Raw genomic sequence first — 144,179 nt, 5'->3', positions numbered from 1 at the left:
TTTGTGTTATGGAGAAATATCATGGGGGTGTCACCTTGATTGGTTTCGACGGAACCGTCGGTTGGAAAGACCTGGATTCGAATACCGTCTATCAGGACTTTTGAATTAAAGGTGAGTTAACCGGTCTCATACGAAGGTTGAGGAGATTTCATCCCTTCAAACAGGGATGAAAATCCCGATTAGATACGTGTGTTCGCCTTAACCGGTGAACACACATATCAAAAATGATAAAATACTCGCCCATCATATCTGCTGCATTAAAATGTCTTGATCCATAATCAGGGGACTCTACCCTTCCTAAGGAATGAAAGAGGTCAAAGGGAGGAAAAATCGCTTTGATTATAATATTAGACGGTTAAAGGCTGTGTTGATGTTGGTGGAGCTCTGCTGTTTAGAAAAGTACCTGGTTTTTTTAATTTCATTATAATTTCTACTGCTCGAAGAGAATAAAATGTAACTGTAAGAAGGATGTATTGGCTACAAACTTGCGTGCCGAGTTATTAAGAACTTTAGCAGCTGAGATGAGAAACTTATAATGAGTACGTCTACCCCCCCCCTCCAAAAAAAAAAAAAAAAAAACTCATGCCTTGCCTTTGAATATTGAGCTTAAAAATTTTTAATTTCCTTTTGACACTGGGAGTGCTACGCATTTTCACGTCAGTTGCAACTTCGTTTAATATTAGTAACAGAAAAAAATAGTTATTTCTTTCTACTAGTTACTTTCCTAACTGTTGCAAGTAGTTTGTTTATTTATTTAAGAAAATAAATATATTTATCCATTTATTATCTTTAGAACCGGAGCACTGTATTCCAGAACAGCACTACAAATTTAAAGCACTTTGCTAAAGCATTTGCTACAAGATTTTTCGAATTTGCAACCATGTTAGAAATATTTTAACTTTCTGGATGCACAGTTGGCTTACTGTGAAATGTATTTAGAATGTGTGTTCAAACGTATTTGATACAATGCAGTGTATTTATATCAAATGCTGTAAAATTTGATACGTTCAATATCTTTCACATTTTTTGTCAGTAAACAAAACAATATACTCCCTCCAGTTATTCTTTTTTTTTTTTTATATAGCCAATGGTTAATAGAGTTTGATCTTCAGGGATTTCTCGAAACGTATAAAAATATTTTTCAGTTTATGGGGAAAAAAACGACCACTCTTACTTTTTAGATATTTCCAGCCCTTTTTTTCTTAAAAAATAGCAAAGAAAGGGAAGCATGCATATGTTCAATATGAAAATGTCCAATCAGTAAGGTTAACCCGACACATCTTAATCAAGGTTCAGAAGAAAGAGAGAGAGATAATTCTTGGTTTCTAATTCCTGACCAAGAGCTTTCTAACGAAAACTCTTGATTTCTAATTGAGAAATACCTATTGCCGAGTGGTTAGCGTATCCGCTGTCCAGCCGAAAGGCTACGGGTTCGAATCTCGCCGTGGGTTTGGATGTTTGTGATTATCTATGAAAATACTAGTGGTGGGCGGTAGGTGGCGTTAGTGTAGATGTGGTGGATTGTTGATGGTCGAGATAGAGAGTTATAGAGTAGATGCCGTCCATCGATGAGTCTTTGAACTCCCTGGAGGTCTCAGATAATAATATTTCAGCAAGATTTAACGGTTATATTTTTAAAGTTCTAAGTGTGAAACGTAAATGTATCCAAGTAAGGATTGGATATATTCCTGAATTGATGTAAGCCTTCTGTATTTTAACAGTATGGTTATAGTTAATGGTTACTTTTACGTTAGCTAAGACCATGAGGCAAGCATATTTTAAGTTGCGCAATCATCCGCCAGATTGTTTCAGAGGGTGTTATAACCGAGTATCCAGAAAGGAAAATTCCTTCCCTTCATGAGACTAACTCACCTTTTAGTCGACAAACATTCATCTCATTCTAGACGGATTCAAACAGGAAGTTTCCCAGCTGAGGGGTACGTGTTGCTCTTCTGTCTTCTGAGGCTTTTTTTAACAGATGTATTCATTTTAAGTAATTTCGTGATTATTTGTACGAGTTGTACAGGGATCGTAAGCGAGCGCATCATAAGCTGTAAATTGGATTAAATTATTCTGTCATATACCGGAATTTTTTGCTGTCTTTAATGCTCAAAAGGATAGTTTCAGCATTAAACACAACAAACCTCCTTATCCATTTGGCTGTTCTATGTGTAAACTGATTAGTGGGGATTTTTCAGGCAAAATGTTCCAGTTTAACGCCTACTTACTTTCGATTCTACGGTATGGTGCTTAATTCTGACTTAAAGTTATTTATGCCAACGGGCGAGTGGGCGAGCACATTTTGTCGAACCCTGCTTCATTTATAGCGCTGTTATAACAAATAAGTTTTTAATTACAACTTACACTGATATCTGAATGGAATAAGTCCACGAATTTCTATAAATGCCTGGATAATTTCTTAATTTTCTCAAATCTGATTCCATGCGTCTCTTTTCTATTTTATTTTATTTTATTTATTTATTTATTTTTATTTTATTTTATTTTTTATTTTTGCAACTAGGCTATGAAGCTAGTGTATTACGTTTATTTAATATTTAATTCTGGGATTCTGCATTTTTCTGTGATCATTTCGCCTACTATCTGAACTAAACTTTTTGAAAATTAATAGTCGAATCTAGTTTAAGAAAGTGTACACAATTTTTCCTCACTTTGAAATTATTTTTTATCAGTGTCTTCAATCAAGAGAAAAGGATTAAAAACTTCCCATTTTTGACTGCTTGAAGGAAATCTCTGATTGATCCTTACAGTAAATTTCGATTTTAATACACACAAAAGCTACAAAAATTTGAACAAATTATAACATGCCCAAACCATTAAACAGTTCAGAAAAGAGACAAACTTTGAAGTTCTGGAAAGTAAATTTGAAATTAGTTTTTAGAAATCCAATTATTGCAACTTTTAATATTTTAACGTTCTTGATGTTTGTGAATCGTTCAGTACATAAATTGTAATGATTGTACAATTTACGTTTCCCAATATCACTGCTTCAGCAGCAGCTTTACCAGGATCCTGTGAAAACACGCTTTCAGTATGCACTTTAATGTTTTCTTTCCTTGAAACGTTCCTTGAACGTTTTCATTGAACCCACGATGTATTGGATGCATTTCCACATTTCTCGGTAAACAACTGTATCATATTGACGACGTTGCCGTTTCTGAAAGGTCGCTAACAGTAATTATTTCCAAATCCAATGGCCGATCAGTTTCAAGTGATCAACAACCTGTGAGGACATTTCCATGTTCGGAAGTGAACGGCAGTCAGCATGACTCAGATGACATCTTTCTAATATTACCCTAAAATCTGATAAACGATATATGAGAAGTTTCTATAACACCTGCTCTCTTATTCTAGTTTTGAGATTCGTATGATATAAATAGAAGTAATTTCATGCGTAAATAGGATGCAATTTACAGAAAGATTTCTCCCCAGAATTATTCGATAATATTTCCATCATGCCTTTAGCAAACGATCGTGCTAGTTTAGGTTTCGAATGATTCTTTTCTAAAGTTGCTATCATTCTGAGAAATATTTAAATATGCTTATAAAAATTGCTAAAATTTAGAATTAGGTGGTTAAATAGGCGCACAGTTTTAATCTCTATCGAATGATAAATCATCTAATTGGCCCTTTCCCCAGTCTTTCAAATAAATGATTATATTAAGAGTTGAATAAATATAGTGCAACTAAAAAATCAGTTTAGTGCCATAGATAGTAATATTTTTCCGAACTGCGATCTTATGAAGTTTCAAGATCATTTTAATTTCCCTGGTATTGTTCTGTTATAAAGTAACTTGTCCTTCTTCATTTCGTTGCGACAATAAATGTGCAACGCCGCGTTTAAGCAATGCAGCATAATTACGTTTGTCAATGTAATTATGCTACACAGTCATATATAATTAAAATGCACGCATCCTTCTTTTAATTGATAAAGGAAATTACACACGCCATCATAATTAAGAGGTTGTAGGCAGTTATCGCGAGGAAACGTGAATTTGGATAAAGTTTCAAGTAATAAGAGAGGTTCTATTGCAAGAATAATTACTAAACCACAGAATCATTAAAGCAATATATTTCAACCATTTTCATCTCGTTTCCTTTTTGTCTTATAAATATCCTCAATCCCCTCCGCGACAAAAATTAACATCCATCACAAACTGGACCTTCGGCCCAGTTTGGTGCCGGCTGATGCAAACATAAGGAAAATATATTAGAATTGCAGCGCGGAGAAAAAGGAAGAAAAGTGCATTAAATATATATTGAATTAAACAAAAATTTGTCAGCCCACACACGGTAGTATATGCATGCGTTTACATTAATTAAATAATATGCATAGTAAAGGATATGAGAATAATGACAAAGGTTAATGAGAAAGAATAACAAGAATAATAATTATTCCGGTTTTGTGACCACATGTTTATTAAAGAAAACTGTTTTTAAAACTAAACAAGTATTAAAAAACAACACCCGACAAGTTTCGTTAGTCGTAAGACTAACATCTTCAGGGGTAAAGAGGACTAACAGACATGAATATCAAAAATGTTCACAATACCAACAAATGAACTTTTTTTTTTTTTTTCGTAATTTCTTATAGTTTGTGCTTTAAACTGTTAGTCCTCTTTACCCCTGAAGATGTTAGTCTTACGACTAACGAATCTTGTCGGGTGTTATTTTTAGTACTTGTTTAGTTTTAAAAAACAGTTTTCTTTAATAAACATGTGGTCACAAAACCGGAATAACTATATTGAACTTCTTAACCACAGAAACCTCAGAAAGAACAAGAATAATAATCGTGATTATGGTAATTAGAATAAAAAATAAAGTCAAATCTTTGTTTATCATTACTTTATATGGCAATATATCACTTGGATTTTATCTATGGGAATGGGCTTGTAATTATGAGAAATATATATATTTCTCTTGGGGTGTGCATTCTTGGTTCATCTCCGATGTTTATTATTTCATAATGTTTGGGACAGATTACGTACATACTTTCCAGGCTTTAGAGCAAACGCCAATAAACAGCGAAAGGAGCTTAAGAATTGTGCTGAAAAACCGAATTCTAGAGTTAACGTTCTATCTTTTGAAGTTAGCTTGGGTTTTCATATAAATTTTGATTGTTACTGATAATCTAGCTCTGAAATATTTTCTCCCTTCTCTCTCTCTCTCTCTCTCTCTCTGCATGCGCGCGCACGTTGAGTGCTTAATATGGTAAGAGATTTTCAGCAGGAAGGAGAAATTACTATTGTTGTTCTTGAATAGGCAAATATTTGGGGTGTGCATAAATCGTTGTCGAAATCGTAGCTTCGATTTGTTGATAATTCATCAATAGATATTACAAGCGTTTCGCAGAAAGAAGATGGAGAATTATTTTGTTTTTAATTAATTATGCCACTTACATTTTTTCTTGTGAACTATCTAGACACATTTGTTGGAGAATTAATATCTTGGATGAAGGACAATACTTTAAAGAGAAATGAAGGTTAAAGTACTCACAACTCGTATTGATGAGAGAATTTCAGCACAGAGTTGCATGGACGTTTTTAGGGGACGACTGACCAATAGGCAGTCTATTGAAAGAAAAGTAGGAATTACCGAGATAACTTCATTTGATACTGTTGTGTGCGAAACATCTTGTGACTGAGAATAACTGAGGGAGGCGTCTTATATCATAAAGTAAATTGAATAGACGTTATGACTGAATAATTCACGGCCGTGATCACATTAAAATCAATAGTATAATCTGAAGGAATGTTGATAAAGGAGTGGATTTAGGGTTTTCGAGGTAGTATAGGAATTATTGTGAATTTTGACATGTACATGTACCATTTAAGAAACAGTTGCTGCCATAAAAAGAAACTACACCACTTCCAGCCTTAGCTTTCTGGAATTCAGCTGAATTGAAGCAAGGACTCGAGTGAAACCACAGTGCATTGTTTCAACTCCAATCTACTGGAAAATGGAAGTGATATATTTTCAAAGCGTTTTGTGGGGATTAGTGTCAAGATCCATTTGCAAAATGCATAATTTTATGGCGCCTAATCACGATACAATAAATAAATAATAAATCTCTAAGCAGTAAAGATTTATTAATTTAAGAATAATTTATTTTTAGCAATGATTTAGCTTAAACATCAATACGAATATAATAAATTTAGATGTATGGATACACCATACGGTTGTATTCATATCGAAGAGAGAAATGAAATATTTTCGATTCTTCCAATGAACGATAAAGTAGCTAACGTCTTCATAGACCGTAAATAGCTCTGAATTTAAACTCAGCTGAAAGATCTGATATGCGAAACTATAGTTATGCTATGTTGTTAAATCATCATAGAACGCATCATTTGTTTTCCCCCTCTTCCTATTCTGGCTAAGACTTTATTTGGAAAGACTGTAGCTTGGGGTACATGGCGACAAGCGGGAAGCTAAGTTCTGAAGATCGATAGCATTTGTAAACAACGAAAGAAAATTTTTCCGACTGGGAAAACGAAACGATTTTGTCAGGTGCAGTTGACTCTGAGATGAGAGTTCTCCTCAAGGGAAATTGGACACGCGCTTTATCGTTCCTGCAGTATAATGAACACCAAACTGACAGGACACTTTAATCCTATATTAGTTATGTGGATAGGTATATTTTCAACTCTTGTTCTTACACGTATATGCTGAAATTTTGATGTATAATTTGATCGCAGATATTATGCGTATGGATAGCGGGAATGACCAATGATACTCAGAGTTGTCAGTGGGAGAGCTAATATTAGCAACGTAATTGAAAGGATTATTGGCAAGGAAAGGATCGATACAATAGTATTGGAGGGGAGGATTATGATCTGATATCTTGCTGTAAAATATAAAATTTTGGGTGAGATCGTTGCTGATAATAAATGTTTCGATACCTGCCTACTAATAATCACTAGAATTAAAACAAGGCAGTCCGAGTTATGAATATTGAAGTTGCAGAGAAAAATGACTTCACTGCATGGTAGGCTGGACTTCAGATAGTATTATATCTAAGAAAAGCAAAAAAAAGTTCTAAGAGTTATGTTGAATTAGTAGAATGAAGGCAGCAAGAAAAATAACACAATGAAGAAAGAAAAGATTGGTTCAAAGAAAGACGTGGATTTCTTCTGGATATGCAATATCGGACATATAAAAAAGCACCAGTATGTATTCGAGGCAGAAGGAATCATGTACTGGATAGTTTAAAACAAAACAAGTTTAGTTATCGGTGAGAAAGTGGATAGATCTGTTTTTGGAAAGAACATTGACACGTATTTCGTCGATGTTCGAGAGGTCTTGTATGTTGAAATGTGTTTTAGAGATTCATTTTTTTTAATACCAAAGATCTCTAGTTTTGTGACAGTAATAATAATGTTATTGTAACACCTAAATCATAACCCACCTCCTTCTGATCACGCTCAAGGAGAAAATATATTAAATGTGAAAATATGGTAAATTACACACATTACAAGCACATGGTATTCAAATAAGAATGAGCATCTTTTTAGGATGGAAAGATATCGGCTACTGGAAGAGGTGGATAGATATAGATCAAAGAGAAAGAGAGAGAGAGAGAGAGAGAGAGAGAGAGAGAGAGAGAGAGAGAGAGGAAGACCAACTGCAAGATAAAAAGACATGGAAAGACCAGTAAACCCGGAATAGGCAAATACCTAATTCTTGAAAAGAAGAAGAAGATATTCAAATATAGCGTGGATAATAATCTAGAAGGAGTGTTCTAACAAAGCAAAGATAGCATAGTAAACACTACTGTGCTGTGAATTAAGAACTGGATGATCGAATGTTTTGACAAGAATAGTCTAAGAGCAGTCAACGGAGTGCCAAATAAAATCGCAGTTACAACGGATGCTACTGTGGAATTACTCAGCTTAGCCAGAAGAGTACATTACAAAAGTTCTACATTTGACTGTACAGTGCATTTCCTATTGTTCAGAATCACATATCACTTTTATAGTGATATGTGTAACCTTCCGCATCCACATACAAAAAAGTATAGATTGCTCTTTAGCATTGAAGCACGGTTTCTTTCAAACCGCTAAAAACTTTGCGTACTATACGCAATCCCAAATTCGTCCTGCTATATGATACTTCCTACTTCTGAGTTTGGTGTATCTGCTTACAAACTTCGACTCTCTCTCTCTCTCAGCCTGTCGAACTATTTCTTATCGCATTCACATTTTTACGTGACACCTCTTTTCTGGAAATATTTTTAGATATGATGTACGCATCTAAATATTGAATTTCTTATTTTATCCTGGCTTTCAACCAATCCAGTGTACTAGAATATTATAGTTTCAATAAGTTTGCTGTTGTTTATTAGAATCATAAAAATAGAGAATGCTATTACAACCCCCCCCCCCCACACACACACTTCTAATGATATGATTTGGTACTGAGGATTTTAGTATATTGAATTGAAGCCATGATCTATTTAATCAGCATCAAATTACGTCTGAAGTGATCATTGTCGCCATACTATTTTAAGATTTTAAGCATATTCTTGAAAAGCAAGAATAGTTTCAATATATAACAAATTGGTATTCATCCAGGATTTGGTTTACTTTACTTTTCTCCAGAGAGTTCATTAACTGTCTTCTCTCGGTAACTGTTTTGACGCTAGTTATTAAATATCAGACACTCCTGGGATTTTCAGAATGATTGCGATGTAAAATGTTTATAATATATTTTTGGTTTTTTTAATCACTGTTGAAGGTCGTAGAGATTAAAAATATCGAAGGAGAAACGAATGCGTTTAGCAGCTGAAAATTCACTTAAAACTGGATAGAATATTTTGAAAAGATAATTTTTTTTTGTCGTCAAATAATTTTGATATTCCTAATTTACCTTTTTGTATATTTTACTAGTTTAAATAAGGAAAAGGAAAAATGCTTCTTGTGGCTCAAACGAACTATTTAATAAACTAGTAATATAAAAAAATTAAAAAAAAACCCATCTGGTGCTGTTTAATAACAAGACATCAACTGAAATCAATAAAATATGTAGCCAAACTGACGCTGAAATATGACTGCCAACTTACTGATAAAGCGATATAAGCTATACACAGCATACGTCTAAATAAGTTATATTGAGCACAAACGGACAATTTGTTAAAGCCATTTTCTAGTTTGAGTGATGACAAAGATGCATAAGAAATAAAAGGAAAGAGTCAGCTAATCGTATTAATTTTCTCAATTCATATTTTACTTAATAAATAATAAAATGGGTTTCATGTTTTAAATATCCGATGGTTTAATTTCATGTGCTAAACGTCAAACTGACGAAACATGTTTTAAAGTACTAAGTATTGTCGTAAACTAACTCCTAAATTGAGAGATGTACAGAATGATAACATTATTATTATTTAAAACTAATAAAATATAGCAAGGATATGCACAAATGATTCACCTCAGGTAACTAACTCGGCGCTAAAACTCACATAATGCAGCTGTAAAAGATCATTTTATGCCCTATGCAGCCCAGCAATTTATCACAGAACACTACAACTCAAACTTTAGAGGTGGAATCAACACGGTATCCTATTGTGGCGGGCTTGACTATATTTTCAGTTCTACAATTTCGCTGGTATGGCTTTCTTACGACCATTCCACAGATGATCTTCCTTATGTTATCTATCTCTGGACAGGTGCTAGGAGAGAAATGCAGGTGTTCCTCTTGTCACGAGTTAGGTATTTAATCTAAATGAATCTATATTCGGTAACTGAGTGCTTAGTTTCCAGTCTAATCACCACTGCTTTGGTTGTTGAATTTTTTTTATCTTCCAGCTAGGCTGATGATTACACGTAAAAAGATCTTGTGGAGTGGCATATATCATCGAGAATAATTGCTCAACTCTTCCAAATATAATTGCAAGATCACGTTTTTTTTAAGAGATTGCTGAACTATGAATATTCTTTACTTGAACAAAGAACGTAACCCTTCGTAATTTGAATACAATGGTTGTTTTGTCTCTTGATTCTAGCAATCATTAGTTATGTTGCCATCTGAAAATGAACGAAAAGTACAATCCTCGAAAGTGCTCTAGAATTCTTTAAATATTCAGAAATTTCCCTGATCGCTGAATATGAAGTTTGTCATAAGTTAATATTCAAGTGGTTAGTTATTCAGAGTGAAATGGCCTTACTACGATTTTGGATGTTGAGGAATACGTAGAAATCTAACTTTCGTTTAGTGTAGCTATTTAATTCTTCTTGTCATGCTTAACACTTCTGAGTTCGATAGAATTCAAGCAGCTGTTGATCGTCCAGTTCATTGGTAATTCTCAATTTATCGTTTTTTTTTTTTTTTAGTTATTTAGCTATACTTTTACTTGGAAATATGAGGGAGCAAATTCATCCTAAATACTTTTCATTCTTTCATGTACTAGCTTAGAAGTATGCTCTGTTTTTTTTTCCTTTGGTTGTTTTCGAAATCGATTGCAGTACCAAATACAAAGGGCCGTAATAAACTTACTAAGTGAGGAAACTGTGTCGTATTGCGTTCGCTAGTTCCTGTACATATGCAGAAGCATATGTACAGGAACTAGCGAGCATCTTTAGAACGAAGGATAACCACGTTAAAGTGAGTTGAACCTAAGTACTTAGATTTATTTTACATTTTTTACTGTATCTCCTCCCACAATATATTTCAAACCTATGGTACATAGTACCGTGAGAGGGCTAAGGATTTTTTTATCCTCTTTTAAAAATTTGCATTTGTTTTATATTTTTAAATTTATTTTTTAATTCAGAAACCGTGCTCTAGAAAGTAGACATGGAATTTTTCGAGTCACGTGGCCTCCAATAAGCAGGACGATGGCCTCACACGGCGTAATCAATCACTAACATCCGTGTCAGGCGAGATTCGAACTCGCTGATTGCAGAAGGGATACGCTAACCAGGCTTGCGAACTTGGGCTCAGTACACTGTAACATGATCTTCCTTGACAGTTCATTAGCAAGAAATACTTGTTAGAACTACTCTCGGCATCTTTGAATAGGCACAGGAACACGACACAGTTTGTCTTACTCGGTAATAATACTATTCCTTTTGCACACGTAGAATATATGATGCAGAAGATGTGCAAATTGCTATATATAATTCCACGCTCCTGATCTCTGAATGACAAAAGTTGGTTGTTTTTTTTTGTTATTCTCAGCTATCATGGGCTGGTAAAGGATATTTGGAAATCACAGGAACTCATCTATTTGATCAAAGAGAGAGAGAGACTCTCTTTGAGATAGATATAGTTTACCTATCTCAAACACATTCTGTATGCGTTTTTACCTATCTGTTAATATGCTAATATGTAGTGACTTTTCCAAGAAATAAAGCCGGTAGTCCCCGCTCATCAACTTTTTCATTCCTATTTACTAAGCTCTCCATCATCATCATCGATAATATTGCATAATTCTGCTAATACCAAAATTAGCCTCTCTTGATCGTATCAATGTATATTTTTTCATCCTCCAATATGCTTCAGTCTATCTGAAGCATATTGGAGGATGAAAAGTCCTCCAATATGCTTTCCCTCTGAAATCAAAGCGGATAAATGAATACGTTGAAGTCCAGAAGTAGTCTCGTCAAAGTATCAAAGGATACTTGCCAGTATCCTTTTCATCTTTGCAGTTTTTATCTTGGAAGTTTTTTTAATGAGGTGTTCGGCAAAGGTAAGATAAGTGAGATGCAGTTACCTTTACTCTGAGTGCCTCATATATATTAAAACATTTTCTCAATTTTTTTCCTGTGTAAATGCTACATTGAAAATGGTACATTCTGAATATTTAGAAAGAAAAACGATTCGGAATCAGAATAAATATCAGAGTGTCGTAACTTAATATCAGTTGTCTCTTTCGCCCCTTTGATACGATCGTGTATTCTGTATAGCAGCAACGCCAGTGAACTGTTCCCTTCTATTTTAGCGTTATGCTATTCTCTATTCTAATAAGAGAGTCAATTAGCGGAGGCGTAATGTAAACGTGATGCAACAGTTAGAGTTCGTTGAATTCCATGGAGAACGAAAGATTAATGATTTCTGTAATACGTTTCGGATGAATAATACATAATTCATGAAAGAGTGCTATTGTGCAAAGCATCATAAAGTTTGTTTATGAACCTACTAAAATATTTTCATTATTCTTTGCATAACATTTTAATTAACACGGACAGTTTGTCATCAATGACGGTAGAGTTAAGATTAAAGTAGCCGTGTTTTTATGACAGGTTTTCTTGCGTTTTCTGTCAAAATTAAAAAAAAAAGAAGAAGAAAGAAAGAAGACGAGTTATTTCCAGCTGACAGATCACGTAAAAGATTTTGTTGCATAGTTTGCTTCAGCCTCAACTGAGGTCAGGCATACTTTACACGGTTTATGAGTATAATTTATTTCTCTCAGAAATAATAATATAACATATATTTTACTTATTATCTATAAATTAACATTTTAATGGTTTAATTTTTAAAACTAAAATTCTACAAAAGAATTACCGTTAAAACTGCTACCTTCATAATCTCACCACTATATTATGACAATTATGGCTGTGTGGATATTGCGTTTCCACTTTCCAACTTTTAGGTTGTCTGTGTTCGAATCCAGTGGGCACAGATGTTTTTTAATGTTAGTTGTGCGTATTTTCATTATTGCCGGTGCTTGTTCTAGACCTGAAAAAGTCATTTCAATCTCTACAGCAAAGTGCCCAAACACGAACTTTTAGTACCACGAAATGTGTTATAGTTTTGTCACCTTTCGTGGGCGAGAAAATTGAAATAAAAAAAATTCGTACGGCTGCACTGCTTGGGAAGAAGTCAACGGACAACAGAGTGTGAGAAGCAACCTCCTTTCGCTGCGATGATTGCAGCATTCCTGTGGGGCATACTTTACACAAGCGTGCGATAGCAATTAATGGAAATTTATGGCTCATTTTACCTGTAGGTTACATATCACGGTCCTACCAGATACGAGATCCTGGACTGTTTTGGGGCGGACATCCCTTGATCTCACCCGACGCTCCACTTCATCCCAAAGATATTCAAAGTTGAGATCAGGACTTTGTGGAGGTCAGTCAACTGTGATGACGTTCATGTCCACAAAGCACGCAGCTACAGCGGCAGCAGCATTATGACATGGTGCATTGTTCAGAATGTTCAGATATCTCGCTTAGCCTCGGACCACAAACAGAGGTTCTAGGCCAACCCAGGAAAAACAGGACCATACCATCACACCGCCATTTCCGAATTTCATAGTTGGGGTTACGAATTCTGGTAAAGAGACGTTCACCGTGTATCCACCACATCCGTCCATCTACTAGGTAGAAAATGTAGCGTGATTCGTCGCTCCATAAGAAGATTTTCAAACTTCTACGTCACAGTGTACACGCTCTTTGCATCATTGAAGACGACACTGTATGTTGGTTCGGGTAATGAGGGGAGGTAGTTACATATCACGGTCCTACCATGGAAACCCATGTTGTGAGCCTCAGTTCTGAATGTTTTTGTGCAGATTCGTGTTCCAGTCAATGCCTGCAACTTTGCATTCAACGTGTCTTCCGAGGAATGACGTTTTTACATATTATCCTTCGTAGCACCTTATAGTCGTGTGGTCATGTTCGGTGAGTGTGCGTGGTCCACTGTTCCTTGCTCTTCCTTCTCAGTATGGTATCATTGATTGTTGACCTGGGATGTCCCAATTTATCAACAATTTGCCGTCCAGATAGGCCTGCAACATGACATCTTATCACAACATCTCTTTCAAACTTCGTCAGTTCCTTCTTGCCGTAGGGCACAGTTGCAGTGACTTGGATGCATCATATTCCTTTAATTTATACCGGTACAAACACGTGACTCGTTACATGGCACATATTTTCTGTGGGTATGTTCGTAGACTCTTTCCAAGCAGGGTGTAAAACCCTAGGGATCAACTTTTTAAAACAGCGCAGCGATCGACCATCAAGACATTCTAATGATTAATGTATTTTGAAATAACATTAGAAATGTGAGGAGTTAATTCATAATAATCTCAATTAAATGGTAATGAGATTTAAGAATAATACTTACTTTCAAATTGCATTTCACATGATCATCACGGGCATCGCAATTGGGTTTGAAAGTTTTGATGACAGCAATTAGCTGATAATTGCTATCGTTGAAGACTTATGTATGAAGCACTTAAATGCAGCTACATGTTTTAGTACTAGCAAGATTTTAATAGCATCTTATCATTTTTATAAATGAGAATAAAATGCATATTCTCTGCAATGTGCTAGTGCTGTTGAAGCTAACGTTTAAGTACTACCATAAAACGAAAAGGAAATGATAAGATGCTATTGCTACATTCTGTTTCTTTAGTCCATCACTAGCGAAGAAACGACAGAGGCTAATGCTAATTTGTCGGATGATAGCTACGAGGTACGTAGTACTAGTTGAAGGTATCTGAAAATAGGTCCGGTTAATATTGCAGCATAGAAGTGTTGTTACAGATGCTCTGTAAATCAGAAAGTTGACAGAAGATGAAAGCACAATTGATGTTCGGCCAACCAAAGATTTCGTCGAAATCGAAACACGCATCAGGACGTCATGTATATAACTCAATCCTTGACACCATCAGTTGACGTCCACTGAAAAATTTCAAACTTTTGTATATTGACAAGTTTATTGGTATATCCAGTTGAATTAATTGATTTGTAATATTTAACGATGTGTTAAGGCATACATTATTTGTAATCGGCTTTTCTTCTTCAAATTTTTCCTGTTTAGAAAATTACTTTGAAACGATGGAATGACTCGCTTTCGAAGACACCAAAAAGGTGGTGATTTTCACAGCGGATGTTTGCAAAATGCTTCGTTAATATTAATAGCTTTCTCGACAATAAGAAATTTTTATTGTTTTACTGTCAAGAGGATTTTAAAGTATTCCTTTAAAGAAATTGTATTCTCTGTGGTATATTTATGTATACAGTCAAACAAACTTAAGCAGAGACAGGTAATAAAAAAGCGAGTAACTTGAGTATAGCGCTGTCAATTAAGATTTCACGGATTAAATAAAAAAGTGATATTCAAGCAGTGAAAAATACCACTTTTTAGACTAATATGGACTAATTGAAAAATGAACTTACAAAACAGGATTTTTCCGTGGAAAAAATTCTTGTCTTGTTTGCTCTATTTTTTGTTATACGCCTTTAATTTAGATGCTTAAAAATGCATATGAAAGCTATCATTGATGTATTCGACATTCATGTGGCACTCATTCTTCAGTAACAAGCATCCATTGTCGAGCTTTCATTTTCCCTTTATGTGCTAGACTCAATGCTGCTAAGACCGATAAACTTGGCATTATATTAATCTCATTATTGTCATGACAGTACACTTAATACTCTACTATGTCTATCAGAACGTGCATTCGTTGGCTAGTTTGTCTGTTTCGTCAGATGAGATTAAAATACCCTTCTGGAAGGAAAAATCACAAGTTTTTCTCTCATAGGGCATCGCCAACACCAACGTTGCCCTGGATGAACTAAGCGAGCATGAATCGCAGCTTCTAATTAAAGGCAATAAATAAAGCTAAAATATTTTCGAAGTGAAAAACCAGTATAAATACAAACTATTTAAATCTATTATATAAACGATCTATCGCAACAAGTGTTTTAAGTGCGTTTTTCAACAATCTATAACCTGTTGAATTGCTTTTGCTTGGCCTACCGTTTATCATATAATTCTGTAATTCTGCTAGGAAGATTTTGATGAAATTTTATATTTGTGATATTTTCTAGACTGCCAAATACTCCTAATTTAAGTTTGAAATTGATAATTCTCTTAATTATTCTCGAATATTCTTATTTTTAAAATTAAAAATAAATTAATTAAAAAACTAAAGAGTGCTTGACAAAGTCTAGAAAATATCATTTTAAGTACTAAAATTAAGAAGCTATTTTAAGTGCTAAATTGTACAATGACGCGATAGCATAGCGCTGTAAACATTATTGCACACTTCAAAAGTGCTGAATTGCTGAATTTATTTATTTTATTATACTGTATTTTTTTGCGATTATTTGATTATTTACGTGCCCATTTGCATGTAAAGTTCATGTAGTGATTCTTCATCTAGTCCTTTAATTCATGTAGGTTATATTTATATTTCTGAAGGCCATGATGAACTAATCTACCACCAGTTGATGAAGTTTCATTTCATTGAAGCGAATCGGTTGTTAAATCGTAAACAGTCAGGCTCTACCTTTCTGTCGAAGTTCGAAGCAACCTGCTATAATACCTTATTGTGGACTGGTAACTAGTAGTTTGCATTTGAACATCACATCACCTGCTCGGTGATGGTCACTTCATGAATTCTAATAATGTTGGAACCATTATTGCGGTGAGTTCACAACCAGTCAATGTCATACACCTCGCTATTAACCAAGAAGACCTTTTAGAAATTAGTGGGCGGTTGATCCATTTCTCCGATAACATGTCGATTAGTGAAAGCTCAAGCTACATATCTATTGTTCAGAGCAAGCTAGAATCTAAATGTGGAATAGTATCGAAATTCATGAACCAATTGCTCACTCACACGTAAAATGAGAATTATCATGAACTATATATATATATATACATGTTTATAGGAATGGGTTTTGCACATTCAAGTTTCATAGCAGAAATAATCTATCCATCGTACAATATTTTAGTTTGCTGGCGTGTTAAAACAGTCGCGTAGTTAATTGGGGTTGTATACAAAGTAGCGATAACAAAGTAACGCCCCCCCTTAGATCTCTCTCAAGTAAGCATATCTTTTCTCTGAGAACAGGCTTATTAGAGCATCAAACTATGTTTAGAATTCGTAAGCCAATCTTCATGAATCTCTGTAAACATTTCCCCATTACTGCTATTATTATTATTATTATTATTATTATTATTATTATTATTATTATTATTAGTGACGCCTTACACTGTCTACGCTACTTGATATAACGATCTAGACCTTCACGTTACCTAATCCAAGATCAACAACATACCATCAACCACTAACTGATTTCATGATATCAGAGAACGTGTATAGATTTACAACCTTCCATCCATGAAAGGTTGTAAATCTATATGCGGCTAAGAGATTTTTTTTAGTTGATTTATTTTTTGTTTTTTCAATTTGTTTTTTACTAATCTGGAATTAATCGGCCAACCAAGTTGAAAAAAAATAAATGGAATTGATCTTTTTATGACTTGCAGTATTTATATAACTTTTGAGACCATAGCCTTCAACACAAGACACTGAAAAACAGGCAGAAAAACAAGTTTTCTGAGTTAAGCACATGTTGCCATTTGTGAATTTCTTTGAAATGCAATACTTTTTATCAGAGCCAGACCATTCATATAAAGTAATTTTTAAGTTAAAATAACGTTCGTCCTTTTTTTCTTGAATGTTATAATCTACGAATGAAAAAGGAAGAATGAAGAATTAGCTATACTATTTTAGTACGATGCAGAAAAAGATTATGTGATTTTATTTTCAGAAATATATTTGATTACTTTTCTTGATCTGCATTTTAGAATATGACTTGTATAAGGGTATCATTACTAAACAGAATTTTTTATGTTCTTGTTAAATTACAAGCAAAATTAATGCAGCTTAAATTGTATGCAAAACATTGTTTTTCATAAACATTTTGTTTGTTCTAAGCAGTTCATTGATTTTTCGATGCATTTTCTACTGCAAAGACACTTGTTTACAATTACAAGGAACAAAGCTCTTCTGAACTCAGTTTTGGTAGACTTAGTTTTAATCATTGCTTTTATATTTCTGTTCTTTTACTCTACGTATAACTATTTTAAACTTGCCTAGAGAAGCTAAACAGTAAAAAAGTGCTTGATACAGTTCTACAAAAGTGAAAAAAAGTTTAAAAGAAAATATCATTAATTATTGAAGGAATGCTTCCTTGTAGGTAGGGTATCTAATATATGGCTTTCTTAAAATTACTTCTACTCGTATTTATGTGAGACAACGAAAGTCACAAATCAATGCATAATATGCTTTATAAAAGCAAAGAGATATCGAGTAAGAGGCAATCTACCTTAATAATGTATTAATTTGTAATTTCGGGGTAATTATGTTAACAGAAAATACAAAGTTTGTAAGACACAATGCACATTAGTATTATCAATTTTTCAATTATTATCATTCGTTTCTTTGCTGGAGGAAAATCTTTTCACTAGGAAAAATGCAGCTACTGTACTGTACTAGAGAAGTTAATCCTGTCCAGGTATTTAACGCCAATCCTAACCTGACAAACTTTTTATGTTGCTTATGGAGGCGAGCCATGAACATCTTATATCACATGCGTGAAAATAAACAGAACCTCCGCCTTCTCAATCTTCATATTCATTTAACAATTAATTGCGAAATCTATTAATAAATTTCTGTAAAATTGTTTATTTCACTTCTTCTTTTAATTAGAACCAGTAGTTTATTTCAATTAAGTACCTTTTTTTTTCTTTTCAAAAATCAATTTATGATACAGTTAACCCTGTTACTCTACTTTGCCAGCAAATGCGTGTATTCTTTGTGTCTCTTTGCTTTCAGGGAAAAAATTCAGGAATCCTTCAACCAAAATTCGCTTTTGGTTGAAGGATTCATCCGAATCCTTCAACCAAATAGCGGTTTTGTTACCAATTGCTATGCTACAAATAAATAAAAAACTAACTATATATATATATAAACTAACTAAAAACTATATATATATAATCACAAATACCTTATTCTACCACAGACCACAACACAATACACATGGATATCACCAAACAATGAAATCAAAAATTGTATAGACTATATGATTGTTAATAAGAAGTGGAAACATTCCTTACAAAATATAAAAACATTAAAAAAGATTACATGGATACAGACCATGAACTACTATCAGCCAAACTAAAAATCAGTTTCAAAAGAAAGAGAATAAACCACCAAAAAACAAAAGAAGATAGACATCTCAAAACTCAATGATAGCTTGACAAGATCTAACTATCAGAGAACATTAAAAGAAAAATTAAATAATCTTGCTTTAGATACAGTCTCGGAGTCTTGGAAAGAAGGTAAAGAAATTATTAAAGAAACAGCAACAAAACACCTGGGCTACCACGCAAGAGTAAACAAAAGATTGGCTTACACGGATATTTTGGACTTATTGGAGAAAAAAAAGAATGTCCAAAACTAATCTCTCAAAAGAAAATAATGAAGAAAATAAAATATTATACAAAAATTTGAAAAAAGAAATAGACAAAACTGCAGATTAGCAAAAATCACATATTTAGAAGAAAAAGCAGGAATATGTTAAGAAGTATACAAAAAACATGACTCCAAGTCATGGTTTTTGTTTGCTTCTTCATGTTCTAGTTACCTCTTTAACCATTTATGAAATAGTTAAAGAGGTAACTAGAACATACTCACCCAACCCAGTTTCAATATTGAAAAAAGATGGAACCACAACAAGTAGCCGTGAAACAATAAAAGAAATATGGACTAATAATTTTAATGAAACATTTGCAGCTGAAGAAAACATAGATCAAGACGCCTTCAACCCAGAAGAAACGTTTGACACAAAAGACATACTAAATGAAGAAATACATAGAGCAATCAAACAAATGAAAAATAATAAAGCACCAGGCAAAGACAGCATTCAAAAAGAACTTCTAGAAAAAGGGGGAGAAAGCATAATAAATTACCTAAGGGAACTGTTCAACAAAATACTAAAAAAAAGGAAATTTTATAAAGGAAAGGAATCATATCCATCTACAAAAAAAAAAAAAGATGTCAGATCCTGCACTAACTTGACCTATCACCCTTCTAAGCCATTGCTATAAAATATTCATTAGGATTCTTCAAAACAGAGTTAAACATTCCTATAAAGAACAGATGGAAGAAGAGCAAATGGGAATTAGAAATAGCAGAAGCATATGAGATGCAATTTTCACATTAACCACCTTACCGGCCGTTATGGATCAAATACGCATCCGCATACGCTTCGTATCCATCATATATTTCATTGTTATAACAATGGTATTACAATTTTAATAAGCACTTCGCATCCATGATAAAGTGAACGTCTATAGACGTCTTGGCCGGTAGCGTGGTTAAACAGATTAGCAGATCTTATGAGAGACAAAAATAATCTAAAAAATAATCTGCTGTTTTATCGACTTCAAACAAGCTTTTGACTCAATAAACAGAAGCCAACTTATTAAAATTCTAGAAAACAGAGGGTTCAACAAATACATATTAAATTGTATCAAGAATTACTATTCAGAAACACAAGCAATAGTGAATTACAAAAAAATAGAAACAGATCAAATAGCAATTAAAAAAGGAGTTATGCAATGCTGCCCATTGTCACCTCTACCTAAAAGAAGTAGTAGACAAAGGACTACAGATGCGTGAAGGCATAACTATAAATGGAAGAAATAGAACACATTTAAAGTATGCTATGTTGATGGCATAGTTATTTATCAATACAGAGAGCCAAGAAAAAATAGAAAATATCCTGACTAAGCTGCATTAAACAAGTAACAAATATGATACGAAAATCAATTTTAGTAAAACAAAACTAATGGTAATAGGAAGAAAAAGGGAAGCAATCCAAACGAAAATAAGAAACAATAATATAGAACAAGTAAAGCAGTTCGATTTCCTAGGATCAATGATCACTGAATATCTAGACTACTTCGAAACCATCAAACATAGAATCAATAATGGATGGATAACAATGGGCAGACTACAAAAAATATGGTACAATAAAAGATTAAACAAAGAACTCAAATTAAAGATATATAAAATAATGATAATTCCCACAGTACTCTATGGCTCCGAATGCTGGATCTTAAGGAAAAAAAAGAAATGGATAAACTCAATGCTTTTGAAATGAAATGCTTAAGAAAAAACTGGACAGAAAGAAAAACAAATTAAAAAGTCAGAGAAGAACTTAACGTTAAAGACACAACAACTACAGCACTAAAAAAGTGCCAACTAAGCTGGTTTTGGACATGTTTCTAGAATGAACCTAGAAAGACTACGAAACATATTATTAAATGGTAGAATTGAAGGACAGCCCAGCAGAAGAAGAAGAAGAAGACCAAGAAAGAAATGGATTGACAACATTAAAGAAAGCACCCACTTAAACTCCATAATAGAACTTCATATAAAGACAGCAGTTTTTAAATACTTGTTAGAAGTGATGCCAAGATGACTTTCTACTTATTTTCCAAATGCATTCTTAGCATAAAAAACATAACCAGCTAAAACAAATATTATAGACATTGCGTGATCGTTTGTATTACAAAAGGCATCCATAACTACTTCAACGTTTTAATTTCATCACCGCACGTATTTGTTCTTCGTCCCCTCGAATTATTACTCTTTTTAGAACTGTTACCTTTTTATGCAAATGTTGCTTAATTAATCTAACTAATCTATACATAACATAACATAAATACAAACATAAACATTTCTTTTATACGTTGTGTTTTTGCATTCATTGACATGTCTAAGAAAGAGTATTGCAACCCTTAGAAATCTAGGGCTTGTTGAAGATCATTTACCTAATTGTTTTTGTACGTTGGCCACAAGTACATTCAACTCCCTCCATTAGTGAGTTATCCATAAGCATTTTGCAGGATTCGATCGTCTGAACTCTCGCCCACCACAATATAAACATCGCATTTAACCTTCAGTAGGTTTATTAATTTGTTGTTTATGCCATAGAAAGAGTCGATGAACTCGTTAATTAGAAATTTGCTGCGAAAATCTCAGATTTCACTGAAAATCATTTTCCTAAATTACTACTTGGTGACAAGTTTACTCAATCCTATGTGATTGAATAAGGTGGAGATGGAAAGAGAACTTATTTTAGCACCGAAGCCAGTTAATATTAAAAGACAGTTAATTACCACAGGTAATTATGATACGTAATTAATTCCATGGTTGTCTGTTGTTCATAGTGCAATTGGATTATCTTACGTCTAGCAAAACCTTTTAAATTGCAAATATGTAACTTGTTAGTCAGTTCTATCAAGGCGTTCATGTTATCGGCGAACTTCGATATGAAGTGATGCGCTGCAGCTTAGAAGACGTATGGACAAATATGTTTCCCCTCCGTAAATAGCTTACAAGTACCCACTTTGTGTTTTATCTTGTTTTAGTACTTCCTTCCCAAATTTATTTCACTTATCTTACTTCAATCATGATGCTGAAAGTGGAATTCTACTCTGAAGTATTTTCAAACTTTCCCAAGACGCCGTCGCCACATAAAGTATGAACTCCATGTGTAATTCGTATGCCCCTGATTACATCTTGAGAGACTGAGAATATACTTCAGGTAAGAGGTCACCATTTTTAGCGTCATCTTTGGAATAAGATCAACAAAGTGAATTTCGAAATTGCATAGAAAACGGGAATATAGGAGGATAAAATACAACGAGGAAATATGTTTGTATATACGATATGGTTACCATGTGTAGAAGTACAAAATGTTGATGTATTATTATTATTATTTGTGAAAGTTTTTGAAAATTAATTCTAAAACCTATTCAGTTAGAAACTAACCACAGCATAACTGTCGGTGTTAAAGATAATTTATCTGTTTCTACCACTTTGCATTATCTGCAAAACCTTTCTAAATTCTGATACCGAGAAGTACCGTTTTATCAAATAAATATTATCAGATCTTTATTAGCATCTACATTATTTTTTATGTTTGGGCACGCAATCGTTTCAAGGTTTAACTTCATTTTGCACTGTCACTGTTCTTTCATTTCTAAGAAGTCGAATTTTGACTGGGATTATTTTTAAAAAAAGCATTAGGTTTCAGGGAACTTAATGATGAACTGCGTTCATCATTAAGTTCACTGCATAATGTAGCAAAGTTAACTCAGCGACAGGAACTAATATGAAACCAGACTATTAAAGGAAGAATAAAGGCATGTAGAAGAGATTCATGATCACATGAGACACGAAGAAGGTAATAACACACATACACATGCGCGAGAGAGAAAAAGCTGGTTGCCTAATCGATTACCTTTTCACTTAATTCTTAAATAACACCATCTATTTCTCTAATACGCTCTATTTCTCTATTATTAGAGAAAATGCGCATTTTCTCTAATTACAAAGCAAAATTTGAGTTTTTGTAGGAAGTTTAATGAATATGTTGAACAGAATGGAAGGAGAGATTTCAATGCTGGTTTCAGTTTTGCACAAACACTTATTGCTGTTTTTATTTTCTTATTTCATTTTTCAATGTAATTTGTGTTCAAGAAGGGTGTCTTTTTTATCAATGTCTTATACGAAAGGTTGCTAAGCTAATAGCATATCAATGAGGTGTGTGAAGTGGTCAAGAAAAAAGGAGGAACTCGTTTGATATGTTTTTTTTTCGAACGACTGGAGTGTGTATTCCTTAGGGAAAACTGTGTGTGGTGGTGGGGGGGGGGAGAAGAAAACTGTTCCGCACAGGGATAGATATATCAGAAAGAAAAGCGAAAGAGGTATATCAGAAGTTGATTCGATAGGTTCAGAGATGGACTGTAAACGAATGTTGGCAAGCAGTTGCTTGGGCGTTTTCATGTTTAAAGGAAAGTAGGAAAATGGTGACGCCAGTTCACAGGAACAAAAGAGTCCATGAAAATACATGAAATAGGCAGAAATAGAACGTCTGTGAAAAAGTGAGCCTGTGAGATAAAGGTCACCAACAAACCGGATGGCCTTCTTCTGTATAGTATGAAGCATTTTTAAGTTTTTGGTGCATCATCCCATATGCAAGAACAGTTCTAGGGTAGGACAGAATTTGCATTTATACAATGTTCAATAAGTAGTGTCTTGATTGGAAAAGAACATCTAGTTTTTGAGGCAGAGGATATAGATGCGATGTTCTTATGCCAGGAGAGGAATAAGCAGAAAGGATTCTCAGGTATTCTGGTCAGCAGATGGAAAATTCTGAAAGGTTTTGCTCACGGTCTGTTTAATTGGAGAAAGGAGGTCATTCTGACTTGGGAAAGCTGAAGTCACCAATAAAGAGAACTTTAGTGTTTGGATATCTTTGCCAGTGGATACTATTTGGATATTAAGTAATCAAGATTCAAAGACAAGTAATAAGAAAGGTCGGAGTAATTATCAGATTTTCTATAGCTATTAAAACAGCAAATAAATGGAACTGAATGGAGCAAAGGAATTTTAAGCCAGAATAGATCAACGGATGTGATTCAAGATTTGTCATTCTCTGACATGGGATGTCAGGACAAATGTGCAGGTTTCGGAAGGAATCGTGCAGATTATAGTTAGGAAAGCTGAGGTAAACAGTAATGGCTGAGGTTAGTAATTGAGGTTTTGTTAAAAATAGCATGTCCAGTTTAGATGTCTGTGGAGGATAGTGGCACACATCATCTACATTGCAATTAATATACCACGAATGTTGGTAAAGTGAATGATTTTTTTTAGGAATGCTTTTGTTGTTTTTTGTTATTTTAGTACTGTTTTTGAAGGCGCTTTTTATTCGCAGTATTAATGCTTATAGTTTATGTTGACTTTCGGGTATTTTACATAGCGCATTTTGAGGAGGGAAGAGATAACAGGTGAGAATTGAGTATCATTCCTTGTATTCATCAGCAGGCCTCTCTAGATGACATATAGCCATCTGCATCATCATAATCATCACCAGAACAGCACTGTCACTTAATATTGCGTGTAAAACATTCGATAAGAAGAAGTCTCTATACTTTTAGCAGTCATTTTCATGCGAAATAGTAGGAATCACTAATACTTAATTGACCCAACCCCTCATTCAGTTAATTACAGAGGATGTTTTTGCGATATTTGACCTGACCTTTATCACTACTTTTAATTTGTATACTCAACTGCCCATTAATATCGTAATGGTGTCTGTTGCTCTCATTAAAAGGCTTAATCGAGTCCGAAGACGATCTACACCTAGTGATAGGTGTAGAATCTCTGCGCTTAATTTCCCAAGTTAGTTTTGTAGGTTGGGAGAGCATGCTTTGAACAAGTGAACTGACAAGAGTTTGGAAACTTTTTATTTGATTGCTCCGGCGTGTTATATTTGGTTGATTACGCTATATATACACATACGAAAGAGAAAAAAAAATGATCATTCGTGTATAGGAACTTAATGACTTCCGTCTGCCAAGCAGAAAATTCTCGATTTAGAAAGCTGTAATAACGTTTATTCACTGATAACGCCATGAGAGAATATGGTTATTTGGAATCGTTTTATTTAATGAAGGATCAGAATTCAATGCAATACTAAAGTTCCACAGTTAAAATAAAATATTTTATTACTTTTCATAGTGTGGTGGATAATACGGTAGTACTAAATTTAGTAGTGATTTATGAGTACTAAACTGGCACATTTTAAGTATGTATTGTAAAAATGAGTTTTTGTTGGTATAATGCAATGGGGAGACACTATTAAACATTTAAAAAAGTCAGGAGACAAACCTGAACGCTAATTTTTACCAGCATTGTGCATCTCCAAAATGACAGTAGACTAACAAACAAACAGTTCTCTGATTGAAATTCTTTCTCTTAATAGGATTTCGCTTTCCTCGAAATTAGAGTGAAATTCAGATATTCAGTATTGCAGTGGCAAGCTAAAGTTTCCAGTGATATTAGAAATGCTCATATTTTTATAGGCTATAATGCAGCAAAACATCCGATATGTAAAGGAAGGAATATCTGAGAATGTCAATTGACATGATAGATCTGGAATATTCTCCGAATGCCGAAATATAAGTGGAGATGTATCGGCCTTCATAATAAGAAAGAGAGACAATTAATTAGAGTACCCTACCCTCCTACTTCCCGAGGTGCATTCATCAAATTGGTAAACCAACTTCTACACTTAACGAAAATGCAGCCCTGGTGTTCGTACAGAATACAACAGCAAAATAAACAAACGCACAGAGGATTCAGGACTAATCGATCCATTTTCTTGCTGTCTAATTAACTTAAATAGTTGGTTTATTAGCTTCCCTTGTAGTTTATCGTGAGCATTACGAAGGTGCTGTTGAATACTTGGCTTTCCTAATGAAAGCAATATACCACAGAATACAATTATTGTGCGACACAGACCACTGTAAATATTCGATTTCAAGAAAGGCAGAAGAACAATTAAATTAGTTAACATAAAATACAAAAGAGGTGTTAATAAGCGAAATAGATTAGTGGACAGTGTAAGAGACGGAACTGAAATTCCATCTCTTATACTGAAGCGAAAAATAATGAAAATGAATGATTACCGAAATTATTTCAGGCAATCATAAAATTATGATGAATATGAATGATAGCTCTATTACAATAATGCTATTGCGTTCACAATAGCAATCCTAGTTGACGCTTGGATTTTTTTGGAAGACAAGAGGCGTATATACTCTTAGTTATCGTGTTATCTTAAAGTTTATAAAACACATTCACCATTATCATTAGTTTATTGCTAAAAAGAATCACCATTCTATCAAAACAACACTTTAAAAGCATATTCCACGAACTACTCAAAAGTTCGTGGAATATGACCATAAAAAATTACTTACCCTAACTCCTAGTTTCCATGTATCCTTTGCAGTAATCCCCCTTGTCCGTGTAGAGCTGTCCAAGTGGTTTTTCGTTATTCCATGCATCCCTGGAAGTCCTTAAGTGTGATTGTCTTGACAAACCGACGCTCTTTCAGCCTGAAAGGGTTCTGTTTTACATGATGTGGAGACGACAGGCGAATACAGAGGATGGGGGAATGACTGCCGTATTTTTGGAAGCCAGGAACTATCGAACAATGAGTCATGGTAAAGAACCCACTTTGTTTTTCCACTTGTCCAGACTTTTGTACCGAATGCTCTCCTTTAGCTGCTTCAAAACCTAACTTGTCGTTGACAGTTTGAGCGGGGTAGGGGGAGGGGGATTCCTTGTGCATAATGCCTTGGATTTCAGAAAAATAGATCGACATTGAGTTGATTGCTGCTTATTTGACTCACTTTTTTCGGCCGCGGTGAATCGGTGATGTTTGGCGATGCTTTCTTACAATAGCAGTATGCGTAAGGAAGTTAGCAGTATTTCTGTAGTAGTATTTTTGAGGTCGTAGCAAACGTTTATGCAGATTATTTGTTTCTTAAAAATTTCAGTTGGAGAAGAAAATCGCCATCGCTAAAACACGGCGTTACAAAAACGCATGTAAACGGAGAAGGCATCCTCTCAGCATGCTAGCTGTTTGCATACTGATTCATAAAGGCTACTGCTCGTACCTTATAGCGGTGGAAAGCCGTACTACAGCAGGTTTGTGCGCTCTATACAAATCCCCCGAATTCCTTTGGCTAGCACTTGGTATTATACAATGGGGAAAGTCTTTCTTTAGTAGTAAAACTTGAAGTTTACGATAGGAAGGCAGGGCAGACTTTCTGCAACTGAACTGACTAGCGCTTAGAGTATAAATTTATACAATACTTAAAGTGCTTTCCATCTCTGGACAGTGTAAAGAAATGAATGTAAGAGAAACACACAAAATATTGAAAGAACAGAACATCGATATAATAAATAAAAAAAATATAAAATCATTTATATTTAAAATGTATAAAATGTAGGCATCCATTCTTAACTCTTTGTCTTCGTCGTCGTGATCGGTAGTCAAGTTCATATCTACCGACGATTTGCGAACTTCGGGTAAAAAGAGTGTAGCAGGCAGCTGCCACCAAATTGCGTTCCTAGCCATATCTGGTATTAGTGTGGAAGAACAAGTTCTGTGGTCGCCTGTATAAGTTTTGGAAGCCAAGTTTCCGGGATGAAAAAATCCAAACTGAAAACAAAAAAAGGCTAGAAAAACTTCGTGTAGTTATCAACTAGAATCGAATCTATAATAGTATCTCTTCCGACCTAGCGTATGGAAGTTATCGCGAAGATATACATGCACCTCTGTTTGACTATATTTAATTTTATTTAAATATTAAGAAACGGATTGTTTATAAACAATATTTAAGCGCATCATTACAATTATCTTCAAAAGGAAATTAAGTATTACGGTTAAGTTATACTTATAATTGTGACACAACAATCATAATGCTGACTTTGCTTTTGAAGATAATTGCAACTTCCGCCGACTTATTTTGAGGATTGCATTACATGTGATAATTGCCAACTCAGAAATCCAATATACGCTGCAGTTAACTGCATCTAAACTCTTCTTCATCTTCCATCATACTTTGTGGATGTGAACACACACACACACACACACACACACACACACACACACACACACACACACACACACACACACACACACACACACACACACACACACACACACACACACACACACACACACACACACACACACACACACACACACACACACACACACACAAAGAGAAAGAGAGAGAGAGAAACAGAAACTTGTTTACCATGCGACCAGACATTATGTGATCGTGTCCGTTTACAGAGCATCCCTATAATTACCTCATTTTCAGTACTGTGATGTAGTCATTATTCACGCCAATATAACTTGTTTATGAATTTATTGGAATATCAGATACATTAAATCAATATGGTCTAAAAGGACTGTGGTAACTAAATATTAAATATTTCACTAATTTCACATATTTTATTAAGATTTAACAAAACCTTCCACTACCGAGCACTTAAATATTACGATTAGACACAGCCCATTTCTTTTTCTTTCTTTCTTTGGTTAATGTTGACTATTGAGGTATTTATTCTTTAGAAAACTTTCACGATCGTTAAATAGCTCTCTGAAAGAAAGTACCATCCGGAGAAGTAAGCAGCTGTATAATTTAGAGAAAAGTTTTAATTCTTCCTTAAAAGGATTAAACCTTTCTGTAAAGATTATTCGGCACAACGATTGTAACTGTGATTTCAAACCCCCCCCCCCCCAGATAACTGCGTTTCTTTTCTCTAAGATAACAGGATTTATGTGCTATTCTACGCTGTTTTCTTGAGACTTGATGTAACAAGTGTTACGTTTTGTGTGAGTGTCGAAAAAATCTGCTGAAGTCTCATATCTTCAAGTCGGAGAAATATAGTTTGCTATTTTATATTGAATGATAATGTTATTATCAAATTCTTTCCTCATCAGTGCGGACTTGAATTATAGAAAAAAAGACAAAAATCAGAAAAAACAGAATATTATCATGGTTTCGACTTCTCACATTGAAAGAAATTTTTGGCAAGTTTTTATTGTTTTTAGTAAAATATTATTTTCATTGCGCATTTTCTTTTTTCTATCAAAATGATTTATTTCTGTATTCTTATTTATTTTCTACAGTTTACTTCACTATAAACTCTCATACACTACATAAGAGTAACTTTTATGAGCGACCTTCACCGGTGACAACTTTTTCTCGTGTTCTTTGAATCGACGAATGGCAATTTCTTTGCTTCTGTGAGAGAAAAAAAAAACCTGCTGGAAAGAAGACCCCTTTGTAGCTTACAGTCTGTTGGCAATCAACCGGCATCATATAGCAATAGCTTCTTCCGGCACTAAGCTTTCAAGACTCGCTTTCCAGAAATAAATTATGGTGCCCAATTTCTTGTTACTTCAAGCTTCGTGCTGTCGATCTGTTCTTCCCTATCGAGGTTAATAAAAAAACCAAATGGAAGCCGAAGTGATAAGACCGAGTGTGGGATTTCACTGTTGACATAGAATATCGGAATGCAAACTGCCGTATTTGAATAAAGTAATAACATGGAAGAAGTCTGCGTTATTACTCCACGCAAAGTGATTACGGCAAGCAATCATTTGCATGGAGATGACTGCTGATATAATCTCTTTGAGAACTTTTTACTCTCTCTCTCTCTCTTTCTCTCTCTCTCCTTCACTTACTCACTCTCAGTCTATCTATCTATCAGCCTGTTTACTTTCTTTCCATTTCCTTATCCTATTTCTTTCTTTCTTTTTCTGATTTTCACTGCCTGACTCGAAAACACCAGAAAGAACGATTTCTTTCTGTGCAAGGACTTGTTTAGTTTCTCACGACTTCGAACATTCGATCTAGTTTCCAGAATAGGATATGTTTATGATATATGAGTGGTTGATAATCACCTTTCAAAATGGCCTTCTATTTATTGTTTTAACAGCATCATCTCGTTCATCAGGTATACTATATATGGAGAAATGCAATGACCAGAAACCTTTTCGGAACATTAGTTAGTGTTAGTATGCTAGCAACCTTGATTGTAATCTTTGTTCTGTTTTATTAATAAAATGCTATTTTTTCAAATAATACAGTCATTAAAATAAACGAAATAAAATTTCTCAGAAATCTCTCTCTTTCTCGTTTTCTCTTAGTTCTATATTCCTATGCGATGATACTTCGTTCGGGTTATTACATCCTGTCCGTAGAGAAAATTAAGGTAACTAAGTTACAGCGAATATTTGAATGAAAACACAATCCTGTTTCACTTATACAATCACATTTGAAAGATTTCGTAAGGGTCAGAAAAAAAAGGAAATCGAATAATATTATGAACTTGAGATAATCCTTAAAAACGAAATTGTGTGTGCGTGTTGGGAGGGGGGGGGAGATATACAAAATAGGCAATGCATGAAATACTTTAGAGTGTATGATTTATTGTTTTCCAATGCTCATGAATGATTCTTTCACGTAATCATTTGTCTTTTCATGATTTGGAATTCAAAACATCCTCTAATCTCTCTCTCTCTCTTCCCTCTAGCTCTTCTCTTGGTGAATTACCAGAAGAAACTTCACAAATAAATGGTGCATCCTCCACACACATCGCATGACATCTTATTTTCAAATTAACTTACTTGTACGAGCTCTGTTTGCTATGTGAAACACAACGATCGCGGCGACACTGGTTTAATTATGCATTTTATTGGATGTAATGCAGTCATTTGGAATAAAGGAAGGCTTATCGCCTAAGGGTAAAATGCATTCTTGTGAAAACTGAGCTAGAAAGCACTTATTCTCTTTCAAAGAAAGTCGTGGCATTAGTAACGTTATGACGTGATACGCCTTGGTTTTGGAGGTAATATATATTATTTTCTTAAATTATGCATAATTATTTTGAGAATCATTACGCAACTTATGCTTCTTTCTAAAATTTAGATGAATATTTTCAGTATTTTAAAATGTTTTCTAAAAATCTAAAAAGATAATGTATACCTTAAAACGATTCGCATAATATTACAATTACGTTATGGCACTGCCGAATATCATATGTGTCGGCCTTGTCAAGGCCGACACATATGATATTCGTAATTACCATAAAATTATAACAAAAAGATAGAAAGAGTAAAAATATACCAAACTACCAAACAAGATTTTTACAAAGATTTTGTTATGTCAGAAAATCACCGAAAGATTCGCCTTCAATGGGCTCTCGATAGTTTTCCAATAATAGAATTTAAGCTGGGAATAGCACGAAATTTTATACGAAAGGAAGCTTTTACTAACGCAACGATACTTTGAGTAAAGAGTTAGATTAAATATTTAAGTTTGTTGGAATAATAGAAATAAAGAATTTGGTTCATTTTATCATTTCTATGTCATACTCGTGGGCTAAATAAAGACTAGGAGTTGCATCAGGAATTAAACATTTACCAATAAGTGATATTGGTGGATTCAGTAGGTGTTGTTTACGTGTTCTACTTGAGAAATACAGGAGAAACACAGGTACGACTATTTATTCCTTCAGCTAATACCAATGAGAACTTCCATAAATACTAAATGTGCACGTTGGAATGGAACTCATCAGCGTGGTATCATTATTTTCATTAATTATTAATACTGGTTTCTAGATGCGTTTCAAGGTATCTACACATCAGAACTAAACATTGTTATATCGTTCATTTTCCCCCTTTCTATAACATATTCGATTAAATTAATAATAACAAAAACAGGTAGACAGAAGATATATATATATATTTTTTCTGTCTGCCTGCTTATATATATATATACACACCGTTCACCTCAAGTTCCGATGTGAATTTGATGTTTTGGTGGCGATTGTTCAAATGATCTAGGAAGGTTTGTAAGTTCTCTGTACCATATTCCCAGATGAGGAAGATGTCATCTATGTATCGAAGCCACAGTTTTGGTTTTAGTGTAGCGCTAGAAAGTGCACTACTGGTCACAAGGTGACCAGTAGTGCACTTTCGGGATTATTCTTTGGTCAATTGTTATTCAAGGTTTATATTAGACCTTGAATTTTAGTGACACTAGAAGAATTTTTCAGAGATATACAGCTGGTCATGAAAAGATACACAATCTAATTAGGAATGCGAATGACTTGAATATGCTGGAATGGTAGGCATGTTAGTAAATTTATGCATCCGCTGTACATGCCTTTGATGATAGTAGATGTAAAGTTATGCGCTCTTCGTAAGATTAAATATCCGATGTCGTATTATATTGGTGAGACGTTCTAGAAGGAACTGATCTTGGAGTTTTAGTGGATAAGAAGTTGAAGTTTTGGTAGCTGCAAACTCAGAGGATAATTGCAATGCTGATACGAACACTGACATGAAGGAAGTCATTTTGCTTCTTTATAAGGCTTTAATACGACCTCTGCTGGAACACTGTGCGCAGTCTCTTGGTTTCCGAAGTGATGCAGATACAGTGCAAAGAAAAGTGTTAAAGATGATTGAGGTGATGTGATAGAGACCTTCAAACTTCTGAAAGGATCATACAGATTACCAGTAGAGGGAATTTTAATTTTGTAGAAGATCGGGGCAGAGCTGACTACTACCGGGTGCGTCCCCAGGTGGCGGATCGGGGAACAGCCTTCAGATATGGAGGCTAGCTGCGATATAAGCAGAGCAATCTGGCGAATAAGCAGCCGTGGACCAACAGCGACTGAGCTATCAGGGCGTGGGGGAGCAGAAGTGGCAACTCTGTTTCACTTAAAACCTCACAAAGCCCAATGACAACTCGGTGACATGGCGAGTAGTGCCGCCATTAAATAAGCACCTGCTGGGGTCACTGCCCCTGACATTGGGAAGCAGCATTGTTAGTACTGACACAAAGTTGAAACCAAATGATGACGGAAAAGCTTGTGATCAGAGATTTGCAGATGGCAATATGATTATATTGTGTATGTCTGTAATACTGCAGAGCAGAAAGCAAACGGAGAAACTACTGCTCTACCTTATCTCCAGAACAACCACCATGGCGAGCAAACCCTTACAATTGGCCCCAAGTTCCCGGCGTCCCTTAAATGGGAGGGGGTGCGAAGAATCTCCGGGCTCAAAATGGTGTCCACTTTTAAAATTGCAATTTGGAATGTCAGAACTCTGTATGAAGCTGGCAAATTAAGAAATGCCACAAGAGAAATGAAGAGGCTGGGCATCCGGATTTTGGGAATTTGCGAGACAAGATGGCCAGGATCTGGAAACTGTCAACAAGATAATACGACAATGTATTACTCTGGGAATGATGAGAACAAACATCGACATGGTGTAACTGTAATAGTAGATGAAGAAATCAATAAATCAGTAATAAATTGGATTCAATTTTCTGAAAGGATAATGCGTTTACAACTTAAGGGAAATCCCATTAACATAAATATAATCCAACCTTATGCACCCACAGCTGACAAAAGTGAAGAAGTTGTTGAAGAGTTTTATGAACACCTAAAAGAGATTAAAAACCTAACAAAGAAACATGATATAAACATAGTGATGGGTGACTTCAATGCAAAAGTGGGAAGAGGGGGTGATGGAGAAATTGTTGGCGAACATGGCTTAGGCACCAGAAATGACAGAGGAGATCGCCTAGTCCAGTTCTGTCAGGAAGAAGATCTAACAATAGCAAATACCTGGTTTAAACTTCCACCCAGAAGACTGTACACTTGGAAATCGCCTCGAGATAACCAACATAACATTGTCAGAAATCAAATTGATTATATACTGATAAATAAAAAGCTTCCACAGTAGTATAAAGAGTGCAAAGACTTATCCTGGAGCAGATATCTCATCAGACCACAATCCCATAGTTGCAGAAGTACGTCTTAGATTAAAATCATCTAAAAAATCACAAAAGAAGAAAACGAAAATTGATGTAGAAAAACTGAAAGACCCGAACATAAATAAAAGTGCCAAGACACAACTTAACCTGCGATTACAACAGATTAACATATAAGAAAATAAAAGTGTGGGAATCTCTTTGGAATAGCTTAAAGAATGCCATCGTAACAACAAGTATTGAAGAAGTAGGTTATGTGAATAATATAAAACAACAGGAATGGATGACAGATGAGATTCTTTCTCTTATTGATACAAGAAGAATGTACAAAAACAAAGACCTTGCCAGGTATACAGAAACACATAACATCATCAAGAAAAAATAAAAGAAGCCAAGGAAAATTGGATGAAAAATTTATGTACTGAAATTGAACTGCTTCAGAAGAAACATGATAATTTCAATCTGTATAAGAAAATCAACGAAATTTCTGGAAAACTGAGGAAAAAGCAAATAGCGTCTCTAAGAGACGAAAATGGAAAAATAGTTCTAGAAGAAGAGAATAAAGCACAGATTTGGATAAAATATGTAACAGAACTTTTCAACGATACTAGACAGAAGCCTATAAATATAAAAGATAACATTCAAGGACCAGCAATCATGAAATGCGAAATAGAGGATGCTATACGAACAAGTAAAACAGGAAAAGCCAGTGGACCAGATGGTGTGCAAACAGAATTTTTAAAATTAATAGAACCAGATAACATCAAACTTCTTGAAAAACTATTTAATAAAATATATGAAAGTGATGAATTTCCATCAGATTGGCTCAAATCTACATTTATCACTGTCCCAAAGAAACCCAAAGCGAATTCCTGTGGTGACTTCCGACTTATTAGTCTAATGAGCCAAACATTAAAAATATTTTTGAAAGTAATTCAGAATCGTATTTATAGAAAAAGTGAAGAAACTCTAAGTGAAACACAATTCGGCTTTCGGAATGGTTTTGGTACTAGAGAGGCCCTTTTCTGTACCCAAATATTGATACAAAAATGCATAGAAAAACAGAAATCTGTCTTTATGTGTTTCATAGATTTTGAAAAAGCATTCGACAAAGTCAGACACACTAACTTAATAGAAGTCCTTCAACAAATAAGGCTAGACGAACAAGACATAAGACTAATAACAAATCTGTATTGGAATCAGTCAGCTACCGTTCAATTAGACAACATTACCACCAGTGATATTAACATCGAAAGAGGAGTGAGACAAGGATGTGTGCTCTCACCACTCCTGTTCAACATATATGCAGAGGTAATCTTTAAAAAAGCATTGGAAGAATGTTCAGAGGGAATCGCAATAAATGGAAAGATTGTTAACAACCTTCGATATGCAGATGACACCGTGCTAATTGCAGATAATATTATGGATCTCCAAAAACTCATTGACAGAGTATACATAGAAAGCCAAAGAATGGGAATAAATATAAACATCAACAAGACAAAATACATGATAATCAGCAAACATCCAGCCTCATCAATGAAACTGATACTCAATGGGAAAAATATTGATCAAGTGTCAAGATATAAATATTTTGGTTGCTGGCTTAATGAACGGTGGGATCCAGAAATAGATATAAAGACAAGGATTGAAGTTGCACGGCAGTCCTTCATGAAAATGAGAACACTATTCTGAAATAAAGACCTAAACATGGAAGTCAGATGCCGAATGCTGAAATGCTACGTGTGGTCTATTCTGCTCTGTGGAGTTGAAACATGGACATTGAAGGCAACAGCCATCAAGAAAATCGAAGCCTTTGAGATGTAGCTATACAGAAGAATGCTAAAGATATCATGGACAGAAAAAATTACCAATGAAGATGTCTTAAAATCCATTGGCAAAGCTAAACATCTTGTACAAATAATCAAGAAACGAAAAACATCATATCTTGGCCACATCATGAGAAACAGCAAATACCAACTTCTACAAACTATTTTGATAGGAAGAATTGGTGGCAAAGGAACTAGAGGAAGAAAAAGAATATCATGGTTTGACAACATCAAGACGTGGACAGGAGAGAGCAGTGCATAACTGCTCAGATTAGCACAAGAGCGCAGTTTGTTCGCCACGATGGTCGCTGACCTTCGATAGAAGATAGCACAATAAGAAGAAGAAGATCGGGGATGGATAAGTGGGTTCCATGATTGGGAAAGATTGAGAATGAATGCAATCAAAAAAAAGGGGGGGGGATTGCAGCTAACTTTTCTCTTATTGAGGCGTGTGTGATTGGAATAGCTTGCGTTTAGACATTTAAAGGTGGTGAGTACAGGTAGTGTGAATTAATTCAAGGAAAGGTAGGACAGCTGGTGTGGATGATGTGTTCTCCCTCGATCAGGCCCTGAGTCATTGGAGCTCTGTTAATAATAATAATAATAATAATAATAATAATAATAATAATATGGATATGAAATTCCTAAATGTAATATTAAAATTTCTCATCTGTTGTATATGGATGACATGAAGGTATATGGAAAATCGGCCCAGCAAATAGACTCTTTATTGAACACAGTTCGTATTTTCAGTGAGGACATCAAAATGAAATTTGGTTTAGATAAATGCCAGTTTTATCTATTATATCTATTAAACGAGGAAACATTGACGACACTAGCAATTTTAATTTTGATCAAGAAAAATATACAAAAGCAATTTCAGCTGACGAACACTATAAATACCTAAGAATTTTAGAAGCCAATGACATTCTTCACTCGAAAGTTAAACAACAGGCAGCATCAGAATACATCAAAAGAGTTAGAAATATTCTGAAAACAAAACTAAATGGATTAAACACAACTAGAACAATGAATTCTTGGGCTGTACCAGTTATACGATACACAGCTGGTATAATAAATTGGACAAAAGAAGACCCGGACAAACTGGGCCGCAAAACTAGAAAACTGATGACTATGCATTACATCCACGAAGTGATGTTGACCGGTTGTACCTACCGAGGAGAATAGGTGGACGGGGTTTGATGCAAGTGAGACAGACTATGGAAGAAGAGGAAATTAGTTTAAGAAGTTACATCGATAATAGCTCTGAGCTAATGCTTCAAGCAATTACAAAAGACGGCCTTCTAAAAGCAACAGGAAATACATCCGATTACAAAAAGGAACAACAAAATAACCGATATGTGCGCTGGAAAAATAAACCCTTACATGGCCAATTTCTTCGAGATACTGAGGACAAAATTGACGTGAACAATACGTGGCAATGGCTACAATACGGATACATTAAAAAAGAAACAAAAGGATTTATTCTAGCAGCTCAAGAACAGGCATTACAAACTAATGCGATGAAGCAAAAATTTTGAACATCAATAATAACAGCAAATGGAGATTATGCGATCAGAAAGATGAGACTGTAGAGAATCTAATCAGTGCCTGCAGCAAAATAGCTCAAACTGACCATAAATACCGCTATGATCAAGTGGCCAAGATAATTCATTGGCATGTATGCAAAAAATATATCCCTATAAAAATATAGGACTTTCGAATACAAACTGATCGGCATTTAGAACACAATAGACCTGACATCACAATTATCGAACATCGACAGGTTTGGATTATCGATATCGCAGTACCCAGTGATAACAACATTAACAATAAAGAACTGGAAAAAAATTATTAAATATCGAGATCTGGCAATCGGAGTTGGCCGGCTGTGACTTAAACACACCGAATTCATTCCAATTGTTATTGGTGCACTTGGTGCAACTTCAAAGAAGCTTTCCAACTATTTACAGCAATTAAATATAAACGAAGTGATCCCATGATGTCTTACGAAAAACAGCATTACTTGGAATAGCCATATTTTACGACGCTACCTGACGGACTATTCTTAGATTCTTGGGTAGAATCCGAATTGTTCTGTATCACCAGTTAAATTTTTGTTTAAATTATATCTTGTTTTGACTGTGTATCAATTATGTGAATAAAATAATAATAATAATAATAATAATATATATATATTTTTTTTTAAATTAATTTATTTTTTTTATTGTTCTTTCAAATATTTACATATGTACAATGATCATCTATTCAGTATATTATTTTACAAGGTTCAGCACTTTGTGCTACATATAACGAGATTTAAATAGTAATGATGATAACAGTTTTTTTTTATATATAACAATCATAATAATAATTTACAATTATATTGTTCAGAGTTACATAAGTTGTATAATATTACATGTTGTGGTTTACTATTTTTTTTTTTCAAGTTTGAAAAGGTGTGATTATACAACAGTATTTACACATATGCAATCTGAATATTATGTGTCATTTTTTTCACAAACATACGGTGTAAACTCATGATTTACTTTTAAAATAATTTTTTTTTTACATTGCATACATTTGTTACAGTTATTATATACATTACATATATTTGTTACAATTATTATATACATTACATTCATTTGTTTACATATGATACATTATTTACATTTGTTTACATGTGATATTTACATTACCTACATTGGTTTACATGTGATATTTACATTACGTACATTGGTTTACATATAATACATACATTGGTTTTCTTGTGATACGTACATTACATGCATTTGGTTACATATGATACATCTTGGATGAGAACTACTTTTTTTTTCCTTTCATCCTCGAAGCTTAAATGTAAGCTTATCTGAGGATGACACCAGTTGGTTATTATGTATTTTGTTTTTTTTGCTGTGTTAGGATGCTACGGAATCTATGATTGAGAAATTCGCGCGCACGCACTCACACGCACGCACGCACACACACACACACGCGCGCGCGCACGCCCCCCCCCCCCCACACACAATAAATTGGAATGTACTGATGAAGTCGCTGAACTGGAAGCCTGAGCGAATATATTGTGTTTCATTTAAGTTTGTATGATATTTTGGGTGCGTGTTTCTTGTTCGTAGTATGTCCTTAGAGCTCTCTTCAGGCTATTGTAGTTTGTAAGGTTTCTGTATTCAAAAGGTAATTTGTTTATCATGTCTGGGATGTAGAAGTTTCGCGTGGCCTTTCCGTAGTGATTATTGTATTTATATGTGATATAATTAGTAGTCTGAGGTCTTGTTATACGGTATGTATTTCTAACTGTCCTGTAGTTGGCATCGAAATCATGTTTTAGCAAGACTGCATAGTGACATAAATGTTTTGCTGTCAGTATTTTGTGTTCTGCCATTGCAATGTTTATAAGGTCGTGATTTTCTTTTTGTTCCCAAAAGATCAGTTTTGTCATTTTGTACTGTAGCGACATTAATCTATTTAATTTGTAGGGTGCACAGAAAGCATACGTTGTTATTGCGTATCTTAGTATATTTTGGCATAGTGCTTTGTATATTAGTGTTTTTAGGCGTATGGGAACTATGTCTTTTAATATGTAGAGTTTGCCACTTATTGTTCGGAGTTTGTTGTGTAGATGTTTTATATGGCTATTCCAGTTCATATCTGCATCGAGGTAAATTCCAAGGTATCGTATTGTTTCAACCTGAGTGATTGTAGTGGTTTTGCTGTTCTGTGTGTTTTTTGTGTTGGAAAGTGGATGATGGATGGTTATATATTTGTTATCAACTGGTCGAGTCAGTGGATTTCTGAATATCATTAATTTTGTCTTTTCTGAGTTTAGGTGTATGGAGTTTTTCGTGAGCCAGTCTATGATCAGATTTATGTCATGTTGCATATTTGTTTGAGCTATGCTTGCGTTATTATGGATGGATATTATTGCTGTATCGTCTGCGTATTGGAATATCTTGCCTTTGAGTGGTAACTGATTAATATCGTGCGTGTAAATGTTGAATAGAGTTGGGGAGAGTACAGCTCCCTGTGGCACCCCACAGGTTACTGGTAGCTCTCTGCTTCGGTTTGATCCGATACGTGTAATGTGCTTTCTATTTTGGAGGTAGTTTGTAAACCACCTGTGAAGAGGCCCGTCTATTCCAACATGCCTCAGCTTTTCTAACAAGATTTGATGTGTGAGTGTATCGAATGCTTTGGTTAGATCTATAAAGACTACCATGGCTATTTTGTTTTTGTCTAAGGCGGTATTAATTACGTCTGTAAAGTCTTCCAAGAGAGACGCTGTTCCCTTGTTTTTCTTAAAACCATATTGTGTTTTGGGGATAATATTAAAGATCTCAGTGTATGCTGTGAGTTTCTTCAGTATGATCCGCTCCATAATTTGAGTGATAATTGGTAATGTTGCTATGGGTCTGTAATTGCTGATTAAATTTCTTTTTCCTTGTTTGTATATGGGTGTAATTATGGCGGTCTTTAGCATACTTGGTATTTTATTTATTAGTTTTAGTAGGATAGGACTTAAACTAGTTGCATGTTGCTTTATATCTTTAGGTCTGATACCATCTATTCCTGGGCCTTTGTTTGGTTTGATTTGATGTATTGCTGAGAGAAGTTCTGCTTCTTTTATGGTTGGGAACCATAATGTCTGTTTTGATCGCGGTCCAAGTGGAGGGTCTCGTTTTGTGATTGGGGGAATATTTCTGTGAAGTTCTTGGATGGAGTCTGCAAAGTATTGGTTAAAGTCATTTGCTAGTTGTTGGATAGGTTTTGCGTCTTTCATGAAGCTGTGTTTTATGGTTTCGGAGGCAGTGGTGTTGGGAACAGAATCTAGCATCTCATTAATCAGATGCCAGGTTTGTTTCATGTTGTTTTGTGCGAAGGTTAGTTTGTCTCTGTATTAGCTTCTTTTTGCATTTCTGATTTGTGTTGTAAGGCGATTCCTTGTTATCTTATATTCAGTTTTTAAAGTTGTGTTATTTGGATATCGCTTTAATTCTTTCCATAAAGCGTCCTTTCTGTGTATTTCTAGGATTAAATTTTGTGTTATCCAATGATTTTGTGTTGTTTTTGATCGAATTCGGACTTTCTTTGTAGCTTTCTTAAATATTTCCTCCAGTGTGAGTTTAATATTGTTGTATAAGATATCTGCTGAATCTGATGCCAGGTGTTCCCAGTCTGTTTTTCTTATTTCGTGGTTGACTATTTCTTCGTCTATTATTGTTTTCTGTCGTTTTTCTTCTGTGGGACAATGCATGGGTATTGTCTTGGTGTGCAGGTTTAGAGCGGTGAAGTAATGGTCTGCTACTTTGCACTTTATGACTGATGCAGTGTAACTATTTGGTGATGCTCGGACGTTTATATGGTCTAGACAGGAGGCAGTGATAATATTTCCGAATATTTCTTCTCTAGTACATGATGTTATTGTTGGTATTAGATTGTACATGGATAGTGTGTCTAGGTATTGTACAGTGTTGTTCTGGTTTTCATTTGCAATATTTATGTTGATGTCGCCAATTATCATTAGGTGTTCGGTTGAGCATATTTCTTGGCTTGAACTAAAGGTTAGTTAATCCCGAACCCCCCATAGAAACCAGACCTGGGAATTTTCATCAAGCCACCTAGGATGCTTAAGTTCAGCGATGATATCAATCTTCCTGTTAATGCTTATAAGTTGGATGGAAACAAGGCCTATAAGTTGGAGGGTGAAAGCGCTATCCTCACGGCTAGCCAGGTCAGCAAATAATCTGCTTTTTTATCGCACTTTTTATATATCTCTTCGGAAAAGAATCAAGGAGTATTAAAAGTTATTATGGTCCAATTCAGAATGTGGCTATTCTATAGCGAGATTGGTGGAAGTAAATAATTTTTACAAATAAGATATATAGCTCTATGGATGCATATCCAAAATATAAAGCTATTGTTGTTGAATATTAAAGATCCATAGCTGAGCTTTATAATGCCAAGAAATGCTGGAGATTAAATGTTTATATAGATTATGCTTTTCAATCGCGAATTGACTTGGATGGTTTGTAAAATTCTTTCAAGATATTTAAATTTCTGTTCCCTGACAAGAAATCTGATTCGTGTCTAAACAGAATTGGTTTTTTTGAGAGTACAATTATATCATTTTTATGTCAACTGGGTTCACGAAAGATTTAAATCCTTCTGAAAGTTGGAAAGAATTTTACAAACCATCTATGTCACTGCGGGATTGAAATCCGCAGTTTATAGCGATCGAAGAAGAGGCGTTGTCTGGCGCTACTAAGTCCTGCTTCTTTTAGCACTGAAGTTAATGAGGTTATCCGAATCTCATCTTAAAAGCCCCCTAAATCAAACAACATTAGCTGTTCTAGAAGTTATGTTTGTTTTTGCGTTACAGGATTCGTCTAATAAGACAGAGGAGTATAGCATGCCATCATTAGCAAAGGCAGACAGGATTTACAGTGAACGAACGAAGATCATCGATATATAAAAGGAAACGAGTAGGCGATGAGAGAGAACAGTCTAAGGCTTTCCAGTATTACTTGAGAATTGTACAGATAAAGAGGGAGTGTCCACCTTAACAGATAGTAGAGTCAGAAAACAAACCAGCTACCCACTTCCGAAAAATAGAAAAGATATTTTCACAGATTAAATGATATAGTTCCTTATGCATCTGCTAAATTGGACAGTTGAATTCTAAGAGTTGTTGCTTATGGTATTCACCTAGCAACTTGCGGGTGTGATATCACGTTTTTTTTATTTTTTGTTTTTAAATTTGTTTTAATGAACTACCCACGATTCGAGCTTCATACTTTAGCATCTAATAGGAATTGAATCGGTCTTCTTATTTCTGGAAAATTCGTTTTTTATATTCGCTATACGTATATTTGTTTCTTTATGATGGAACAATTTATGTATGTAGTCGCATTAGTAGTGATGTAGCAGTGAGTATTATTACTATTCAAAATGATGCTCATAATCTAACAACACCTTCACAATAAATATCACTATTATGTTATAATATGCTAATGATACGTATCTTTACAATAATACAAGTAAGTTATACAACTGTTATTCTTACTATTAATATTTCTACTTGTACTATGTTATTTCATTCCATAAACCTGGTGGATTAACAGCGGTCTCCTCGTAAAGAACATTAATAAAGAAATCTTACAGATAAAAAGGTTGGGCTAAAATCCAGCGACTAATGTATTTCGTAGTCGCTGGATTTTAGTATTTCTCCACTGCCCAAGTAACCGCTGTGTAACGGCGGCTAATTACGCAGCGGCAACCCTATGGTTGTCTCCCTCTGTCACTTGCGAACTTTTTTGTTCTCTGTGTCAACGTAGTTACTCGTTTTCAATTATTATTCAAAGAACACAGAGCCCTCAGTCATATTTTCCGTTTCGTGTTAGTTCTATTAAGAGGGGAAAGCATTCTAGACAATATAAATATGTGTGAAGCCAGTTTCCCCTGAAATCACCTTCTGAGCCAGCTAAGCTCGCCTCACTTAAAAGAATGTAGAAAATTTTTTAGGTTTCTTTAGTTCAAATTCATGTTGTTCCAAATAACAGGAATGTGTTTGATACCATGCTAATGAGTGTTTATATCTCGGGAGAGGAATTTTTCGTTCTGCGAGAATGACATCAGCTTAGGGAATAGACAAAATATTCAGATCGGAAATTGTAAAATAATATTCTTATGTTAACAGTTTAAATCAAACAAAAAAACTATTCATTTGTGGAAAAAAACTGATGGAAGCAGTCTCATTTGGCATCATTTAAAATGGCGTTGGAAATAATTATACAATCGGGATCGCATCTTAGAAGAAGTAAATATTAAGTTATGACAAAATTTCCTCGTGAGAGCAAACGTTGACAGCATATTTAGAAGTGTACAACATATGCTACTGCTGTAAGAATGTTATATCATGAAGAAACAGGAAAACAGCTGTTAGAGATAAAAGGTCTCAGAATAAACACAATTAGCATAAACTAAAACACATAAAACCCCCAGTTAAATGAATGACATCGTGAGAAATGAATTACTGTTCACATTCGGAGAATGATCCAGATACGATGTCATATCAGTTGCATGGAAAAAGATTGGAGGAAAGCAGATGTATGGGAAACCCGAGAAGAAAATTGATCGAAATATTATAAACTATTCAGATCTTGGAACCTATCGAGGACTTTACAATGATGACATCGAAAGGAATGGAAAATGCATCACATCCAGCGGGAACTCATCTATTTGATCAAAGAGAGAAGAGAGAGAGAGAGAGAGAGAGAGAGAGAAGATTATACATACGAGTAGTTCACATTAAATCATCAATGTAATAAATCTGGCATCTCGACTACGTTGTGCAGTGGAATTAAACCAAGCGATACATTTGCTTTTGTGATATTAATATCACCGAAGACTATTTCGCTATAGTTATGGGAAGGTCAAGAGATAGAAAGAAAGTAAAAAACGCCGAAGTTCTGGAAATTTTAAAGAATTAAAAAAGGGTGATAATTCCACTCTACCTCTGAAGAATGCAGTGTAATTTGTTACACTACAGTCTTCACAAGGTCGCCAATAATAACCTCATTTGTCGAGTCATCTTCATTGTATTTATACCGAACCAGGTTTAATGGCAAAATGATTAGAAGTGACACAGTAATAACTTATACTTGGTTACACAGGAGATCTACAGCACATAAGGCAAAGCAACTCTAGCTCAGTTGCTGTGATTGAATGGTAACGTTCTTATATTAATAAGAATGTTATCACAAAACTCTTCTTTTTATGATTGATTATTTTCATACTTGGTTTTCCATGTTGCAGTATTTGGCAAAAGATTCCAGTGTACTTAAAAATAAGAATAACAGTGGAATTCAGAAAACGTACACGAATGACTGTTGATACTGAAGTTGAGAACGGAGTACAATTATAGCGTATAAAGTGAAGACCCACTTTATACGCTATATAAAGTAGTTCTTCTCTTCACAAATATTTTATGCTACATATATCTAAAATATTATCACGAAGACATTATATCACAACGAATATTTAATACCACAGCGAAGGCATTTTAAAGAACCTCTGCAATAGAGTTCATGTCGATGATTTTTCATGATGGCTTGCAAAAAAACTGATTTCCCAAATATTATCTAATGTATTCGTTAGTTCCACATCAGAGAAACATAAACTGAAGCTATAAGAGCAATCACTTTTGTTGCTGTACTAGTTGTTTTTTTTTCTCTTTAATCTTTCACAATTTACAAATGTCAGCTATCCCGTAACTGTCAATTTCTTTGTCATTTTAAAACTCCCAAAATGGATTTTATGTCCACTGTACTAACAGCTTAGTCAAGCTTATCAATATTTATTAAGTAATATATTTTAATATGTGTGCAAGAAAACCGAATGAACAATACATTAACAAATGTGAAGAATAAACACAACAGCCAATGTAAATAAATAACTTACCTCGATTTAATGTTCGAGGTAAGTTCGAGGGTTTTTTTGCAGTTTTTTTATTTACGTCCTACGAATTTATTAGCTGGAATATTCGCAGCTGTTATAAGTATACTTATAAAAATTAGCTGTAAGATGTTTCCACGCAAAGCAATAAAAATGACAACAAGTTCAGAAAAAAAAAACATGAAAATATTTCTTGTTAATATTTTCTTTCAAATGTCACTTGTAATGGCCATCATATTTTAAAACGAGCACGGATTTCAATTATTTCAGACACAAAAAGTAAGTTATAATCAATAATCCTGCGTGCTTCGAATTATAAATACTGTCTTTCTGGTGTGCTAATGAATTCATTTGCTGATATAAATAATCATTAGCTAAGACATTTCTTTGTAAGTTGTACAAGCAGAAGAAATAAGGTGATTAAATAATAAATAAAATAATATTATGCTCTTACTGTAGTTTACTTAGATACTTAATATTTGAACATTAGCAAATATATATATATATATATATATATATATATATATATAAGCCTGCCTTTTATAGCATAACTGTTTTATTTGTTACTGCAGGAAGCTTCGTGCTATTACCAGATAATTATTAAAATTTATTTGAAAAGAACTTGATCCTTATTAAGCCTGATTAGTATTTTAGTAATTATTGGCCATAATTTTATTTTGTGTAGAAAAGAGTAAATTTTGGGTTCCATTTTTGACTGCACGGTCTCTCCACGAAGGTTTTGTTTATTTATTCAGATTTTTTTTCGCATTCATTAATCCTGTTGTAGTTTTACATGCACTTTAAGATAGCTGTTCTTCACAAGAAACATCATTAATAATGTAATACAATTTTCATTAAGTTACATTTAATGCAATAAACGTGCATTTGCATTTTTAATGCAAATACACTTTCTGAATGCTTGGTGTTTCTTCGTTCAACCAATAAAACTCCAAAATCCCGGGGGGGAAGAGGGGGAAAAGAGGTAGCTGCAGTTTCAATCAGACGCTGGTTAAATCAGATACCATTTCCTTTATATACTATTCATATCAGTCTCAAACGAGATTTATCAAAATCTATAACACAAGTGCTGGGTTTTTATAAGAAAATCGCACAGATTTAACACTTATGGTTTCAGTTTTCTTTATTATTTTTCTTTTCTTTATTACTTCATTAGCTGCAGAATGTTTATAAGCAGACCGAGTCCGAAGGAAGGTGTCTTCACTGTAATAGAAGCAAGATGCTGTATAGCAGTTTTTGTGCATGTATGAATAAAAGCTTAAATAAAGGCTGGAGGAGGGGAAGTATTTTCATATGTAAATATTGTCTGATACATGGATGAAAAAACAACTGAGAAGATTTCGACAAGAAGAAAACTTGAAAGGAATGACAAATCGCTTTTATGCCTATGCCTTTTAGGATATTCTTCTGTGGGCTGTTAAGCAGGATGTATTACAGAACAATCTCTCAGCATCTGGGAACGAAAATGTTAACGAAATTTGTCAATTTTTGTACCCATTATATTAAATGGAAATGCACAAAATAATAGGCAAGAATCTATCTTTGATAGATTCTCTCAACTGGAAAAAGATTATTCTGAGCATATTAATAATCCTGAAAGCTTAGTGCTATTACCGAACGTGCATTGCGCTCAAGTATAATTTTTTTCTTACTTTTCCAAATTTTTAGAATCTAGTTTTTTTATTAGTTTTGGGTACTGTAAGTTTTTGAAATGAGATTTCTTCACTACCAAAACAAAAGTCTTCAAATTCAACTGCAAGCCTTTGCAAAAATTAAAACGCTTAACAAAGATACGAAAAATTATAGAATACGATAGTTATCAATTGCATTATAACTGCAGGCATTTAAATTACTTTTGTTGGAATTTTAGATGGTTCACTAGACGTATAAAAATATGTCCAGTCACATAATAGCAGTGCAGTATTTCACTAGTCAATTTGTCTGTTTCTGGGGAAGAAAAATCTTGCTAACTAGCCTTAAATTTAAAGTTCAAAGTTTAGCTGTATCTTAAACGAGTTTAAAACCAACGTCTTTCCAACCATAAACAAGATCATTCTTTCGAACTGTATTAAGGTGGTTCTGTCTTCGCATAATATGCAAAATTAAGAAATGGGTCAAAACAATGCTCCTCAAAGGGAGGCAGACGGTCCTAAGAAAATGAGTTTACTCAGAACAAACTACAGTTTCCAGAATATCATAACTACCACTTTGCGACTCCATACCAATTTTGTGGGAATATTTAACTACCGAATAAAATGCTGTTCTGTGAAAATCAAGAGATTGAAAAAAATGCACCATTTTGTTTGGATAAGTTATTACAAAAACATCGCTGTTATGTTTTCTGACTACAACTAATAAATCATGTCAAAACAAATAATGTTCTTTATAGGAGACGTAAGAAGTTTTATGACTTCCAAGCTACGTGTTTGTTACCACATTCATGATATTTTAAGCCATATTGGTAGACAGATGTTATTGACACAGTTTTAATATTAATATCATAGGAGTCGAAGAACATGCCACTGATGTGCCTTCTCTCTCTTATATTTGAAATTTCTTCTAAAGAATAGCAACTTATGAAACAGGGAAATCGTTTCACTGGATTAAACGCCTATTATTATGGGTGCGTCACTTAATCAATAGTTCACATTGTACCCCGTTCATTCACTAAACTTAGATGAAGAGGCGTGCTTTCAGGTTTTACTGATGTATTTCACTTTTCAAGTGCTTTGACTTGCGTTGCCAATATCTAGATATTGTCTAACCAACGGCTGCTGTATTAAAGGCATCATTTATCTACGAAACATGGAGGAGGTTCTAAAAAATAACAGCATGATAAAGCTTTTATCGATAGTTTTCAATATATCCTTGCATAACCAATTCTAGCTGCATTTAGATTGGAATATAATTTATAGCCTCTTACTCATCACTGCCATTATTAAGAAGATAATACATCATCGAATCTCCTCCATATAACTATTATTATTAAAGAGTTTCAATGTTGATACTGATCGCCACATTTCTATTTGTATCTTCAACCACTAAATAGTTTTGTAATAATTGAATATTTTTTAACATTTGGCTTTCTTTGAAATAGCCACGAAATAAACCGATATTACAGTCACTAACTCTTACATGGTTTCTGGAAATGTGACTAAAGCATTTATTTATATATATCAATAACCGGTTGACATGTTGTCACTGAAAAGCAGACCCCCTACATTGAAGAGAAGGCGTACTTTATCTCTCTGCTATTAAACGCGAAAAACTTTCATATTTGGTTCAAAAATCAAGTAAAGACCTTTCACGTCAAACCTCATTATTGGCTTAATCCTGTTCTTTGTGATCTCATATTCTATAGGATAGGTGACATGCAGGAGAATGAAGGGTGACAAGTTTCACTTGTCAGGTACAGGGAAACACCGTTGAAAAGTTCTTAAGTAACTCATCTTTCAGACTGTTTTCTTGTTTGTTAATTCACGCTGAAATAACGAAGGACAAAGCAGCTATTTATAACTTATCTTGTAGCAAACGAAATTGTCTTTTTTAACTAAAGCTTCGGAAAACTCTCAACATATTCAAGCGCAAGATACTGAGTTGCGATCACCGGTAATCTAAGACATAAATGTCGCCATGATTTTAAATTATGTTAGTCTATAATACTGACTTATTACAATCATTACATCTTTAACTTTCGCAGTAACAGGTCAGATGGGAAAGTGCATCTCTTTCTATAGTTTATAAACTTAGCCTACTGTGATATTTATTGTATGTATTAATAAGAAAACAATTGCTTGAAGATATAATTCATTAAGAAATGTTATTATTAAATATCATTTCGTTATTATCATTTCAAAATATGATCTTTAATTCCTTTCCAATGACCTTTGAAGGTCAAATCTAGGTTTGAGATACTGAGCGAGGTGAACATTGAATTTGCTACTTTCATTTTAGTACTGTACTTGCAACTGTTCTGATTCATCAGTAATTGAGTTTATTCATTTTATTTTGGTCAGGTATGTATTGCCGATGGCTGCATTGTTTTTATCTCCTTAGGAGAGTGCAGGGATTTTACAAACTGTACGAATTAGTAAAAACCTTGAAAATATTTATGTGTATTGGATTTTCCTATCTTGAAAAAATAAAATTTCAGCAATGCTTGAAAAGTAAATTATTTTTGAACAAAAATTATAAATAGAGCTATAACTTGCGCTACCAATTTCGACACATTTGGTTATGAACGTTATCAGAACTGTATGTTAAGTGTATTAATATAAAATTGATATACTTAATTAATTCAGTAAGAAATTCATTAGTTAAATCTGTAAGGTAATTAATTAATCAATAATTAGCTTACTGAACTTAACGATACTGAATTTAGTATTAGAGTCTTTTTGGAGATATCAGGTGCAAAGTTTCGGAATTACCCCCCCCCCCCCCCCCCACTGACGCTGTTGTAATTTCGCTGCCTGTTAACGGCATTTTTGTGTTCCTGAATCGTTTTGAGTAATAAGACATAAAAAGAACAGCATTAAAATTGCTATTACAGAAATGTCTGAAATCCTTCAACTGGAAGGTGTAAAAATGAAATTATAGAACATGTTTATATATTTTTAAAATATTTTAAAGCTTTGTCATTTTAAACGAAAATTATCAAAAAAATGCAATTTTATGTTTATACCAGAATTACGAAGGTAAAACTGTATGGTGTGAAAGCTAATATTATTGTGTACTTACAGTGATTCATTTGAATACTCCAATCTGTTATCGTACACGCAGTGGGTTCACCCCACAAATTTATACTGATTTTTATTTCATCCGAATATAAATATCATATTTCTCAGGAATGCTTGTTTTTCAGAAAGGCGACTGAAAAATAACTCTCGAAGAGTACTGTATTTTTTTATAATCTAGTTTGTAGCAGTTTCATTATACTATTTTTATTACAGGAACAGAGTCGTAGCTTATTTTCCATATAACTTTTAAAATTACTTGTAACTTAATTTGTACGGAAGTAAAAGCTTCCCCAAATGAACGCTATACACTAATATCACAATTTTACTTCACTTCCCCCGTTACTCTTGATTATACCTGTATCTCTAAAAGGATCAGAGTTCTTTAGCCTCTCTTGGCAAAGAAATAGCTCAGCTATGGCATTTTCAGCCCTCCACAAAACTAGATGTATTCTTCCCCCTCAATACATTACTTCTCACACTGCTGACACTGTACAAATCCTAAATCTCAATTTCGGAATACTGCTCACATATTTCGGTAGTGTAGCTAAAACTTCCCGAAGAATACTTAATGCTATCAAGAAGAGAGCAATCCAATTAAATGATGATTCCTTTCTCACATATTCACTCTAATCACTTTCTCATAAGTGCTGCTTTGTTTTTATCTTATGTGTTCCATAGACATTTCCACGAACAATGCTTTGCTGAACTCCCATTTCTTTCAAAAACATTAGCATCTGCTAGTGAAACATTCATTTACTGTCCAGCTTAGAATTTAATCCTTTTTATGTGACTCTCGCCAACGAAAGATGGTAAACCTATAGTAATCAAAGCCTGAGTCGGATTAGTCATTTTTTTTGTAATTTTTTAATATTTTTATATACATAATCTAGAAACAATGTTCTAGAGACCCATGGACTTTTTCAAGCCAAAAGATTTTGGGCTTGAAAAATTTAAAAATTAAAAATAAGCAAGTGGTGGTCTCACATCTGGCGATGAAATTCATCTCTTACCTAAAACATTCATAAACATCCATGTCCGTAGTGGGATTCGAACCGACGATTGTTGGTTGGAGATCGGAGACGCTTTCCACTCGGCCAACCAGGCCAAAAGGACGACTTTCTCTTCTTTTTCGTTCATTCCATCTGTGTTATTTGGTACGTCCCCCCCCCTCCCCCAACTCTATCTCTACCACAGGCTTCAACTTTCAGCTGTTCAAAAAACACGTTAATAAATTCATTTTTTCTTCTGACTTTCTTGCCCACATACTATAGGTTTGTAACGTTAGGCGCGCGCGCGCGCGTGTGTGTGTGTGAGAGAGAGAGAGAGAGAGAGATTAAAAAAAAAAAAAGATTACTTCCCTCACTGCTCACTAGATGGTAGTACTATTCTTGGTAATGCAAAATAATACTATCTGACCTGATCGGAATTAGGTCAGGTTGTCTGATTTTGAATGCGTGCGTGCGTGCGTGCGTGCGTGCGTGTGTGTGCGTGCGTGTGTGTGTGTGTGTGTGTGTGTGTGTGTGTGTGTGTGTGTGTGTGTGTGTGTGTGTGTGATAGAATCAGGTTAAAGCTCAATATCTTTAATAATAAACGTCTACCACACGAAGATAATTGGCACATTTTGCAATGAATGGGTGGATGATATCAGAGAAAAAGGCGGAAACGTGGCATATGTAGAGAACCAGTAATAAAACATAATAGACATACTGTTACTACGGCAACCACTGTAACTGGTTCCACTAAAACTAAAATAGGCTACGGTATCCGGCATCGGAAGTATTCAAAGCGAGATAAAATGTTGTAATTTGCTCTCTCCTCATAACCATATGTCGTAACCTCTGTACAATAAAATGTACTGTAGGTTATCATAAGGTTTAGAGGGGTTTTTTAATAACAATTCTACACAAAGATAGGTTTCAAAGAACCTACAGATGTTCTGTAGCATATTAGAGTGTGGGTTGGGAACAGAGAAGAGAACGCTTATTGATATTTATCTTAAACTGCAGTAGATCGTACTTTTTTGGGAGAATACAGAAAGCTATTACAAAATGGAAATAGAGAAGATGAAGAAAGTGGAAGAACACTGGTTCGGTTCGTTGAAAGCTAAACTTCATATGTAGTGAATAACTATCATTCTTATTTACTTTTTAAGAAAGGTGAGGAAGTTACGTATGCTGATTCGTTCCAAAAGTATTTCACTGAAATACAGAAACGTATGGTGTGCCAGATACAAAGTACAAAGACATAATGAGGTCATGATTTTTCCTTCCAGAAATTTCGGTATTTATATTTCACAAAAAAGACAAATCATTTGTAGCTTTGTGAAGCTTTGATTATCTCTAAATCTTTAATTATCTCTACAGCATAATAACAGCATGATTTGCACTGTGTACAAGCGGTAGAAAACCATTATTGCAGAATAAGAAAAGCAGGCAATAAAACAGAGTTCTGGAAAAACTTCTGCATTCATAAGGAGGTCTGAAGTGTTTTTCTATTTCTTTCATCCGTCAAAATTCGCAGGAGGAGAAAAAACTGTCCTCCTAACTGCTTAAATGTTAAACAAAAGTTCGATTTTCTCCAAATCTTTCTTTGACACGTACTCATGGGTAACGTAGACAAGATCCCATAGGAATATAGACCAGCAGGTTCCACATTAGTGATCAATAAAGTGCTGCTATTGGATTTACCTTATTTTTGACAGTATAAACTGTGACCATCCGGACAATAGTTTAAAGATACAAGATTTATTTCCGTTTTTAGAAACGAACTAGATATAGGCTAATTTCTATTATGCAATAGACGTCGCTTTAAAAGGAGAAGGAAGGATTAGTAAGATAAGGATTGTTCTGAAGCATGTTTTTTGAACACACACACACACACACACACACATGGAAATATAATATCCAGACCAGATGAATTTGATATTCTTATTTGTCGATAGTCTTCTGGAGAAAGATCAGATTAGGGCTGGATTACGTTGTTTTCTTATATGATAGGAGATGAATTTCTTTAATTATCTATACAACAGTATGAAAAGAATGACATCAGGAAATCAGTTTTGTGCGCTGGTGATGTTGCAACAGTGCCATCTATATGAGAAGAACATAGAAGTAGGGTGTTATGAAGATTGTCCTTAGCTAGAATTTAGAGGTTCTGACATGAGGTAGGTTTCTGCTTAGATACTTTCAAAATAATCCAACTTTGTTAATTCCTTGTGAGGTTCTGTATAGACGTAGAAGAAAACTGGCATTTTAATTTTTAACTAGTTGAGACGTTATGCATTCTTAGTTTGAACTTAGGCGCCTCTTGAAAGAGAAAATTTTGAACAGCCTGTTATAGGGCTGAGGAGAATGGAATCCATTTCTTCATTTCCATCTTCCCCACTGGTAAAAAATAAATAATTTTTCTACTACCGGAAAATCATATTTTTCCAGTTGTGAAAATATTATTTGTAGCTACAAAGATTATCTAACTGAACGTTATTGTAGCGGTAAACAACATAGGACTGAGGAGTGGTAGCTTCAGGAGTGTTCCGTAGGAAAGAAAATCTGCATGAAAGTCACAGTTACTGATGAATGAGGTGTACTTAGAAAGGCCACTGGTCAGACGGTGATCGAGTGATGAAGAATAATGGAAAATGTCTGGTGGATCAATAATGCCAGACCATTGCTACTTTGACATTGTCCATCTTAGTTTACGCAGATAATCGTTGGAGTTATGTACTTTAAAATCTCTTTCCCAATTTATCTTCATGAACGCAAGTATACAGTCTGATATTGCTTCCTTCAAACTCCTTTTGACTATCTTCTATGCACTGCTGACATCTTTCCGTTGCAGATTCATTTTTAAGCCTACAGCACATGAATTTGACCGAATAGGAAAGGAAAAGTTTGAGTCAAAGAAGAGCAAAAAGAAGGATGCAAAATTTGGGTTGTTCTATGTTTATTGACTAAATATGATAATGTACTTCATTTATATGGATGTTTATACAGTGTATGGATACGAAATATTCAGTTTATCCGTGAAAACGATGAACGAATTTAAAATTAGAGTATATTATGATAAACGTAGGAAGCAACTTGAAACAATAGGCTTTAAAATCAATCTGCAACGGAAAGATGTCAGCAGTGCATAGAAGATAGTCAAAAGGAGTTTGAAAGAAGCAATATCAGACTGTATACTCGCATTCATGAAGATAAATTGGGAAAGAGTTGGAAGAATGAATAACTTTATTAAACAGGAAATGCAAAAAAAAAAAAAAAGAAAGAAAATGTTGTGGAGAGTATATAAGGAGAAATGTGATCAGGAAGCGCAAGAGCAGTACTGACTATAGGCAAGCAATAAGAGTGAAGTCAGTACTGACTACAGGCAAGCAATAAGAGTGATCAGCACTGCAAGCTAGGTAAAACGTGCAACAGAATTGGCAATATCTCTCACCAGGCTGTTTAAGACTCAGTTCTGGTAATGTCCAAAGAGAAGAAGGACAAAATGGTTCCATTGTATAAAGGAGGCTCCAAGAGAGAGAAAAATATAGACCGATTAATATCTGACTGGTGGTGGTGAAGGTATTGGAGAAGTTGATCAAATGTAGGATTCGAGAATGGGTAGATAGAAATATGGTACTATATGAAGGATCGTGTGGCTTTGTGAAGAGTAAGTCATGCCTTGTTAATTTCCTTAATTATAGTATAAAGTAATTGTTAATTACTTTATATAATAAAATAACACTTGCATTGTATAAAGGGAATGACCACACGATGACACTGCTGGACTTTGCAGAAACATTTGACAGGATACTCCATGGAGTTATGTTACACAAACTGGGGAAAATTGGAATAGACATGAAGATGGTGTTAAAGATACGAGAGTGACTGATGGGACAGATAGTTATTACGGAGCACACTGACAAGCTGAAATAAGAAAGTTCTTATAATGTTTTGATAGGCTGCATCTGGATTACTGTGAAAAGGGGTAAGTTGTCTGTGGAACGTCCCTAGTAGGAGAGATTAAGAGTTTTTCTGGGTTTCAGAAATCGGTTGATAGATGGGAAAGGAAAGATATGATAAAACGCATGAGATTGATATACAGGAACGTTTTCAGTATATAACTAGAAGTGAGTAAACAAGGGCTCATCCCATGGAAATTGAGTAAGAATGTGGTTAGCAAGAGCATTAGGACTAGATCTTTCGCTGTTAGTGAGTGGAATGGATTGCCAGGAATCTGTTGCGAGTGCTTTGTTGCTGAACAAGTTCAAAGAGAGGTATCATAGGTATAGTGTGGACCCCCGCTGTGAGTCTTTGGACTCTATGGAGCGTCTATAATAATAATAATAATAATAATAATAATAACCATCTGAAGGAACATGGCCTTGTCGTGGCGATGGGGCTTGGGTGCTTCAGTGATGCTGAGAGTTATTCTGGCGGTAGCATAGCTGCCAGTAGGGCCACCCTTGTCAGACAGGTCTCAACGGAGGAGCCAGACTAACAGTGTTTCATCCCCCATCTTAATGGTGAAAAGGAAGAAGAGATCCATACCGGATCAGTCGACGCCCTGGTCGGCAAGGGCCGCGTCGGATGTTAGGAATCCTGGGCATCAGGGGACAAGTGGGCTATAGGACCCAGCTCTCCTTGCTGGGCAATCAGGGCAAGACGCTGAAAAGCGACTGGAAGAAACCAAACATAAAAAATGGACTGTAGAAGAAAACAAAGAAGTTATGTAATGTTTTTACAGATCGACACCAGAAAAACGAGGTTTCAGAAAACGTATGCATTTAATTTGGAAACAAAAATTCACAGAATCTGCAATAACAGAAAAAAGACTTATGGACCAAAGAATTTCATTTTCCGTAACAAAATATTTACTGAATTTGAGCTGCAAAAGTTATATAAACCAACAACTCCAGTAACAGCAAATCATCAGGAGGTAACTATATCAAACTTTGGAATTCAACTCAGTAAACATCAAACTGACGATATACCTCAGAATGTTTTGACAGAAGTGCAATGTAAAATGAAGTCAGGGATATTGGAACATATAAACTCCATAAATGACCATATAAGACTACCATCATTAAGAAATCTAAGCTAAAACAGCTTCTCTTAGACGCAAATGCTGTAATTAAAACCATCACAACCAACAGTATAAAGGAAACAAATCAGCTCCTATACAGCACAGCCTATATCATTACAGTGAAGCTTGGTTGCAAACCGCAAGAGCAAAAGCCGAGGATGAAACAATCTGCACCATAGAAAATCCGGTTGGAACGAAAAGTCAACAAACTTCGAGCTGATCTGAGCTACTTAAAGAGTTTTAAAGAAGGAGAAGGACGGTTGAAAAATAATAACATCAAAAACAAACTGACTAACACATATAATTTGGTCAACAAAACAATTGCTGAAGTTATTGAAGAGCTACAATAAAGAATTATTGCGACTGCACAGAAAATTAAAAGACATGAAGCAAGAATAAACCAATATGTGCAAAATATGCAATTTCGACAGAACCAACGTCAGTTCTTTCAGTCTCTCCAGAGAAATACAAAAGCAAACAATCATTCACCAGAAAAAGAAGAAACACTCAAATTTTGGAAGTCAATCTGGGATAATCCTATAGAACACAACAAAGATTCCTCATGGATTAAGGAAATAGGATCAGAAATGAAACAAAAACAAATGCAAAATGTCATTATCACTAAAGAAATAGTCAGTGCACAAGCTAGAAAATTAAAAAAAAACTGGAGTGCATCTGGTAAAGATCAACTACATGGATTTTGGTTAAAACATCTAACCAGTCTAGATGATCGAATGGCAGATAAATTTAATTATTTTTGCAGTGAGGCTCAGTTGAATACTGGATGATATCTGGGCGCACTTTTCTCTTTATGAAAGATAAGGATAAGGGTGCAGACCCAAGTAACTATCGTCTAATAACATGCCTATCAACTATGCTTAAGCTGATCACTGCAATCATAGCAAATTTCATATACCACTACTTATCAGATAATCAAATTTATCCGATTGAACAAAAAGAAATTTTTCAAAAATCTAGAGTAACAAAAGACCAGACCCCCTGGATGCTAAAATCACTACAAATATTTGGAATTAGCAAAAACATTTGTTAGTTTCTGGCTGCTGCTATGAAATCATGGAAAACAACTTTAATAGTGAATAATGAATGATTCGGAGATATCAGCATTAAACGTGGAATTTTCCACGTTTAATGCTGATATCTGACAAGGTGATTCCTTGTCACCATTGCTCTTCAACATTTCTTTGATACCTTTGTCTATGATTCTGAAGAAAACAAAACTTGGATATGAAATTCCTAAATGTAATATTAAAATTTCCAATCTGTTGTATACGGATGACTTGAAGTTATATGGAAAATCGGTCCAGCAAATAGATTCTTTATTTTCAGTGAGGACATCAAAATGAAATTTGGTTTAGATAAATGCGCAATTCTATCTATTAAACGAGGAAACATTAACGACACTAGCAATTTTAATTTTGATCAAGAAAAATAAATTAAAGCAATTTCAGCTGACGAACACTGTAAATACCTAGGAATATTAGAAGCCAATGATATTCTCCACTCGAAAGTTAAACAACAGACAGCATCAGAATACACCAAAAGAGTTAGAAATATTCTGAAAACAAAACTAAATGGATTAAACACAACTAGAGAAATGAATTCTTGGGCTGTACCAGTTATCCGATATACAGCTGGCATAATAGACTGGACAAAAGAAGACCCGGACAAACTGGACCGCAAAACTAGAAAAGTAATGACTATGCATCATGCTTTACATCCATGAAGTGGTGTTCACCGGTTGTACCTACCGAGGAAAATAGGTGTACGAGGTCTGCTGCAAGTAAGACACACTATGGAAGAAGAAGACATTAGTTTAAGAAGTTATATCGACAATAGCTCTGAGCCAATGCTTCAAGCAATTACACGAGAGGCCCTCTAAAAGCAACAGGAAACAAATGCGATTACAAAAAGGTTACAACAAAATAACCGATATGTTCACTGGAAAATAAACCCTTTCATGGGCAATGTCTTCGAGATACTGAGGACAAAATTGACGTGAAGAAGACGTGACAATGGCTTCAATACGGATACATAAAAATGAAACAGAAGGATTTATTCTAGCAGCTCAAGAACAGGTATTACAAACTAATGCGATGAAAGCAAAAGTCCCAATTGTTATCGGTACACTTGGCAACTTCAAAGAATCTATCCAACTATTTACAGCAATTAAATATCAACGAAGTGATCCCATACGACCTACAAAAAACAGCAGTACTTGGAACAGTCAATATTTTACGACGCTACCTGACGGATTATTCATAGATTCTTGGGTAGAATCTGAATTGTTCTATATCACCAGTCAAATTTTTGTTTATATGATATCTTGTTTTTGATTGTGTATCAATTATGTGAATAAAATAATAATAATAATAATAATAATAATAATAATATCAACAGAACTGAAAGTAAATGGCATAGCCTACATTTTGTCGCATATTTTAATGAAAGATCCACTCAAGAACTCAAGAACGTGAAATCTTAACCACTCAGAAACAAAGGAGATAAAATCATTTTTGTTTTAAAGAATTTATTTTTTATTTTAATTTCATTTATGTGTGAAGCTTAGACTTTTGTTTTATTCATTTTAAGGTATTACTCTTTCTTAATTCCCATCTTTCTTTCTGTCTCTCCCTTTTCCATTTCATTCGCGATAAACTGAATTGAAGCTGATTTATCGGGTTGGTACTTCAGTGAACCTTCTGGCTTAACCGTTATTTGCAGTTATTTTAGTATGTGCATTAACAAAGAGAATATCAAAAGTATCTAAAAATACATGGATGGTAGAAATTGCATAGAATTTTCAGTATGAGATACATATACATTCGAGAGATTTATGTTTAGCCTTCTACTGAGTCCAAGTTAAAAATTGATAGGAAACAAAAATCAGTCCCTTATTAATTATAATGAAGAGCCAAAGGCTTCAATTCGGCGACATGAACTTATTTAAGTTAAGGGATATTATATCCCATATTGTTTCTTAGCCGAATAAGAAACTCAAAGAGTTTCATGCCGAATATAGAAACTATATAAAGTTCAGCGAATCCAAGCGTAAGCAAATACCTGGATAGAGCAGCAACTGACCCTTGAAGGTAGTGCAAGCTGAGGCAACTCATAGAAAGGGTGGGGCAAGCTCCGATCACTATTCTTGATATTTACCCATAATGTGAACTTAACTCCTAGGAGCTGTATTATTGTTCAATATTATGAGAGAAGGTCACTACCCAGACCGGTTTCGACCTTTTTTGAGGTCTCATCAGTGAGTAGGTAGACCAAGTTAATACCAAGTTTGTAGCGAACAGAACTTACATCCCTTCTATGAGAATTGCCAGGTATTTGCTTACGCTTGGAATCGCCTAACTTTATATAGTTTCTATATTCGGCATGAAACTCTTTGAGTTTCTTATTCGGCTAAGAAACAATATGGGATATAATATCCCTTAACTTAAATAAGTTCATGTCGCCGAATTGACGCCTTTGGCTCTTCATTATAATTAGTACTTTAATAGGACACCTCTTGGCAATTCTCATAGAAGGGATATAAGTTCTGTTCGCTACAAACTTGGTATTAACTTAACCCTCCATTAAAGACATTATTGACCTCAGATCTGGATGCCATCCTTGGAGTAAAAGGACCGATCATCATCGCTGGAGACCTCAATGCAAAGCATCCTGCTTGGAACAGTAAATCCACTAACAAAAATGGTCGTATCCTTTCTAGCTACACAGGATTAAACCATGCTGTTGTGGCTGGACCTACCGAACCAACTCATCTCAGTACATCTGGCACTGCTGACATCTTGGATATAGCCATCCTGCAAGACATTAAACTACAGTACAGCCTTACATCACTAAACGAGCTGTCGTCGGATCACAACCCAATTCTACTGCAATTGGGAGAACAAGAATGCCTGTCTCCTCCTCATTCAGGCATATCGTGGGAGAGATTGTCTAAAGCACTTCGGGATCAAATAGGACCCGTCCCACACATATGCACACCAGAAGATGTGGATTCTGCAGTGACTAGCCTCACCCAACAGATTAAGTCCGCTATAATGGTTGCAACCTTCCAGAAACCTGTTCCCAAGCCTGATCGTTTGCCTGAGGACATTATGGACCTGATCAGAGAGAAGAACAGAGCTAGGAAGAGATTTCGTAACACTCGCGCTCCTCAGGATAAGACAGTGCTTAATAGATTGAATGGAGCAGTAAGAGATGCACTTAAAACGCATAGAAACGAAGTTTGGGATAAAAAGTTAGCCTCTATCTCACCTATTGATCACTCTATCTGGGGCCTACTGAGAAACATCAAAAACAAAAACAGATCCCTCCCCCCTATAATCTCAAACCAGGGCCTAATCCACACAGATGCAGATAAGGCAGAAGCCATACTTAAAAATCTTGAGGATCAGTGCAAACCATCTTATAACAACATTGATTTCAATCATCTGTATAAAATCCACAGACAGGTTAGACATGCACTAAACCTCCCGGATACCAGTGCTGATCATATTGCACCCGCATCACCTGTTGAATTATATGATATTATTAAAAAACTTAAGAACAATAAAGCTCCTGGACCAGACAGCATCTCAAACAGGGTGATCAAGCTGCTGCCTCGAAAAGCTATAGTGCATCTGACCAGTATAATAAATGCAATCTTAAGACTTCACTATTTTCCTTCCACCTGGAAACTGGCTGATGTGATTCCTATACATAAGCCAGGCAAAGACCCACACTTACCGCAGAATTATCGTCCAATCAGTCTCATCTCCAACCTGGGTAAGATTGCAGAGAAGGTCATCCTCTCACGACTCCAAACCTCAATAAATGACCTAAACATCCTCCCTAAAGAACAGTTTGGTTTTCGGCAACACCATAGTACTACCCAGCAAATCCATAGAATTGTGGAATATATCATCACCAGCTACAACTGGCGCCAGTACACAGGAGCTGTTTTCCTAGACCTATCTAAAGCATTTGATAAAATCTGGCATTTTGGACTCCTGCACAAACTTATCTCAGCCGGCATCTCACTAAAAATGGTTCATCTAATCCGTTCATATCTTCAGAATAGAACAATGCAAGTTAAAATTAACGGTTCTATATCGTCCCAGCGCCATATCTTTGCTGGAGTGCCACAGGGATCTCTACTGGCTCCATTGCTGTTTTCTGTATACATGTCAGACATCCCTCACAATCCGATGACTTCCATTTTAGCGCTGTATGCGGACGATACGGCAATACTAACCAGATCCCTCAGACCCCACTTCGTTACTAGAAAGCTTCAAGAAAACATTCTAAAGCTGGAGGGTTGGTTCTCTAGGTGGAGATTGGAAGTCAACCCCCTGAAAAGCTCAGCGGTTCTTTTCTCAAAAAGGCCAATGTCTCCTGCAGGAGATGTGTTACTATTCAATACTAAAATTCCCTGGCAGACAGAAACAAATTACCTGGGTGTAATTCTCGACAAAAAGCTATCTTTCAACCAACATATCAAGTCTGCATGTGCAAAAGCATCTAAAGCCATAGCTCAGATTTACCCGCTAATTAATAGAAATAGCAAGCTCAGCAACAGAATCAAATTGCAACTTTACCAGATGACGATTCGTCCCATAATCACCTATGCCTCTCCAGCCTGGAGCCACACCTCTAACGCTAACATTATCAAGATTCAGCGTGTGCAGAACAAGTGCTTGAGAATGATTCTGAACGCCCCGTGGTATGTTAGAAACAGCCAGCTCCATAGAGACACAAATATTCCATATATTCTCTCTTATCTACAATCCTTAGCTTCCAAGTTTTTTCTAAAGACGTCCACACACCCCAATGATTTGATTCAACAAGCTGCAGCATATGAGCCAACGGACATATTCAAATATAGAAGACCAAAAACTATATTAGCCTCCTATAACGATGCATAATCTCCATGCCCATTCAGGGCGAGCAAACTGCTCGTAAATTTTACCCTCACTGTAACCACGACAGATAGCGGGGAATATGAAAAGCATCTTGCTTCACCCTTAAAGACATAAATGTCAATTGTCAATTGTCAATTGGTATTAACTTGGTTGTGAAGGAGAGGTGAGGTATTTGGTTGATCTAACCAAAACAAAAAGTCCTTTTTAGGACTTCCAGGGTAACAAATGGCAATGCTGTAGCCAATGAAGTTTTAACTGAGGCTCGGCTATTGCCTTACCCAGCCATGACTAGAGCTTTTTAGCTCAACAACACTCCATCCACACAGATTTTCTTCATTCAGATGACGGGATAAAGAGTCAAGGACTCAGTCCATCGCCCAGTTCTTTTAAGAACTTGGTATTACCTTGGTCTACCATTATCTAGGTCTACCTACCTATGAGATCCAGTTTGTGAGGAGTGCCCGATCCAGCGAATCTGAAAGAGAGCTGCATGTTCCAGTCCTGCTGCCAGAAGCTTCCAGCCTTGGTGAGAATTTTTTTTTTTTAGTTTCTTTTTGCCTTGTGCCTGCTTGTAGTCTTCCGCCTCTACGTAGTGTAGCAGGAGATTTCTGCAAACGGGGAACGCTTGGCCCTGATTTAAAAGTCTATCCACTTTTCCAGGATTTAATTCATAGTGAGATATTTTTCTCTCTTCCAAATGACTTCATTTCTGCCGCGAGTGAAGACCCTCGGTATAGAGGCAGGCGTCAACGTACCGAAGAGGACTTTAGCGAGAGCTCTCGCCGACATAGTAGGGGCACAAAAGATATTTGGTTTTACCCCTTATGGTGCAGGTAGATACCAGGTAGTTGTGAAAGATATAGAAACCAGGAATAAGTTAATGGCAGGTGTAGAATGTGAAGGGAAAATGATCTATCCCTTCGTAGTAGGAAGTCTACTGAAGACACTACGAATAGAAAGGTTCCCTGTAGAATATCTCGAGGAAGGGAGTGAGATAATAAAAAAGGTTTTCTCAAAATGGGGAGACGTACGGGACGTCAAAATCGCCAACGATGCTGACTACCCCGACTGGAAGACTGGCGAGGTGACCGTCCTTATGGAGATGAAGGCCGAGGTCCCCAACTTTGTATTTCTAGGCTCTGCCAGGGTAGTAGTCAACTGCCCTGGTGTAAGATAGCAATGTTTTCGGTGCGGATCACTCGAACACCTAGGTGCAGACTGCCCCAAGAACAAATGCAGGAACTGCATGGCGGCAGGACATGCCCTAGCCCACTGTGAGGCACCTTGCCTGAAATGTGGAAATACAACCCACAAGGTAGACGTTTGTCCCAACAGGACACAAGCAGAACGAATAGGAGGTGCTATATCGCCAACCCCAGCAACCACTCCAGTAAATAAACCTGAACCCGAAAAAAAGGACGACATTCTAGTTATAGACAAAACAGCAGAGGAGCCTAAAACAACGGAGCCGGAAGACTCTCCAGTCCTCCAACCCCCAGCTATCGCGACAGTAACAACAGGAAATCAAGCCGCCACCACGAAAAACTCAGAATGGAAAATAAAGAAAAAAAAAGAAACGTAACGCAAGGAAAACTCGCATCGAGACGGAAGAGTCCACAGAAGTAGAAGAAATGGAAGCCAGCTACAACACAGAAAAAAGACCAATCAGCCCTGAAGAAGGAGAAACGAAGAGAACAAAATCAGATAACAGATGCCCAGAAGAAGTATCTGACTCTGAGGAAGAGGAAGAAAGGGAAATCAGAATAGAAAATCAAGAAGAGACTGAGGAATCAAGAAAAGGCAATATTACCTCAGCCGAGGAATCGGAGGAAGAATCCATCCCCGCCGTGGACGCCCAAAGGGTTCTAATGCGTTTAATCCCAGAAGACTCCGAGGTAATCCTCCAAAGGGCAATAGACAAAATAGGAGCACCTATACTCCTCCTCAGAGGTCCTGAGACCATAAGCTTCGAATGGGGAGACCTCTATATAGAAAGATTAAGTGAACTAAACCCAGCACAGCTAAAAGGAATCCCTGAATTAAACGAAGAAACGGAAAGGAGTCTGTATAAAGCTCTTCACCAAATAATAAATGGCCGGGAAAAAACAGTAGCTTCTCAAATCTTACAGAAAAATACAACAAAAAAAGAGTTAAGGGCAAACTAAAAACTTTTCCTCTTTTCAGGACCAACTAAATACTTAATTCTATTGTACAACTTGTTGGTTTCTCTAGTTCACTAAGGAGGGGGTAGACCTGAGAACCCGGGCTGCGAAGGCTTACGTCGAGGCGGTGCAGCTCCTTGTGGGCTGCATCACTCGGGCCGGGTTCTTCCCCCAATTCTCTGTTCTCTGGTTGATAAAGTCCACCCCAATACGGATCCCGCTATCGCAGTTTTTTCTTTTTTTTCTTTTTTAGTTGTAAGGCATAGTTTAAGAATAATCTAAGTTCCAAATTTTAACGAACGTTTTTCTTTTTTTTAGGGGTTACGAGATGACGTCTCCAGACACCTGGATTAATGTAACCTAAAGTTATCTTTTCATATAAAGTGAAGTGTAAATTTTAAGTTTTTTTTTTAGAACAGGTATAAGGAGATTATGTTTTACAGACCTTTTAGCCACAACCTCTGAGTTATACAACTAAACAGTTGACTGAGGCCTCTTTTTACCTCCTACTATCCTACTCTACCTTTCTTTAACTTCCCCTATTACTACCTGCTGACCCTCAGCGATCTTTATACTCCAAAGGCCGATGATGAAAGACATGAACTCCCATTCTACCTACTCACTGATGAGACCCCAATGAGGGTGGAAACCGGTGCGGGGCGGATCTTGTTTTGAGAGGCTCCACTTGGAGATAGGTTTTTGCCTGTCTCTGAGTGGGGCCACGGCTGAGATTATGGCTCTGCTTGTTGGTGGGGTGAGCCTGCCAGTGAGTAGAGCCAATGCTGAGAAGTTCTTCTCGGTGACAGGGTGAGCCTTCATCGAGTGGAACAACGCTGAGTTGGGCGATCTTTCGGGATCGTCTTATTTTTAGAGCCCGCTTCACCTATACATAAGGTCGAAACCGGTCTGGGTAGTGACCTTCTCTCATAATGTTGAACAATAATACAGCTCCTAGGAGTTAAGTTCACATTATGGGTAAATATCAAGAATAGTGATCGGAGCTTGCTCCACCCTTTCTATGAGTTGCCTCAGCTTGCACTACCTTCAAGGGTCAGTTGCTGCTCTATCCAGGTATTTGCTTACGCTGGAATTGTCGAACTTTATATAGTTTCTATATTCGGCATGAAACTCTGAGTTTCTTATTCAGCTAAGAAACAATATGGGATATAATATCCCTTAACTTAAATCCTTACTTTTTCTTTTCTATTAGAATAATTACGAGAACACTGCAAATTATGTATACATTGACAATACTGAAAAAATCTTATTTCGCTTGGGAATTAGCATTTTCTAATAATTCTAACGGTTCAAGATTAAGTGCATGCATTAATGAATTGCTTATTCCTAATCACCCATCCTTCCTGCTGCTTTATGTACCAAATCACCTTTGATTTTAAAGGTTTTTTAAAACAACCAAAACCTTCTTATCTGCGCCTAATGAATCCTCTTCTACCAATAAGTGTTTCAACGAAATAACGACTATGTCAACGCCATTGTACCTATTGTCGAACTCTTGCTGTAAATGATTATTTTTCTTTTTTTTTTTGCTGTTGCTGTTGCTGCTGCTGCATAAACTGTTTCTATATATTGATGGATTCTACTACACGGCAGTGTTTGAAGCTTCTGTGATGCCAGCTGCAGACATGTTGAATGCAACTTCAATAGTTCCTTTCCAGGCGCTTAAATGCTACGGTTTAAATGCAAAGTTAACGTGTTTCTTAAACAGTTACCTTCTATGCCGGGTGTGCGAGTTATTTGCAACGCATTTCCTAAGAATATGCTGAAGCGAACGTTTAGGAAGTGCGCGAATTCGTGTTTATCATTCGAAAGGGCCTCCGATGAGAGTCAGATCTGTGTAAATATGAAGGGAAAACAGGAGCGAGAACTCCGAGAGCGAACGACATACACTTTTACTTAACTTGGGTGTCTAGCTGATATTTTATTATAAATCGATAAAATTCAGACCTTCTAAGGTTGTGTCTCTAACTCAGAAATAGAGCTAAACACAAACAGTAGTTTTTAGGACGACTGGATAAATGGAAAAAGGTATTAAACCATTGTGGAAATGGAAGATCCATACCTCCTTTAACATCCTTTTGCTTGTGAAAGATAAAGCATGAATTATTAGAATATAAGGTGTCAGTTCTAAAATAATTTAAGTTTATTGGTTTCGTGTTTTTGTTTGAATAGAATTTAATGCATTTCAGAGACATAAACGACTGGATCATAAACTGTTTGCTCGAAATACCTAGGCTGAACATATTTATAGCATTCTTATAGCGCTTACTAAAAGTGAAGGTCGCATATTTTTTGACACAGGACCAACCGAATGATATGTCACCAAGAGGACAAAAGTCAACCGAGTGAGAGCAGTAATAACACCTATGATATTGATGTTTAGTTGCAGTGACGCATAAACTTTTTATCTGTTATGTTCCTCTCTCGATTATTATTATTATTTAAATTCGGAATGCTGGGATTGCAGTATATGAATAGTCATTAACATGTTCATTGCCAAACACGCGATATCGCGCAATGCGAGTTCTCACCAAACGGCCGATCATGCGTTATCGCGTGGACGTCGTTAACTAAATAAAAAATAAAAAAAAAAGTTGGCCACCACACAAATTCCAATTTTCAGCTTGGCAATGAACGATATCGCGCGATCACGCGATGCGAGTTCTCACCAAACGGCCGATCACGCGTTATCGCGTGGACGTCGCTAACTAAATAAAAAATAAATAAAAAAAAATTGCCCATCACACGAAATTCCAATTTTCAGCTTGGCAGTGAAAGTGTTAAATTGAAATATTATTGAAAGAAATTGCGATTTTAGTTCACTAGAATCATAGATACAAACCGAACATTAATTGTGATTTTTTTTTTTTTTTGGTTGTGTATTCTGTTTCATGAAATGGTTATTTATATGAATGAGTTGCACGTCAAGGCAATGCATTTTAACTCAACGCGGCTTGAAAAGACACAAGTTGACAGTGTTTGCGACTGTTGGAGAAAATGCATCGCTTTGACGTGAAGGTTATTTTCAAGTTTCGATCGAAAACATTCGAAACTCCAGGAAAAATATGATGGAATGTGATGATTGATCGGTTCTACAATTGTTTTGAACTAGGTCTTTAGATATAAAACTGAATGGTATTCGATTGTTTTTTATTTTATTCTCATTATTAATAACATGTGATTTTATGAAAACGAAAACCAGATTTTTCTAGGAATAATGAGCGTCATGCTTATTAAGCAAACAGAACAACAATAGAACTGCGTACTCGAAGAATTACTATATATATAATTAAGGAGTTTTTTTTTTTTTTTGTTTTGTAAAAAAAAAAGAAAACTTCATGTTTTGGAGTAAATAACGTTCACTTTCATCTAAGACCAACTAATAATATCGATAGAACTCAAAATTATGTACTTTCAAGCCACAAACATGCACCACAGTGCCATAGCTTCTCAGAAAAGAAACGCAAGAATGAAAATTTAAAATTCGTGTCGTCTTAAATGTGAGTTGAATTTATTTATGCTATCATGAAACAGTTGGAAAGAAAACTACTTTCTTAAGCGAAAAAACGACATTTGAATCCATTCGAAGAGACAAGAAACGTTTTAGTTCTTTTCAAATCCGTGTTGACTCAAGTGAAACTATTGAAGAAAAACTTCATCTGAAAAGTCCGGTTTTTTTCCTTCCAAAAATGGGTAAACTGGTTACAGAAAAACATAGTTAATTTGTGTCAGCTTTCATTCATAAACGTAGAATTTTAGAGTAAATTCAGAGTGGTTCCTTGCTTTATTTCAATTTTTTTGATTACACAATATTAAAACATTTGTTGTTTACTTCACATTTATTTCAACTTCGAATCAACAAACATCATTTCGAGATCGCATCTGAATGTCCCCATTTTGAAATGCTGTTATTTGGTTATAACGTATTCTAGTTTTATTATACGAATAAAATGTATTTATTGTAGCTTTTGTCCATTAGAAAAAGAAAACTTATTTGGATACCCATAGACTTTTATCAACAATTGTTGACAATCTGTTTTCTTTTTCAGAGCTTCTTGAATGGAATGATCACAGTTAAAAGTTTTTATTTCACTGAATTCCAAATGCTACTATTGTGATTTGGTGTGCAGATCAACTTCTCCTGAGATATCTTTCTTTCACTGTGTATACAGAGCATGTGCTCATTTTCAGTTCTCGATGTATATGAAACTAACTGCGGCCGTCTTCTAAGCTAGATGTGAAAAATTAATGGATAAGTCTTTGGTGCTCGTATTGCAGAGAATCTACATTCTTCTGTGATGCCAGTACTTCCCTTTAGCATCCATGAAATCACGGTGCACTTTCTTCATAAATAATGACAGTATCAAACTACTTTCCGCGTCTTCTCTTCAGCTCTTCTCGAATTATATATACACATGGAGACCTTTTGTGTTATAACTGGCGTTTTTTCTTTTACGAAAAACTTAAAAAAAAAAGAACAGAGAAGAAATGCTACCTCTTGTCTCTATTGTGCTCTGAGAAAAAGATGAAAAATTCAAAACATCCATTTAGGAGTTTATATCAACAATGAAAGCAAAATAGGTAAGGAATATATTTTATTATTTATTATGATAAAAATTTCTCTTTACAAATTTAAAGATAATATTAAATTTGATCGGTATTTAAGTCACCCTTAACTCCGGTTACATGAAAAAGGAATCAAAGCTTCCATTGAGGAAACCAACCATTTTCAAAATGCACAGAATTAATTTGTGCATTTTGAAAATCGCTAACTAATGATGGCATTTATTAAATTAATATTTAGTTCTGGAATTGCTATTAATCAACATTGTCTTCTTAAATAAAATATATATGTTCTTGTTTTCATCAGTATCATATCCAAGAGCAAGCAAACTTAATGTTTGCGCGTGAATCTTCATTACTAGCTACTTGCACATGAAAGCAGCTGGCTTTCTGCATGTTATTTTAAATATCTCATAATGCAAAATTCACATCTACCATATGTATATTATGGAAAGGGTTCATAATATTCATTATGGACCCTGATGCAGTTTCGAATATGGAGTTCAATAAATTTCGAAACTGCATCAGTTTCAAATATATATACACACTGCTCAAAACAATTAGGGAATATTTTAGTTTCTGTCTGATAATTATAAATTTCTGCAAATAATTATCACTATTGGGTACTTTATACATGAATAAATAATTCCTACTTATGGATAGGGTGTAATTGATGAGATATTGTTTAAATAATCGATATTTATTACAAATTGTGTTATATTTGTAAATTATTTTTATAAGTTTATAATTTACAAGAAAACCACAATATCCCCTAATTGTTTTGAGTAGTATGTATAGTTATATTTCGTCTTATTATTATTATTATTCCTTCCCTCCTCTTTTACCTTGCGGTGTTGAGGGTTTTTCTACATTTAACCGCTACGGTATCGAGGATAAGCTGCTTAGCCCTATGCCCCCCTCCTGGTGTGTGTGTGGGGGGGGGGGTGGATGGGTGGGTGGATGTGGGTGTGTCCTATGTCTGTAGGACATAGGTGTGCAGGTGTGTGGGTCCAATGTCTGTAGAGCGTGCGTTCACGGGCCGGTTTGCTTATTCTGGGGAACGAAAAACCCGAGTTTCCGGATGAACCCCCCCCCTCCACATCCGTATGAGACCGGCTAACTCGCCTTTAGTCGAAAGAGACCAGATAAAGGTTCCTCAAGCAATCGACGGGAATACACCAATTTGAACCAAAGGATTTCGTCTATACTAACTGAGTTACGGAGGCTCATATTTATATTTATTTATTTATATATATCGTATCAATTGTTGAATGGGAATGATATTGACAGTATATGGAAAGCGTTTAAAAATACTTAAATGATGCAATATCGGCATGTGTTCCCAGAGTTCGAAGAATAACTAGATGTGTTAACACTGGATGTGTAATCTAATTAAGCAAGAGATTCGTAACAAAAATATGATGTGGAAGGAATATTGTCTGCGTAAAGATGATGTCACTTACGATAATTATAAGCAAAGGCCAGAAGAGTCACAAGTGTAGTACAAAAAGCTGCCTGAATATGAAAAGAAACTGGCTCCGCAAACTAAAGACAACCCACAAGAATTCTGTCGATATGCTACAAATAAAAAAAAGAGAATGAATACGAAAGAATAACTCTGCTGAAGGAAGATAATAGGGTGAGAGATGTAGACGAGATTGTTCAACTAATGAGCAGCCATTTTGCTAAAAGCAATCGACTTTGTGTATACGGAACATTGTGTTCAATGCAACCTATTCAGTGGATGAAGAAACTCAGATGTATGAAGAGGCGGTGCTAGAGATGTTGCACAAACAATAAGAATTCTGTAATAGAGACTGATGAGATATCTGAAGAAATGGTAAAAGAGTGTTCAGGTGAAGTGGCTATTACTTTTACCAGGCTATATAATTTGAGTCTCAGAACAGGGAAGATTCGGCAGGAGTGGGAAGAATGTATGGTAATTCCATTGCACAAGGGTGATGCAAAGACATGTATCCAATTATCGAACTTTAAATATCTCTAGAGGAGTGGTGGTGAAGATTTTGGAAAAGTTTCCCTAAGTATACTTTGCAATGAATCCATGCTATTCATTGCAAAGTATGTTAGGAAAGTCATGTTTCAGCAACTTGCTACTATTCTTTAATAATGTTACCGTTGAATTAGACAAGAGAAATGTATACGCCCTGATACGTTTTGATTTTCTAAGGCTTTTGACAGAATACAGCATGGAGGACTGTTCCATAAACTGGTAAATATGCGATTAGATTCTAAAATATTAGTATGGATAAGAGGATGGCTGACTGAGAGATATCAAAAAGTGGTATATGGCTAATGCGAGTCTGCGAGATTCAAGGAAGCATTGGTACCAGTGGTGTGTAGCAAGGATCAGTTCTTGGTCCATTGCTATTAATGTATATATTAATGACATTGGGAAGGATTTGGCATGTGACATACAGCTATCTGCTGATGATGCAAAGATATGTAGGGTAATCAGTGCAGCTGGTGTGCAGTACTTGCAGAATGATTCGAATTGGCTGAAACTGTGGGAATGTGCAAATGACTATCAGTTCAATGTTAGTAAATGTAAAGTTATGTACTTTGATAGCTAAGCTATCCACCTACGAAAGGTTATTTGCAAAACAATGCTACATTGTACCTTGGAGAAGCAGATGTATATATACTGCTTGAAAATAAGTTCACAGACACCATAGTGTGAGGAACAAACAGCCATGACTCTCACCTCAATAAGATGTAGGACCTCCTTTCGCTGCGATGAATGCAGCAATCTTACCTGACATACTTTCCACAAGCGTACGATAGCGATCAATGAGAATTTGGACCATTCTTTCAGTAGGCATATAATGAGGTCCAGGGCTGTTTGCTGGGCGGACGTCTCTTGACCTCACCCAAACTTCCAGTTCATAGCTGTGAAAGTCAGTCAAGTATGGTGACGTTCGTGTCCACAAACCACGCAGTCGCAGCAGCCTTATTACACGGTGCATTGTCTTGCTGTAAGAGGCAATGGTCAATTCCGTAGAAATGTCACAAAGTAAGAAGCACGGCATTGTCCAGAATGTTCAAATACCTCTGGGAGTTCAATGATCACGGCACCCCAAACAGAGATCTGAAGAGAAATCAGCAAAACGGAACACCATACCATCACACTGCCACCTCTGAATTTCATAGTTGGGATTACGCACTCTGGTAAGTGAGACTCACTGGGTATTCGCCACATCCTCCTATCTACTCGGAAGAAGGTGTAGCGTGAATTGTGAGCTTGATTTCATAACACTGCTTTCTAAGCTTCCGCGTCCCACTATACACGCTCTTTGCACCACTGAAGACGACCTTGCATGTTGGTTCGGGTAGTTTGGGGTTTCTATATCGAGGTCCTATTGCGAATCCATGTCGTGAGCCTCGGTTATGAATGTTTTTTGTGCCGATTCGAGTTGCAGTCGATGCCCAGAACTCCACATTCAACGTGTCGGTCGACGAATGGCGGTTTTTACATATTTTCCTTCGTAGCAGTCTACTGTCACGTTTAGTGAGTGCATGTGGAGGTCGTACACTGTGCGTAACACTTGCAGGTGACTCCCTGCCTTCCATCTCAGTATGGTATCATTGACTGTTGACATGGATGGCTCAATTCGTCGACAATTTGCTGAACACATAGGCCTGAAATATGGCATCCTATCACAATACCTCTTTTAAACTCTCGTCAGTTCCCTTTCCGCAGCCATTTCACCCTTCAGTGTTGCACTGACTTTGGAGCATCATATTCTTCCAATTTATACCGGCTACAAACACGTGACCTTTCCCATACATTGTCCGGAAACAGTGCTCTAGAGACCAAACATGAAAGTTTTTCAAGCCTCTTCAGGTCTCCGGTAAGTTGGAAGGTTGTCCCATACCAGTTGGTGAAATTTATTTCCGACCTGAAGACAATCACGAACATCCATGCTGACGGTGGGATTTGAACTCGCAGCTTGTTGGTTGCAGAATGGGTACTCTAACCACTCGGACAACAAGGCCCGCAGTGAACTTGTAATGAAGCTAAATACTCTCATTATGCAAGTAGCTGGTCATGAAGGTAAGTCATGCCCAAACGTTTATTGCCTACACTAGGACAAAATATGGAAGAAAGCATGAATCTACGTGAAACCTCCGATGAGTCGAAGTCCTCATCACAGGAGGACATGCCACTCAATAAAACCCACCGTCTCTACTCTTTAATCCTCCATCTTCACACATTTTTGCTTGGGTTTTCTGGCCAATTTGCCTGTATGCGAGATGAAAAAACTGAGTTTCCTGGAGAAAAAAAATCTGCTAGCTCCGTGTGAGATCAGCTAACTCATTTTCAGTTGAAAAAGGCCATACAAAGATTCTTGTCCTCATTCAGGTCGTTTGCAGTCGAACAGCGTAATGTCGTACATACTATCTAATTCATTGGAAAACGACATTAAATGTTAAATGTCGTTTTCCAATGAGTTAGAACAAAACAACTTTAGCTGTTCCTATTTGTAAATTTATAGTACTATGGACAGCTGAAGTTGGTTTGTTAAATTTTATTACTATTTATATAAAATCCCGAAACGCTGCTCTAGAGCCCAGATATGGAACTTTTACAAGCACTTCAGGTTTCTTGAAAGCGAGACGGTGGAATTCATAGCTCACCTAAAGATATTCAGAAACATCAATGCCCATGATGTTATCCGTACTCAGCACGCTTACCACTCAGGCAACCAGCTCGACACATTAGTAGTCTATCAGCAATGATACGGATGATGTAGATTTATCCTGACGAGGTCTACATACGTGTATATAGACACACCACCTTGAGACCGCTGATCATTAGTTTTATGTCATTTACATTATATTAAAAAAAAGTTCGCTCACTTAATTTGATAACAGTGTGGATTTATTTGGTTGAATGCTTTCTGTCTTCTTATCGGGATTGAGAACGATTGCCGATCTTTTTAAGAACTACATAATTAAAGGGGAATTCGATATATTATAATAATACTACGAGGTCTTGGCCATCATAGTCCTCTCCTGACCTGAATCATGCACCGAAAAGACATGTCAAAACAACAGGAGTAACCATCTCTCTCTTTTTTCGCACTTGCGAGATTATATTGTTGGAACATTAATGAAAATTCGGTCTAGAAGACCTACGACCACCTCTCGATACTACATTAATCCTTAGAAGGCAGTTTTAAAGGCTAGCGGCAATCCAACTATTATTGATCTCATCCATATATAAAAACAATAATAGGAGAAATGACCCCATTCCTTCAAGTTAGTTGCACTTCGGCTAATCTCTGTGCTTTCTGCAACTTTTATCGCCTACTTTTGTTCATGATGAACCCTTACCAGCACTAAAAAAAAAAAAAAAACTGCGTATACGTGACTTAACGCAGACTCGATTCCATAATATGCAGCCAATAATTTTTATTAATTTTAATAATAGATTTCCATATTTTTCAATTTTGCTTACACTATCTGTATTTTCCTCCTTTCTTATGTGTTTATGGTTCGACTCATTTCCTCTTTTCCTTGGCATGTTGGGCTTGACGGTCTGTCACGGTGAAGCGATTTCGTTTCACAAAGACCTGAATATGCTGCGATAAGCCAGTTAATCAAATTTACCTCGCTTATTGTATTTGTCAGTTGCGTGGGTCTCTTTACCGGTTTGTCTTGTTTGTGGAGTAAACTGGAGCGATCGAAAAAAAAAAAAACCTTCTGCCAGTATGCGAGACTGACTAACTCACTTTTAGTTGAAACTCTCTTAGCGAGGTCCCTAGTGTTAGTTCGAACCCAGATTTTTCCGACGGAGGACAGCGTCGCTAATATATATATATATATATATATATGGTTCAGGTTGGAAAATGACATTAAAATGTTTAAAAAAATCAATAATTTAGCATAATTTGTTTGATTAATCGTAGGAAATGTATATCGATATTTATCTAAACGTTCAGGTTAAATATTTATATCGGTAAATATCTATCGATATAAATATCTACTACATTAAAGAGATGATTTTACAGTTGTTTGTCTTTTTAAGAAAAAAAAATGCAAGAAAATTTTGCTGTAAGAAACTTTCTTAACATGGAGGGGGGGGGTTAACCATCATTTCAACTTTTTCTTATTAATGGTAAAACTATTCTTATTTAATTCATTAAAAAAGAAAGAAAAATGATTAACAAGGAAAGAAGTAGTTGCTAGTAAAGAACTCGCACCGTTTACTTTCCTAGAAGCAGAAAGTTAATAAACAGTTGTTTCTGTTGTTTCATATTACTTCTGTCAACACTTTGTTGAAAATGAGAAATTTAAAGAGAGAATGCCTCTAATCTTTTTACATGCACTTCATGTATGTAAACACACCTCCATACAAATATGAGTTGGGGACATCACCTGCCATACACAACAACAAAATTTGTTTCTTTTTCTTAATATTACACCACTGTTTCATGATGTAATAAAATCAACATTCACATAAAAAAAGTGAAGACGTTTTCTTAAAATTGTAACTTTATTTCTGATCTTGTGACGTCCAAATAAGGTGCGCACCTTCGTCATAACTTCGTGTGGGTGGTCATTTAGTGTAGCGCCCCCTTACGGCTTTACTATAAATGAACAGTCTCTCTTTTCTCTTGATGTCACTAGATGGGAAGTTCTCCGTACTGTGCACGCTTGCGATCAACGTGGTCCTCCCGGCAGAGATTCTAGGCAGCTGCAGTGAGTTTGACAGCTGACGTGTGCCAAGGAGGTCCACACAACAACAATAACACACACGCACACACATACACACATAACGAGGCGAAAAAATCATCTTTAACTGGTTATAACAGTTTGCGCGCGAATCAAGTTTCTCACCAGTAAAACCAAGATGAAAATTAAAGCAGCTATTTTGTTATGTTTTTTAGCCTGTGTTTCTTCTAGTCCTTTGACTCAGGTAAGATGTTTGTTGTGTTTTTTTTTTCCTTTAAAATTTCCGAAATTTCTGATGGCAAACGGAATAGTAATTCCATTCTGTATGTTTGTGCTATTTTTCAAGAACTAATGGGGAAAATTAAGAACTTTTGTTGTTTTCATAATGAGATAATATTATTCATTGGAAACGATTATATATTTATAACACCGATGTTGCGGATAGTTATTTCATAAAAAACTATAAAGCTTCATAGTAATAATGAAAAGAAAATTATGATTTTAAAGTACAATTGTAAGATTATCAATTTTTTTTTAAAAAAGTAAACGAACAGTTCACTGTTTTGCCAAAAGTATTAGGTGATAAAAACCAAGACATCAGCACAATAATATAAAAACAACTTATATTTTAATTTTTTTTACTAAGGGGTTTTCTAATTAAATAAAAAAATTGACTGTTTAACCTTGAATTGCGTTTCACACTAACGAGCTAATCATAATATATTCTCTGTACGTCGGCGATTTCTCCTCGACTATGAATACAGAAGTTGGCCTGTGACATGCGCTGTACCATCTCGCGTGTTCTGTTTATATTATGTCTGTAAAGATAATGGTAGCATGATGCTTCAACGTCAGTAATCTGAAAGTTATTTCCATAACGTGGCTCTCATAATGTAGTCAACAATTCATAATTAGCAAGAGAACTCCACGCTTTATTAATCCTTAGAAGGTTTAAGCGTGAAGCTTGTTGACTAATTGCTAGACATCGCGTGATTGACCTATTCATGTTATCTTCAAGACCGTTTATTGTTCCGGTAGAATATTTATCATATTTGTCGAAAGAGTAAGAAAGATTAAGGGAATAAAAGACATCTACGTGACCGTAAAATTGTGTATGTATCCCAGAGAACCTATACGTAATCGAATTCCAAATCTGTACTGCATGAATATTACTAGAAAAACACATAGAATTGTTCAAATGTCCATAGCTATATAATACGTTTTTTTTCTACTTCTCAATGATTATAGACACTTAATTACATAATTGTTGAAACATTTAACAACGAAGAATTACAGCACTGATTGTAAATGTTATTCTTGGAGTGAGAAACAAGTGTCAACCAAAAACTCGGGTTTCTAAAAAAAAAAAAAATTCCAGCTATTTTATTTTAACAAATGAACTGTTGTTCTAGTCGACCTTGTCGATCTTTACCTACAAGGGAATGTTATAGATCTGTGAGAATACGAGAGTGACTGTACAGTTTAAGTGGATACCTTTCCAACTTTCAGCAATTATACAATACAAGAAATATACAATTATTATAATAATCAATTATGCAAAATACATCATACTATAGAACTTATAAATGTATGGTATGATATTGTAATTGTATAATTGTAAAATGTAAATAGAATTATTGTAATTATGATTTATAATTTATAAGTTCCTGTTTGTATTATTAGCGTGCTTTAATTAGCGTGCTTGTTATATATAGGAGCGCATGAAAAAAAAAAAAACACCGTGCTCCTATATACAATAAGCATGCTAGTAAAACTCACAAATTATACAATTTAACATTTAAGAATGAACTTATGTAAAAAAGTATGAACTTATGAGAAAAATAAATGTCGCGTTTGCTTGGTGATGCTGCTATTGAAACAGAGAGGGAACTCTTACGTAAAGAAGCATTATGGCACTCAAAAAGATCATATAAAAGTTAAAATGAGAATAATTGATATGTGCAATCTTGAAGTAGTTGAAATTAAAAACAAAACGAGGAGACTACCACCACCACAACAACAACAACAACAAACTTTAATTACTAAAGCAACTTGCAATGCAGGATGCATGCTTGGAAAGAATTGTAACGATGTAGAAAACACAAAAAGACTGTCTTCTAGAGTGCATGAATTTGCATAACATTGATACGTACTGGCACTTAAATACTCCAGCGAAGAGGTCCTGGATTCGGATCCCTCGGTAGGAATGGATATCTGTGAATATTTTTCGGTTGTAAATGAATTACATCATCCAGCGTGAGATCAACATTCTCTTTATTAGGACTGAAGAGAAATTCCATGTCTGTCTCCAGAATAGGATTTCCCAATTATCTGATTCTTAGATAACCCGCGATACTCATTACTCATAATTTTAATTTTTTTTCTGGGTTTGGTAAATGTGAAGGAATGTGACTTTTTTGTTTGCTTCTATATATCCAGAAAAAAAACAATAACAGAAAAGTCCAATTCTTTCACATTTACAATTTCCATTGCCCACAAGAGTCAATGACTCCTTGTCGAGCAATAAGTTCTAGAAGTCATCTTTTGAGCAATATTTTAGCTTTCTAATTACGAGGATGGTTCTAATTTGGTACATCTATCATAAGCATCCATGTGAAATTGTAAGCTATTCTATGAAGTAGTTTGTTTTATACAGCTGTCTAAACACTTTTGCTTAGACAGCTGTATAAAACAAACTACTTCATAGAATAGCTTACAATTTCACATGGATAAAATTGAGTATCGTGCGATTATAAAATTCTTTGTAAAAGAAGGTTTAATGCCAGAAGAAATTCATTCGAAGTTCGTAAAGGTTTATGGGCACTTTTCTCCTTCGTTTGCGGCAATTAAGAAATGGGCTGCCGAGTTTAAACGTGACCGTACTAGTCTTGAAGATGATCCACGTGAAGAACATCCAAAAAGTGTAACAACACCAGAAATCATTGATCAAGTGCACGATATGGTATTGGATGACCGGCGAGTCAAAGTGCGTGAAATTTCTGAGAATATAAGCATTTCAAAAGAACGTGTATGATATATTTGCATGAAGAATTGCAAATGAAAAAGCCTTGCGCAAGATGGGTGCCGGCTTGCTCACAGCAGATGAAAAGCTCTGATCGCATGAAACTCTCATGAAAATCTCTGAACAGTGCTTGGAGCATTTTAACAAGAATAAAACTGATTTTGTGCATTGATTTATTATTATGGATGACACTTGGATTCACCATTACACACCAGAATCAAAACAGCAGTCAAAACAGTGGACAGAAGCTTGTTGTTCAGCGCCAAAGAAGACAAAGTCGGTTCCATCAAAAGGAAAGGTCATGGCATCGGTGTTTTGGGATTTTGTTTATTAATTATCTTGAAAAGGGAAAACAATAACGGGGGAATATTATTCCGATCTTTTAACCAGACTGGACGAAACAATTCGGGAGAAAAGACTCGGTTTGTAGAAGAAAAAAAAATCAAATTTCATCAGGACAATGCACCTGCCCACAAAGGTAAACACCTTTGTGGGCAGGTGGCAATGGGAAAATTAAGGGACCTGCACTATGAATGGCTGGAACATCCGCCCTGTTCCCCAGATTTTGCTCCCTCTGACTTCTATCTCTTCCCAAAACTAAAACTCTTCCTCGCTGGTCAGCGTTTTTCTTCGTATCCAGAGGTGGTTGCAGTAGAGGGGTATTTTGCAGATCTTACTGAGAACCACTACAGGGACGGGATAATGGCGCTGGAGCATTGCTGGAATAAATGTATTAGCCTTAAGGGAGATTTCGAAAAATAAAAATAATAATTTTGAAATTATAAATTCGTTTTTTCATAGTTAGGCCGAGAACGTTTCAGACCATCCTCGTAAAAAAAAAAGTTTCAACCTCCATGCAATAGCTAGCAAATGGCTGAATGAGTATTGCACTTCATTCGTTACATTTTACAGAAGTCAGTAGGCATAATAATATTCAATACGAAGCTGTTAACTGCGGTGGAATTACCTTCGATGATTCAGCATCGCAACTCAGATGTACTCAATCTTATTTTGTACCTTATATTTCTCAGTTACGTTGTTATTAGTATTGTTTTATTGAAAATTAATTTATTCCTGTAATCTTTAGCTTTTTAATTGCGACTATTCTAACGTTCCTAAGGAATTTGCAACAAAGAGGTGCTTAAATTGCAACGCTTTTTTCAGATTATGTTGCTAAATATAGAATTTTATTTATAGATTAATTATCCGTAATCTTCTTTATCCTCTCCCTTATTGGTGTCCAGTTTAAATCCCAGACTTTACAGTTTGAAGGCTGTTGTTTGTCAAAATATAATTAGCCACTTTTCCTACTTAGAGAACAACATTAATTAATCTCGAACAATGAAAAGAATGAGAGAGAGAGAGAGAATTCTGAAGCGATCTAATTTATTAGAATTTGTTTTTCTGCTGCAAATCGCGTCGTAATTCTCTAGCTTTTAGAAGTTAAGAAGTTATTTCGTAATCCTCTTCTCTTCAATAAATAATTATACTTATTTAAGAGAAACATTTTATCACCTTCTTAAAAGTACCTATTACATAAGCTATTTCAAAATAAGTGAGATTTTGTATATAAAGAAGTTTTTCATGAAATAAATTTCAAGAACCATTAAGATATTGTTGCATATCATATTCTTTCTAATGACTAAACCGACCTGGTTGGCAGAGTGGTTAACGCACCCGCTCTCCAACGGGTTCATATCCCACTGCGGGCATGGATGCTTGTCTTTAGGTGGGGGATGAATTTAATCGTCCGGTATGAAACCAACTCTCCACTTATGGAGGCCTGAAGTGGCTTGAAAAATTCTATTTTGTCTCTAGAACAGGGTTTCCGGACTTTGTAGAAATAAATTAAAAATACAGAAAAATATATAAAATTGATAAAATCTAAAAAATATCGTTATCCCACCCAGTGTACACAATGTGCTATAGGTTTGCAAATAACCTTTCGTAGATAGGCGCAACATAAAAAATTTAAAAAAAAACTGAACTAAAATGTCATGTCGCTACTTCTGTAAACTTTACAGTCAGCTGTCTTCGATTTTATTATACATGAAAATATTTCTCCTGTTCTGGAATCATTTTGGATTTCATTGTAATTTTAAGAGTGTGCTATCACTTTATATTTCCTGTATGCGCTATTTGGTTGTTGAAATTTCATCGCATCTTCTGTCTAACGTATTAATCTCAATGGCCCATTACAGCCAAATAACTTGATTTCATATAAACCTAATTAATTTCACAATAAGACAGTTAATCTCGCCTAAATAATGTACCCTCTCAAAACGTGTATTTGTAGCTCTGTTTTGTTCGATGAAAAACTAGATTTGCTGGGAGGAACAGCCTTATAAAGGTTCATCGCATTTGCATAAACCTGGAATTCAAACCCACATATTTCTAAAAAACATCGTCAATACCAACTGAGCTATAGAGAGGCTCATTGTTTCTAGAATCACTTACAGTATATCGCTTACCGAAAATGTGTAAGTGAATGATTTCGAATATATGTTTAGGTAATTGTTAATAGGTAATTGTTTTAGTTTTATCTATATACTATTTAAAAGAAAGAACAGCAATTTTGTGTAATAGAATTAATTATCGGGGACGTTTTTGAAATGGATGATTTTAGAAAATTAGACAAGTCAAACTTAGCATTTTCTAACATATTTTGTAACGATCAATTAAATAGTTGTGTTTTTTTTCTGAGATATATATTTCTCTTTATTTTTCGGTTACATGCTGATTACATTCAACACGACATTCATGCTACTTTTTCCAGTAAATATGCAAGCTACGTTAACAGTTTGCAGATAATACTGATTGAAGATTCAAACATCACGATACATCGCAGTGTTCAAAAAAGTAAAAAAAAAAAAAGTGATCTATACGAAATGCACCCGACTGTTAGTAACAGACTGAATCATACAGGAATGAAGGATTTACTGAACATCAAACTCTAAAAAAAATCGTAAAATAATAAAAAAAAAACTATGCATCACTACCCCCTGCTATCTTCACGGCTGAATGCAACAGATGTGTATGCCATCAATGATGCTATCCAGTTGATCATGACAAATAAATGATCAGATCCATTGAAGCTGATAAATAAATCATCACTGTGTGTGTGTGTGTCCGGTACTCGGCTCATGAACAGCTACTGCATGATGTCTCAAATGTGTTCGGTGGATTTAAGTCTAGCGGCCAAAGGTATTTCCTCCAGAGCTGAAATTTCTTTTTCTTCTTCTTCTGAGGATAGGTTTGGACGTTATTATGCATAATAAACTGTGGGGTGCACTTTTATAAAGTAGTTTTCCTACCAAATCAATATCCTTCCTCGCATCTGTTGCATATCAGCATTTAGTATATCAATTACGCTTATATACATTTATACGGCACATAAGAAACTTGCATCCCAACTGAAAATAACGAATATGATTAATTAGGGATATTTCGGTTCCAAAATCTTGAATATCTTGAATTTTAACGTTTCAGCCCTGCGCGAGAATACTTCCAAAAGGAAACTTGTATACTTAGAATTGGTCTCTGCTTTGAAAGTATCCCAAATTATTATTATTATTATTATTATTATTATTATTATTATTATTATTATTATTATTATTTCTATGAACATATTGACACATAGTTCCTTAATCGTTAATATGATCAACTGGAGTGCTAATATTTCAGAATAGAATTTTGTCTCTGAAGGCTGCTTACAAATCTCATATCCGACAATTAGGTAATTGTTAGCTAGATTGGCCAAGTGGCTTTGCCTTCAGGCCACAGGCTGTGGATTCGGATTCTTTCGTGGTTCAATATTTGTGAAAGGCTTCAGTTGTGGGTAGATTTTCGTTGCTTGGTGAGATCACCACATTGCTTATTTGGAGACCTGAAGTCACTCGACAACGTTAGTTTCATATTTGGTTTCTAGACGGGGGGGATTTCAGAGTATCTAAACCCTTAATTCAGGCATAATACTAATTTTTATACGTTTACAATTCTTCGTAAGCAGAATTAACATAAGAACATTAAGACATCGGATTTATGAAATGCCTAACAGGGATAATAAAGTTATCTTTTAAATCTGCCACGAGATTATCTATGAAATTAAGCAAGTAGCTAAAACAATTGTTTTTCGTTCAACGAATAACGATGTTTCGTGCGAGAGAGAGAGAGAGAGAGAGTGAAATGAGAGCATTTACTTTGAACGAAGTTTTCACCACTAAACAGTTTCTTATCTATAATTAATACACTTGGGGGGGGTGAGAGAGAGAGAGATAACCAACATGAACTTATTTGAGACGAACAAAATGAAGTATACAAGTAGGTGTTTGAAACCAAAATAATTTTCCTCTTTTAGGAGAAAAACGAGAATAGCAGAAGCAAATATTAATTTTCATCGGAAGCGATACATTTTTAAATTTCAGTTTTTATATAGTCTTCGAACATTCGAAACCCTGCTGTTTGTATTTGTCTTGCGATATGCGAGAGATTTTTTGTTACTGCATATTTTAAATATTGTAGAACTCAAATAAATTCTTTTAAATTTGTATATAAGTTTTATTCCTTTAAAACGTATATGCGTTTACTGATAGTTTTTATATGGATCCATAATAAAAATCTCATTAATCGAACATTGTCAACAGTTTATAGGTGTCTGTCTCTGCGCCTTCCAGTACATTTCGCCTAATATTGCATCATTATGAAAGAAAAAAAAAAGAGCAAAACTATTACCTAGGTAGGTGACGCTTTGGTTACGGTGGAAATTTTTGCTTGTTTGCATTTGCGATAATATGGGTAGCACACTCCGTGAAGCAAGCCTCCCATACTATCGCTGCTGCGGAAAGTAACTCTTCACCGTCCCGTACACCAAAGTACTATCTTGTTTGTAATAGACATCACACACACACACACACACACACACACACACACACACACACACACACACACACACACACACACACACACACACACACACACACACACACACACACACACACACACACACACACACACACACACACCAAACATCATGGAATGCCTTGTAATAAGGAAAGAACTAAAATCGATAAATATCAATTGGCCAAATATTTTAAAATTTCTGAAATATATTATATATATAGAGAGAAACAGCTAGATTTTTCAAATCTCTCTCTCTCTTCTTTCTGTCTATCCAACCCATTACCAAGTTGCAGGGTGCGTTTCATTTCGCGCTGAATACGCCGGTTCTCGTCTGATCACCGAGTTAAGCATCGGTTAGTACTTGGGAGGGTGTCCACCTGGGAATACCGTGAGCTGTTGTTACTTTTGACGGCCTGGTTGGCATATCCGCTCTCCAGCCAAAACGCTGCGGATTCGAATCACGCTGTGGGCATGGATGTTTGTGATCGTCTGTGAAAGCGCTAGTGGTGGTGGTGGTAGTCGGCGGTAGATGACGTTGGTGTTAGGTGATGAAGGTTGGTGGAGTAATGAGACGAAGAGTTGTAGAGTTGATGCCCTCCCTGGAGGTGTCAAGTAATAATAATAATAATAAATTTAATGAAGTGCTCATATATTAGCCGGCCTGGTTGGCCGAGTGGTTAGCGTATCCGTTCTCCAGCCAAAAGGATGCGGGTCCAAATCTCGTAGTGGGCATGGATGTTTGTGATTGTCTGTGGAAATTTGTGGTGGTCGACGGTAGATGGCGTTGGCGTAGTTGCGGTCAGTTGGTGATAGAATGGTGGAGACGGAGTTGTGGAGTAGGCGCCCTCCCTCGATGAGTCCTTGGACTCCCTGCAGGTGTCAAATAATAAATGATTTACCCCTAGGCTTGATGATGCTATAAAGGGAAAGAAAGTGAATCCATTTGACCAATGATCCTGCCATTTCTTTCCTAATTTTTTAACATATACCCTTACTCCCACTTCGTTCCCTCTATTTTTGTTTATGCCACTCCTTCAATTTCTGCTTGTAGTTCATGCATAATACAGCTGCTATCTGGTTCCTTCCTTCCTTCGTCACACGATTTGACGAAACATAATCTCAGGAATGGAAAGATTCGAATTCCGCCTTAGACATAGATGTTTGTGATTGTCTTTAGGAGGAAGATGAATTTCACCGCCCGGTGTAAGACTACCGCTCCACTTATTGGAGTCCTAATGTGGTTTTGAAGAGTGTTATGTTTCATCTCTAGAGCAGACTATGTAAAAAGTAATAACAATACAAAAATATATGAAATCAATAAAAAAAGAAAATATTATCCCACCCACTGTAGTAATGCATTATAGATTTATAACCTTTCGCGGGTGAGAGTTACAGAAAAATAATTTATTCTTTCTTTCCTGCTACTATCCGATTGCAAATTATATTTAAAATTTGCAAGTTCTTAACCTCTTTAAAAAGGAACAGACCTTTTTAATTTTTTCCTATTTCATCTCTGCATTCTTATTCATTGATTAAGTTTATTGATTATGTTAGTGCTGAGTGACGTATTGGATTTTACTGAGTACTAATTGAAATATTTCAGACATTTCACGTTTGTAATCCAATACTTTTGGATGTCCACTACTAGTATCCACTAGAAATCGGAATATATTTATTATACAATTAAAGTTTGGTTTGGTTTGATTAGCAAAGCAGTTAAGATTATGCAGCCAGTATATCATTGATTCAGGGTCTGATTTCTGGTCGGATTGACGTTTTGGGAGGATATGAAAACATCCAAAGGGGGAAAACCTTTTGGCTCTGTATGAGACCATCTAACGCACCTTCAGTGGAAAAATCCTTATAACAATTAAAAATAAATTATTTTACGATTGCAAATAGCTTTCAGTTCGAGAATAAACGTTCAACTTTCGAAAAATTTAAATGAATGAAATAAGAATTAATACGTTACACCTGAAAACAGGAAGATGTAGATTCAAGAATATTTTTAAACTCATATTTACAGGGGGTTAAGGGATCAAAGTTCTGTTGATCCCTTGGGATAAACGGACTTCTTGAAGACGTTCTCCACACGTGGATATGCCTGTTATAAATAAAAGTGAGAACTGTCTACGTCAAAGAATTCTTTTCTTTCTTTTTTAAACGTTTTTTATTCATCAATGAGTTGAAGTTTTGCGCCGGAAGGAAGGCCAATAAAAGTCAATTGATTCAAGGCTGTATTTGATCAAGGTTTAATTTTAAAATTGATTTATTTGGATTAGAACTGCGTGTTTGTCTTAGCAGTGACCTTTTCTGTTAGAAATAATCTCAGAACGTAAAATACTAACAATTTTCTTATTATAGTTCCTAAAGCAACAGTGGAAAAAAACAACTTCACAACATCTTGTTCAAACGAACATTGCTTAGAGAATCGACCAGATGTGCAAGTCGCATCTCACTGCGAAAACAAAGATAAAAAAGGAACCGCAACATTTTGAAACTTTGAAATGTGCTCTGGGAACTTATGAAGTTTTTCTTTTTCTCTTTTTCTTCTCTAATCGGGAAATGTTTTTCTGGAGACTTAAAGTTTTTTTTTTTTTTTAAATGGAACGTTTTTTTAAAGGGCTAATTCAAACCAGTGTATTAGCATAATTTATTAATTCAATGATACTATTATTTTAATTGAGTTAAAATTTCATTAAAATGCGAAAATTTGTATCGGATCAGTTGGATTCCAGTATTTTCAGTTAGTCGGTCTAAATTGATGTGATGAAATTGTTTTTCTTGCTTAAATAAGGAATCCTGGCCAAAACAATAGAGAATCACTCTAGCCGAATATTCATCAAACACAACAAAGACCAAACGTGAAAGTTGAATATTTTGATAGGCTGCAGTAGAATTTAAAATGAATACTTATTGTAACTATTTTCATCGCTTTGCTTCTACTTTTGGATTTTTACCAAGTTTATCTGTTAAACATCTGTTGTACAATTAGTAATTTTGTTCTTCTCCTCTTCATATTCCATGATGTATTAAGAAAATGCCTATTATGACAACGCGACTTGTCTTTCCTTAACCTTACTTATATTGAGAATGGTTAATTCTCTTTCATCACCTGTTGTTTCTGTGTTCAGTGTAATTTTTCCCTATGAATCATTCTAATACTGTATTTGCATTATCACTTAAAATATCTCATTTTAATGGTTTTTATTAGTGCTTGAAGTCCTCTTTCATTCCAGCCGCGGAAGGACAAGTAAACAGTAGAATTCCGTTACTGGTTCGTCCATTGAAGTGGCGAAAGAAACTGTCTTAAATACTATTTCATTTATAAAGTTTTTCGCAGATTGTACTTTTTACAGTTTTATTAAATGGTATATTTTGTGAAATGGTCTACCGACTAGTTTTAAATTTGGCAGCAGCAAAAGACAAAAGTCGAAACTTTTCTCCTGTACAGCACTCTTTTCAATTTGGAGTTCGTCACCAGCTGATGAGAGGGGAGGAATAAGGTTGTCCAAGGTTAATTGAAGATAGCGATGCCGCTAATGATGTGTATATCGAGAATGCAGGAAGAGAGGGGAAGTGGGATATGTACTCGTAATACTCTGAAATACTTGCATTAACATCTGACCGGTGTCTGACCGTAACCATGTCTGAACGATGTCGTGCGCACTATAGCGAGACGTTGCTACATCCACGCTCACGTCTAGCTTAAGTAGTGAAAATCTTCTGTAATTAAGAAAGTCTGCCATTAAAGCCGCAGTGAACAAATAAGACTACCGAGAGGAGTACGGATTACAGTGGCGCGAGCTACTAGCGACTCTCGGGAGCATCGTTTGTAGTGGGAGATAATTACAGAAAATCTTGAGCTTGTTTTCCTGCAGGATACCAACACCATAAGATCGTCAACTTAGTTTTGGGCGTACCAATCTAATCTAAAAAAAACCCAAAAAAACTTCCAGTTTTTAATTTGGTATATTTCAGTTAATCTTAATCGCATACGTCTTGGAAATAAAACTTACTAGTTGTGTGCTTTAACATATTTTATTTATTAATACGTCATCACCATCGTTAACATTTCCTGATATGATCCCTCATGGGATATAATGGATGCCATGATAATGCAACATAATTAAATTTACATTATTGCCAGCTTCCTGTTAACGATTTTCTTTTCAAATTATTTATTTCTCAAGTCTCTAATATTGCCTAATATTACATTTCGGTCTTCTAAGGCGTGTATCTCGTAGATCGTGCTCTTCCTGTAGATCTCTTTGCTGACAACCTGGCGTCAGACAACGTTTACTAACCATTCTTCTCCTAGTCTATTTAAATCACCATAATTTAAGAAATATATTGTTTTTTCTACGGATTCCGTTCTCTTTTAGAGCCTCTGATTAAACTTAGGCAGTCTGGTTTTCTTTCACCTCTTGGAATCATTCTTGCAATTTCCTTGTTTGGACATTCATCTTAACCGCTTTGTGCTACTAATAGGATTTTGTAGGTGTGCTTCTTGTTTTGAATCGCCACAAAAATAATTTCATCATTTTTATGTTCTACTGAGCTTTGTTTCTCTGTCTTTCATGAAAAATTATGATTATAATTTTTCATGAAAATTTGGAAGTCATGGTGGAACATTATAACTCTGCTTTGAAGTTTTAGGACATCGCAAACCTTTTTTTCTTGTCTACGAGCATTGCTGACATTTTGCATCAATTAGACTTTGATGTGTTTATGAAATCAAATGAAACTCAAATGAACTTCCTGCGAAATGACCAGTAAGAATTTCGGGTAATCAATTCTTATCAGTTTGATAGAAAAAAAAGATACTAAACAAAGTTGATAACAACCTATGCTTTTTGCTTGTCTCTAGATCTAGTTTGCCCACCCACAAGATATATTTGGCCACCCACGGTACTAATACCAATGTACGCTTACATTCTTTTCGTGGGTGGGATTCGCATATATAATATTTATCTCGATATAATAGATAAGATACACACTTGAGATAAACAAGTCGTTTAATTATACTGTCATTACAAACGTGTTTTTTTTTTCATTCATTTCGTACTCTGGATTTGGATCGTTATTCCTAACCGCTAAGATGATGAGCCTAGGTTTTGGGAATGAAGGTTTCTTCGCAAACAGTGAGGGAAAATATTATTATTATTATGATTATTAAATGATTTTAAGATGCTGGTTTACGCTGGTCACGCTGTGTAATAAAAGTCATTTTCATAATCCTCTTTATTTTGGCCAACACTGGTGAATTTTCAACTCTGTCAGCTTATTGTGAAAAGTTTTTACAAGCATCCAGACCACCAGCGTTTCGAATCCTGTAGTCACGTGAAAGATTTCCACTCTCAGCAAACTGGAGTTGGAAAAGTGACTCGCCATTTTCTTTCTTTCTTCTATAACATTCACCTCCAGAGTAACAATACGAACAAGTACTATTTTTAGGAATGAAAATCCAGTGTAATCTAAGCGAAGAATACATAATAAATAATTTACGTTATCGTTGGAATGAAACAAGACGTTCCTTCGCTGTCATCCTCCTAATCTCTGGACTTAGGGATTAGACGAGCGAAACATGAAGTGTAGGGAGGAATGACAGTGTTTAATGAAATTCTTGAGGCATTCTAATAAATAATTTAATGTATCATATTTACGCACATTCTGTCATAGTTAAATGCACGAAAAGGCTAGATATTTATCATTAATTGTGGTCTCATAAACCCACACATGCCGGCTTCTTTCTGTTTCTTTCTTCATCACTCCAATTCTTCTTATCTGACGTTGTTATTTTACAGTCGCAAAAGTTTGTGATTTATTAAGATCATTTGAAAGCGCACAACGATGTAATTTATGTTCACGCAGTTTCTTTTCTATGGAAATTTAACATCATTTGATTTCACAAGGACTTGAACAAGTGCATTGAAAAGTTCACAAATATAATATGATAATCCTCAAACTCTTCACTTATAATTTTCTATTGTCGGGGATTCAGAATCAATGTATTTAAATAATCCTATGCAAATCTCAGTTAATTAAATTAGGATAAGTTACAAAATATTCATCTTAGCGAAATCGAATTATATTATTAATTTTGTTTATCCTTTTCACTCTAATTGAAATAAAATCTGATACTGTATCATTGGTTTCAATGTTTTTATAAGGTGTTTGTTGCACTATATATGCTTTGCTATAAAGTTATCGTACAGTATTAGAATAATTGGAATTAAGATTTATTACCTCCTTCAGTAAATATTTGAGAATCTGCCTATTCTTTGCTAGCAAAAGAAAGTAATAGCATTGCCCGCATTCATCAAGTTTATCCCTCTCCTGTTTAATCGTTGTGTGTGTGTGTGTGTGTGTGTGTGTGTGTGTGTGTGTGTGTGTGTGTGTGTGTGTGTGTGTGTGTGTGTGTGTGTGTGTGTGTGTGTGTGTGTGTGTGTGTGTGTGTGTGTGTGTGTGTGTGTGTGTGTGTGTGTGTGTGTGTGTGTGTGTGTGTGTGTGTGTGTGTGTGTGTGTGTGTGTGTGTGTGTGTGTGTGTGTGTGTGTGTGTGTGTGTGTGTGTGGTTGCTGAATGTTACCTTCGTTGTTTGCTTTGCCATTCATTCTTTGTCAACAAGAATGAGCTTTTGCGCCAGAAATTTGCTTTCTTGACTAGTAACCACGCATTTCAATGATTAATGGAGAATTTGTAACTTTCATTATATATTACTGTTGGCTATCTAGTCATAATGCAATTACTTGAATAAATTTATATATTTTACGTTATAATAATACTCATAATAATACCCATAGGACATTTACGTTGTAACATTTTAAATTTTTAACACGGAATTCTTTCAGCTGCCGTTGTATTAGTACACCTATCTAAACAGCGAATGGTATCTCTTATTCTCAAAATATCCTCACTTCCTATCTACGAAGTGCCATATGAATTCCACAGGGATGTTGGCGGAAGCAGATTTGATTAGATCCATTATACTTTCTGGAGTGGTTGGCCGAATTGATAGCGCATCCACTCTCTACCAGCACAGGTTATTCGACAGCTTAAAGACCATTTAGGTCTAATATTGCCACCATCACCAGCTTTCTCCATCTGTCTTTATCAAGCTGCATTTAGAGAAAGGTGAGCATCCGGTTGTCTAGAACTTTCATTATCACACCTATCCATCTTGCTGCGGGAGGTTTACCCGGAGGCCTTTTCTTGTCGGTTCTAGTCGTAGCACTTGTTTATTCAATTGCTCACCTACGATCCAGACATGGCAAAAACTATTCAGTTCTCTTACTTATAAATTATAGAATGTCGGGTCTTTGAAACAAGTTTCAACGTCCCTCATTGTGTCTTCATTCATACGGTCCCGTATACTGATTGTAAGATGGTCTGTAGAGACAAAAAAAAAGGGGGGGGAGGGAAGAGAAGTTGGTTGAGTACGTCTGAAGTTGGTAATAAATGAGCGTTTACCAGCGGATACTTGTCTTCTTGCTGTTTTGAAAGAAAGTGGAGGACTAGTTCAGCAGAATATAGTTCGTGGAAATACAGAAGAGACATAGTGCAGAGAAATGACAGAGTGATTGGAGTAAATGGGATCATCATTTAATCGGATTGTCTTCTTCTGGATAGCATCATACATTCTTAGGAAGTTTTAGGTGCGCCACTTGAAATATGTGAGAAATAGTCCGAGGCTAGGGATATATGTTAGCAGTTATATTTTGGAAGGTGAAGACATTATGACTTTAGGAATTACATTTTGGACAGGAAAGACTGGATATGAGCAGTATCAATGGCAAGGGGAAAGTGAAGAGAGATTTTTCTTACGAGAAATAAGATAGGACTGCACTGTGTTTTGGTAGCATTGAAGTTCAAAACGTAATTTAATTAAATTTAAACATAAACATATTTTTTCGAGATAATATTCTGGATTTTAGGAGTAATTGGATTGCACAGCCACTATTTAGCACTCTCCCCCTATATCATCTGTCTCTTCATGCATATGACTATGGCTGTTAATGCTGACTCCTAGATCTTTAAACTTATCCCCTTTCTCAAAAATATAATTATCGATGTCCAAGATAGTTCGGTTACGGAGGGTCCTTGAAACGCACATATGTTTAGTCTGTTTTCCTGGTTCACGACAAAATCCCTACACTTACTGCCGTAATTAAATTAGATGTAATTTGTGTGACATCCTGACTAGAGTTCGCCAAGGATAATGATATTCTCAGCAGAAGGCAATAGGATGCTCTTCCCGATGACCTTCATTCCTCTTTGTTCGTTTAGTTCCCAACCAATAAGTGGGAGTTCGAACCCCCCCCCCCCCCGCCCCCCGAACATAGATGTTTGTGACCGTCTTTACGTGGCAGGTGAATTACATCGCCATAGAATGACTTAATTTGATTCAAATTTGGTGAATAAGGAGGTCAGTTACCTACGGTAAAGTCATCTTTATGCTTCCATCTGAAACATTTGAGAACGATTTTCATTTTGCCATGCGGCATTATTCTGCTGAAAGTATCCATTACCGAATGGATAAAATATTTACATAAAAGACTATACCTGCTTGATAATGATTTTCACGTAGATCGCTGTGCTAGCTTGTAGAGCGACATTCAGTTGTCGCTCTCCTAGTATGAAAGACGTGATGCGGCGAAGAAAACATCTCCTATATGGCTACCACCAGCTTGCAATACTGCCACTTGGCACGATGAGTCCATTGATTCATGCAACGGTTGCCTTACCCTGGTCTTTTTATCGTCGCGGAACAACTGGAATCGAAATTTAGCGAACAAAATTTTTTTTTATATTCTTCAGGTGTTGATTTTTTTAAAAATTTATTATTATTTTTTTAATGTTGGGCCCATACACAGGAGGTTGGTTGGTCAACCTATAGTACATTAGTACTGTGTATGGGTGGTGGGTTGGGAAAGGAGGAATTTGTTTACATTTGATTTGAATGACTTTAAATTGTATTCGTTGGGAAACACAGCAGGTGGGAGACTGTTCCACAGTGCAGCAGTCGCAGGGATGAAGGAAGAGGAAAAGGAATTTGTTCTGTTTGCTTCTAGGTGTACTGTGAAGGGATGTTGTGCAGCAGCTGCACGTGTTCCAATGAGCTTAGTACTGAGCGGGGGAATTATTGATGTTATTTCAGATGATAATAGTTAAATCATCAATAGGAAAGAAGAATTCCTTTTAGTAAGGATTAACAATTAGGACAAAAGAGTTAAAGCCAATATAATGCTAGTTAAAATAACGAGATGAAGTTTATGCCATGAGAGTAATCAGTTCTATTGGATTATTTTTATCCAGTATCTTAGATACAGGAGATAAAGCATTATTTCTTTTAGATTTGTTTCAATAGTAAGAGTGAAAGGTTAAAGACCTCTCAGTAGCCCAGGACAAGCCATAAAAATGGCGGCCGTATTAGTAAAATAAACTTACTCGCACTTAAGTAAAGCGAGGATGAGGAAAAGCTTCACCTCCGAGAAGTAGTTAAAATAACTTTTTATGTAATAACCAGGTAAAACATAACTAATGCATTATTGACATAATAACTTCGATTATTATGAAGACTTTCTGTAAGTGTTATCGTTATTCTGAAAATAATATCCTTCATTTTAATGATAATTTGATAAGTATTCTTGAGTGGTGTCACTGACCAGAACTAAGTTTTATAGCATATTTGTTTCTACATAGAGACTTGGATTTATTTCCGAAACTGTCAAACTGGCAAGAAACCACAAGTAACTCACAGACAGTAATCATCATAACCTCTTGACCTGATCTTTGCATTGCCCAAATCAAACGTCTTTTTTTGTAGTAATAACAGTTCCGGTATGTTCTTGATATGATGTGGGATTTTTTTGGATCTAATGTATATATATATATATATATATACAGAGAGAGAGAGAGGGCGGAATTTTTTCCAAAAATGGCAACGCACCCTAAGGTGCCCTTTGGTGAGAATGGTGATATAAGCAACTGTAAGCAAGACTGAAATAAAGCACAAAGCATCTCTTTTTATTTTATTTTCAAACGATTTTTGACTTGTTTATATTTAATTTGGTTTTTGTAAATTTTAAAGTGTATTATTATTCGTGGAGATAAAATTTTGCAATTGTAATTTGTAATATCCAGTAACTGCTTTTGTTTTTAGATATTACACGCCATTGTAACATTAATTATACCAATTCCGGGGAGATATATAGTAGCTTTGATAAAAATGTTCGCTCATTGCATTTCGCCAGCGTAACCACGTTGGTCATGCGTTAATAATTGCCGACCAGAGATTGTACTATTGCTTCCCGTTACTCGCTTTCGCATTTCACCGTGGGCTGTGCGTGTAGCAGAAGACCAGTTTCCTTTTATTTGTATTGCACGAAACAGTTCGGTTCTGTGCGATAAAATCTTGTCCTGCGAATCGTCTGCCATATGAAGTCGTACGTAAATACAACACAAACGATCTGCAGTGTCTACTTTCACGACGCCATTAGGACTTCATGATAGCTTCACATCTGGCCAGCGAGATGAGTTCGCATACTTCATGGACGGATTTCTTCGAGAACAAGCAACGTCGTATCTTAATGATTTCTCTTGATGGTTGGCTGCTCTGCCTTTGAAAGCACTAATATTTTCTGTCGGCTCTTTCTTCGAACAGAACAGTGCTTTATTTGTTATTCCTTCTCCGTTTTCCTGTCTACGCGAGTCTTCACTACGGCAGGAGGCAGTAGTGAAGACTTGCAGTTTACTGTCTCGGAATTCGATCTTTAACCCAACTTTAATTGATTATAAAGCTCACTTTATAATCAATTAAAAGCCTGAGGAAATTTCCAAAGCGTGCTTTAAGTAGAATTGCAATTTTATTAAAATTAATAATTAATTCTGGTAACTAATGAAAAGCGAACTTTTGTAAATAGAAAATCCTGCCATTTTTCCTGTCCAGTATTTGTCACTTTTTCCTGATTATATTCAATTAGTCATTTTTTTCTTATTATATTAATATTCAAGATGAATTCTCACGAGTTAATTTGTTTTTCAAAACTAAGGCAAACATAGTTGTTCAAACTGTGTTTGCCTTAAGGTTACTGAAATGAGATCGACTAATTCACCTTATTTGAAAAGCCTTGATAAAGATTCTTCGAATCCTAGACGGATTCGAATCAGTCTTTCCAACCGAGAGGTGTCATCGATATCAACTGATCTACGGTTGGTATTTTAATTAAATATTTTAAAAAAGTAAAATTATATTTTTATAGTAATCGACAAGATGGGATTTGTAACATTTAGTACATCACCATCGCAGATGGGCAGAAATGAGAAGGGAAAAAACTTACTGATACTGGATTTCAACGCATTTCTTTAGTAAATAAAGATTGTGTTGTTTGGAATTATGGATCAAAGCAACTCAGGCTATGAGGCATTATTTCATGCTTATTGATTCTGTACTTCTAGCAAATGTGTCCTTTTTCGATGAAAAACCAATTTTCCGTAGTGAAATTTTGTTATTAATTTGATTTTGTTGGCATCTCGGCAGGAAAAAGAGCGTGAGTGTATTATGATGTTAATTGCATATGTTTTACCCAGTGTTTAGCTTCTTTCATAGGATGCAAAACTAGAGTTTTCAAGAATAAAAATCCTGCTACCTCCAGAAAGCACTTTCAGTTGAAAGCGACTCTTAAAAAGTTTCTTCATCCTGGGAAGGATATGAGTCCATGAAGTTCTTTCCAATCGAAGAGCAAATGCCGTCCTTGAGATTTGCACTGCTGAAGTGCTTAGGAAATAAATAAAAAGGAAAATGTTTCAAAGGACATCAGTAGAACTAGCGAATAACGAAGAAAGAGAACTTTGCTTCATAAGTTCGGAGTCGAACCTTAAATGGATGATACCTATATGTTGCATGTATCTTAATATATTTAGAGAAGAGGAGCGAAATTCCCGATGGCAATTTTAACTGACAGCGACATTGGAAGCATCTGTAGAAAATGCACGCTGAAGAATCTGTGAATGTCTGTGAGAAAATTAGGGGAACGAAATGGTTCATTAAGCAACCTACCTGCTTTCTTTTGCACTGAACCAAGAATAGGGAGCTCTTAGGGACACTACCTCAAAGGCAAAGGTGTACAGTGTGATGCCGAGACGAATTTGTGAGTTTTATAGAGTGAGGAGTTTTACTGACGTAAGCATACGTAAACGTCACTTAACGTAGCTGTATGCAAAATATTTGGTCACGTGGTCACCACGTGTTCTAAGGCAACTATTTAAGAATGTCTAAGACGCCTAACGGTGGTCCTAAGAGAGTCTGTCAGAAACGAGATCGCCGTCGTCTTGTACTGACAAACAGAACTTCTTATGTGCAGCAATTGACCAAAGCATTTAATGAAGGCTTTTCCCGACCTATATCTCATCGAATTATACGCAGGGAATTGAAGAGGGTCAGTATTAACAGTCACTGGTGCCTATACGGAAACCACTGATTTCTGCGAAGTTTCTAATTCAGTGGCTGGTATTTGTAGTAAGAAATAAATCTCCAAGAAAGATTGATTAAAATTATTCTTACATGACATTTTAAAAGAGTTTTTATGAAAAATAAGACAGGACTGAGTTTAGCTAGCATTGAAGTTGATAACATTATAAGAATCCCAAAAATTGGTGGAGACAGACCAGCATTTAAGATTTATACTCTAAAAGTTGTCTTTGTTTGCGTAGTGCAGAGTTTGTCCGATGGAAACAAGCATGCAATGCACTGTCATCAACAAAAAAACGTATATTGGATTTGCAATTATGATATACTGTAGGAAGAGAGTAAATGAGAAAATAGTCTTGTTGTGTCCCAGCATTAGTTGAAGGAACGATGCCTTTTTCGTATCCAGCATTACTTGACAAGCTCGAGAATAAAGATGCATCCGCTATCACACGCAATGTGCGATAAGAAAAAAGAGTAAGTTTTCGTTCAACATTTAGAGATAGACCTTATGATGGGATTGGTTATGGCAACATAAAGGCAAGTTGGTCTTTATTTCATACCAGATGAAATGCATCAGAGATGTCAAGTCGCTTCAGTTTTTCCAGAGTACTTTTTCGATGAGAAACGTTTTCCCATGTAGCATAGAAGTGCTCTGAATGGTTTTCTCCATTACGGTGTACATAATTAAAATAAGGCATTTGGAGAATAATTTGATGGAACAAAGGGTTTTCTCCTTTTTTTAAAAATAAATGGGATAAATTCTAAGCAGCGTAATAAATACCAGAGAAACAACAGAGTCAGTTCTAGAACTCAAAACTTGGTTCTGATGTTTATTTGAGAGAAATAAACATCAGAACCAAACGAATTTTTGGTGTTCGGTTCTAACATTATTCTGGTATTTCTAGGATAACGTTTTTCCCAAAACAATCGGGAAAAAATAACATTGAGCTCTTTTCTTCCAGTTTTCTCAAAACAAGAAAATAGAGGTAGGATTGGCTCTTTTGGTAAGGAACGAAAAGGGAGAATTTAACATTTGGTCACAATGCAACTTTACTGTATTTGGTTCTGTAAGAAATCATTTTGGATGTGATTGATTCCGATTACTATTTCGTGCTTGGTATAGGCAGAAAGGAATGATGGAGATTTTCGCCATGGCAAATTGTGGACTTAAATAAGGAATGAGCATTTATTTTAGGTAGAATATGAAGTTTTTCTATATTTATAAAGTGTTTCAAGAGAAGAAATCAGCATTAGGTTATTATTTGAATTTTATAGAGGACAAACAGCAGTGACAATATACTTGGATAATCGGAGAGGCAGATGAATGTGCGTAAAGGATGGTTAGATGTTTAACTTGTGTAATTACTATTCTAGTAGGTATGTTAAACAATTTGTGTGATATTGTTGATAGCAAGTCCCTCAGCATCTCTACCCGTTGGATTACTGTAGTTGGAAAGAGAAAGCCAGTTGGAGTCCGGACATTAAAAAAGTCCAAATAATGTTATTTCTCTGCTAGGAAAATTGGCACGAAGAAGATCAAGTTTTAAATAAATAAAATTAATCTCCGAATAATTGGTAGCATTATTCTAGACATAGAGACAAGAAACGTTGATAGAATAAAGCAAATATATTTTCAGTCAAAGAAGATCAGAAAGAAAAGATGAAAAGATTCTATATTGCACACTCTCTGATATGGGACATCAAACTAACATCTAAAATACTAAGTTTGTGTCGGACAAAACACTGGACAAAAATGAGATGAGCTGCGATTGAAGAAGAGGAAAGTTTCTATTAGAAAAACGTAGGTATGGGTTTGAGGGAACTCTCCCCCTCAACCTTAAGAGAGAGAAAGATTGGAGACTGAAATAAGCATAACTGAGGATGACATAATTCACTATATTCCACATTTTATTTCATTTTATTTTTGCACACGGTTATACGAGTATGGTTGTTGTTTAAGATAAGTTGAAATTGAAAAAGACAAAATGTGCTGTGATGGATTCTTTGTTTATGGAGAATTTCACCTAACTTCTTAACAAGTAGTGGCTTAGAAAGTTTATTAACAATCTTATTCCCATTTCAGCTGTGCCTAGAAGCGTCCAAAAGTGTTGTTACCATTAGAATCAGTCCGGTCAATTATCCTTGGACAGTCTTTGGAATAACCCTTTTACAATTGTTCCATCAAAATGAAGAAATGTTGGGTCTTTCCACGCCGTACTATGTAACTCGGGGGGAAAAAGTCACTTATATTGCATGATGAAAGAAATGGGGAAAATTCCACGGAGACTATTCTTCAATAAGTTAATTGATGGCAGTTCAATAGGAAGAAAAACTTGTCTGCCCTTGGTAGTGGCAGACAAGTACTTTCAGACAAGTGATATATATATCAAGTACTACAGAGGCTTGGACTTATTTCTGATGGGTGCAGACTTAACATCTCCACTTCCTGCTTACTCTGGTTCAGATCCTCTACCAATTCCCTAACTATTTCTTTATCAAAGTGAAGTGAATACAATTGAGAGGAATTTTGCTACAGACCGATGTACTTCATCGAATTTCACGTTTCGACCTTTATTTCTATATCACTACGCTGAGACTTCAATAAGAGGGATCTTCAGATTTCTTTCTCTCCGTCACTCAACTGCTTCTGAAGATCCCTCTTTCCTCAAAGCCTTTATTTCTTTGCCTTACATCAGCTCTCTTTCACCAAAACTAGCTAGCTAACATTCTCAAGAAATTTAACTTCAGAACTTGCTTCACTACGCTCCCAAAACTTCGCTCCATACTTAGTAAACCTAAAGAGAAACATCTTCCCACTCAGTTTCCAGGAGTCTTCAAGATTTTATGTGATTGTGGAAAGCCATACTACGGCCAGAATGCTAAATTCATCCTTTTACGTATGGAAGAACACCGTAGAGAGATATTTACTACAACAGGACTGGAGCCAGCGCTCTCTCTCTCTTTCTCTCTAGAGCGACGTTCTTTTTTTCTGTTAACTCAGATGAAGGCTGCCAACACATTGTGGACTGGACACAAACTTTTAATATCCATGTGTGCTATGATGAACTTGAAAGTAAGATTGTCGAATCCAGAGAAATTTCCTTAGATTCTTCCTGTATCAATAACAGCCTAAGTTTCAATCTCTCTGACGCACACATTGCCTCTGTTCAATACTGGCGCACTCGTGACAGCACGTAGTCAACTTCTATTTGGAACTCAAGCTCGCATTACTGTTTTCAAAATGTACTACTGTCTTTAATAGTACTAGTACTGTTAATGCAATTTTTAAGTCTCTGTTATTTTTTGTATATTTCTTTGATTGTGATATCGAAGACGTTGCTCCATTCAACGAAACTAGTAAACTAGTATATATATATATATATATATATATATATATATATATATATAAGAGAGAGAGAGAGAGAAAGAAATGTTCTATATATGGAGCATTTCTTTCATTTGGAAAAACACTCGGAACACGGATGCATTTTCGAAAGGATCAAATTTCAAAGCATTCTCGAATATTGTCACCGAAAAAGTATTTTCCAAGCGTCAATTTCAATTACTTAACAATAATTAAATAGGATTTATTTATTAATTCTTTTTCTGAATTTAATAACTTATCTAATTAGTTCTCTTAGCATAAGATTCATATGCGAAAGCCACTAAAAGGATTGTTTTTCTTCTGTTATAGTTAATACGGAGATCTCCTAATGAGGTGTAAATTGTGTTTGCGTTTGAATAGTTTTGTTTATTTAGCCTCTTTTGTTCTCGGCGTTGCTGAATCTGAAATAGTAACTTTTATAGAAAAGGTTATGCAATTACGGAAATTACTAGATTGCTTTCTTTCCGTGACATTAGTCTTTCAGAATTTTGCAGGGTTAAGAACAAAGCATTCATTTGTATTAGGTATTCAAAAGCTATGGGAATGAGTCAGTTAAACAATTGCGGCAAGGAACTTTTTAATCCTTTTTTATTCTTGTGCTTTGTTGCATTTGTGATGCAAATGTCATCACAAATTTCATTTGTGATGAAATTTGCATCACAAATTGTTACACGTTTTGTAACATTTCTGAAGCATCCGAGCCGTCGGTGCTAACGTATTCCAGAATGATGTTTGCCATTAATTTTTATATTACAGTGCAAAACACGATAGTTTACAAAAATGAGTACTATCTATAAGTTCAAGCAGTGTTTTTAAACTGTGATGTGCACCCTAGGAAAAAAACGTCAGTACAGTACCACAGGGGAAGGAAAGGAAAGCTAAGTAACATTCAAATCACTTCTATTACATAATTTGCATTTCAATATCAGAAAGTATTTTTGAACTTTTCATGAATATTGTTTAAATTAAAGAGGCACTTAAGTTTCTGTCTCTATCAGAAGATATAGAAGCGTGAAACCAAAACCTTAATTCCCAAACTATAAATGTATAAATTAAATTTATTAAACGGATAGTTGTAAGTCTATTAATTCGGTTGTATATAATTAGATTCAGATCACTGTTATATAAAATTTAGCGGCTTTCATGCATATAGATAATATTTCAAATATGAGACACTAACACGATAAAGATGCTGGATTTGCTATTTAATAGTAATTGTTTCAGCAGTTAACATTATAGTAACACACATTAATTCCAGCACCGTGTGCGAATTTCTAAATCATATCGCCATAATTTGCGAGTCTCAGAAATGAAGAAACCAGATTTATCTACTTCTTTTGGTAGTCGATTTCTTGGAAATCGACTACCAAATTGGAAAAATGCTGTTTCCAATTTTCTCTGCATTGTCTTGTATTTTCATATCGCTTGCACTAAATGTATCGGATAATTTTTGCTGTTGTTTCATCATATTCCATAATTTTTCGATGTCTCTTATTAAAAACTTCTTCATTATTTATGAATACTAAATGATTCTCCAAATTAAATTCTCGTTTTTTTTTAAGTAATTCAAGACATAAACATTATTTGCAAATACTTTTTATTGTATGAAACTTCTATCGTCTTGTTAGTGTAAACGTTTTGCAATATTATTATTATTTGATACCTCCAGTGCTTCTCAAACTGTGGGCCGCGGCCTCCTTGGGGGGGAGGGGGAGGGGGGGGAGTTAGTTTGTTGAGGGTGGGGCCGTGATATAATGAAAACAAATTTAAAATGTTTTAAGACCAAGTAGATTTTTTTTATCTTAAAATTAAGTTTTATTATTTCTATTTTGTTATTTTTGTTATTTTTTTATATTTTAATGGAAAAAATCACACAAAATTGGTGTTGGTTCACAAATTTTGCTTCCTGCATATTTCGGCGCTTAATGAATATTAGTAAATAGTGCTTATTCTTATAAGTTTCATTTCAAAGGTATTGATACGAAGCACAAAAAAGCTTACAAATGCAAAATCTGGCACTCATTTAAAACGGCCAAGTTTTTCGTGCTTTAAATTAATGTTTCATTGCGTAACATTTCATTTCACTTCATAACAGTCTCTCTATCTATATAAAAATATAAGATAATGTGCCATGCCAAATGTGTATGTAAAATGCTAAAAAATGTAATATTTGCATTTGATTTTTGCAATATTCGCTGGGTATGTTTTGTATTGAATATGAATAAAATACACATTATAATAATATATGTCTGTATTACGATTTTTTTTTTCGATGGGGGCAGTGAAATATTTTAATTTTTCCAAAGGGGGCCTGTACATCCACCAACAAGGTTGGCCTCCACCACTTCGGCGAAGGCCAACATTGTTCCAGACGGCTACCCTCAACCGATCCCAAAACACTGTATCACGCCATCAAAATCGATTCTGTCATAAGCACTCGTCGATTATAGGCTGAAAATTTGTATTCTAAAGGAAACTGTGCGACGTCGCATTCGTCAGTTCGGAAAATTCTAGAAGTGTTCAGCATGTACTGACACCAAAACAGGTCCGACATCTCCAATGTCTATTAGAGAAATGCTCGCCGGTCTGGTTGAAGAATTCATCGAACAAATTGTTATCCTGGATGAAAAATAAGTATACTTCAACAATGCCAAACTGTTGGCCGCGTATAGTTTCACCAATAAGCTTTAGGTTTCAAATCAACGGTAAAAATTAATGAATCAATCCGAACTCTGGGTTCCTATTGGTTTGAGAATTGTGCGTTTGTATGGAATTATGAGGTCAAAAGTTTGCTCTGTGGTAGCTCTAGAAGGGTGTGCCATCAGCCCAACCTAGATTCAAAACAGCTGGTGTGTGAGGAAATACTGTTATGCTCGAAGCTATTACCTGGAACTAATCCATTCGAAATCAATCTAAATTTGATCTCTAACAAGACAACTTCATGCTGCAGGCAAAAAATCGAGGATGAGAGAACCTCTTCTGCATCCAGAATATAGTCCCACGTGTTGTGGTGTCTGATTATTATTTGTTCCGATCGATGATTCGAATTCTTCGCGGGTAGGCTTTGGTAAATCGAGAGGTCAACTAATTTACCACAAGGACCAGGCCTAGTATCATAGGAAATCAAACTGCCTGGAGTTTGATTCCTGTACGGAAGGGAATAGCGGAATATGATCATAGATTTTATGATGTTGAATAATGCATTTAGTTGTAAATTTGTGATTCAAAGGAAAATGTCAGAATGAATTCTGATCATGTTTGTATCATATGGGAAAAACCAAAAGTGCTAGTGAAATATTTTGAATATTTCAATATTTGCTATACTGAGTGGAGATTATTTTTTCTCCTTATCATTACCTGCATTCTTTGGCAGGCATTTTTTGTATTTGAAAAATATTATTGAGCATTGGTGGTCAAGGTCCGCTGTTATCAGCTACCGTGCAGAAATCAGCAATCAATTTTCTTTGATAGAAATGAACAGATTTAGTAACAGAGATCGAATTGAATATGCTCATAAGCCCATAACGAGGCACAACTTCCTATCCCAACTTTATAACTCTTAGATACGACTTATAAGAAAGAGAATAGTTAATTGACTTTTTTTCTCATATTGTTTTTTATATCTGCATTCGGTGCAAATTAGAACCTCCGTGGCTGAGTCAGTTCTGACTATGCTCTTTGGTTGGAAAGACCCGGGTTCGAATTACGTTTAGGACGTGAAGAATCTTTATTTTTCAAGCGAAGGCGAGTTAGCCCATCTTCATACGGAGGTAGTAGGGTTTTGTCCTCACGGAAACTCTGGTTTTTCATCCTGTGTACAGATAAACCGCTGGTAGAAACACACACACACACACACACACACACACACACACACACACACACACACACACACACACACACACACACACACACACACACACACACACACACACACACACACACACACACACACACACACACACACACACACAATACACTTATAGGCATAGGTTTACCCACTTTATCCTGGATTATGGTTACGAAATTCAAGTATACCTTGGATTGTTATGGGCCCTTAAGGACGTTATGGGCGTTACGAATTCCCATTAAACAAGCAGCATTATCAGCAAATATTAATAAAGAACCGTAGAAGAATAAAAGAAGAATTTGATGCAAACTGCTGTATGAAGGTTTGGCTGTCCTGAGGGCATTGACTCCAAATGTATGGTCTGATTTTTAGAGTAACTGAATCATTGTTAGCTGACAGATTGACAACAATTGGATATTTTTAATGTGGATTCCGCCCAATAAAGATCGCAAACATATCGTACATTTAATTAAGTATGGTGCTAACTAACTTAAGTCTCCAAGATGTTAGTGTTGCACCGGGCGACCTAAATGGTTTATCATCTCAAGACATTCACAGATATCCATCCCTACAGTGGGATTTGAACTCACAGCCCGATGTATAGCAGGCATGCTCTCCAGACAACCAGTTTATAGAACAAAGATACTGGTTTACTTTCTGTGAAAGCTTGAGGAATGGGAAGCTATACATGTTAAAAGAATATGTTGATGACTTGTTTAAAATCCTGAATCTACCCAGGTCAGATTAGTTTTTCTACATAATTTTCTCTAGACCATGTCGTACTAGGAGCATGAATGGAATATTATCGTGAGAAAAGAGAGATATTCGAGAGAGAAGTGTTGCATATCAGTCGGTTCATTCATTCTCCCAGAATGACCAAAAGTAGGAGTCCGTATCAGGAGAAACAGCTCCACATCGATACACCTTCGCACCAAACTTTACATTTAGGCTAATACAGTTGGGTATAAGGCGTCTCCAGGTATCCTTCACACCCACTTTCAATGCTCTATTAACTAGTTAATATGATTTTCTTTAAACACTACAATCATATTAACTAGTTAATATGATTGTAGTGTTTGTTGTTGATTGCCATAATTGATGTTTGGCTTATGTACAGTTACCCCCCCCCCTCCCATCCACTTTTTTAAAGAGAATTCCGTTCTATCAGAAGAGATTCCTTTAACAACTTCTGCGCACCCACCCTTTGGTTCCTTCGTGTTAGCTTCATGGTACTTCCTGTGCGCTTCGTCTGTCGAAGGGCATCCTCATATTTCCTTCTAATAATCTAGGTGGTAATCTCACACCGAGTGAGACGTTCATCTTCTACCTAAATATATTCATAAACATCCATGCTCGGCGAGATTCGAACCCAATACCAGTTTGGAGAGCCGAATCTCTATCCACTTGGCAAACCAGGCCGACTTGCTCCCAAGTTGATTTGTACTTGTGCTTGTGATACTACATAATCCAAGTCACTCGTCCGTATAAGACGAGTTGAATCCTCTAATTAGGGGTTTTAGGCAATTTAATTCATCCGGATTGCCGTTCCTCTGCTGCATCCCTCTGAGGAGTAATTATTTTATATCTGTAGATACGTGTGGTCACGAGATCGGTTTCTCTGTTTGAGGAATAAAAAACCCGAATTTCCGGGAGGTGGGGGGAAACCTTCCACTCTAAAGACCTGGTTTAATCCCGTCTAGGACGTGAAAAACGTTTATCAGTTGAAAAGCTCTGATGAACGTTCTTCACGTCCCAGACGGAATTAAACCAGGTCCTTCTAACCAAAGGGGTTCGTCTACACCGACTTAGCTAATCCTACAAATATTACATAAGGCAAACCGATATACAGTGGAGTCGTGGTATTTCCGTATACCTCTTTCAAAATCCGTAAGTTCTCCTTAGAGTGCCATTGATTGTACTTCTCTCCGGTTGTATATCTGTTTGATTTGCTTTAGACAGCAAATATAGAACACGTGTGAGAACAGGAATATACATATTAATATATTCCATTCTGAAATGCATCTGTGGATACCAAACAAGATTTGGTATCCATATATGCACTTCACTGCATTGACTGTTAATCAATACAAGTTTCCTCGCTTTAGAGTGTTGTGAATAGCGATTTTCTTTTTATATATTTACGACATTAACGACTTCATTAGAAGTGTAGTTTTGCTTGTTATGTGGTAGACCTCATTTTTCCTATTAATCTGAATAACTTTCGAAATGTACATTGCATAATTTCTTATCCAATTTTCCCGCTAACAAAACACCTAGGCAAATTAGACAGATAAAACTTAAAAAATAATACAGTACCAGGAACCCAAAGACGTTACTTGAGAATACAGCATTTGCAACATCGACAGGCTTCATTTTTAATCTGTTAATGAGAAAAAGGAAATTCCCCGACGGGTAAGCGGATTAAATAAACTAACAAACAAAAAAGCAATTATAAAGCAATTATTGGAAGTCCACTGATAATCATGGGTGTAACCGGAATTGCTGATATTTAATCCGTCACGGTGTGCCGGGGGATGTTTTTGTTTTGCTAAACGAAGCTTATCCAGAACTCTCTGAAAGGAAACGTTGTGGATGGAATGACAGAACGCTACATTAACGCCTAATAGCTGTCCTACGGCTGTCAATGTGGTGATGTCTTGCTTATTAAATCCGCAGGTGTTCTCTGAAAAAAACTGTCTACGCATCTCCGTCACTTGCTTAACTGTTAAAGAGACGGCGAAGAGTGTCAGAAGGTTATCTCAGTGCAATTTTAAATCTTTGTTTTCTTTCAGAATTAACAAAAAAGCTGTTTGATATGGATTTCATGTTTATTATTATGAAATCGCTTTCGTAATTTTAATAATAATGACATGTTTATAGCTCATCTTTACAAACTAATTCTATTTCATTGCAAGTTATTACTGATTTTGACCATTTTGAATGTAAGTTACAATAAATGAGGTTGGTTGGCTTAGATTACATAGAGACCACGAGACTAGTTTGCTTATGTCTGTTAATTTCGTGTCTTTTCGTTTTTTTTTTTTTTCTATTTTGTGGTAAAAAGACCACAGGGTTTTCAGAAAGAACCTACTACATCAATATGAGATAGGCTTACTTACCTTCAGCTGAATAGTTCTTATACTGTATATGTTTCTCGCGTCTCAGAGGATTTGAACCAGGTTATTACAATCAAAGGTCAGCTTGGTGATATTTCAGCTGGATTAATTTTTCTTTTATGAAGTCACTATATTTATTTTAATAATTGTATTCCTTAAATCGTAATAATTTGTATTCTACTGAAAGTTTTTATTAAACAAAAAATAACCTTTCCCCCCCCGCTTGGTCTATTAGTTAAGGCTACGTTCTTTGTCCATAATAGGCTGACATTACTACACAAAGGTAGCGATCCTTGTGTGTCGAAATGAAACAAAAAAATACACATTACATGAGAAACACGACAACTCGTTGTATATTTTCTATCTGCAGAGTTACCCCGTCTCTCTCTCTCTCTCTCTCTCTCTCTCTCTCTCTCTCTCTCTCTCTCTCTCTCTCTCCCTGTTGAAGGCGTTCTAGTTAGCTACCAAGGGTCTCGCCCATTGGTAGCTAAGGGTTAATTTCGGAATGGCACTGCAAAAAATAGTTCTAGCTATTTATCAAACTATTGTTATATCTAATAAAATCTCTAATATTTTATCCTTCCATATGCATACTGGAATGTTTTGTTTTGAAAAGAATTTGTAAAAAAAGAAATGCGGTTTCTTCTTTCAGTACATTCTCTAACATATTGTAGACAGTATAATTACGATTCCTCTAATAGTGTGAATAACACACACACACACACACACACACACACAGTTATATTCTTGTTAAACTAACAACACAATAGATAGAGTCAACTTTATTTACAATATATAAAAAAATCATCTAACTGACCAATAAAAGGTAAAGTGACATCAGTGGGCGTAAGGCAAATTAATAGTATTCTCATGAATAGGAAGACTCTTATGTACATGTTTTAATTAGTTGCGAAATAGTCTTCATAGACGAAGTTCAATGAACTAAGTAGTTGTAGTCATTCGTCTGGAGAAATTAATTCGATCTCTCCGCAGCTAATTAGCATATGCAATAGAGGTACATACATTAATTAATTCGAGAAGTCCTGTAATAACTAATAATTGCCTGCTTATATTAGATTGTCGCCGATACGGCACTTTGCTACATTAAATTATGAGCTCTGCTTTATTTCAAGTGGTGCTGTTACATATGATGTAATGCGATGTGCCACACCTGCTGTCTTTTATCTAGACAGCAGTGAATGAATTGCCGATGAATTAGGTACCTGTTGTGCTTAGAAAGAAAGAATCTTCATGTATCCAACAACTGCCTACATCATAAATAAGAGACTGAAGTCTAGCAAAACACCGGCGTCCAAAGTTTAGTATTTACTCTTTGATCAAGAACAGAGCGGCGCGCTAGTGATTCAGTATTAATATTTCTCTATGTTGGAGTATTACAAAGTTTAATAGAATGCTGAACCATATTAAATATCCTGCTTTGTTGACCGTCATCTGGAATATTTCTCTGCTAAGATATTATTAAGAAGCTCGAACATTTTTTTCGCGAGCAAACAAAGACAGTGGTCATTCACTGTGTAATATATAGAGCAATGTAGTAAACTTTTCGTAGATTAGGTGAGTTACATCATTAAAATACTGAATGGAAATAAAATTACGTTTCCTAGCCTTTGTTTCTTCATCCAAATCTTACACAGTTACAGCCCCTATGAATGGCGCTTCGCTTCAAAGCAGTGGTGTCATTTCGATAAACGATCGTGGTAAGGAAAATGGATTAAGAATATGCCATCAACTATTATAGACCAACGCTGCTCACATTAAGTGATGTAACTCAGCGCTATTAAAGTCACGTTATTTTATGGCTCACACTGTTATTTTGAAATGCTCCTAAATAACTGCTGCTTGTTTTTATCGACGTAACTATGACAATTCTTTTATCAAATCGAAAGCTGGTACATCGGTTCAGTACACAATACACGGCTACGAAAAATGTTTATCTTGGCGATGAAAAGCTTAAGGAAGGAGGATGAAGTTGCAAAAACAAGATCTTACAAACAAAGTGATCGCATGAAATGACTCGATAGCACGCCTCCTGCCTATTTGTTTTCTGCGGATGATGCCTGGAGAAATGGCGAGATGCGATCTGGAGTTTCAACATTTTAAGAAGTATTCATTATTTTTATGTGGTTAGTGCACATACGTTGCTGAAAGAGCAGCAACCAAAGAGATTAAGTGGAGAATAAAGGAGAAGGATCGTTACACATCTCCAAACCAGCTGGAATGGTAGATCAGTTGCTTTCGCCATTTTCATTAAGCCAATGTCTCCGAGTTAAGTAGGATTCGAGTTAAGTGTTTGTAAATATCCGCTTGTCTTTTTTAGATGAGAGATAAACGAAGTTACTACGAAATAAATTGGTTGCTATGGAAAAAAATAATTCGGTACCGTGGAAAAATATTTAGTTACTATGTGAAAAAATCTGACTTTTCTAACAAAATATTTTTCTGGAAATAATGGACGTTTATTATCGCATATATTTTATACGATTGCATTTTAATAAATATACATGTTATTATGGAAAGTAATTGCAGACATCTAGAACAGGAGTCTTATTTTTGGCAGAATTCCAAATTGCAGTTACAAGAATCCCTGCGTGATTCTTTTCGTCACGAGGATAGTAGTATCTCCGTATCTGTGAGATCCGACGTTACTTGTAGATAATACCAAACTAACATTTCTCTGCTTTGATCTCCTCTCACTTAAGGTTTCTGTCCCATTTACAAACATTCATCTGCTGTATTTATCACTCTCCAAATTCTGAAAATCACCTTGACCTCTTCTGCCTTTTTATTTCTGAAACTTGACTTTCTACAGTACGACTATCCAAATAGTGAACTTAACTTCCTTGATATCCAAAATTCCAAACTCTTTTTCAAACCACATACCAAGCTGGAAGAGATGCAGAAAAGTATTTGCTATAAGCAATAGACTAAATGAAATCTTACATCTCTCAACCAGAATAATTGATATCCCCCTTTACAGCCACCCGGTTTAATCTCTTTTCTTAACCTGTTCTTCGTAAAGATCACCTCTCCTATAGGTAATTCATACCACAATTTGTACAAGTTTCCTCTCTCCAGCCGCTACCAATCTCCTTTCCTTTGGCACTAAAGAAGGTGGCAGGTGGGACATAAAAAACATCTACTCTTCCTTTCCATTAGAAGACTACTGCTTCTGCCTTTCTGATCTACTCACCTACTCTGAGCGAGTCATAGAAATAATTCTCAAGGTGTTAAGGCTTCATTCCCCATTACACCTGAAATTTCCGTCCACTTTCCAAGCCATGATTTTATAGTAATGTGTATGTATCAAGGCTCTTCATGAAAATAATTTATCATACCACAGATAACTTACAACAAGAACTCCAGGTTCATACTCTAACTTTGCTGAAGCTCGCAGTAAATGCAAAGCAACCATTAGCAAATTCAAGTCGAACTTTGTAAGGGCCAATAGCAGAAAACTTGCTTTCCATACAAATGGAAGTCGTGTCTTCTAAAAAAGCTATCGGATACACTTCTTTCTGCTTGCACTGCACTCCTGAACTCTTTAGGTGTTCTAACAGTGGCATCATCTGGATGATGCCACTGTTACGACACCTAATCTGACCTCCTGGCATCACTCGTTTCCTCCAACTCTTGTATAGATGACTAAGCTAAAGCACTTCCCATCTTACTAGAAACAGGGAAGCACCAAATGCCCACTGTGGTCCAGAATTCATCCTAATACAAGGAAACAAACATATGTTACATGTTCCAGAACAAGGAGATAAAAGCCGCTATCAAGTTACCGACCGATCGTTCACACCTCAGTCATTTCCAAAATAATTAAGAATGTTATTGCCAGTCAACTTCTCCATTGCACCTGTTAATCAAAAAACCACCATTGCCGATTCAGTGACATCCATTGCTGACCTATTTGCCTACATCTCTCGTCACTGGACATGGAAGGTTCGGAGAAAAATGTGCCATTATTCTTGACACTTCCAGATCATTGTGTCTGTCATCAAGGTCAACTCGTTAAATTGTCATTGTCCGGTCTTCCTCCCCCTCCCCTCTGTAACTGGGTAACCTAACCAGTTTTCTCTCTGGTTGTTCCTTTTGTGTCATAGTGGATGACTTTCTTGAGTTTTTCCACCAATGCAGGAAAGCTTCGAGTAACTCTGTTCTCTCGCTTATCCTAGCCTGTCTCGCTTATCTCGCTTATCAGTCACCTATAACATATCCAGCTGTCGTTATACTCATTATATAAATTATGAAACATACAAACATCTCACGCTTCAAGAATCTCTGCAACTATCCTCAAACACCTATCCCAATCCTTCAATAGGATTGTAATAGTCATCTTCAATGGTCACCTTCAAGATCCCTTTTGCGAGAAAAAATTTTCTCGCAAAAGGGGATCTCATCTGTTCTTACCTCCAGCCTCTCCTGAAATAAACATGCCACATATTAATAGCTTCTTGGTTCTCCAAAAATCTAAACATTGCTTATCCCCTCAACACGATATTTTCATCTATATTATGAATACCTTCCAGTGAAGTTGTGGTTTTCTACAACACGTCAAGAAAAATGTCAATAGGTTTCTACTGTCCCAGCCTTCACCTGCACATCCCAACCCACCCACCCACCCACACCCACACACACCTATACGAAACATTTGATGCATTGATGTGTTATATTTCTACTTGTGTACGAAAGTGATATAAAATGTGAAAAATAACTTTTAGGACGCGCGCGCGCACGCACGCACGCACGCACGCACACACACACACACACACACACACACACACACACACACACACACACACACACACACACACACACACACACACACACACACACACACACACACACACACAAAATCGATTATTCCTTTATATTGCATGCATTGGAATTCTGTTTGTATTATATTATATTTTATATTCATCTCCTTGAAATGATTATAAGTAAAATGAATTTTGCTTCTTTCGAAAGCGATCTTATTTCGGCCTTTGTTTTACAGCATTCATTAATTATATAGTGAAGAATATAATGAAGAGAGAAATATGGCTAGTTATCGAAACATGATGGTGTTAACTCTGCCTTGCTAATATAACGTCATTAGCAAGGCAGCCGCACGCTATATAAGCGTGCGGCTGGAAAAACGTGCTAAGATACCGCAATTATTGTTCAACAAACCAAACTACATTAAACAATTCATTACAATTTCTATTATGGTCTGTTGAATTCTTCATTTAATCTTGTTTTAGAGCCACTTACTCATTTTCGTCTTGTGCTTAATCTTGAAACATCGTAAATTCTCCTTATATTAAATCCTGATGGAGATCAATAATGCGATCATACCTTTCCTAAAAGCAGTAAAAATATGATTTACTACCGCCTACCACGCAACTGTTTCAGAAACTAATCACCCGCATAGATATTTTGAACAGCTTTGATATAACATATCAGTGCAAAAGTGTGTAAATGAAGATCGTTGACGATGGTTACAGCATCTACATAGCAGAACTAGTAAGAACAATCGTTCTTGGTTAGAAAGGCCTGTTAGAATCCCATGGCGTAGGAAATACCTACAAAACTCTTAATTTCATTTAAATGTGTTTTAACTGAAAGTGTGTCTCATATGGTGGAGATAAATCTGTTCTCCTAGAAATGCAGGTTTACCAGAAAAACAGACACAGAACACTGAATATCTTGAATATCACACCAGTCTTCAAGTAGACACGTATTTGTTTTCTTAAAAATTTCTCTCTCTCTCTCTCTCTCTCAAGTAAAATAGTTTACTTTTATGCATGATAAAATGCTCCAATTAGTCTAATGACATGTTATTTCCATTTTTATCCGTTTCTGTAAATATGTGCTCGTATTTGTAAATGCATCAAGGAATCCTTATCTGCACTATCGAAGTCATTTGCGAATGAGCAAACAACGATATGGTTTTCAGTTCGTTTTAAATAATATTTTCAGTACAAATGAACTAGTATTTCATCTTTTTTATTGTAAATCAATGTTCCATGTTATTAAGTTTTTAACTGAAAAATGTCAAATCATTTTGGCATAGTGATGATTGTGTGAAAGTACAAAATACTGTTATTTGCATAACAAATATGCATTTTAAGGATTTTATTTTTATCCATATTAATATGCAGACGACTAACCTATATTGTATGACGAAGAAGCACCGAGGGGAAATATTAAAAGTAATTTTTAAAAGACGTAGATAAGGGAATATTTCCTTCGAAAATGTATATAATCTTGCAAATACTGTTTGGATTTCCCTTGGGAATTTATTCCTTATCTTTCAGAGATCAAAGAAGATAGATCATATTATCCCAGAAAAGCGAAATCCTCTTTCGCTTTTATTTGTACTAGCATAAAAGTCCAGTGACTTCCATTTTATTCTCTGCACCCCCCCCCTCTCTCTCCATTTTGACGGCATTTCCTTTGTCTTTACGACAGGATATTGCCCACTTTCAGAATACATAGTTCATCGAATGAGATTTCTGAAGGAACTAAACAAAGTATAGAGTTACGATCAAGTCACAAATAATAAAAAAAAAAGAACAGACTGGTCGTCTGTTGTATTATTGACTGACTGCAGAAGGATTTGTGACATTATTCTCGTTGTAAGAAAATAGATTCAAAAGTGTCTTGAATAAGTCCTGAAGGCTTAATTAGTTCGACCAATTAATTTACATTCTTCTCTGAGATGCAACGACAGAATTAGCATAAACGCAGTGAACGAGACGTTTTCGATCCAAATATTAACAGTCAGTTTTGTTTTTTAACAACCCTCGCATAAAATTTCACTTCAAGTGCCACTTTGTGTCATTTGTTTCGAATTCAAGATATCCCAAGTTTAAATTGAACTTGAAGTTCGTAGGAAGATTACGTAACCCCTCGTTGGAAGAAAAATATAATGAAAAATCGAATGCGCAGAATATTTTGTATCTGTCTGTCAGCACAATGATCCAATACATCACTAGAACACATGTAATTCGAATACTAGAATTCTCTCCTTTTCATTATTGTTCAGTAAAGAATATAGACTGCCAATTAACTATGTAAAGTATAAAATTTCGATGAACAACTCCAGTTCTAAGTAGATATAAACGAAGTATATCAGATAAGAAAAACAGTCAATGTTCAAAAGCAGCTTTTTTTCATATTCGTGACTCTTTATGATACTTGCATGCAAGTAAATGTAAAAGAATTTCCTTGAAAGACAATCTCCGATATCTCCTTTCAGAACTGAAAGTCTGTGGTCATTAGGGGTTAGAAATGTTCTTATCAGACTGATGATTCGCTATCGTGTTTAATGTTCTCCAGCGCAATCACTCACAAGAAATATGGTCTGTGGGTATAATAATACAACACATTATCGTATCGTGTTCTGCTGTTTACGTTTCTTGGTGTCATACAAGATGTACTAAGAATGTTTCATTCGGACATTCTTGTTATAATGTGATCAGTGCTTAATTCTATTATGCAGCCTTCATTTTAAGCAAGCTGATTCAGAATAGGATTCGTGAATTTCAGATTATGCAAGAAATTTGAGTCAGACTTTCGTGAAATGATTTTAATGCATGCGAAATGTAATACAAATCTAACGGTTAACAAAATAGGAGATTGCTTCGTGTGAGTTTGACTCGAAACTTTCTCTCTCTGATTCATTATCTGGTAGAGAGAATGTACTATTCTTTATTTTGATCTCTTTGTTATAAATAATTTTTAAACGATGGGAATTCCGTCTATGTTTTACAAAATCAGTGATTGTCTTTGTGTAAGTTTAATGCAATCTCAAGCTTTAATAGTCTATTATGATATATAAAGCAGTACATGTTATGATTTTAGGACTACTGTACTGGAATAAAAATAAAAACATATTTTATAAACATTGGGTGAGCAGCCATTTTGAACTATGCACTAAACCACTGATAATCTCCATTGGAGATTATTGTAGAGATCAAGATCCTACTTCTCTTTTTATAGGCTATTATAGATATGCTATGAAAACGGATCAAAAAATATCTGAGAGAGAATTTTTGTAGGAAAATGAAAGCACATACAAGGCATTTGAAATTATAATCTTAAAAAAACTACCTTTAAACTCTATGCAAGAATTCTTCCTTTGTTCAATGCATCTCTGATAAGTCGGGTCTGAAAATGAATTTTAACTGCCTCTTCAGATGTATATACTACTGAATAGGCGGTTGTATATACGGTCTCTTGAAATCGTTTTCATTTTAGGGTACTTTTAATAAGACTAAATCTAAATATGTAAGAGGCTGGTGGGCATGCTGAGCGTTACTCTGTGCACTGAGGACCGAATATCAGGGTGTAATGTTGCTGCATAGAAGCCGAGCGAGTGCCTGAAAACTCAGGATAATGGTGTTATGGAAATAATGCTTAATCGTTTCAGCGTTATTTCTCCAAATACTCGTTTAATATTTCATGCATTTCTGTGACCATATACAAAATTTTAAAACACATCTTCATACATGCCCGCTCGCGCGCGCGCGCGCGCGCGCGCGCGCACGCACGCACGCACACACACACACACACACACACACACACACACACACACACACACACACACACACACACACACACACACACACACACACACACACACACACACACACACACACACAAATATGATTGCGCCTGAGAACAGCTTTTTTAGAAGATGACTGCCATCGCTAGTGTGAGGCCGCGTCATCCAACCTATTGAAAACAAGAAGTAGTTTGAAAAATTCATCTTGGTCTCTAGAGTAGGGTTCACGAATTGCGAGGGTGATCTGAAAAGTTCTCAGCCTAACAATGAAAATTTCAATATTATTTTTATTTTTCAACATAATCTCACTTAACAGTAATACATTTATTCCAGCGATGCTCCAGCGCCATTATCCCGTCCCTGTAGTGGCGCTCAGTAAGATCTGCGAAATACCCCTCTACAGCTGCAATCACCTCTTGATTCGAAGAAAAATGCCGACCAGCGAGGAAAAGTTTTAGTTTTGGGAAGAGATGGAAGTCGGAGGAAGCCAAATCTGGGGAATAGGATGGATGTTCCAACAATTCATAGTGCAGATCCCTTAATTTTCCCATTGCCAAAACACCTTTGTGGGCAGGTGCATTGTCCTGATTAAAGATGATTTTTTTCTTCTGCAAACCGGATATTTTCTGACGAATTTTTTCGTCTAGTCTGGTTAAAAGATCGGAATAATATCCCCAGTTATTGTTTTACCCTTTTCAAGATAATTAATAAACAAAATGCCTTTAACATCCCAAAACACCGATGCCATCACCTTTCCTACTGATGGCACCGACTTTGTCTTCTTTGGCGCTGAACAACCGGTTTCTGTCCACTGTTTTGACTGCTGTTTGGGTTCTGGTGTGTAATGGTGAATCCAAGTCTCATCCATAGTAACAAATCGACGCACAAAATCAATTTTATTCTTGTTAAAACGCTCCAAGCACTGTTCAGAGATTTTCATGCGAGTGCGTTTTTGATCTGCTGTGAGCAAGCGCGGTACCCATCTGGATAATGGTGTTATGGAAATAATGCTTAATCGTTTCAGCGTTATTTCTCCAAATACTCGTTTAATATTTCATGCATTTCTGTGACCATATACAAAATTTTAAAACACATCTTCATACATGCCCGCTCGCGCGCATGTATGAATTGCAAATGAAAATGCTTTTTCATTTGCAATTCTTCATGCAAAATATATCTACACGTTCTTTTGAAATGCCTATAGCCTCAGCAATTTCAAGCACTTTGACTCGCCGGTCATCTAATACCATATCGTGCACTTGATCAATGATTTCTGGTGTTGTTACACTTTTTGGACGTCCTTCACGTGGAGTATCTTCAAGGCTGGTACGGCCACGTTCAATCTCGGCAGCCCATTTCTTAATTGTCACAAACGAAGGAGAAGAGTGCTCATAAACTTTTATGAACTTCGAATGAATTTCTTTTGGCGTTAAACTTTCTTTTACAAAGAATTTTATAACCGCACGATACTCAATTTTATCCATTTCAAGGGATACAGGCAATACTTTTGCTTCACAGACAGCTGTATAAAACAAACTACTTGATAGAATGACTTGCAATTTCACGTGGATGCTTACGAATGATGTACCAACTTAGAAAAGAAAACCTTGCCGATAGTCTTGCCATCTATGGTCGAGGCCGAGAACTTTTCAGACCACCCACGTATGTCATGTTCCCTCCGCCCCCCCCCTCCACAGTACTAACGCACTGCATGTTTATAGTATTTCTTGGATTATTTTTCTGTTGTTAGTATTCTACATGATTTACTACTTGAAGTTTTAATAGTTTCAGTACAATAAAGTGTAGTTTGATCTTAAGATTGTTATTCGAATATTCCTTGGACAAAAAATTATTTAATCACGTGCTGAAGTATAAATTTTAATACGAAAATTGTATTTACTAGGACATAATTTTAGTCTAGGTATACTTTTGAAATAATGCTTACGTATCATTGTGGAATGTCCTGAAATGAAAATGAAGTCTAAACACCTGTTTGGTCCGATCCTCTTTTACGCACATAACATTTCCGATTTGGTTGGATGGGTTTTGAAAACATTTAAGTATTTGGAATGTTTACTGAAATTTAACGACTTACCTCAATTGTAGTTTAAATCAACAAATGTTTTTAGGATCTAAATTATTGAAGAATGATAAATATTCTCCTATACTGTTGTAAAAAATCTCTAAGATATTTTATAAAATTTAAGCATGAAACATCCTGCCATGTATGAATATTTCGCTGTGATAAATGATGGCACTCTGACATCATTCATTATTAGAGCGGTCCCACGAAAGAGATGATGTATCCATGTAGGTTAACTAGAAAACGAAGTGCTTCGCTATTTATCATATTATTATTGGTCTTGTTCGTCAAAAGCAGTAACGGCATGATCTCTACGTATTATCCAAACGTAATTTACATCTTTACATGTAACTACCCACATGAGTTCGAGGTTCTTTTTTATTTGTATGAGGAGAAAACTTCAGCACGCCGAGAAAACCTACTCCACACTAGATTTGTCACTCCACGTATTAGTTGATCTGCCTATATTTAGACTAAATTTCTCTATTTCTTCATATTCTCTCTCTCTCTCTCTCTCTGTCCCCTTTTATTTTATACTACACACACACACACACACACACACACACACACACACACACACACACACACACACACACACACACACACACACACACACACACACACACACACACACACACACACACACACACACAATCGACCTATATATCCAGCAGTCATAAATTATATAGTGATTATACATAAACTTTAAACCCCTAATCCTCCATCCATAACAACTATAATTGTCTCTTAAAGTCACGTTCGACGTGGCAAAGATTTTTCCTCCTAGAAACTCGTGTTTTTCTTCAGGCAAACAAGGAAATGTCAAAAGAAACCACCTAATTAATTAACAAATAGATGTATAGTAGCCTCAGAGTCTTACTTACTTACTTCGGCAGTAATTCCCAATAACAGACTTTAACGTACGTAAATTCAGTTCTTCTTTAACTTGGTGACGGCTCTTCCATATATTTTCAACATCAAGTATTAAAACTTATATGTTTATTCTTACTCTCTTGTTCACTATCTTTTTTATTATGCTTTCTACTAGGGACTGGTTCACCCAAGTGTGACAAACTCCTGTCGTATTTCTTATATAAACCTTGAACTAACTTATAAAATTTAATGAAATTTCTTCTCATGTTAAATAAATTCATCAGTTACAACTATTAAAAATTTGGGCGAGTAAAGGTATGAGACATAATCCAATAATGGCTTGACAAGAGACATATATAACGGTTCATGTCGTCTTTACTCCTACAGGAGAAGCTTATTTTAATTAAACTGCAATCTTAATTCCTCAAATTCTTTATCGAACAAAATACCCAAATCCTTTTATTCGTTAACTCTTAATAAATCGTATCCGTTCTATTGAATAATATCACATATTTTGGGATATTATTAATTATGAGATCATAAAACAGAACCGCAGTAGTGCAGCTATGAAGATGATGCTATGTTTGAAATACTGAATCTTATCTAGGACACCAGAAACTTTATAAGGTATTTTCAACTGGAAGTGGGTTAGCCGGTCTCATATGGGGGAGGAGGAGTTTTGCATCTCGCTAAACATACACAATTAAAAAAAAGCATACTGCTTTCACTTGGTTAGATGAATAATAATTCCAATGAGTGTCATGAGATCAAAAACCGGATCAGAGTCATGCACGAAAAAGTTTTGTTCAATCCTTTCGGATCATATTTGTTTTAATGAATTAACATTTTGATTCTGATTCTCCCTTTCAGTCGTTTCCGACCGTAGGTGACTTTGTAGGCATTGGCCACAAAGTACTCCTGGTGAGCTTTTTACAGGGTAGTTCACCATTGCTTCTCCCCCCACCCCCATTTTATCGGACTCAAGACCGGCATATGGCTGGGACGTATTCATGCCTGCAATCCGTGTGTGTTCACGGAGCCGGTTTGCCTGTTCTGAGGCATGAAAAACCCGAGTTTCCGGGTGAAAACTTTTGGGATATTAATTTTGGGATATTTGTGAAAAAACCCATACCTCCGTATGAGACCGGCTAACTCACCTTTCGTCGAAAAAGACTAGATAAAGATTCCTCACGTCACTGACTGGAATCGAACTGGAATCTTTCCGATCAATATACTGACTGAGCTACGGTGGCTCCTAATGAATTAATATATTCACTTTTATTTTATTTGGGGGATATTTAAATCAACACACATTATGAATGGGGCAAAGCAGATAAATACTTTCTGGAATAGATTTTTTTATGTGAACCACCGTTGAATACCCTCTCTAGAGCAGTGGTTCTTAACCTGGAGTGTGTGCACCCCTGGAGGTGCGAGAAAGCATTTCCAGGGGTGCGAGAGAAGTTTCTAAATTTTGACCCAGATTCGATGGACGACAGCTATTTAATAAAAGACGATCTTATTGAAATACCAGCCGATGCACGTATTCAAATGGGATTTGAAAAACTGGACTTAGAACAATTCTGTGTACACAGAATTGTTCTAAGTCCAGCTTATCCACAGCTGGCAAAAGCAGCATTGCAGATAATTTTAAAATTTGCCACCACCTACCTGTGTGAAATGGGATTTTCATCACTTTTGCACATAAAAACAAAAGCCAGAAATCGCTTAAATGCAAGTGATGACTTAAAAATGACTTACCCGTGGCTCTTTCAAAAAAGGAGCCTCGCTTCAAAAGTATTATTATGAATAAACAACAACATAGCCATTAAAAATTGAGATATTGTTTTGTATGTAAATGTGTTTATTTTTCAATAAATAAATTATCTTGCAATAGATGTAATTTTCTAAATAAAGAAATAGAAACACATTTTTCAATTTATGCGAGAACTTATTTTTAGATTCAAGGGGGGTGCCGATCACTAAAAAGGTTAAGACCCACTGCTCTAGAGGCCAAACATGAAACTCTTTCAAACTACTTCAGGCCTCTTGTTAGCAAGACAGTGGTCGCACATTAAGCGACGAAAATTTATTACCATAAATTCTGACCTCTCCGTATGTTATGGACAGCCTGTTCAAACATTCAAGAAATCTGTGCATTATAAAGGCAGAAGATATTTTTATATAGGATATAATTCAGATATTTTATGTGATATTTTATCAGATATTTTAGCTGCTTAATTTTATTCTCTGAATTAAAATGTTTAATGCTAGTTTAACATTCCAATAATTGTAAATTTTATATAATAATAATTGATAACAATTGGAATTTGGAATTAAATGGCCAATGAACAGAAAATGTATTACCGTAGGAGACAATCGAACTGGTATTTCAAGAAATCAAATTAAACTTAGCAAGGAAAGAAATATCTGCCTTTCAGCTTGCTTGTCGAGTACTGACACTCCATAATCTAATATTTATATTAATAGCATTTTTATGATGAAGTGAAGTTTACTGTTGCAAATATTAAGGAATAAAGAAAACATAACGAAGTAGTTATTATTTATATTGAATGTTGAACTGTAATAAGTTCGGTTGCAACCCCTTCCAGGAGTTCTCTCGTCACAGTAATTTAAATGTCATAATGTCTTTCAAGAACTCTCTTGTTACAGTAATTTATATCGATCCTTTTCTTTTTGCTTTTAGATTAGCTGTTATCTCTATTTTTTCTCCCAGGAAGATAATCATATTGCGTTGCCTTCTTTTGTTCTTAGATCTTGCTCTTATTTATTGTTTTATGTCTATCAAACACTACTTAGGAATATTTTTCGGAGAGGTAAAATTCAATTACTTAATAAATATGCTTTGTTTTTTTCTTCTAATTTTTGTAGTGATTGAAATCTAATAAAGAACACATTTATCGTAATTAAATCACTTATTGTTAGATTGAATTAAGATGATTTTTCGGTACAAAGGTAAGTTGGGTTTCGAAGTTCCTGAAGTATGAATGTGTTGAAATGCGAACGAAAACGACAATGTTAGTTACGACGATGTTAAAGTTTTATTTGAGACTGATCCAATGGAAATTTTGAAAGGAAGTAAACTCAAGAAAAATATTTGCCTTTCCAATGAAAAAAAATAGTTGGAGTTGATTCATTGCAAACGAAGCAAGACGTATTACTACTTAGTGTTATTTAGAATAATGAAAGACATTCGTTCATGTTGAATTATTTATATATGTTAATTTAAAAAAAAAACAGAAACGAAATATAGAGTAGACTGCTTGTAGATGCTAAGAACTTTCAGTTCTAAATTTTAGTAGTGAAATCTATCGTAATGGAGATTATAATATATTGAGATAGGATTATTTCTGCCGCTTGCGCTCTTTCAGTCAACATGTTTAAGACGTTACTTAGCTAATGCAGCGCCTTTGAATAGATAAATATTGAATGAGACTTTTAAGAATGTATTTGCATTTTATTTAATGAGACCCCACTAGCAATCAAATAAGCACGTGTTTGGCATACTTCGGTATTTGTTAAAAGTGTATTGAAAGAGAGTTTTTCAGTTAACTCTAACTAAAGTTGCGTGAATATTGTTTACAGCGGTGATTACTCAGTATGCGGTTTACCGTTTACCTGCTGTTTATGTTTTTTCCTCTTTTTCTTTTTTACAGGAGATCAGTTGAAAGATATCAGTGAGAGTGCATCACTGATATCTTTATTGGAAAAATAATATGAGTGCACTTCTTGATCAAAAATTATATGATGAATCGCTAGATTACTCTTTGAATTGTTTCTGTACATTAAATCAAAGGCGTGTGTGCATCATAACTCTGAATGTGCGAATTTAGAAGAATAAGGGAAATTGTTTTTCTTATTGTTTCACTTTTTATTTTAGCCTCGAGACTCGAGGAGTCGACAACAGAGTACAGAAAACGCTGTTCCCCTAGTTCTCGATGAAACAGGACGTAAGTGATATTTTTGTATCGATATTTATATTCGTCACTTTGCAATGTCGTAAACTAAATGGAGCACTAATCATTTTTATCTGAATTAATTTCTCATTAATAAAATTTATCTTGTCTTAATATCTGTCTTTAACGTGTCAAGAATTCGTTCTAACCTTTTACGTGAATAATAATTCGGAGAGAGAGAGAGAGATTGATGAGCCGAACAATTAGCAACAATTAGATATTAGCAAATACACTCTTACATTTAAAGAAGAAAATTTTGATTATCTAAAGTTCCATCTACTTCCACTGCTCAGACGAAACTTTTCTACGCAATACTTCTAAATATCTGAAACCTGAACTCGAGAATTGTGTCAGTATTACAGGATACTGATATCTAGTGCACTCTCTTTTCCTTTTTTGTAACTGGAGAACAGAAAGAAAAAAAAAACATTGGCGGAGTATATGTTTAATGGAACCCTCATAGATACGGATAATGATTTCTGAAGATGGAAGAAATTTATTATCAGACTAATAGGTTGTGGATTCAAATGCCACTGCTGCACCGATGTTTGCCTTTAGCTGATAGCTGAATTTCTTTGGACACCTTGACAATCCCATCCTGCTTATAGGTAGCATGAAGAGACTTGAACGAATTTCATGTATGGTTCTCTAGAGTAGAGTTATCTAACCCTTAGCCGATGTAAGGTATTAATTAAAATGGGCTGCGGTTAGGCATACTAGAAGAAATCTAGGATAGGGATGAGTGCTTTTTCGACGTACACTAGTTTCGTATTCTTAGAAGATTTTATCAGGTGCATAACATTATATATGTTATAGTTTAACGAGTTGGTTGTTGTTAAAGCTGAATATTTTTGAAAATAAGGTATTAGTTTATGTTAGAGTAATCTCAACGTATACGTGTTTTGAATAGTCAAAAGGAAAAAAAAGTTCGCAATTGATCCGCTGTGCGCAGCGCCCAAGTCTGTGTGATATTTTATTCTACGTATGGCATTATTACAGTAACGATTTCGAGTAGAAAGCGGATACCTATTCAAATTTTGGAATTGCACGCAAATAGGTCACGTGATAGCACTCAACTGGATAAAGCGAATTGTGTTTGAAAGAAGTTATTTTCGTGGATGAATAAAAGTTGCAAACTTGGAGGTCATGCAATGTCTCAACGACATCATCTAGAAATCTAGATGATTTCACGCGGTGAAGAATTATTGGAAAGCTTGAAGAAGGGCGCGGAATTACTAATATTGCCAGAGTTTGGAATCTCACATCGCGTTGTATTCAGGCTCTGGACAGCTCAAACCAATGGAATTTCCAGACGTTTGCTACGAAGTTGCTCTCGCTCTACCACGAAACATTCATGACATATGTTTGGTTATAACAGCAAAACGTAAGCAACGCACCACGGCAAGTCAGCATGCAAGTCGGCTTCATTCAAGCACAGGTACGCGGATATCTCGACAGACTGTGGTAAGACGTCTGCGACAAGTAGGCCTATACTCCCGAAGGCCTGCAGTTTGCGTCCCTTTATTCACAGCTCATCCACGAGCACATTTCCAGCGGTGTTGTATTCCATAAAAATTGGATAAGACACCAACGGGCTAATGTACTCGTACTTTTTACAGGTGAGAGAGTCGTTTTAGTTGTTTCTCCGATTCTAGACGATACTTGATCTGGAATGAAAGTGATACTGCTTACCATCATGAGAATGTTCTTGAAAGGATAGATACGCGGTGCTGGGGTCATGGTGGAGAGAGGTATTATGCTTAATGGACGCACCAAGCTGCAAGTGCTGAAAATAGGGACTGTGACTGGTGAACGATATTGCAACAAAGTTCTTCTACGATTGTTCCGTGGTGGTGGTAAATAAATAAATTCCGTGTAATGTTACAGCGTTCCCCCTTTATACGGGAATTCACAGTACCATCTAGTCCCCCCAAATTTTATCCGGGCTCCGGAACCGGCATAGGCTGACGAATCAGATCTATGGCTGGGTCAGTATTCCTGACTGTAATCCGTGTGTGTGTCCTCGGGCCGGTTTACCTGCTTGCGGGATGAAAAACACCAGATAAAGTGGCGGATAAAACCCTGCTGTCCACGCCCAAGACCGGCTAACTTGGCTACGACTGAGAAAGATCCTTGAGCTCCTCACGTCGTTGACGGGAATCGAACCTAGGATATTCCTTCCCTAGGTATATGGTTGCGAAGCGCAAAGCCACTCGGCTAACCGCGCGGACGTGGTGGTGTTGTAGGCAAAGAAAAGAATTCATTTTTATGGATGAAAATTTCACACCACATCGCACACGAGCAGTGGAAATCCTTCTGGAGACCGGGAATATTAATCGAATCGAGTGACCAGCACGTTCCCATTTTTCAACCCCATACAACAGTTTGGGGCGCAATAGGGAGACGCATTGCTGCTCTAAATTCCTCTCCAAAATACAAACAAGGCCTTATCTTTGCTCTGCTCTGGGGGAAGAGTGGGCCAGTTTTGCTTCAAGAACCCCTGAATCACTGGGTGCTATGGTACGACGTTGTGAGACTGCATCGCAGTTCACGGTGGACATATTCCATACTGAAATATCTCTCCGCATAGTTTTCTGTAAGCACTGTACATTAATTCCTTAACTACGTCCTTAGGAAATGTGTAACGTTTGCAAAAAACATATTTCGATTTAATTTATACGAAATTGATAACAGGTTTTGGGGTAATATAATTTATTAGTATGCTTGTAATAAATGTATGTTCACATTTGACTGTAGTCATGAAAATATTTTCAGATACACGTAAAAATGTAGTTCGTCCTTAGCTTTTGGACGCCAATGTATATTGCTATTATGTGTATGATAGCGCCTACGCAGCTCACTCAGTACAGACAAAGTCCTTTGGTTAGAAAGATCTAGGTTAGAATACCTCTAAGACACGAAGAACTTTATCTGGGCTTTTCAGCTGAAGGTGGCGTTAGCCAGCCTCATGCTGTGGCCAGAGATGAAACCTTCGCGTAATGTACTCCACAGGCACCACATTTTTCTGGTCTCTGATTAGGAAAGGCTTTTTTGTAATCCTAGCACTTTTCTGCAGCTCCACTTGCCTTTGAGTGACCTTATTTAAATCCTCTTTACAACTACTAATTCGTTCTTAAATTTGGCAGTTCATTATTCGCTATTTCATGAAGACTACCTTTAAAGTTTGCTTTTGGTGATGAGATATTCGTTCTCTCTCTCTCTCTCTCTCTCTCTCTCTCTCTCTCTCTCTCTTTCTCTCCGTAATGAAAATCCATAGCTAGTTGCCCGCATGGAGTGGATATCTCTTTATGTTTTGTTCATTCCTGTGACATCATCTTTTTAAAGTTTGAAGAGAAATGTGTTTGACTACTGATATCATGTACAGATAACGTTGAGTGTTAAACTATCAGATTTGGATTCCATTACACACACACACACACACACACACACACACACACACACACACACACACACACACACACACACACACACACACACTGTATCCAGTGTCACTCTGCGCTTTTCGAAATGTCATTAGTCACTTATACCGTTCTTCTCATCGCTAGATATGTTTCTTGCAATTCCATTTACGAGTGTAAAATACGTTCTTTCATTTCACCCCCGAATTATTGTCCTCCCCCCCTTCTCAAGGTACAAATTGAAAATCGTTTGTGTATTCAGCAGACAGTTATGGTGCTTTCACTTCATACAGGGCTTCAAAAGAGGTCACTGAACTAAGTCTCTTTTGAAAATACTTCACACAAAGAGTCACTTTAGATCGTAGAAAATGTAGAGTTGAGAAAAGATGTCATAAGATACCTTTAGAGTGCTGTGGCTACTCTATTGTGAATACACTTGCAATTCACTGTTATGCGTTTACACAGAAAATAGTCCTCTCCTTTTAGGTACTTTCTTAGAGTCAGAAGAAATGTGCCTCTCTCTCTCTCTCTCTCTCTTTCTCGAAAATATTAACGCAGACCCGTCGATTGGTTAAAAATACCATGACGCCATCCCAAATATATAGGTATTTTAATTCCTTAAAATAAATGCTTAAACAAACAGGATTTACGGAGTTAAATAAAATGCAATTACGAGGTGCATGTATGGCACATAATAAATGAATTTTGGTTCACATCGCATTTGCCCCACCTTGACAAGCATGCACCTCTCTCGACGCATAAGAAATTAATGTCAAACGTATTAACCACAAAAGAACATCGTATTATATACACAGCAAATATAGCAAATGGTTTGAAATTCACAGGTCGCTGTGAATTTCAAACCATTTGCTAGTCAGGCAAATGATTTGAAATGCTCTGATCTCCTTCGGCGGTACCGAGAGATTTCAGAGAGCTTTATGAAAATCCTACGGTCATGATGGTCGTGATGAACATTTCTCTCTTTTCTCTCTCTCTGTGTGTTCACGTATACTAACTGTAGGCGATTTTCTGTCATTATGTGTTATCCGTAACATGCAAAAGTTGAATCACGTGACAAACTTCTCCGTTTCAGGGAATGCGGCTATCTTATTTATTTTATACACTCGTTTATATAAATTAGACTACAATATATGCCAACCCTGATTGGCCAAGCGGACAGCATTTCTGATCTTTTCCAACGGGGAGAGGGGAGGGGGTCAAACTCCAGTGCGACATGGATTTTTGTGAATGTGATGGACAATTTCTGTCATGTGTGAGATCACTACTCGGCTTATTTGAGGCTTTTATTGGCTTGTAAAAGAGCATCACGTTTGGTTTCTAGAGTAATGATGTCGACTTATTTAGCTCTCAGTCCACCCAGGTAGGCACCACAGGTGCTAAATGTTCATGTCCTTCTGTGGGTGAAGTTTAGATTTAAAATATCAGTCATTCAACAAGAGCCACTCTTTAAACGATAAAAAAGTGTGTGTGTGTGTGTGTGTGTGTAATAAGATCCCTTTATTCTTTGATAAAAAATCAACATAGAAAACGGTAGCCTGAATTAGAGATCAGTGCTTATCGCCAACGTATTGAGAATAACGACGATAGATTTTCAGAAGAAAATATGTTACCTGAAACATGAAATTTCTGCATTATGCATATACAGAAAACACTTTAAATTTTAAATGATTTAAAGTTTAAATCATAGGGGAATTTAGACTTCGATTTAAGTGGAAATGATGGACGAATATTAGGGATATTATAAAGAAGTTAGGAAAAGAATCTCTTGGTATATCAGATGGTGGAATGTTTCTTCCGAAGACTCCTATTTTCGATCCTAAGAACAATCAAATATTCCCCGAGAACGTACAGACTCTCTGGATAGGATTAGTTGTGTTTGGCATCTGACGTGTTAAGAACTCGTCAAATGCCAAAAAAAAAAAAATACCGTTCGTTCTGGACACCCTTTGAAATCATGATGTATGAAACTTCGTCAAACTACCTTAGCAAGAATATATAAAACGGAACGACAAAGGATGAAACATTCGCTCGTGAGAGAAGCACACGACTGAATTTATATATGGTAAAGACGGAATAGATGTCGCAGTAATAAAAAAAAAAACTCCATTACCTCCGAGATAATTTATACTAAAAAATAATAAAAAATTCATTTCTTGAATAAAAAAGATAGTTTTCTATCTTTTCTCTTCGGCGAGCATTACACAAGCCTCCATAAAGGTGCAATCTTTACGAAGTATTTTTTATATCGTATTTAATATGACACGGTTATCAAATATTTTAGTTGTAAAATAATTATCCTAACATTCCATGCACAAATTAATTTCCGCATTTTAAATTGTTCCGAGTTTTCTTATTTTATCGCTTCTTTTGGGCAATTCACTTTTTTGTCAGGAAAATGAAATGCATCTTAATCTCGCTTGAATTAACTTCTGCAGGAGTTCTCTTTAGTTTAATAATTTGCGAAATTTTTAGACACACACACACACACACACACACGTGTGTGTGTGTTTGTGTGTGTGTGCCAATAAAAGCCTCAAATAAGCCGAGTAGTGATCTCACACATGACAGAAATTGTCCATCACATTCACAAAAATCCATGTCGCACTGGAGTTTGACCCCCTCCCCTCTCCCCGTTGGAAAAGATCAGAAATGCTGTCCGCTTGGCCAGTCAGGGTTGGCATATATTGTAGTCTAATTTATATAAACGAGTGTATAAAATAAATAAGATAGCCGCATTCCCTGAAACGGAGAAGTTTGTCACGTGATTCAACTTTTGCATGTTAAGGATAACACATAATGTCTGTCTATTAATTTTATGGTAAGTCAGTACACTTTGTGTTCTGATCTGAGAGCTGCTTATACAAAAAGTAAGCGAGGCGTCTTAATACAAACGTCCACACTAAAATATTTGACTCATAGACATTCTATATTGACTTTTCATTGCGATTTTGATTGCATGACTAACGCTAATTGTAGAATATTTACTTCTAGAATGTGTGTATGTCAAGTCGGAAGAAGGTGTCTATACATTCACGTCTCCTGGCACTCACCAGGTATGCGGGCTGTACATTATCGCTGAACCAGACAATCTGGTTGAATTCGATTTCCAAGATTTCGACATTTCATGCAGCAAAGGGGGACTTCTCAGTGTAAGTTTATTTCCTCCCATAGTTTAAAGGGTATCATTATATAAAAATTTGAAACAATTGTTTTATCTGTGTGTGTGTGTGTTTTTGATGATGTTTTAATTGGCTTTGCTTTACATTTACAGTTATAATTACAAGCTATCATTGTGAATTAATGTATTTCGGTCTTCCAGCAAATAGATGGATGGGAATTAAATGGCCAATTTTTTCCCGGGGACCACGATCATCCCAAGCCTAGTGAAAAGAGGTATTCAGAATACTGTGGCACCACCAAGCCCTGGAAAACATTGATTACATCGCAGAATGCAGGAGTACTAGAATTCCGTGTTCCTATCCGAGGAGAAGGCTTCACTGTTGCAGTGAGATTTCAAGACAATCCAAAACGTAAGTGTTAGTGCGTGCATCCTTAGTCTGGTGATCTAATAGCCACTTTCAGCTTGCTTAGGCTTAGCTCTAACAATAATACAAGAAATGCAATTAAAGGTTCTGTTCATTAGTGTTTTTAGGTTAACCAAATATTTCTCTTCTTGTTGTACGTCTTTCAATTCCTTCAGAATTTGTCTGCTTTTAAGGATCTTTGTGGCAGATACAAAGGTGCTTTCAGAGTGTCGCTCCTTAGTTCCGTCTTATAGGCCACTCTGCCTTGGAGATGCAGTTCTCGAAAAGTTTGCTTCCCTCGCTGTCTTTCGTGTGAAGTGATCGTAAGTTCTTCGCTTCGTGCACTTGGGTGATTCTTCTCAAGTGCTAAGTTGGGATTGTCTGTGCAGTTTATCGCACGTCTTCCCGACGTTCATTAAAACAAGCAACATGCTTTCACATCGAAGACGCAAACACACTTTCTCTCTCTTCTCCCTCTTAAGATATAAGCAATATTACAAAAGCAATAATTTGATTATTTTATTAAGAAAAGGATATTTGTTTCTCTCTCTCTCTCTCTCTCTTTGAGTCTTTTCGTTTTTTCGTCAATTGTTTATATTCCGTTATTTTGTGTTTTTCGACTTTAAAAATTTAATTAATTTGAAATAATAAATTTTTTTTGAAAAATAATTGAAATGTAACTTCAATTAAACAATAATACAGCCATTATCTGATTACGTTATTGTACTTAAACATTAATGGATTCAAAATACATCGTCATAATGGAAGGTATATATACTAAAAAAAAAATAAAAGGCGTATTTTAAATTTTCATTTAAACTTATATAAATTTAATAATTCAGAAAAATAATTAAAAATATTTATTTAATATATAATATAATTTAATATTCTATACATAATATTACGTTTTTAACATCTAATAAAATATTAATAGTTTATTCATATTGTTAGGCTCAATAACTGAATTTATAAAAGAGAAAAACCCTAATTTCCAAGAACAAAAAAAAAATCTCATCTTGTTGATTAAAAGCCCTTTTTCCCGTTCTAGACAGGATTCCAATCCAAGTCTTTCCACTCATCGGTTGCTGCACGTGTTTCGACTGCGATAGAGCAAAACATTTTTTAAAGTATTCATTAAAAATAAAATTAATGGATTAAAAATTAATATATCATTGTAATGCACAGACTTCAGTTTAATTTTCCTAAATTGATAGTGGTTCCACTCGTCGAAAATTATAATGTAATTCCCATTATTGTTAGCGGCCTCTATTAGCATAATAATCTTTTCTAAGATTATAGAATAGTTCTTGAAAATGAAGAAACATTGGTTTCATGATTAACGAGGTATAATGAGATCGAATTGTAGTATTTGTTGTAATAAGTAATATTGGAAAAAATGAATACAGTTGGACTTAGCGGTGATTCGGGCGATAATACGCATTTTACAATATTATGGAGATGAAAACAGCATGAAATACCGATTTTGTAACGTGTTGATCGGTTCCGAATCAAATCTTCCATTGCTATTTACATTCTATATCCTTTTTATGAGTCATGAAGTAGTGAATCCTCTTGAAGCAATGGAAGTCGGAGATGGGCGAGCGATGTGATCCAATGCATAACCTCCAGTTTTACTTAAAATGAATTACAACGAACGAATCAAATTACCCTTACAAAACGTTTAGCCTATATATTTCATTATTGTTATTTTTAGATCGTTTAGCAAATTATGCTTAAAGCATCCTGTTCGTGACTGCCCAGTATATGTTTGAAGAAGTCATGGCGCGTTATTTTATTTATTTTACACCGTCTGTCCAAAAAGCAACCGAACTTTTGATAGAAAATAAAACACAGGCCAATTATAATTATTCAAATCATTTATTTCAATCATTATAGTCTCCTTTAATTTGGCGCGGTCAATTAATTCTTTAAATAAGTTTTTTATATCAGTGTTTGGGATATACTGTTGAGGGTCGTGGTTACTGCCGCTTGAATGTTTTCAATAATGTCGTATCGCTTTCCTTTCATCGGCAAATGAAGTCGGGGGAAGAGAAAAAAGTCACAGGGTGCTAAATCAGGTGAATACGGCGAGTGATCCAACACAAAAACTAGGTTTTTGCTCAAAAACGCTCTCACAATGTTCGAACGATGAGATAGTGCAAATCGCGAATTCAATTTATGAAGGCTCAAACTCCCGGTCAAAATGTTGTGCACAGTTGAATTTGGAATCCCCAATTCATCTTCAATCAATCTCACGGACAATTTCGGGTTTTCTTAAATCACGCACTTTTTGGATGTTAACTTCGCTCAGTACAGTTTTTGAACGGCCCGGCTTTTCGTCGTCCTCAAGCGTCTCGCGACCACTTTGAAATCGCTTAAACCACTCTTAAACTTGAGTACGGGATACGCATTCATCACCATATGCTTTTTGAAGCATTTGATGCGTTTCGGTAAAACTTTTACCATGTTTAAGACAATCGCAGCTCTCTGTTTGAAACTCATTTTCCGACCGTTCGTCAAAACACACTGTCACTCTTGGCACTATAACTCGGCTTCTAATGAAACAAATGTCATAAGCAGTTGACACAACACTACTTAAGGTTGCAGCTTTCGACAGCAAAAAGATACAACATGTGGCTCCACTAGTTTCTTCTATTTTCGAAAAGTTCGGTTTCTTTTTGGACAGAGGGTGTATATTTCATGCATAACTATATTTGTATATAATATAGTTCAAGCCTATGAAAAGTTATTTTGTGGTTCACGGGATTCAATGCATGTCTTTCCAACCAAGGGTGTATGTGTTTGTTGTCTATGAACTCTCGGATATAATCATATCCGATATTCTTCATCGTAGATGAAGAATATCGGATATGATTATATGAATAGTAGATTTCTGCCATAATTAACATTTTCTCTGTCTCATGCATTTGATGAACACCAGTTATCGGACATAATTATTGAATAATAGTTATACGATATCTGAGAGGTGAAGCTATAGCGTAGCACAGCTAGGCTGTAAATCACTTTCATTCCTATTTCACGTTCCTGTAATCTAACCTCAATTACTGACCTTTCTTACAGCCTGTAATGCTCTTATCCAAGACCCAACTGGTGTTTATACTTTAAGGAACTACGGGCGTCGAATAAACTGCAGCATATCTATCATCTTCCCAGAAAGCATCCGCGTCCTGGCCACCAACGTGGGAACACAAGGCAGCCTTCACTCGAGGAACTTGGATATCGAGACTGGCATCATTAAGAAAGTAAGTTATGTGTTCTCTAGAAGTGATGAATTTGATTTCCGTCCTAGGAAGGGTCCAGGTGCTTTATTATTCACTTTCATAATTACTGCACCAAGATTGAAGGAGAAATAATTTCTCTAAATTAAAATGAGTTACGGTAAATTGCTAAACGCGAAAATAAATAATGTCCAAGTAACAAGTATTTCAAATATGAGGAATTTATTTAATAAAAATAATCTTGAATGTGTTTATTATAGTTAACGGGTTCCACTTGAAAATTACATTAAATCCTTTAATGTGTCAGCTTGTTCGAGAGCTTTTCTGTACCTGTTGGGAACTCAGTCATTAGTGTCTCCGTTCTAAAGACATTTTTAATCGTTTGTCTATGATTAATGCAGACGCACTAAATGCAATCTGTCTTCAGTTTTGCTACGTGAATCTAAATTGTTATATGCTGTGAAAATCCGATTATTATCTCTTTACCAATTTACTACTTCTGGAAAATAAAATCCTCATTGGACTCCCACGTGACCATATGCAGTGCGCATGCTCTGATAAACGTAAACTACAGTTCGTTCTGCATTTTGTTTTCTTAGTTCTCTTCACGTGCCTTATTAATTATGAAAAAATTCTTCAGTCAAAAACATCTTCTACGAAGACCTTTATTCCAGCTCCCGATTGGACTACGTTATTATATTAACTTTTAAGCATGATTCCTTTTTTTTTTTCACAGAAGGTGAGAAATAAGGTATAATTAATAAGGTATAATTAAGAGGCGGAATCAATGCACGAATAAAAAAAAATAAGATTATAATTCTTCCATTTTTTATAAGTTTGAATTATGCATCAAGTAAAATAACAAATGAAGCATTTTCGCCACAGCTGGCGTTAAGTCATTCTTCAAGTTGTACTGGTACGTTAAACTGGAAATTTTTCACTAAAATTGTTCTGTCTGAGCTAAGAAAATCCAAATCAACGCATTAGAAAGAATTTTTCTTATTTCAATTACTACAACTAATTCATTATAAAATGATTAATTTTGTGTAATTCACTGCTTAATTAAGCGCCCTCTTAATTAAACAAACGTGTGTGCTAATAATTACAGTGATTTAATAACTTTTTTGCTAGTTCCTACTTAGAATAAATTTCTCTCGTTTCTTCAAGCTGCACTGCAATATTCGACTCCCCACTGTTTTAAAAACATATTCGTAAATGTTTTAGTTCAGTTGAGAACTGAAAGAATTCCAACGTATTACAAATTCCATTTATTGAAAGCCTGTGCATGTTGTAGAGCGTTCGGAATTATCATTAAACTGGTTATTTAAATGGAATTTTAAAAATAACTAACGACTAATGGATTCGCCCATGTAAGTTGTTTACCTCAGAGATTTCTATAAACCAAGGTTTTCGTTTTACTATATTAGCAGTCATTAAAATGCATTAGGGTGGAGAAAATCAGTTGAGCTTTGCCTACAGTTTAAGAAAGATTTCGTTCTTTTATTAAGACATAATTTCTGTCGTTAAATGCATTTTTCTTTCCTTCCTGCTTGAGTGGGGGGAAATCCCATTTGTATTCTTCTCTTTGAATACCTTAAATTACATGGAATTAGGTAAGAAAAGCACAAACTACTATAGCAACCAGTTAATTATCTAAAACTAATAATGGCTTTCATACGCGCTGGAAGTCAAGCTAATAATCCTTATGTTGCCCCATTCTTGCTTACGCACCTAACTACTGATTTTGGTGACACGGGAGAGCTAATGTTAAGGAAATACATGTTAAATTTAATTTCCTAAACTCCATATCTAGTTTACATAAAATATTATCACCAAAAAAACGGGTGGTGATGCAACTCTAATAGGCCTATTAGATTATATATTATACAGGGTGTTCGGGATAAATTTGACAGTTTCGTAAGGAAAAAGAAAATCTTCTTTGTATCTATTAAATTTAATGAATTGACAAAAAAACATTACAGGCAGAGTTAATTACAATACTATCAACAAGATTTACTCAAAATAACCACCAATAGCATCGATCACAGCTTCAATTCTGCTTCGGAACCTCGAACAAGCTGATGCTACAGTCTCCCTGGGAAGGGCCGCAAAAACTGTTTTAATTTTATCCATTAACTGGGCTTTTGTATTACTGGAAGTGCGATTGGTGTCTTTTTCAACTGCGCCCCATGCAAAATAATCCATGGGGTTAAGGTCTGGGGAGTTTGGAGGCCAAACATTTGGACTGGTGAAGTCGTAGAAATTTTCAGACAACCATTTTTGACTTTTCCCAGAGGTGTGGCAAGGGGCCGAATCCTGCTGCCATACATACGGCCTACCATTGGCTACCCTTGTTATCCAGGGCTTGACTACAGTTAGCAACTCCACGAACAAAGCCCGAATTCCAATGCCAGGGTTCTTCAACACCTGTTCCTGCAGATATGCGAGGAATTCTGCTGTACGAACGCAATCAGATCGTCTGCTAGGGATCTTTCTTCTTGCTACATCCTCGTAGTCACCATTGCAAGTCTCTAGTTCATGCCTGATTGTTTTTACTGTATTCAGGGAGCATTGGGCAGCAGTCGTAATATCCTTATTTTGATGGCGGGCACGAATCATCATGATACAAGTTATTCTCTTCCATGATTCAGGTGGGTTCCAGCTATCCATCCTTTCTGACATCTTGTATATGAATGAAGAAGGGTCCAAACTTTTAAATGAAGAGAAGTGTGTGTTAATACATGTAACTTACGGAAAAATATAATTAATTATAAATATGTCAAATTTATCCCGAACACCCTGTATATTATAATAGGCCTGTTATTGCAAATAGGCCTATTAGAGTCAATACAGCTCTAATAGGCCTATTTGCAAATGGTCTACAGTGTCGTAATGAGAATTCAAGAGGTACATCCGTACCTCTTGAAATCTTTTCTAATTAGAGCGCTTTTCAGCCTGGATAAGAGGACTTCGGTTGCTGGAAGTAAAATCAGGTAAGGTGGAGTGAAAGCTATAGCGATACTATACGTTTCCAGTGAATTGCATCCGAAGGCGTTGAAAAATAGTTCTGTAGAGTGACAGAAAATAAATTCTTAATCCAGAAGACTCTCTTATCAGCACTGTATTGACATCTTGAAATTTGTCTAATCTTGCCTCGTAAATCTCTACAAGGTTAAGTTCGGTTCTTTAAGTTCAGTCATTGTTTGCCAAAGCAAATTTCTTTGGGCATTCTTATTTATCCTTATTCTTCACATGGATTTAAGATTTTGTTTTTCAGTACATCTCTATCTCTCTTTCTGGGGTCGTATCTGTATTTGTCATTTATTGAAAATCCGGGCTGGGTTGTCCGAATGGAATACTACTTAGTTCTTCAACTATGAGGCTGTGGGTTCGAATCCCACTATGAACATCGATGTTTTGTGAATAACTTTAAGTGGTGTGATGAATTTGATCTCTTAATATGAGAGCAACATCTTGCTTATCTGAGACCAAGTGTAGTTTGCGGAAATCTTCCATGTATGTTCTCAAGAGTAGGTTTTTCCAGATTATATAATTTTTGTTGCCTCCATAGCTCAATCGGTGTAGACAGGAATCGAACCTGGATTCGATTCCCGTCCATGACGAGGAATTTTATTTGGTTTCTTTCGACTAAAGGCGAGTTAGCCAGTCTCATTCGGGGGTAAAGTGTTTTTCTCCCGGAAACTCGGGTTTTTCATCCCTCAAAAGAGGCAAACCGGTCCCGCGAACATACACGGCTACTACAGTCATAAATATGGTACGGAAAGGAAGGCAACGGGAAACCACCTTGCTTCATAATCATCTCCTATGTATGGTAGCATATTGCTACCCCCATCAACCATAAGGTGAAGGGAAAATACACACAGATATAACTCTTATCCCACCCATGGCAATGACGTATGGTAGATTTTTAAGCTTTCAGGGATTTGCCATAAAAAAGTTGATATTACACTTTGTTTCTATCTCTCCTTTATAGTATGAACCATAAAGAAGACAGCAACAAGTCTACTTAAACTCAACGATTCTGCTTTAAAAATTTGATTTAGTAATTCTTTGGAAGACTTAAGTCACACTATTGCGATAATAAAAAAATACTTAGTTAAAATAGTGCATGACTCTGAGTATTTGTTCAGAAATGATTAATTCAAAGTTTAGTTTTTGTCATTTGCGTCAAGAGGACACCCTGACCTTTGCCTTTCTGTTGAGAAGACACGGAGTTCAACGATTGTGAGGAATATTTATGAGTTATTTTTTCAGTGTTTAGCAGTGTTTGTCCTCCCTGAAACTATAGATTTGATTTCACAAAACGGTTAAACAACCACCTGTGGAACACAAATCAAAATACGCTAAGCTCATAACCTTAGTTGCCTCTACTAACTAATCGACCTACTACATGCAGAAAGATTCAAGGCTGTAGATTACCTTCCATGGTGTCCTTCCAAAGGAAGGCAGTTTTCCAGAGCAATTTACGCTCATCCTTAAATTATCACGTATTATAACTAATGACTGCACTTAAGCTCTTTTTGGTACACTCTTGATAATGATACTTATAAAATCTGGCGAAATATAGAGTTCTGTACAGTTTTGATTAAATAATTATAAAATTAAATATTTATACACGCACTTGATGTGATCTCAGTTCTGGATTTATCTAATATGAATTCTTCTATTTATGCATAAATGCACAATTATATTTGGCTTTTCATCATAGTGCAATTTAAGATTGTACTGAGAGACAGGGAATTTTTAAAATATATTGGACAGAATTCGTATATTTCGTCATTATGTTTGTTGCTTACATGCGTTAATTACACGATAAAAAAAACAAAACTCTGCGACTTTGGGAAGATCCTCCAACTCACGTCCATTTTTTTTATATTAATGTAAACGTTTATTTTATGTCGTTAAAAATACGAATTGTGTGTTCGAGCTGACTTTGACTTGAAGCAAAACATGTAACGACTTTATTAGATGAGACTGTAAATATTATGCGAGAAATAAATCCTATACATCGTAATTATAGCGGAGTTTATTATTTTTAGTGCAAGAAAAGGGGAATGGATGACTATGTGGAAATACGTGGCGGAGATGGACTCGACCCAGGACTAATGACAGTTGCCGATGACTTATGTGGCCTCGACTCCATACCAAGTAAGACATTAAGAATATCGTCAGAGTCATTATATGTTAAATGAAGAATTTCTGTGATTATCTTTCAAAACTCTGCACTGTTTGAAATAATGCTTTTTATTTGTTGAATCTGATATTATGCCAAGCACAGTTTGTAAATGACCTCGAACTGAATACCGCATTTTTTTATCTTGTATTAGCGCGCTGTGAGCGCAAAGCATTTGTTATTTACGAAGAAATCATTCTGCATTTCCCATTAGTCTGAACATGCAAACAAACGAAACTCCCGTTTGAGGAATTTCATTTTGTCGTGTCTTTTGATCGCTTTCAATGCGACTTTAAAGTGGGTAGCTGAGGTTAATTTGAGATCTTTGTCATTACGTCCTTCATCATCACATCCTCGTGATCAAAGAAAGTGAAGCTATCTTTCAAAACAAGGATAATGATATTGACTGGTGGACACAAAAGGTAACTTAAAACAGATGGAATTCAGAGAATAAATCCTCCATATCCAAATGTCCTCTCGATAATACTAATCAATGAATAAAAGAAATATTTCAGGTGGGGAGAAATAATAACATTTCATCTCGCCGGAAACGAATTGTATAAGTATATTTTCTGCTGAAAATATACTTATACAGAAAAGAAAGCAGCAGAAAATATACTTATTATGTTCCAAATATCCCTATTTGAATTCAAAATGGCTTCCAGACAGCATCTCCAACCATCAGTCGTCCAGCACAGGAAAATAAAAAAACTAGAATAAAATAATTTAACACACAGTTATCTCATGAAAAAAAATTTTTTTTTTACTTCATGTACCCATCCCTTTGGTTAGTTTTTCACCTTTGATGTTACCGGCCGTGACCTACCCTCGGGTTTCTTGGCAATGACGCCTTCAGCTAGAAGAAGTGATGGAGCTGCAGATTCTCTTTCCACACCCAGAATTAGTAGAACAATCACAAACGTCCATGCCCATAGCCAGGTTCAAATCCGCAGCCTCTTGGCTAGAGAGCGGATACGCTAACCACTAGGCCACAGGGGCGAATGCTGGTCTTGAAATTCACGCTCGCTCTTGTTATCATTCAGGGAATGAGAGGTGTGGAAGTCTGATTAACGGAATAATGAATTACTGACCATTTAAGACTATGTACTGTACTTAGAAATTTATGTACATTTAATCATACAAATACAACATTTATTTTACAAATGGTATTCTATCTTTTTCAATTTAGCTACTCGAATACAAATTCTACCCTGCGGTTCTTCTTTATGAACTGGTCAATAACATCGTCATAAAAAGTTGGTTGTAACTTAATTTTCCCAAGCAACACGCACACTTGTAATGGCTGGCTGAAGCTCACTGGCTAGAGCTACTTTGACTGCGTATGGCCCGTGTTTAAGCAACAGGGTGAGATGACGTGGATGGAGCGGAAATGGCTATGCGCGCGCATGAAATCACAGTGCTGAAGCGAGGACCTGGATGCTCCCACAACCGAGCAAGCCGAGGTAGCTTGACTAGCGTCGGCCTTCGATACACAACGCAAAGCTCAATTATTGCCGCGCAAGCTTAAAACGTCTACAAAAATAAAAGCCTAAATTGAATGCTTATAAATGCATGCATTTATTAACAAATAAATATCTTCTTTCTCAATTAATGAGCTTGCATAGCAAGCATGGAGAATTCAGTACTCGAAATTTCTTCATGACGTACTATGCGACCACAGATGCGGAACCCTTCATTTTTACGCATGGCAGAAGAAGGTAGAATCCATTCCGATATTAGGATAATCAATGTGTTTCGTGGGATGAGTGTTTATTCTTGTACTTCGGAAAATTAGCTTTTCTTTTACGAAAATTATAGTTTTTAAAGTGGTAACTATTTTGCTTGGTTCGAAAATTTTACGCCAAAAGCACGTGATTTCGCTTGTTGGTAACGAATTCGTACATCGCCTTATTCCATTCTCCCTTTCAGCATGAAATGACTCTTTTTGATACATTGCCAGCCGAAGGTCTCGTATCTGTGGTCGGAGTGTATCCCGAGGTTTCGGAACGCTGCTCTAACAATTTCAAGGTGGATTGTTTTTTTCCGAAATCTGGAACGGTTTGTTTTGGCAGATTTCTAATACCCGACAATCAATTGCGTATTCATTACTGTGCGGAGGCTGTTATTGACAATGCCACATAATGCACAGATAATTAGTCAAGACCTTAATTAATCACAGTTGTATAAGATCGCAATCAGTTATTATGTTTAGCGCAACCAGTACTGTACTCGTTGAGTACATAACTGGCTAAACCTTGAAGATATGAAAGCCAAACTGTTTGCGAATAGGAAACTATTTCAAAGCATCCTCTGCTAACTGCACTTAACTACATATTCATTACAACGCAACACAGATTAATTGAATTCTCGCAACAATAATTAGTCTTAGGTTGTAATCGTTTTATTAGATCAATGGGGTTAATATTAAGCCATATTGATCCTTAAGTTTTATGGAGACGAGCCTACCTATTTAAGCATTCACTTTCATTAAATTAAGTTAGTCTCAATGCCGTCAAACTGGAAATGTCGCTGGGAGTCAAAGAATATCAAGAATTGCTGATACGTAAGTTTTCTTCAAATGGAACCAAAATTTATATTCGGCACAAATAAATCGGAAAAGCGGAAAGATGGGACGATATCATCGCATCGCTTTTCTGTGTTGTATCTTAAAGCTTATTTCGTCACTTACGATTATGCAAAAGCATCGTCCATTGCCGAAGAAATATTTTCAATTCCGTCCAAGTGAAATTCCTTTGATGAATGCAATTCAAGTTTGCCAAGTAATGCCATTAATTGTTTAGTCCACTTGCCGAACATAAACCGATTAAATGAGTTACACTTTAACCGGCGATTTGAGATTAGCATTTGTAATGCTGTTGAGGGATTAACGCGCGTGTTCCACTGGAAGTATCCTTTTGTTTTGCCTGTGGTCAAATGCATCGACCAAATCTCTTTCTAGTGGAGATAACCTCTTACATTGTTTCCTCTGATGTTTGTTCGTGAATAATCAGATGTGTTGTTAATTGGACACAACTTTTGTACGCGAATGAGTTATAATTAAATGCTCCTTCTGGAAAAGCTCACGACTGTTAAAATAATTCATGGGTTAACAATTCGTAATCTTTGCTTTTACAATCACACAAACACCAATTGCTGCCGGTGCTCTCGTGAAAAGGGCAAGAGTAGCGCGAGATGGCGTTGCCTAGAAACAGGAGCAGGAAGTTGGTATAATCTTAAGGATGGGATTACGGACGAGTAGCATAATATCAATGTTTGCAATTGATTTTGACGGGCGAATGCCTCCGTTTCGTGTTCCGATTTCTGTTTAGATGCGGTGTTGACTTCGTTAAATTGCACACATTTGAAGAGCGAAATTACCCTTAACGTTTTCCGTTTGTCATTATGGAAATTGGCTACAAAATCCTTTGTTATCTTTTAACTTGATCGTCTGTAGACCCGAGTTAACCCTTGGTTGCCAAGAGATTTTACTAATTTACGCAGAAGACGAAATTTTATATTTTTTCTTAAAAGAATACGGTCCATATAGACCAATCAATCAACAACCCGTTGTTTATCTCGAACAAACGCGATTTCCGTGTGATCATGAAATTATCTTAACTGGCATTCTTTCAACCTCGAAATATATCTTTGCCATTAAAGTTTAGAAACATGCGCATTAAATGCCCGTGGGCTTTTTATTTCATCCCAATGCCGTTTTGATAAGTTTTGCTCCACGAAATTTGTAATCAATGATCGCAAATGACACGAGATCGTGAAATGAGATTTCGAATTACAAGAATTACAACTCACTATTCTTTATTTTTAGTTTAATAGTCCTATCGGATTAAAACGTATCCTTATTAAATACCGCTCTATCCTATGAGTCGATGTTCTATGCATTGTTCTAAGATTCAATTTAACTTGGATCCAGAACTATTTTTATTCAAAAAATATTTCTCATTTCGAAGCAAAGATATCTGAGCTTCGTCTATTTTAGCTAAGTATTGTGTCTTTATTCACAAATGTTTCTTTGCATCAAACACTGACTTCCTCAGCAAGACTTTCCGGAAGATATTTGACTTTATCATTCACTCAGGTTACTTCACATGCCAAAGTAAACTTAACCAACAAATTGAAGGCACATCAATGGGAAAGTCCTCGTTCTCCCACACTAGTTAATTATTTCATGTAATGATTTGCGCAAGAAATACTAAATAGCATCTTTCCTAAATAGAAGTGATGGACTTAAATTATCGCTTTTATGGGCAATAGTTCTTCACAAGTTCCAGGATTAATTTAATTTTTAATTAAATAATTACAAGAATTACAAGGTCAAGGTCAAGAATTTCATGGTCTAAATACAATGTATTTAGACCATGATGCTCCACATCATTTGCGTGCAGTTCGCACGTTTTCATTGTTGAATCTACCGGTTTCTGTTCTAATTGTTTCATGCTCTTTTGTAATAAATAACTTCAGTAACGTTCAATAACAATGACTTCAATAACTTTTCTAATAACCAGCTTGCAGCTCTGCAGTTACGTTGTCAAGAAAATGGCGATAGGTTGTTGTGAAAATCATCGCATATTCGTCCATTTCATTCTTGACGACGTAATTCAGGGAAGCATAGAATACAATGTAATTCATTTACTTGTAGATAAGAAATTCCGGTAAGAAAGAAATATATGTAAGACGAACGTTTGTTGATAAAATCTTTTGGACGACAACGGCAACGTGCACTGATTGCAAAAATTACTGTCTCCATGGGAATTTCTGAACATCACGTTACTTCCGTCTTAGTCGACAACAAACGAACGAACTTCTGTTACATAATAAGAATATCGAAAACTTAGAATAGAAACGAACTTCGCTCTGCGCTGAAGGTAAAAGCATAAAAATTCCAAGTTTCTTGCCAGGATAGTGGAGAGAATCTGACTGATGGAATCTTATGATGAACAATGTAATTACGATGTATTATTTATTTATTTTTCTTATATATCTTGCAGGTAAGACTTCAATCAACGTTGCATGCGGTAATACAGCAGTTCGTCTGATATCCAGTGGTCGATTTGAAAACGCCGTTACCATAAGTTTCGAAGTCATGCTTGAGGATTATAGGTCTGCCAACCTTATATGTCCCTCCTTTTTGGAATTCCTCTGACCGCAAAGGTAATAAGACCGTTCATAGTTGGATATTTTGTTCTGAATATCGAATGAGGAGGCTTTGAATTGTTCAATACAGATGCCGGTCAACACATAATTTAAGAATTATTTCTGGATTAAATTATACGAGATTAACTGATACTCATCTACGCACTCTCCAGTAATCAATTGTCTTGAATTATCTGTTAAAATTGTTTCCTTATTTTATTTATTGTTACTGTTATTATTTGACGATGCATGATAAAAATTCATGAACTCTTTGTGTTCATTGCAGCACCACTCCGCATTCGATCGTGCAGAGTTTGCTCAGGAGAAAGAGTGTGGCGTAAAGAAGAGCGGGGAGTGCCATTGTGTCAACCCCATCAGGGAATCCTTTCCACTTTTGTGTATATTCGATTCTACACCACTACCACCACATCAACAAAAGCAGCTAAACAGATATTGAGTTGTGAAGGCAGTCCACTGGCCCTGGTTTTAATGATTAATATATTTTTTTTTTTAAATACTGATTTTTTTCCTCCCTGCAGAAGTGTCACTTTGTTCATGTTTTAACTTTTTCCTAATGTGGTGTCGTGTTGTATTCTCTAAGTAGATAATAAAAATTACTTTTACTTTGCCATCATACTGTGACCTCCTTTTCATGTATGCATTCAACATAAATGTTTAGAAAGAGTGCTTCTCTGCACGGCAAAGGCCAATTAGCCTTCATTTGAAATTAGCGAAGAATGCGAATAAGCCGTAATTTTAAAATTATCAAATTAGCCTTTATTCGAAATTAGCGAAGAAACGAATTAGCCTTCATTTAGATTACAGAATTAGCCTTTATTCGAAATTATCGAAGGAGGCGAATTAGCCTTTATTCGAAATTATCGAAGGAATCGAATTAGCCTTCAGTTGATGTAATGGCAACATTACATCACATCCGCCTTGATAAATAAAATAACTATTTTATTATTATACAGAGAGAAAGATAACATTTTCTTAGCAGAACAACTAAAAATACAACTTCTAAAAAATATAATTAAAAAAACTTCATTTCAGAAAAAAATGTATACTATGTTATGCTTTCCCACTGGCATCTAGTGTTCAAACAGGCCATCGTGGCCCTTTGGAAGTGACATTTGCATCTACAGCGCTAGGACATCCGAGGAAAGACGTTCTGATTTCGATCTAGTCACCGATTAGAGAAACGTTTTCTATTTCTTTCTTCGATTAATTCCCCAGTTAGTCGATCTCGTCAAGATAATGTTTTCTCCGAAAAATTCATTTTTCATCTCCAATAAACTCAAGAAAATCAGCCGTAGAACCCGTACTATTTCAGACAATCATATATTGTGTTATGGTTAGAGGCCGCGAGGTGGCGAATCTGAAATACTATGTGTTATGAAAAACGAACCTCGTCTGCCATACTCTCTTCACTGGATGCCATTAAGATTAGTGATAGTCTTAGGTGAGTTATCTCTGATTGGATAAGGGTAGAGATTGACCGCCCCTCAATCTAAAGCTAGATAGGGTAAAACAGCCTCGCCTACTCCCTACGCGGAGTAAAAGGCGTTTGCAGATTTTTTAATTTAGTGTTTACCACTATTATAATTCAAACTGATATACTACGGCATTTAATTTTTGCATCCAGTTTATAAGAGTATTGCATCAGAAAGGTGAATAATTTGCCAATATAAAATACTACAGAATCTGCTACATCAGAATAAGATCTCTACTAGAAGCTAACGTTAACCCGAATAAGTAACCGTTTCCATTTCATAGCCATCGTAACCAATCTCTCTCGTCTCTAAACCAAATGCACTCAATATCTAAATTCAAAATTTGATAATTTAAGATATAGTCACGGACTAGAAATACGCCCATGAATTAAAAGTATCTGTATTTGAC

The 144,179-nt window shown here is 35.7% G+C and overlaps 1 protein-coding gene across 1 annotated transcript; it reads left to right on the top strand.

Moving 5' to 3' along the window:
• Window positions 1-75,458: 75,458 nt before the first annotated feature.
• On the top strand, window positions 75,459-142,913 carry LOC150100161 (corticotropin-releasing hormone-binding protein-like). Its single transcript, XM_090402995.1, has 8 exons — window positions 75,459-75,729; window positions 121,654-121,723; window positions 128,161-128,318; window positions 128,489-128,699; window positions 131,775-131,956; window positions 136,993-137,101; window positions 142,133-142,295; window positions 142,564-142,913. The coding sequence occupies exons 1-7, from the start codon at window positions 75,664-75,666 to the stop codon at window positions 142,285-142,287; spliced, it is 951 nt and encodes a 316-aa protein (XP_090259121.1). The 5' UTR covers window positions 75,459-75,663; the 3' UTR covers window positions 142,288-142,295; window positions 142,564-142,913.
• The last annotated feature ends 1,266 nt before the right edge of the window (window positions 142,914-144,179 follow it).

Source organism: Typopeltis vanoorti, chromosome 13 (assembly GCF_054136105.1).
Source record: "Typopeltis vanoorti isolate ZY-2024b chromosome 13, IOZ_Tvanoo_1.0, whole genome shotgun sequence".
NCBI lineage: Eukaryota > Metazoa > Arthropoda > Arachnida > Uropygi > Thelyphonidae > Typopeltis > Typopeltis vanoorti.
This window is presented reverse-complemented; position numbering and strand designations above follow the sequence as displayed.

Bases quoted from the DNA above. Each gene is read 5' to 3' on its own strand.
- LOC150100161 (XM_090402995.1), top strand. From the start codon at position 75,664: ATGAAAATTAAAGCAGCTATTTTGTTATGTTTTTTAGCCTGTGTTTCT. The intron at 121,724-128,160 runs GTAAGTGATATT...ATTTACTTCTAG, and splicing joins AGTTCTCGATGAAACAGGAC to AATGTGTGTATGTCAAGTCG. The intron at 137,102-142,132 runs GTAAGACATTAA...TATATCTTGCAG, and splicing joins TGGCCTCGACTCCATACCAA to GTAAGACTTCAATCAACGTT.